This window comes from Oryza brachyantha, chromosome 3 (assembly GCF_000231095.2).
Source record: "Oryza brachyantha chromosome 3, ObraRS2, whole genome shotgun sequence".
Taxonomy (NCBI): domain Eukaryota; kingdom Viridiplantae; phylum Streptophyta; class Magnoliopsida; order Poales; family Poaceae; genus Oryza; species Oryza brachyantha.
Window position 1 is genome coordinate 19,802,472 of NC_023165.2, and position 136,356 is coordinate 19,938,827.

The 136,356-nt window shown below is 37.6% G+C and overlaps 8 protein-coding genes and 1 long non-coding RNA gene across 19 annotated transcripts; 7 read left to right on the forward strand and 2 right to left on the reverse strand.

The window, feature by feature from the left end:
* Positions 1-226: 226 nt before the first annotated feature.
* LOC102708781 (exocyst complex component SEC3A-like) lies at positions 227-13,914 on the reverse strand. Its single transcript, XM_006650250.3, has 25 exons — positions 13,625-13,914; positions 11,479-11,555; positions 11,031-11,111; positions 10,859-10,926; positions 10,454-10,556; positions 9,809-9,966; positions 8,267-8,384; positions 7,972-8,076; positions 6,347-6,448; positions 6,127-6,264; positions 5,678-5,806; positions 5,505-5,585; positions 5,341-5,415; positions 4,926-5,099; positions 4,693-4,837; positions 4,528-4,592; positions 4,207-4,377; positions 3,736-3,815; positions 2,929-3,010; positions 2,598-2,695; positions 2,366-2,474; positions 2,218-2,286; positions 1,383-1,448; positions 861-950; positions 227-614 (listed from the first exon to the last, which is right to left on the reverse strand). The coding sequence occupies exons 1-25, from the start codon at positions 13,794-13,796 to the stop codon at positions 504-506; spliced, it is 2,667 nt and encodes an 888-aa protein (XP_006650313.1). The 5' UTR covers positions 13,797-13,914; the 3' UTR covers positions 227-503.
* Positions 13,915-23,670: 9,756 nt separating this feature from the next.
* Positions 23,671-27,850, forward strand: LOC102718351 (probable E3 ubiquitin-protein ligase ARI1). 2 transcript variants are annotated; one of them, XM_040522527.1, is made up of 5 exons: positions 23,671-24,029; positions 25,232-25,264; positions 25,429-25,717; positions 26,413-26,899; positions 26,971-27,850. In XM_040522527.1, the coding sequence occupies exons 1-5, from the start codon at positions 23,859-23,861 to the stop codon at positions 27,650-27,652; spliced, it is 1,662 nt and encodes a 553-aa protein (XP_040378461.1). In that variant the 5' UTR covers positions 23,671-23,858; the 3' UTR covers positions 27,653-27,850. The 2 variants fall into 2 exon arrangements, with proteins under 2 accessions (XP_040378461.1, XP_040378462.1); XM_040522528.1 differs by lacking the exons at positions 23,671-24,029; positions 25,232-25,264 and adding an exon at positions 25,351-25,368.
* Positions 27,851-33,147: 5,297 nt separating this feature from the next.
* On the forward strand, positions 33,148-36,839 carry LOC102718638 (probable E3 ubiquitin-protein ligase ARI1). Its single transcript, XM_040522603.1, has 5 exons — positions 33,148-33,297; positions 34,063-34,095; positions 34,865-35,177; positions 35,444-35,927; positions 36,012-36,839. Exons 1-5 carry the CDS (start codon positions 33,148-33,150, stop codon positions 36,679-36,681), a joined length of 1,650 nt encoding a protein of 549 aa, XP_040378537.1. The 3' UTR covers positions 36,682-36,839.
* Positions 36,840-40,359: 3,520 nt separating this feature from the next.
* Positions 40,360-42,795, forward strand: LOC121053904. The gene is made up of 2 exons (XR_005811396.1): positions 40,360-40,689; positions 42,615-42,795. It is a non-coding gene; the product is annotated as an uncharacterized LOC121053904 (long non-coding RNA).
* A 2,331-nt stretch (positions 42,796-45,126) lies between these two features.
* On the forward strand, positions 45,127-49,174 carry LOC102709063 (type IV inositol polyphosphate 5-phosphatase 11). 5 transcript variants are annotated; one of them, XM_006650251.3, is made up of 9 exons: positions 45,127-45,305; positions 45,982-47,028; positions 47,100-47,253; positions 47,330-47,460; positions 47,549-47,625; positions 47,744-47,869; positions 48,485-48,672; positions 48,741-48,878; positions 48,996-49,174. In XM_006650251.3, exons 2-9 carry the CDS (start codon positions 46,994-46,996, stop codon positions 49,158-49,160), a joined length of 1,014 nt encoding a protein of 337 aa, XP_006650314.1. In that variant the 5' UTR covers positions 45,127-45,305; positions 45,982-46,993; the 3' UTR covers positions 49,161-49,174. The 5 variants fall into 5 exon arrangements, with proteins under 5 accessions (XP_006650314.1, XP_015690316.1, XP_015690319.1 ...); XM_015834830.2 differs by having other exon boundaries at positions 47,752-47,869; positions 48,480-48,672; XM_015834833.2 differs by having other exon boundaries at positions 47,752-47,869; positions 48,615-48,672.
* Positions 49,175-53,726: 4,552 nt separating this feature from the next.
* On the forward strand, positions 53,727-60,330 carry LOC102709349 (protein DA1-related 1-like). 6 transcript variants are annotated; one of them, XM_006650253.3, is made up of 13 exons: positions 53,727-54,112; positions 54,190-54,288; positions 55,732-55,873; positions 56,260-56,344; positions 56,545-56,716; positions 58,131-58,251; positions 58,331-58,414; positions 58,511-58,630; positions 58,875-59,087; positions 59,171-59,230; positions 59,324-59,442; positions 59,623-59,681; positions 59,792-60,330. In XM_006650253.3, the coding sequence occupies exons 3-13, from the start codon at positions 55,766-55,768 to the stop codon at positions 60,124-60,126; spliced, it is 1,476 nt and encodes a 491-aa protein (XP_006650316.1). In that variant the 5' UTR covers positions 53,727-54,112; positions 54,190-54,288; positions 55,732-55,765; the 3' UTR covers positions 60,127-60,330. The 6 variants fall into 6 exon arrangements, with proteins under 6 accessions (XP_006650316.1, XP_015691146.1, XP_015691145.1 ...); XM_015835660.2 differs by having other exon boundaries at positions 54,195-54,288; XM_015835659.2 differs by having other exon boundaries at positions 53,727-54,061; positions 54,144-54,288; positions 55,727-55,873.
* Positions 60,331-64,466: 4,136 nt separating this feature from the next.
* Positions 64,467-70,314, reverse strand: LOC102709822 (protein DETOXIFICATION 33). Its single transcript, XM_006650254.3, has 8 exons — positions 70,011-70,314; positions 67,025-67,566; positions 66,470-66,556; positions 66,262-66,318; positions 65,475-65,713; positions 65,243-65,361; positions 65,048-65,134; positions 64,467-64,909 (listed from the first exon to the last, which is right to left on the reverse strand). Exons 1-8 carry the CDS (start codon positions 70,206-70,208, stop codon positions 64,805-64,807), a joined length of 1,434 nt encoding a protein of 477 aa, XP_006650317.1. The 5' UTR covers positions 70,209-70,314; the 3' UTR covers positions 64,467-64,804.
* An 18,181-nt stretch (positions 70,315-88,495) lies between these two features.
* On the forward strand, positions 88,496-95,087 carry LOC102710104 (calcineurin B-like protein 3). Its single transcript, XM_006650255.3, has 8 exons — positions 88,496-88,960; positions 89,137-89,219; positions 89,339-89,398; positions 89,889-89,997; positions 91,008-91,060; positions 91,782-91,862; positions 92,779-92,891; positions 94,593-95,087. Exons 1-8 carry the CDS (start codon positions 88,840-88,842, stop codon positions 94,648-94,650), a joined length of 678 nt encoding a protein of 225 aa, XP_006650318.1. The 5' UTR covers positions 88,496-88,839; the 3' UTR covers positions 94,651-95,087.
* Positions 95,088-109,476: 14,389 nt separating this feature from the next.
* Positions 109,477-116,175, forward strand: LOC102710386 (iron-sulfur protein NUBPL). The gene is made up of 8 exons (XM_006650256.3): positions 109,477-109,737; positions 109,917-110,040; positions 110,322-110,444; positions 112,632-112,729; positions 114,155-114,281; positions 114,369-114,454; positions 114,840-114,965; positions 115,734-116,175. Exons 1-8 carry the CDS (start codon positions 109,714-109,716, stop codon positions 115,902-115,904), a joined length of 879 nt encoding a protein of 292 aa, XP_006650319.1. The 5' UTR covers positions 109,477-109,713; the 3' UTR covers positions 115,905-116,175.
* Positions 116,176-136,356: the final 20,181 nt, after the last annotated feature.

Here is a 136,356-nt window from a genome sequence, read left to right on the forward strand (position 1 = left end):
AGCGTTTGTGTATGTGCAACCACCTTCTCGTCGGAAAAAAAAACATGCACAACTACCGCCTCATCGGAAAAACCAGTGGAATCCAAGTGCTTTATCCTCTATCGATACTCCTAGCCCCTCCCAAACCAAATGAGCCTGGCTGGTTGCAACACTCAAATAGGTTATTATGTAAGAAATAAAAGCTTAGTTTGCAGCTTCTATGCAGCCACAGGTCATCAGTCAGTTCCGTAAATGGCATAAGGTAACCGGACACTCGTTTTATCCAAACAGATGTTGTTACATTGAGATTTGATACACGGATAAGAACTGTTTTACAGTTCTGAGCCTGATGCGACTGCTCATATCCACGTCTATACAGGAGGTCACACACAAATAAACTTAGCCAGGAAACATATATATACTCTAATAAGGCCTAGCTAAAGTGGATGTGCAAAATTCAATCAAATGAATCGAATACAGATAGCTACTGCACTGTGAAATTATACATGGCACTGTACTTGTATCTAGAAGTTAGCAAGGACGTCTTTCATTTCGGCAACTGACATGATGGGCTCGTTTGCGTAGATCCGCGTTACCATTTGAACGAAGCTCTCGTACTTGTCCAAAAACTCTTTCTGCAAACATTGAGCAGGTGATAGAAATCAACGTGAAGCCATTCCTCATTGGAAAACCAATAAAGATGAAATAATTCTGCGATATTTGCATCAGTATACCAAAAAAGTATTGCTTTTCTACAAAAATTGCATCATCGGTATGCATAAAAAAGGTTAAAATTTCACTTAACTGTGATAGAAAATTGTAGTGTAACCTAGCTAAATTATAAGGTTGTAACTTGTAAGGTTGTGAAGAACGTAGCTTACCTTGCACTTGTCCCACAGTGAAGGAAATAATTCATCAGAAGTCAGTGTCTTCTGTAACCTCCTATACATGGCACCGATTGACTTGTCAATCTGCACATGGTCACAATTTTGTTAATTCAAATTGAAAATGTTACATTGCTGCAGCATCTTAAACAAAACAAATAATGGCAACAGATGACTTTTCAGTTTGCAAGTTTTTACAGGTGAGATGCGTGATGTTAAATATGAATCCAAATATGAATCCATACTGACAATTTTACACTGCACCAGATTCATAAGTAAAATTTATTCAAAAAAAGGGGGGGAGGAGAAGCTGCTCCATTATTGAAGTGAGGGGAGCATTAGCATTTAGCAATGGGGGACAAGACTAGAGGAGATATGGTTACACCATATTACAAATAACTTGCACCAAGTATTCAAAAAGAAATGGACAAAGCAAAACTCTGTTACTTATGGTTTGCTTGGCAGAAACTAGAAAAGCACTTGAGAACATCAAATTACGAAGCAGTTCTGTTTACTTACCCCAGATAAACTGGATTTGATCACCCTCCTTAGATCAGTTTTTGACAGCCCAAGCTGGAAAGGAATCTGCATTTCAAGAAACAAAATTTACCTATTTCCTTCAATGAAGAGGAATTTAGCATAACAAATTATTGTCATTTTTGGTTTTTCAACAGAAATTAGTGACATCAGCATGTGAATAGTTGTAGCATATAATACAGAACCTTCACCCATCCACCCCAAAATGCCTGAGTTAATTAGTCCTATCTCTGTGGCAATAGGTAGTGTTGTTAAAACAGGCAACAAACTAAAAGCTGCTGGCTTGTTAGAAATCTAGGGGTAGTACAGACACCATTGGACCACTGTAACTGATAAGAATCTTTTAAACTAGTTAATCAATCGGTAGCCAACAACTCCACTACAAATGCATTAATTATAACTAGCAATTTGTTCATACATAAGAGTAATATCCTCAATTCGAAAGGATATATTTTCATGATTATCTGAGATATAAAAAAAATTAAAAATAGACATGCAAAGAACAGCACCATTTACCATAGATATTATAAACAACTCACACGTCTACATGTATGTAGTAACAAATGATCTCAAGGAGTGATGCGTGTATACCACACAATCACCCCACATCCTATGGAGTAAGATGATGATGTAGTTCAAAATTTATTACAAAGACAACTTGAAACAATTTAGAATGCAAACTGTTCGTAAACCATAGTACTGTATCAAAAAGCACTATCTACTGATCTATGAACATGACAGCACAGTTCAACAACTATTTAGGATTTGAAATCATGGTCCGTGAAAACTAGAACACTAAAACATAGTATCAGCTCACCTCTTCAGCAGCTATGGTGTAGGTCAATTCATCAACCTTTCGAGAAAACTGAAACAACCTCTCGAATTGCTGCCATAGATCAAAATAAGAGCTTAGAATTGGAATTCATTATGTATACAGTAAATAGAATCTAATTATAGATACATACAAGATAAATAAGTGAACTGATATGACGAGTGCAAGCTTGTTCATATGATTCACTGGCCTCGTGGTAGAATTTTGCAAGAGTTGGCACAACATTAGCCAAGTCATAGAGACTGCATCCAAAAGGCATATATATTATTACTTTACTCACCCATGTATCCATAAAAAATGATGAAGCAACAAACATACAGAACAAAAAAGACCTCATGCTAAAAAAGACAAGGAAGAAGCATAACCTGTTCTGGAAAGCAGCGTAATTCTCTATCAATACAATATCTGCAGTTTTGGGGTCACTGTGTGCAATTTTGTCCAAAGTCGTGAACATTGTGCTGACCTATAAATCATACCAAGAAATGTTTATTTACATAGGAAAAATAGGTCAAACTGTCAGCCTAGTTAAGAAAATAGATATAGAAAATGAGAAATACAGCTATGATAGATGGAAATAGAAATTGCCTGCATAAAAACTGACTGAAATAATATTTAAATCATAAGATATAAATTGAATAGCTATATATGGCACACCCAAGACACGAATACAGGTGTAGGGTTGGGGGGTTTACTCACTAGCTTTGTGTATGCTTTATCAATTAAATCTCTGGATTGCCCTTGAATATATTGCTCCATTCGTGATGCAAGGACAGAAAATCTACATGCAAGTGAAGAACACATAATAATTATATATTATCTGTATTACAAAGATCCCGATTATTACTCATCACAAGATGAATAGCGTTATTGGTGAACAGATCTAACAGATACTAGTCCACGTTGCACCTTATATTATAAAAAGAATAGGCTGTCTTGCCAAAATACTCTTGGTATGAAATATGATAGAAATAAATGTTTCCCGGACTGAAAGGCCATTTATCATCGATTTTTCACATATTCAAGTGACAACTGAACATAGGTGTAGCGTAACTGAGAATCCACTGAGCCATACTAATTACAATAATCAATGGAGACAACAAGACAGATAATCATTTTATCAGGCTCTCCACCATGTATGTTTAGCTTCAGTTTTCCAATAGGGCCTTTGTCATTGTAGATGTTCTTATGAAACACGAGTCACTGGGTTTGGCAATTAATCGAATATAAATTTAGGAATTTTATCTTGGTCTAGGTCTAAGTGTCTAACCATATAAAATGTTTGATATATTATAACAAGAACTACTATACCAGCATATTAACAACAAAAAATACAAGAGGAGAAACTCACACCAAACATGAAAATTTTCATCAGTATGTTGTCAAAGAATAACTAAAATAACAATTTCACAAAAAAACAAAAAAAAAGAATATCTAAAGTAGCTGTAAATAAGTAATTCATAGCACCATGCTGCTACAGATGACGAGTGTATTCAAGTCATGTACCTCGGAATGTATGCTAGTATTCCTGTCTGACGCACATTTCTTTCATTGCGCTCGATTTGATGGCACGCTTCATCAATAAACTGGAAATAGAAAATTAAAAAGACATTAGTCTATACTCCTATGAAAAGTAGTGGTGGTGCGGTGAATCTGCCACCCACCCATCCCACTACAACCTCCCTATTTTTCAGAAGGAAAAATGACAATGGGACCCACATGTCAATCACCCCACTAAATATCTATTTTTGGAAAGAAAAAAAAAAGACTGCGAGACCAATGGGGTCATATGTTAGTAATATATGTAACAATTAAGAGAGAATATATGTAGAAAATAGTGTAATAACATGTTAATGATAAATGCCTAAAATCCCGTCACAACATGCGGGCAATATGCTAGTAAGAGTAGACAACGTATTTCCTCTAAAAAGAAATAATGTAACAGCACAGCCCGAACTGAGGTCTGAGGGCACTAACCCTGCTGAACTGTACTGATATTCTTGACTCCAAGTCATGAAGTAGTCTGCGAACAAATCCTGCAGCATCAGCTTTCTGACCAGACAGGTATCGTTCGGTAATCCCATGCATTGAAATGCAACGCAAGGGATCAATCTTGTATGCCCAATCAACAACCGCATAGAAGTCTTCCTAAAAGAAAATAGCAAAAGGTGTATTCTGCAATCAATATGACGAGGCACAATACTGGATAACAAGCATAGGAAGAATTGTATTCCTTGTGGTTCAAAGTTTATTCCTTTTCTTTGGTTCACTTATCAATGCAGGCATAATGAAATCTACCTGTATCCCATCGAGTAGTTCTTGAAGTGCATCATTCAATGTACCCAGTTCAGCAGATGTATCATCTGGAGATATAATTTTCATGTAAGAAAATGAGTATTGACGCTATCAATGCAACACAGAGGCATATATTCATCAAGACAAGCTTCGAGGTTAGAACAACACCTGGTTTCAGATCATTGCCATCTGGATCCATAAGACTCAGGTCATCATCCGGGTCATTTCCCCCTGATCTACTTTTAGCATTCAGAGCACTGGCTGGGACAAGGGCAGGTACTTCAAAGCACATAAAATGTGCAAAAAAGGAACTCTGCAGACGTAATACTCATTATTTTCTCTATACCCTCAAGCATTTTTTCTTTTTGTCGGTTAATGCTCTAAAGAATAAAAGGAATAACCTCATCCACAAGAAGTGGGATAAATATGGTAAGCATCTTTGAATATGCATCAGATACTGTTGAAGTGTCAACACTGCTGCCGTTCTGACCACCACTATTAGAACCTTCAAGCCAAACAGCAGGATTCTTGGGTGCTTTCGTACTTGCTCGAAGTTCATTGGCAAATTCACGTGCCTAAATCAAATTATGGAGAATGTTTAGCCGTTGAAGTGGACAAGTTAAAAAGAATCAATTAACAAGGACCAGATATCTTATGTAGATTGGCATGGGGTATCATTCACAAGCTTGTCTTATAATAATACATAGCAAATACAACATATCAGAATGAAATAGATAGGCAATTTATTAGTGTGAAGAACCGAAGGTAGACTATATCAAATACCCAAATAACAGCATTCACTGTTTTTATTCTGACCTCTCGACGAAGCAATAAATTAAGAGAATGACAGTATGCCTTCCTTAAGGGACCTAAACAGCTCTTGTCCAGACTCTGCGAAATGGGCAATGGGAAGTGAGGGAGTGGAATAGTAATATGTAGTGTGCAGATTGATTACAGAACAAAGGTTAAGAGGTTGCAACCTTTAAGTGCTGCAGAAGTCGCGCGTAGGTCCTGCATTTGTACCTTAGGTCTGCATGATCAGGCCGCTTCAATTGCCCTCGCTACGTTCAGTTAAAAGTGAACTCTCTGAGTCATCTCATAAAACGAAATAGAAGGTAATAAATTACTGCAAACAATCGGTCTATGAAGAAACCTGAGAAAAGTAGCTTTTGTCACTTATCATGAAATCCACCAAGCTAGAGAAGTAGTTCCTCAAAAACTCTGATGCACGCCGAACAAAAGTTGTCTTCAGTTTCTCCAGTTCTGCTCTTTTCTCCCTAACCTGGAAGATTTTTTATAAATAGTAAGTGCAGTGTCAAAAACTTGAAGCAGTAACTGTTCACCAAGAATCTGCATTCCTGCAAGGGTCCATACGTGAAAAAGCTGCATCTTGTAAATTGGCTACCTGACCGCTATGAGTAATTCTGGAAGGCACCTTTAATTTATTTTTAAAAAGAGATTTATAATTACAAAAAGAAAAACAATGTTTTATTATGCACATTTATTATGATTACACTGTTATCATGATTAAAAAAAACTTGTACATGCCTTGGTAAGAAATACATGTGCTAAGTACGAAAAAATAAGACAAAGATAGCTTACAGCCCGCATATTAACATAGCATGGATCCAGATTTGGCACTTCAAGGCTGCGAATGGCCCCTGTCAACCATTCACATGCCTCAACATTTTTTAGCATCCGTGACTCTTCGAACGAACCACCAGTTAACGAAGCTGCAAACTACAATGTCAAATAAAATGACCAAATATTAGGCATGGCATCACATTTCAGGAGATGAAGAACATTTTCCTGTGCACCATACCTCCTGTGGAATCCGCAATCGTTCAAGCAACTTTTCTAGCTCTTCAACAATCCCTTTGTTATTTACGGACTGCATCTCCAAGCCATTGTTGCGTGATTCAATCTGCAAAATATGAACATGCATAGTTTGAATACCAACAATACAAGGAACTTAGGCAAAGAATGAAAAGTAATACTCCTCTGTCCAAAAACATATAGACATGGGATATGAATATGGACAAGCAGTTGTCATTTTGGCCATGTGTCCAGCCAATCGGCAAGATTACCTAATAAATTCTCCCTCCCTCCCTCTCACACACAGAGCCAACCGGTGTTTAGGACGGCAGCTGCGTGTGCCACATCTGCCTCTTCACCCACTAGCCCAACAAACTCTAGCCGTCAACTGCTTTGCCCTCTCCATCCGCCTGCAACCTTTGTCATCCCAGAGCTCATCGTTACCCAATGGACTCTGCATGGCGGCCACCACGAGGATGCTCAACCCCACTAGGCCATTCTCCCCAGTGAGCCGCCTATGACAGCGCCAGCCCCGACGCATGAAAATTTGACTTCAATTTTCAAGATGCTCACACTGGACCACTTCTAGCAGAAGTAGTTTGACAAGGTGTCAAACATGCCATCGCCAAGGGTAAGCTGGGGTGTGGTGACTGTGTGGTTTGACTTGGCCATGCTAGCTGTCCCAGATCCACACGCTCTTTCAAGCAGGCCGGCAACATGCTGGTGTACAACTCCATGCCGGAAACACAGCCGCACATGCCAACAACTGATGGTGTGTGCAAACATAATTTTAGTTCTCAACCACTCCATGGAGAAGGCCAAGCGCAGCCAGAGCTTCATCGACGGTGCAGGCCGCTCTCCGTGCTAGCAAGTCACACGCTGGAAAATTACACTCACTCGGTTTGCCATCCATGCTCTCAAGCTGGGGCTCGTCAGATAGCAAACGGCCAGACTAGGGCATAGATGACCTGAAGGCATGGGGAATTTCGAGGAGAGAGAGAAAGAGAGGAAGGCAAGGCAAGGGGTTTCTTTAATCTCTTGCCACACCATCCACCTCAGGCCAAAAGAGCTTGCAACTGGGAGTAGGGGGTTATGTGTCCAGATTGAATAGTTTAGGGGTGCAACGTTCAGTTTGTACATCATTGTTATTGTTCGAAGTCAAAAGGTTAGAAGCCCTTATGTCCAAAGGTTAACAGCACTTCCAAAAATAATAACGTTGTGACTAACAAGTTTAAGTGGAATCATTATATTTAAATGCAAGGAGTCTCAGACCAGAAAATAGCTTGAAATCAAAGATGAATCCGAACAACAGCCAGTTAACAACTGAAATTAGGGCTTCATAGCTTGTTGCATGCCAAGTCCTAGCTTTTACATGGCAGATGAGTTTTGAGTTAATTTGCTGTCCCAAAGTTGCAAATCTTAGATTAGTTACCTTTGCCTTAGGTAGTAGTACAGACTTGCAGTAGAAACCATTCTATGACCCAGCTATATTGATTAAAGGGTAAACCCAAAGATTGTTAAAAAAAAAAAGAAGGGGGGGGTATAACTTAAATTCAGAGCTAGCCTTTTAACATGCTAACAGAACTTACAAAAAACTTATACATGATAACAAACATGTATCCATGAGCATACCGATGCAATATCTTCTCTCATATGTCTCAGCTTCAGATTAAAAATACGTAACCACTCATCCATATCATCTACAGTCGCACTAGCAGCATCCAGACCCTGCAAGACCTGAAAGTCCAATAATTGTATAGTTCAGTGCAATATAGTTAGTGCAAAGAAAATCCACAATCGTCATTTCAAGAACAGACGATTAAATACAACACAGACAACAATGAATGATATAACTATTACTAATTTACTATCCATTGCAAAAAAAGGAAGGAAAAATAAGCCACATCAATTATACAGAAGGGAGTACCTCCTCTATTAAAGGCTCACTCTCCAGTAGTTGATAGACATTTGCTGCTTCCAAAGCAACAAGCTCCTGTTTCATTCTCTCAGAAAAAGCATCTGCTTCACCTATACCCATGACATATCTGCATTATTCACAATAGTAAGATTTGTGCTGCCAAAGGAGTCGTGATGCTAAAACTTTGGAGTGAGATAGAAGCGGACATAAATTAATTAGAATATATGCAAGTATATACTATAAATGAAGTAAGAGTAATTGCACTACAGGTGATCAAACTTGTATGATCGGTTTAACTATGTCACTGGACTTTCAAAATGTGCATAACTAAACGTGTTTGACACTTTTAAGACTTGGTATGTTGACTTATCCTTCAAGGCACACACACCTTGGTGACACATAACGATAGCAATTCCTACAATAAACTGCACTTCGCACATGGGTTTTGACCTTTCAGGATTTCCTCTTTTGATCCAAAACACATTCGAGCAACAATGATAGATGCAACCACAAGGGATATGGCTCATTGCAGTATTGGAACTTGTGATAGTGATTGTTGCCAAGATGGAATAACAGAGCCAAGGGATATTTAGAAGGATAGTTATGAACAATGGGGACACTGCAAGTATGATGATAGATGAAGGCCAAGCTTATCTCCAATCTAATGCAATTTGTACAACCATATATATGCCTATAACATGTTAGCGTAAGTCAGCATGCCATGTCATTAGTCATAACCTGACTGGTATGCTGATGACCAAAAGTTATCCACTTAATGAACGAGTTTTGTGACTTATCAATACTGTTCTGTTCTATCTGGATTCTGGGATTACTGGAAACTGGAACAGTCTTTTTCGTCAAGGAAAATTGTATGGAGAGATTTTCATCTGTTAAATCTGTACTTCTATTCAGTTCCACCTGTTCTGGTTGGTATCGCCTATTCTGCTGGAATTTACTCTTCCGAGCATCTAGGTAAGCAATTCAGCCTGAAGGACAGGAGAACAACCAACTTAGCTTGAATATCTCTCATGCTAGCTAGTAGTAGCTACTAGCTCTAGGAGGGAACCGGCAAGGCTAGGAGGCAACATCCTGTATGGGAATAAATAGCCGACTAACCAAGCATGATTTCAAGTACTAATCGTGTGATCCTAAATTGCATGGTATATTTGCATTTATTTCTCAATAACTTGCATTAGAATATGTTTACTCACTTGGTCACAGCTAGATATTATTCTTTGCATTACACAATTTGTCTATCTGCAAAGATTATAGAACATAAGACCACATACACATTTTTAAAACATTAATTAATATACACTGGAACGGTACTCTAGGTTTATAGTAGGTACTTAAAAATTCCATACCAATAAGCAAACCAGAACAAGCTGTGTGACCCATGTGCAATTTACTCATAAGAGTAGATACGAAAATAGAGTTAAAAGTTAAAACATTTAATAGAACAATAAAAAGGTACAATCACAATTCAGAGTCTGTTGTCATAATTAGAGAAGAATGTGCATGTGAGTCCTGTGACACTTCACCCATACTTACGTGTCAAGAAGTGCCTCCATGTCTTCCTCTTCTTCTTTTGCTTGGGAGACAAGATCATTTTCAACTGTTACAGTTACTTTCCTCTCAGTTTGAGTCGTGACAGATTTTTCTTGCCCGCCTTGGGTGTTCGATTGGTTATCCAGTGTCACTGTATTTTCCTGGAAAAGGTTAATTAGAAATTATATACCCAGAAATCCATCAAAGTCACTTAATGTCAGCAGCTTGAAAATTTAAATTTCCACCCCCGGTTTAAAGCAATTTAGGCTACAATGGGTTGAATTTTCATTTCTAATTAACTACTACCTCCGTCCCATAGGCCATAATAACTTCATTTTCCGACTTTTTGTGTCCAAAGTTTGAACATTCGTCTTATTTGAAAAATTTGTACAAAAACTTAAAAAATTCAGTCACGCATAAACTATTATTCATGTTTTACCATCTAGTAACAAAAAAATATTAATCGCAAAAAAATTTCAAATAAGACGAAGAGTCAAAACATTGTATCTAAAAACTGAAAAATGAACTTTATATGGGACGGAGGTATTAGTAATTTGGGAGGGAGAGATCAGGAGAGGGAGTTAGTTTCAACATTTCAGGGGCAAGTCAAAAGACAGTTTTATGTAAAGGCAAAGTTGTAATATGCACCTTGGCCCAGAGGGCTAGCTCCACGAAATCAATTCCAACCACTTTTGGAAGATAACTAAGGATCTCCTTGCACATGGTCAGGATAGAAAAAAGTAGACGGTTTCTGTAAAAACGAATAGCAAGGATTTGTTAAGAGAACCCAAATTATCAATGTATTCTCCTGCAACATGGAAATGGACCCATGCCAACGAAATACAATCTGACGCAATGAACATGGAAATCCCTTTTTTTTCTTTTTTGGAAAATGACTAAACATAAAAATGGGAGGTAGATAGACACTAGACATACTGACATACACAAAGAACTATGTATAAATTTACTGAGTTTGTAGATTTGTGGAGGCATGTAAAGAAGGTAAATGAAAGTGACAGTTCGATACTACTAAAAAATTTTCTAGATAACAACCTGTCATCGATGTTGCGCATTGTCCATTGTGGAGGTGCAACACTCTGACTTCTCAGGTTATCAAACCCCTGCAGTCCAGTCCATTAAGGACATGTTAGAAGTGGGTTAAACCATTAGCTTTTTTTTAACTACTACAGAAAAAGCATTTCAAAAGAGAGATCAAAGTAAGTACCAGCACAAATGTACAACCGGTAGGATCATTCGAAATGACCTCAACCTTTGTGAGATGTTTCAACTTGTAAAGCTTGGCTGGCTGAAACAAAAGGAAGATAGTATGTTTCTAAAGGGAGACCAAAGAGAACATGAACAAAGTGGTAAGAAAAAACAAAGTGTGATTTGCTTATTGAAGTAGTAGTAGTTGATAATGCAGTTTACAATAGGTAAAAATAAGCTAGATGCAGATGCTCACATATGCATATCATGAGGTGGACCATAAAAGAGGTAGAAGTACATGTGTGTAATGAAAATACACAGAAGAGACAGGTTTCATATGGTAACAATAGTACCCAGCCAGATGAAGGCTTAACAAATTGATGCTGGTGCCATTAAGAAAAATAAAGCACCGGTTCCTGTCTTGTACCAATTAACTATTAGCTCACAAGATAGTAAAGAAAACAAACCTCAAGTACTGCACCAGATGAATACTTCAATACTCGGAGAAAAGCTTTGGCTGCCTCGCCTTTTGTTGATTGTTTAACTGCATGAAGTTGTTTCTGTTTAGAATCAGTTACAAGATACTATTTTAACACTAGCTTGACAATAGTTCAGTCCTAATTATATGTAAACCAACCTACAGGTTGGGAACAGAAATGCTAGCCAATCTCTACTATTAAGTACTAACAAGTCCGAAATATGTTTATAACAAATTGATAGACAACACTTCTATTATAACGTTAATTTAGTTAACCAAGTATTAATTCTTCACTACCATTTAGGTTATGTCAAAACAATCAAAATGATCAATATCGAAATGTCAACGTTTCCTTGTGCTAATAATCAAATACTAGATCCGTCTCAAAATATAGCTACTTCTAGGATTCAAATTTGCCTTGTAATACAACTTCTCCACTACCATCTCATCTCAACCAATCACAACCATTTCATATTTAGTTCATTCACCTACTTTCTCATCTCAACTACTCACAAATATTTCTCACCTCAACATTTCCAAATAATTAGTTATATTTTAAGATGGAGGAAGTATGTCAAAGAGCATAGCACACCAGACAGAACAGGTAATTAAATCCAACTACAAAGAAGCAGGAGATCCTTGCAATCAATTTAGCACTGCACAATCCATACTAACTTGAACAATGCACGACCCTATGGCTGTTTCAAACATAAATAAACAATTTTGCTGGGGTCAAGGCAGTGCGGAACATTTTTTTTCTTCCATTTATACAATTAGCATTAAGAAAATGTTTAAACAGCAGTAAAATTATATGAACAAAGAAAACTATCTAGCAATATTCCAATTAAGCGATCCAGTCTCTGCTAAGAGGCAAGAACAGATCATGAGAGATTACAGCAGCTGAGCTACTGCAGTTATATACTTATATCACTTATATGACACTTTACATTAATTAGTAACACATGTGTTGGCATACGGTACAACTACGTAGTCCTGTCTACGAAAAAAATATGTATTGTAAAAACACTTTATGGATAATGGCTGTAAATCTGTACTAGTAATTACATTGAGATGCATCAGTTCCTTTTTCACTAGTTTTTAATATCTTCACTCTCTTATCCACCTGGCTCCAAAGTAACTATATAGCAGCAAGGCTTCTGGTTACTTTTAGCCAAGGAAATATTTCAAAAGAAATGGGGAACAAAGTTTTGGTCTTGGATATGAATGGATTTGACAACTAATTAACCCAGGTTCATCCACATGGGAGAAAAAATATATTACTAGTTCATAAGTCCTAGCCCCTTTTTGACAAGAAATGGTAGGTTCTTTTCACGGTGATGGACAGTTCATCCCACAAGTTGATAGTGTTCATGAGCATCTCTAACCAACTGTCATCAACTCCAGGCTCCATCTAATTGCAGATCACAATGACTTTTCCAATAAGCTCCAGCAACATGCCTAGTCAATTCCAAGGATTGCTGGTGTTGTGAGTTCTTAGATGGTCCTTTCAATCCATGCATCAATAACTCTCTGGTGCAGGCATTCAACTTTCAGCTAACCACGACATGATGAAAAGCTCCAAAATAAATGTTCATTATACAAGATGCACACGGTAGAGCAGTTTGTAGTGTAGGCTACTTCCAGCATGAGGTTAGCTCCAACTTCCAAAACTCCGATGATTCTGCGTCCTTGCACAGTATGACAGGCTCTTATTTGGTAGTTGAGAGGCGCATGCAAGAAAAAAAGTTCTAATTTTAGCAATTCACAGCTAACTGCATCGAATAAGAAAAATGGATCTCTGCTCAATATCGCCAAGTATAGTCCCCCGGTGGCCAAGACAGTCAAACCAAGTCCAACCACAAGGCTTCGCTTCGATCCAAGCTCCGCAGATCACAACCCTCGAATCCCAAATCCGAGCAAGGATCTCGGCGGTGAAGATCCAGTACAGCGTGAATTGGGGGCTCCAAACATTCTGCTCCAAAACATGTAAGCCTCTCGGAGCAACCAAATCAGCTACTCGGAGGCTCACCAACGCAATCCTACTCCTCCTTAATCGACCGAATCGAAGCAGCAGGGACGAGGAGGGACAAGCGAAGCTGCAGAGAGAGAAGAGAGAGCGAAGAGGGGGGACCGACCGGTGAGCGCGAGGACGCGGGGCTTGGCGAGGCGACCGAGCTTCTCGAAGATGCCCCTCCCCTTGGCAACGCGGATGGAGAAGGACACCTCCTCGCCGCGCGCCCCCGACGCCGCCACGGCCTGCGCGCACGCGCGGCGCAGCTCGGCGTCGTCCGCGCTCGACTTCGCCATCCTCCGCCGCCCGCCGGCCTGCTGCTCCTTCGCTCGCCGCCGTCGGCGATCTGAGGATGGGGAGGGGGGGGAGGACGCGGCGTCGATCGAGGTCGAGGGAGGGAGGGGGGTTGAGTTGGTGCCTGTCTGTCTGCCTGCCTGCCTTCAGACTCTCTTGAGTCGAGAGATTAATCAAAAACTAGTATTAAATCGGTTTTATTTTATTTTTTTCTTGTTTACCATTTTTTCTCCTCGCGCTCGCTTGGGTGTGGGTTACCGTTTTACTGCCCGTTGTTTGTGGACTTTTACCGCGGGGGTGACACGGTCTGGTTGGGGGGTTGGCTTGCTAGGGCATGCTCACCCCGACCAAGTGTCAATGAAATTATACATCTTCCGTTTTAAAATAGAGGATTCGCTAAAATATCATCAATAAAATGAGCTTCGCTAAAATACTTCATATGGTTGTACACTTTACTATTTTGCCAAAATTTCTTTTATCTAATTACAATTTTTTTCTTCCTAAATTGCCCTGCCTCTCTGTCTCGTTCTCTCTTCTCACCACAAAAAATAAAAAAGCTTCCTTTACTCGGTCTCTCTCCATGTCCTCACCTAGAAATAAGCAAGAAGCTTGATTACAGATCCAAATATCCGATTGATCATCGATCAGGGTCTCCTCTCCTGCCCGCGAGCGTCTTCGTCCGCCTCACACGAGCTCACCCAACCTTGACTAGCAAAGCCGACGGAGAGGAGAGAAAGGGGCACGCAGGAAGGAGAAGAATGAACGTATGCACATAGACGGTCCTCTCCTTGCTCCCTCTTCTTTGCCTTGTTCTTCCTCTTACATGACTTGTGCTGTTAGACTTGTGTCTCCGGCGACACCACGGGGACGGACGGGAGCAGGAGGCTGATAGAGCCAAGACCGGTGGGAGTGAGGCTGGCTGCTGCCTTCTGCGATTAAGAGAAAGGCACGGTGGGAGGAAAGAGAGCGGCGTAGGATGTTCGACGCCGGCGAGAGAGCCGTCGCACGCTGAGAACACCAGGCACGTGCGTGTGAGCAGAAAGAGAAAGAGAGAGAATGAGAGAAAGAAAGAGAGGCAGGGGCAGTTTAGAAAGAAAATGATGTAAATTAGACAAAAGAATTTTTTAGGGTCCTTAAACAAGTAAAATGCCAAAGTAGCAAAGTGTACAACCATATGAATGGTATTTCAGTGAAGCCCATTTTATTAATGGTATTATAGCGAATCCTCTATTTTGAAGTGGTAGATATGCAATTTTCTCAGTGTCAAGTGGCTTAGGGTGTCCACGTACGCGGCACGGATCTAGCTCGTCTCACCCGACCGCAAAGCTACTCATGGCTTGGAGAGGACATCATATCCCTAGGAATGATAGTGGCTTGTAGAGCCATTTGCATTGTTGTGGGCACCGTGGCTCTAGGGCCATGTAAGGCCATTTACAGTGGGGGCACTCTCCCATATGCCAGGTAGATAAAACTACTCCAGAGACCACTTGCTTCACAGTGTAAACCACTCTAAAATTAGACCCACATTAGCTTTAATGGGATCCACTCCTTCTCTTCTCCCTCTCCTCTCTCTCACCTCCCAGGCTCTCAGCTCCCTCCCTCTCTCTCACCTTCCAGATCCAGGCCGGCAGTGGCAGCGGGCGCTCAGCGCGGCCACGACAGCGACTGGCGGAGGTCGGTGTGGCGGCCAATGCTGGGAGGGGCAGCCGTGGTGACGGCGGAGGCTGTGCGCAGAGGGAAGGGCAGCCACGGCGGCGACTGGCGGAGGGAGTGAGGGATAGGCGCGGCGACGGCAGCCGCTGCGGACGGAGGAAAGGGCGGCCGTGGCAGCGGCTGGCGGAGGTCGGCGTGGCGGCCGCGGAGGAAGGGACAGCCGCAGCGACGGCGGAGGCGCCAATAGCGGCGGCCGCTACGGGCAGAGGTCGGGGCGGCGATTGCTGACGATGGCCGGCGCTGACGACGAAGCTGCCTCAGTCCTGTACCCGCCCTGAAGCCGAAGGCAGAGGCGAGGAGCTCGTGAGGTTTTCAGCCGCGCTTAGGCCACGCTCCGAGGAGGCGAGCTCGTGTAGTCTGTGTCTCTAGCCAGGTGTTCACCGAGTTCGAGGCGAGGGCGCACGTCTTCTCTCCAAGATACGAGTTGCTCTAAGGGGCTGAGTGCATAAGCTGGCATGCTTCGTCCTGCGTGGAGGGCTGGGGCTAAACGCCCGTACTCGGACTGTGAATGCCCAAAGAGCGGACGGACCATACTGTGTTGGAGAGTGGAGCGGTTCTGCTGAGCTGTCTATATGAACCACTCAATTTTATGGGCTACACTGTGTTTGTACTTAGAGAACTTGACATGCTAACGGAATGGAAGCGGATACGTCGCGCGCTATCTGGTTAGTCCTAAACAGCGACCCACCAAAAAAAGAAAGACACTGGTTACTAACTACTAGTACACCCAAGCATACATGTATTTTTTTTCTTCTTATGGAAATTTCTCTTAAATTATTCATCTAATTTATGATTCGATTACAGTATTGTGTTCGTAACAATTAAATCTTTATAACAAGATCTCACATGATTATATTTTTATGAAAAAATATAAATTATTTTTATAATATATCCAAATTACTTTTAGATTTCATTAAATTACATTTTAGACATATAAAAATAAATTTAATAAAGCCTAAAAGATTTACATATATTATAGAAGTAACTTAAAATAAAAGTAAAGTAACTTATTATGGCACTAAAAGAAATCTATTGTGGGGCTAAAAACATAAGTGCATCTAAAAATTAGATTTAATCAACATATCATAGTTACCCCACAATGTATTTACTTCTAATGACAAGTTACTTTCTTTTGTTTTAAGTTACTTCTATAATATATGTAAATTACTTTTATGATGTATTAAATTTATTTTTATATGTCTAAAATGTAACTTAATGAAATCTAAAAGTAATTTAGATATATTATAAAATTAATTTGCCTTTTTTATTAAAATATAATCATGTGAGATATTGTTATAAAGATTTAATTGTTACGAACATAGAGGTATAATCAGATCATAGATCGGATAAGTAGTTTAAGAGAAAATATATTTGAAATATATGTGGTCCAATTTGCTTGATAGACTAGTAGTATATTTTTAGTAAAGTAAGACATTTGTGGATCGGACAGCTCCGTGTGGTATCATATTGCCGATCAACGTGTCTCCCGTTAAATCTATCGAGTGCGGGATTTACTTCTAATATCATGATAAGTTACTTCCCTTTTATTTTAAGTTACTTCTAAAATATATGTAAATTCCATTAATGTGTATTAAAATTATTTTTATATGTGATTTCAATACCACATATGCATAAGTTAGATCATGCTTCCTCACACGTGGTCACCAGGAAATCGGGTAGATCAAACGATTAAGAGATGGGTCGCTGGTTAAGACCAATTAGCGCGTGTGCACTGATTAGATTATATGTAACGGAATACCTCACGGACTCATTTGTTTGCCGGTTGACGCAATCACAAATGTGTGTGGTTTGGCTGATTAGCGCATGTAAAAAAAATATTAGCTTATGATTAATTAATTAATAGTTATTATAAACTTAAAAACAGATTAATTTGATTTTTAAGCAAAATACGTTCAAAAAGCGTGTGCATAAAAAAAAATTTAGCCCTCGAACCTTCAATTTTTTTTTGTATTTTCTCCCCTCCACCTTGATATTGCTTCCTTCGTCCCACGATTTTTGGTTTTCTATATTATTTAGCATATGCTAAGATTTAAGAACAAAAGATTAGAATATTTCTTATTAAATATTATAAGGTTAGAAATGAGTGTATAGTTAAGGGCATAATAGAAAGAAATTTGAACGAGGTGTGATTAGTAGTATTCTATGATGACAGCTACTCCCTTCATTCCATAATATAAGGCATAGCTATTTTTTTTCTATCTCATAATATAAGACGTGTATGCAAGCATAAATTAACTAGCACATATCTTTTATCTAAATTTGAGTTATTTTAAATTCTTCACTACGAAAACATCCGACCATATTACATGCATACATGCACCTAGATAATCTAAACGATGTGGTGGTTGTAATTATTTCTTAGTCTTTCTGTTAGTGGTAGTTACACCTTATATTATGTGTTGGTGAGAGTATTTTATGATGAATTTTGAATTCTAGAAAGATAATTATCTTGGGCGATGTTGGCTTTGTATTTTGAAGCGACCGGAGGATCGTCTATATGATAGAGGACAACTTGAGAAGGTTATGCTAGCTTGCGTCATCCTTTACAATATAATCGTTAAAGATGAAAAAGAAGAGTACATATAGAATCAGAATCATGATGTGAATGAGGCTCGAAGTATGACGATTGTTCAAGCACCACAACTTTCCCCTAAAGATCATGTTAAATTTCAAAGAATGATAGTGAAGGATGCTGAAATTCAAAATAGTTCAACTCATTTTCAACTTAAGAATGATTTGGTTGAACATATTTGGCAAAGGTCAAGTCCCAATTGAAACCATATATATATATATATATATATATATATATATATATATATATATATTAATAATATAGTATGCATGTGCCATCCATTTTATACCATCTGATTATTCAAGTAGATTAATCAAATTTTATATGTAATATTTCAATTGGGGAGAAAAGAAGAGAGAGGTCGGCCAGCTCCGGCGTCGGTGAGAGGGACGACGTGCACGTAGACCGGCGCGGCGGCAGCCGGGGGTGGGTGCTTCGTGACGGCAGCGGCCGGGGGCATCGCGCTTTGTGGCGGCGGCTGTCGGGGTCGTCGGCACTGGAGCCAGCCGGCCTCTCTTCTCTTCTCCATTTCTTGAATTCTCTTCTCCACTTGATTTTTTCCGAATGGGGTATTTTAGTCATTTCACGAGCTAATTGGATGCAAAAGTATTCTATGGTGGTATTTTATTAAGAAGTAAAGCTAGTACGTGGTATTTTTATAACTACAATATATTATGTGCTATTTTGTTAAAGCCATGTCTATTGAGTGGCATATAGTTAAATTTCTCCGTTTGCGTCGGTAGCGAGGCTCGCGTCCGACGACGACGCGTGGCGACAAAGGCTACAACTCAAGCTAAGAGTGGACAGAAAGCTCATGACTCATTAGCTCGCTCGACTCGTGACAAACTCGGCTCAGCTTGGCTCGGCTCGTTTCATTTTTCTAACGAGCCGAGCTAGTATTTTAGCTCGTTAGAGGTAACGAGCCAGCTCGAGCTGGCTCGATACGCGATTCGTCGGTATTTATTGATTCTACACCGGAAAGCATGTGTTCAATACTTTATAGGTTCACCAGGTGATTTGTTGGTTTAAACTTTAATATTTAGATATAATTTCATATGATTTGCATGTTTGAACTGAAAATTTACTTATATAATCTATTAAAAAATTATTTAAATTAACTTTTCATGCATGGCTCGTGAGCCTAAGCAGCCAGCTCGAGCTTTGTAACGAGCCGAGCCGAGCCAGCTCGTTATCTTAACGAGCCAGACCGAGCCGAGGTGGCTTGTTATACGGCCCTAACTCAAGCAGCTGCGTGGTCGTGCCGAGGTCAGCAAAACAGCGACGGCGACAGCGCCTACGCACTTGCGCGAGACAGCAGGTAAAAGCGGAGAAAGGAGAGAGACGACCGAGAGATGGACGGCGGTGGAGGCTAGACTGGATGGACGGATGAACGAAACGACGATTCGTGCGAGATCGGCGGGAACAAAAAGAAATAAACAAACTTGGGAATTTTTTTCGCATCGTAGATGGTTCAGAAAATTTGAAATATATTTAGAGCAGGTACAATAGCAAACTATAAATTAGATATAAATATATTTTAAGGAGATAAGGGAGGAGAGAGAAGAACAGTGAGCTACAGATTTGTAACTAGCTGCAGCACGAACTCCAAGTCACAGTGTGCATATGATAGGTGAGATATGATAGTATATGTCATGTTTAGGATAATTGCATAACTAGCCCTACTTTAGAGTCCAATTGTGGATTTAGTCCTGTTTTTTCAGTTTGCAGATTTAACCCCGCTTTTTAAAATCGAAGCTCCCATTTGACCCTCCAGTTAAATAACCACGAGCAGTGTAAAAAGAAAAAAAAGGAAAAAAGAAACAAACACGTGAAATGACAACAATACCCCCATCTACTCTAATCCAATCTGCACTCACTCCTCTCCCTCCCGGTTAGAAGCTAGGCTTGGGTTCACCAGGCGGGCGGCGAGCAGGCCGGCGCGCGGGGGCGAGGGCGCGCACGGCGTCAAGGGCGCGCGGCGGCGCGGCTCGCGGAGGCCGTGCGCCCGGCGGCCTGGGAGCGCAGCGGCGGGCGCGCGGTGGCGCGGCGGCTAGGCTCGTGGAGGCGCAGCGGCCAGGCTCGCTGCGGCGTGGCGGCGCGGCAGCCGGGGCGCGCGGCAGGCGCTCGCGGCCAGGGGCGGCGCAGGCCGTGCGAGGCCTTGCGCCCGACGGCCAGGGCACGCGGCTGCGTGGCGGCCAGGCTGGCGGCGGCTAGGCTCGCGGAGGCGCAGCGGCCAGGCTCGCTGCAGCGTGGCGGCGCGGCGGCCGGGGCGCGCGGCAGGCTCTCGCGGCCAGGGGCAGCGGAGGCCGTGCGAGGCCTTGCGCCCGACGGCCAGGGCGTGCGGCGGCGCGGCGGCCAGGGCGCGCAGCGGCGGGCGTGCGGCGGCGGGCGGCCTGTAACGTGTGAAGACGTTTTTCCATCTACTGATAATAAATCCTGTCTCCAGTAATAGCACATGAATGATTGTGAGTTGTTGGCTATGGTTAATCGGAAGAAGCGGTTAATAGTAGAAATCAATATAGACAACTGATGTTCTGTAATGCAATGCATAGTACATATTTATACTTCCACCTAGCTTAACTATTCCTTCCAGAACAGTTAGAGACCACTGATTCTGTTGATCTACCGGTGGTATTCATGTAGTTGAATACGATATGCTGTCAAAATTTTATAAAAACAGACAAAACTATGTCAATTTTGTTACCACAAATTTTTAAAATTTTGTTTAAATTTTAGTCGAATGTATTTTAAATCTTACTCAAATTATCAAACTTCAGTCAAATAACAATCAAAACCGACTCAAATATGTTAAATACAAGTTAAATATAACAAATATTTCTTAAAGTAAACATATGTTTAAAAATATGGCCAAATATGCAAATAATACTAACAAAACATGGTTAAATGTGCAAGGGTAAAGACGTCCACTTTTTTCTCACTTAACACCGTTAACATGACTTAACGGACTAGGGCCAAAAGTGAGCTTCGATTTTGAAAAGCAGGACTAAATCTGCAAACTGAAAAAAACAGGGCTAAATCTGCAATTGAACTTCAAAGTAGGATCAGTTATGCAATTGCCCTTATATGTTTTGTAGATAGTTATTATATAAATTGACTATTAGATTGACTATAGATAAATTAGAGCCAGTAGTTGGCTATACTATTGAACTTGCTCTAAATAGAATATGAACATGTGTTTTGAAATTTTGGTGGTGAAGGTTTGATATCGGCTGTTGTAGACGAATTTAAATTTGATGGTAGATGATCGGTGGATAGCAATGGAATCATAAAAAGATATGAAATAAGATGGTTTAAGAGCTCCAACCCGAGAAATAAAGAATGAATCTTTTTAAAAAAATTTTGCAAAAAAATTTCCCTGAAAAAATCTAGTATGAAAAGAGAGACAACACAAAACAAAAGCAAATTATAGATGATTAACCAATAGAATTAGAGTCTTCTCTCGTGTGTACGGGAGATCAACTCCATTCTCCTTTTATAGGAGACAAGGAACATGAAGATAATGGTCTTATGGAAGATGAAAAGAAAGAACGCTAACCAGCCATCAACTTCTGTTTCACCGTAACCAACCATCGATAAATTATAATTGATGAGGTTACCTCTCCACTAATCAATTATTTAAATAATTCTCTAAAACTCTTCATCTTTTTACTTAATAACTCATGAACCAATGGGATATGAATACACATAATTCATAGCATCGCGAGCTTTGAAATTTATTTGATTTAATTGATTTAAATGGATCAACAGGGAGTCCGAAACTATATCAAAATATATGTGTACTCTTTGTTATTACTGTCTTGCAAATAACTTAACATCGACCGAACTCTCCATCATCAAATTTCATAGTTAAATCTACTAATCTCTGTTTCGCAACGTAAGTCTATCTAGTATTGCCTAGATTTATATAGATGCTAATAAATCTAGACACATATATAAAGTATATACATTTATCCATCAATAAATTTAAACAAAGCTAAAAAGACTTACAACATGAAACAAAGACAGTAGAATTTGAGCGAGTCTTTAATCATGCAACACCATTGTCCATAAAGAAATAGTATAATCTAAAACTCTATCCCAAAACTATACCATAAAGTAGGCAACATAAACTCGTTACACACCTATTCTTAATAATATGCAATTGATGGAAAATTTAACTATTTGCCACCATTAGAAACTACCACTCTTGAGATGCCATTTTTATGTTGCACCTTAACCTTTTGCCATAGGGAAGAGAGTGTTTGCTAATTTTTTGTCAATTGTGCATATGTGGCACCTCAACACGACATGCCAGCATGGATAGTAGAGGTAAAATGTCCCTTTTGCCCCTGTCTATGTCTTATCTTCCGTAAGACACAAAACTAATTATTTGGACATTTTTATAGCAACATATAGCTGGAAGAATGAACACACATATATATACGGACATAGTAACAACTCTTTAATCCATGAATAAATAACAATCACCAATTTCACCCGTTCAAAAGTTAGGTCATACACGTGTATATGCATAATAACTAGGTCTCCGACCCATATATAAATCATAAATATCAATTTAAAAGCTTGACTACATCATACAATTAATCTTCAAAAGATGACCACAGCATACAATTAATCATCAAAAAATCATCATGTCATACAGGGGATCCTACCATACAACAGGACATTCCTAGAAGGCCAAAGGAACCAAGTTCATAGCTTCTAATCATATACAATAGACTATGACTATGACTAACAAGTTCATATGTTCATTCTTTCGGCTATATATTAATATAAAAATATCTAAAAAATTAATTTTGCGTCTTACGGAATAAAAGATAGAGATAGGGCCAAAAGGGACATTTCACTCTTACCATCCATGCTGGCATGTCCTGTTGAGATGCCACATATGCACAATTGACAAAAAAATTAGCAAACACACTCTTTCCTGTGGCAAAAAATTAAGGTAAAACCTAAAAGTGGCATCTCAACAGTAGTAGTTTGTAATGGTGGCAAATAGTTAACTTTCCCGCAATTGATAGATAGCATGATAACATAATACTACATTCGTTTCATATTATAAGACTTTTCAGCATTGCTTAAATTTATCGTTTGATAAATGTTTATATATAAGACTAGAAAGTTTTATATTGTGAAACGGAGAGAAGTAACATTATACTTCTATGCACCAACGCTACCGGATACAGGAGGATAAGGTTATGTCATCGTACTGTGCCTATCTATTGCAATATACTTTTTCTATATCTTTTATTTGATACATTTTTAAGTTTACGTTTGACTTTTTTTTATTTAAAAAATATTACAAAATTATTAATTATCTTACTGTGGTTTGATTTATTACTTAAGAACTTTAAATATTACTTGTAATTTTCCATATTTACATAAAAGTTCTAAACAAAACAAATTGTCAACATCAATCCAAAATTCAACGGCTTTGGAGGGCGTACTTACAAAGACATCATCCTTCCAAAAAAGAAAAAAAAAAGTTTGCAGCCACTACGTTAACGAACGGAGTGGGTGTTTGGACTTTGGAGAGAGTTCATCGGGAGGTCACACGCGCCCAGACGTGAAAACAAATCTTCTCCTCTCCCAAGCGAACCCAACACTGCCTCCTCCTCGTAATACTGTTCCGACTTCCGAGGCGTCTCCGGTTGAGTCTCCTCGATCGCCGCCTCCCCCTCCCTTCTCCTCTCCTCTCCTCCCCTCCCCTCCCCTCCCCGCGCGATCAGAACCCCATATGGCCACCGACGACGACGACGACGAGGGGCTCCGCTTCTACGACGACGACTGCGAGGAGGATGACGAGGCGGGGTGGCTGGCGGCGGAGGCCGACGAGGACGACGTCGGCCTGCTCGAGGAGGCCGACCTGCTGCTGCTGCTGCCGGACGACCGCCGCGCGGATTGCCGGGTGAGTGCGTACCGACGGCACTGCTCGGTCGCCGATTCGGGGGGCTCTCTGACTCTCTCTCTCCGTCCAGATGGGGATTGGTTTGGTATTCCAGCGTGATTTAAGCCAAACAAAAGTGTCGCCAATGGATTGATTTTGTTTGCAACCTCGTGCCTAGATTAGCTTCAATATATCTGGTTTTAGCTGTGAGAGTTAGTGCATTATATTTTCGGATTTTTTAGCATTAATTTAGAGTTAAATTTTAGGTTTTTTTACTGTAGTTTATTTTTCGGTGTTAACTTTTAAATAGTTAATAATACGTATATAAGAGTGTTTTATTTATAACTTATTTTTTGTTCATAGATACGTCGGAAATCACCCCTTATGTTAAAGATCAATTCAATCCCCCCTTCTGCTTCCAAGTCTGATCATTTGTATATAATATCATCCAATTTTCATAACGTAGTGGCCCTTGTAGCTCTGTAATAGGATGGTTTACTCGTGTGCATTCTGTTTTTTGCCATTAATTGTCGTATCTTTAAACCTGTAAATCTGGTATACGATGAGATTGTAACGCATGCACAGCTTTAATTTCCTTGTTGAATGTGTACAATTTTCCTGTAAAACTTGAAGCAGCACATGAACTATGTATAGCCGCATTGGATGCATTCATTTCTTTGTGGCGATGAGTTTATTGTTTACAAATAACCTAATCACCACTTTAATATAGGAGTACCTGCTAATTAAGGTACGAATAGATCTATTTTTCTTTCGCACAATTTACCTATGTTTAGATAATTTCCCCTCTGTCACCACTAATGCTTTCAAGTCTGATCTTTACTGTAAAAACTTTTCCAAATAATTATCCTGTTCTTCTCACAGAAAGATAAATATTATCGTATGAAGATGGATTTCATTCCTCGGCTGGACATCACTACTTTCTTACAGTCACATGAATAGTCAACAAAAGTTTGAAAAAAAATTAATAAGATGAATTAATATGAGATATCACTGCACAAACATGCAATTTCAAATTCGACTTTTATAAGTTATAATAAAAAATAAATTTTCTATATTTTCAATAACTATTTAGATGATATTGCATGGGTTTGATCATCTATGAATTCAAAATAGTCAACTGCACCGACACAGTGACACGGTAAATTTCTTTTTGCCGAGAAGATCCATTTACTTACTTTTAACATTTATAACTGTTGTTGTAGGCCATCACACAAGAGTCACTTCCTGCTGCCCAGGTAATTATTGGTGCTCCAGTCGTTCTTGCGAGTTCAGATTTCAGATAATGTTAGTCTTACCATTGGTGCTCCAGTCGTTCTTGCGAGTTCAGATTTCAGATAATGTTAGTCTTACCTGTACTTGTGATCAGTTGACTGTTCTTATGTATCCACTATATCCACAGCAACAAGACTTGTCAGCAGTAATGAACTTGCTCAACATAAAGCAGCACGCTGCGCGCACGCTTCTTATCCACCACCGGTGGAAGATGCATTGCATCTACGATCACCTTGACAGAAAGGGGCGAGGCCGCATGCTCACCGAGGCATGCATTGTTCTGCCAGAGAATAATAGCATGTCAGCAGCTGGCTCAAGAACACATCCAACAAGGGTAACCTGCAATGTATGTTTTGAGGACCTGCCGATCACCGAGGCCTCGACCATGGACTGTGGGCATTGCTTCTGCAATGACTGTGAGTCCCTATGAATCCATCCTTCAGCAAATTCCCTCTCCTGATGTCCTGATTCTTACAGCTACATGAGTACAGAGATACCATTTTATTCTCTGGCATTCAGTTTTTCTTGTGAATATTCATCAACCAGATGTATCAAACAGCTTTCTAGGCTTTCATAAAAAATGCAAAAATAGTTGGACATAATTTTGAGCAAAACATGGCTACATTTTCTTACCGAGTTTGACTATGATATTATCTATTCTAGTATCAGTATTATCATTGATATAATAATCTCGACCGTTGACTTAGCTCCTATTTGGGGGAGCTTCTCCCAGCTGCAGCTTTTCACAAAAGTTGTTTCTGCTATAAGCTATCCCAAACGGTTCACAACTTCTGAGAATTTATAGTTATAGATTTTGGAAAATTAACTAAAAATCCAGAAGCTGGAGAAGCTGGGTTTAGGAGCTTTTTCAGATTCTCAGAAACTGGCTACCAATCAGCTGCTTCTCAGAATCTAAAGCTCTCTTAAACAGGCCCTTAAAGTTCTACTATAAGTAAAAAAAAAAATTCTAATAACTGTACTTGCTGTACTTGATATGGTAGTATAAATATATTCGATATATTGAATTAGAAAAAAAATAAACAGTCTATATTAATTATATACCAGTAGAGCCTAGAACACATTTCTTACCAATCGTCATTTTGATGTTCAGGTTGGACAGAGCACTTCTTTGCATCCATCAACAGTGGCTGCAAGCAGATCCGGTGCATGGAGGTGAACTGTAAGGCGATCTGCGACGAAGACATGGTGCGGCGCCTCGTCGACCAAAAGTACCCCGCCGCGTCGAAGCGCTTCAGCCGCCTCCTGCTGGAGTCCTATCTCGAGGACAACGACTCCGTGAAGTGGTGCCCCAGCGCGCCACACTGCGGCCGCGCGATCCAGGTAGCCGCCGCCGGCGACGAGAGGCACTCCGAGGTCGCCTGCCCCTGCGGCGTCGCCTTCTGCTTCAGCTGCACGGCGCCGGCGCACTCGCCGTGCCCGTGCCCCATGTGGGAGAAGTGGGAGGCCAAGAGCCACGGCGACGCGGACAGCGTCAAGTGGATCCTCGCCAACACCAAGAGCTGCCCCAGGTGCTCCAAGCCCATCGAGAAGAACGGCGGCTGCAACCTTGTCCAGTGCAAGTGCGGCCAGTGTCTATGGTAATAAGCTTTTTTGCTCTCTTTTTTTGGTTCCAGTTCTTGCACACATCGCCATGCTGATGGTAATGCAGCTGGCTGTGTGGAGCTCCTACTGGGAAGGAGCACACGTGGGAGAGGATCTCCGGCCACAGCTGCAACCGCTACAAGGAGGAGGAGGAGGAGGAGGCCGGCGACAAGGTGGTGGACGCCCGCAGGCAGCAGATGCAGCGGTACGCGCACTACTGGGACCGTTTCAACATCCACGCCGGCTCGCGCGCGGCGGAGCAGCGGCAGCTGGGGCCGGCCATCGAGCAGCGGGTGAGGAAGCTGGAGTCGGACTTCGCGCGGCAGCGGCTGAACCAGAACGGCGGCTGGCTGGGCACGGCGCTCCGGCGGCTGCTGTCCTCCCGGCAGGCGCTGTCGCGGTCGTACGCGTTCGCCTACTACATGTTCGACGGCGGCGGCGGCGAGTTCGAGGCGCACCCGGCGGAGCGGGCGAGCCTCGCCGTGGCGCGGAACCTCTTCGAGGACCAGCAGCAGCAGCTGGAGCACCACGTGGAGCACCTGTCCAGGATGCTTGCCGCGGACGTGCCGGAGGAGGTCGCCGTGGCGAAGCAGGACGCCGTCAACCTCGCCAAGATCGTGGAGGCGATCTGCGGGAAGATGTACAGGTGCATCCAGGACGAGCTCCTGCCGCTGCTCGTCCAGCCCATGAGCATCCCGGCGTACCGGCCGGATGGCCCTGACAAGGCCGAGGAGTTCGTCCGGGCGTGACGTACTCACAATGCAAGTCTTCCATTTTTGATTTGGAGCTGTTGCAGTGCTAACCGGAAAGCGGAAGCATGTGGATGATAGCAGTTGAGCACGATTAAGGATAGTTACAAGGCCTCGCAGTTAGAAATTAGAGCTGAAAATATATCTTATTATTTTATTAATTCGAAATTTAAGTAATATACTCCCTTGGAAATGATTTCGCAAAACTCTGAGAATCATAATGGTAAAAGACTCAAAGTCATATTAAGAAACTAATAATATAATCTAAATATATTATAGATAATAATTTGAATCATATTTAACAATCTTCATCTTGAGATGAATTTTCTTGTAGCATAAAAATCATAAATCATTAAAAACCTCGTATAGATAAAATCACCTTACGGTAAATAGTCTTTTGGACTATACTAAGCACAAACTAAACTTGAGGACAATGAGAACAAACTAAACTCGAGGACAACGAAAATCTGTTTGTTTTTTTATTTTTGAACTGGAGTAGTGAACCATACTTCAAACTCGACATGGGAATAAAACCCTAAATTTATTGTTATAAATTGATAGAACCCAATAGAGATGCGAACAAAAATGAAGTATTCTGATCTTCCTTAAAACTCATGAAAAATTGGTTGTGTGCTTAGTTTATCTAGAATCACATGATCAGAACAAGAGCATTGAATCATATTTCAAAACTGCCATAAGATTAAATCCTGAAGCTACTAGTATATATTGGTGAAACCTAGTAGAATAGCGAAACGAAGTATTGAAATCTCCCTGTAGATTTGATCAAAGTGATAAACAGGAACAATTAAAATATCTCCAATGAATTGTTTTTTGACTTGCAAACACCAACTTGTACAAGAAAAAAAACTTTCATCTAAACCTAACACGCTGAAATTGATCCTGCTAAACTTCTCAATGTCTAATTTGATGAAAGACTTTGAGAAAAATTACATATCGATACGATAGAATCAACAGAGAAAGGTTCATGGTAAGTTGGTGTGTGGTCGTAGCAAATTCATGCCAAAAATTCACCTTGTGTGATATGGACTCGAGCAACAACTTAGAGCATCCCTAACAGCTGTTCTATTCCATCATCTATCTTAAAAATAGAGGATGGAGGATAAAAATACTGCTCCAACAGAACATCTATTTCATCCTTCTTTTTTTTAATGTCATCTATATCAGGAGAGAGAACATCTAATGAACATCTATATTTAGATGTTCTCTCCATCATCTAAAACTCAAATGTCCCCACTTTAGCCATTATAAAACATAAAACAAATGTATGGTGGTTATATGTATCAATAAAATATAATAAACTAGAATATAGATGCTCTAATATGGATAATCTGCTGGAGCACACAAATATATAGAGGATAAAACTGTTTTAGATGACCATCCAAACTAAGATATAGAGGACCAAATTTAGATGAGCTGTTGGGATGCTCTTAAGGCCTGTTTGGATCTAAGAACTTTTTTTCCCTTGTCACATCGAATGTTTGGACGTTAATTAGAAATATTAAATATAGATTTATAACAAAACTAATTGCATAAATAAAGGCTATTTCAGTAGATAAATTTTTTAAGCCTAATTAATCTACGATTAGCAAATGTTTACTGTAGTATCACATTCGCTAATTATGGACTAATTAGGCTCAATAGATTCGTCTCGCGAAATAATTCAGAGTATAGGGTATGTTTTATTCTAATATATATTTAATACGATTAGTGTGAAAACATCGATGTGACATGAATTTAAAGAAAAGTTGGTTGGAACATGCACTTAGCATGGGGAACCGTGAGTTACTACTGCAAAAATACTGCCATTGCACGACTGCCTGGTTTCCCTGTGTGCGGAACATGCCGCAAAATAGCCTGTTGATGAAAATTATCAGAGTGTTGGTTTGGTTTGTAAGTTTGTTGGTTGACCACCTTGAGTTTATCAACTCGATCCAGTGAGCAGAAGAGATGATGAAAACCACCGTCAGGTGTGGCTAAATCAATCGACGACGACGTTGAGAGAGTAGATTGGATCTTCAATGGTTTAGTACCACTTGTTAGGGACAATATATAAAGAAACAAGATTTAAGGTAGAAAACCTCTTTAAGATGGAGAGAAAAAAATCATAGAAGACAAATTCACTAGTACTGGTATAATATTACATGTACAAGGGCGGCTAAATACTATATTTACTAGAAAAATTACCTATGCGTTGATGTGTAGATATAATTTTAATTATACATAATTAAGAATGATCTCCTTATCGCTTATATCGGAGTAGAGGTTTCATGTGATTCGGCTTTGGTTTATACTTTCCAAAAAAACAATTCGAGAAAAAACCAATGGTATCATTCATTAAAAACCAATTAAAAGCTAGAGTGTCATTAATTAATTATTATCTATAAAAATTAAAAAAATAGATCGATATGATTTTTAAAGAAACTTTCCATAGAAAATTTTCTCTCAAAATACATCATTTATCAATTTAGAATGTGAGCACATGAATAATGAGACACATGTACTATTTATTATATTCTCTAAATCTATTTATTATATTCTCTAAATCAGTGAGTTGGAAATGAGGGTAGATTCTTTACCCACCAACACAACACTCCAGATATTCTTTTTAGCTACAAATATGTAGCACGTTTGTATATTTATTTGTAAGAAAAATATTGTATTTTTATATGCGGACATGAGAGAATTCAATTGGCAAACTGACCGTAGCTGAGCTGGTTAATTAACCTTAACTAGCAATGTACCCGTGCTAACGCTATAGTGTTATAATATTTCTATTTAAGTTTCTAATACAAGTCTATATTTTTATATTTTTATAGAAAGTTTCTAATATATTTAGAGTAGATTAGATGATCCATGTACATATATATTAAATAAATAATTCAATTTGGATCCAAACAAGTTGTTCATTTATTTTATGAATGACTTTAGATATGGCATATTTGCAAAATAATTTAAAAAATACAAACGGTCAACCATAGGTCCAAAATTTAACGGCGCCTAGATAAACCGGACGGAGTAGTATAAATACTATTATGTCAAAAATAGCCCCCGCAATTACCTATGAGGCAAATTTAAACACACACATGTTTATAATTTAATAATATATGTATGTATATATTATAAAATTTATTTTATACTCGTTTCCTTTTTATCTAACATTGTTAACTCATTCGTGTTGATATATACATATAAAAACACCAAGCAAGTATTATAAATACCACCGTGTGAAAAATATCTCTTGTTATCTAATATTGTCAACTCGAACGTTTTATATTAGATTATATATACACACATATAAATGATATATCATTTAATCCATATCAGGTCTATTTTTATTTAACACTATGTATTTAGGGGCACCATTCTTGCTGATATATATACATATAAAAATTATTTATTTATGAATTTGATTCATTATTAGTAAATTGACTATAAGAATGATGTATAATATTCTATGTTTGCAAATAAAACTTAGAAAAAGATGAACGATTAGACGGAGTTTTGATTGAGCTCTGATATGGTGATATTTGTAATACTTCCTTCAGTCTTTCTATGACACGTTGAATTTTGGATCTATATTTGACTAAGATTTAATGCATTAAATTTAATATAGGAAGGATAGATGGAAAGTTCACGTAATTTTAGGAGCCAGTAAATATAAGGAGGGTTTAACGGAATGTACACGTGATTTGGGGAACCTATAAAAGGAAAGATGGCTAATTTAACGTGGACTGTTCGATATGATTTGAGCCGTTAGATCTGTCCAATGAGTAAATCGTGTTGGTGCACCATAGGGTAGATGTAAGGAGGATAGATGGAAAGTGCACGTGATTTTGGGAGCCAGTAAATAGAAGGAGGGTTTAACGGAATATAAATGTAATTTGGGAAACCCATAAAAGGAAAGATGGCTGATTGAACATGGACCGTTCATTCTGATGTAGATGATTTAAGCCATTGGATCTGTCCAATGAGTAAATCATGTTGGTGCACGATTATGTCTGTCCATTAAATATGGAAGTCTTACTCTAGAATAAGAAAGTAATTATAATTTTTTCAATAGTATAGTCAATCTAGTAACCAATTACATATAATAGTTACCTACAAAACAGTAGTACGTGATCTCACATGTCATATACATACTCTGTCTTGGAGTTCATGTACAGCTGACTACAAACTAGTAGCTCACATCTCTTTTATCTCCTCTTTTATCTCTTTAAAATATGCTTATAGCTGACTTATAGCCTGCTATTGCACCTGCTCTAAGAACAAAGCGTCCATCACAAGGTTCCTCTAACCGTTGTAACCGTGGTAACCAAGCCCTCCGTGGAGGCACGGCTTCGGTAAGCCGCAGTACCCGAATTTAAATTTAAGGAGAATTTAAAAAAATGAAAAAATTTAATGAAAAAATATATGTTGTATATGTTGATATATAGTGTAGTTTTGTCAAATAAATTCATGAAAAAAATGTATTTTCGGCGTAATTAAAAATCATAAACGAGAATTTCGGGAAACAAAATTAAAAAAAAGCCTATTGCAAATAGTATTTCATAGAAAGATGGTTAAGAATATTTTGTGTTGAGTCATTATTAATTTACACTATACACTAGGGTGAAATACAAATATATAACAATGGATATATGGAAAATATATATGGAGAAAAATTATACGTGCATGTTAGTGTATAGATAATAGTTTTATTCGTAATAATGGGCAGTAGGTATAGTTGTGACGCAATAATCAAAGTGAAACAATTGTTACTTGTTATTGGTGAGAATTATTTGATGAAGGGTGATATGACGGTGTATGTTTGTATGACTTATTTTCCCTATAACATGTCGTATTTTTCCTATATCATAAATATAGTCACAAAATATTTTTCTATTTTTCATGTATTTTTTTAGATTTTTTAAAGTTTTTTTTATTTGACATCACACCCGCGGTCTACTCGTGGTAACCGCAGTTTCCTCGTGGTAACGGCGATTTCGGCTATAAAAATGCGCGGTAAACTACGGTAACCGCCGTTCTCTTACGTTGTTTCAGCAAGTAGTTACCACGGTTACCGTGACGAACCGTGTGGCAAGCCACGAAAATCACCCGGGTTTAAATTTAAATTTTTTAATTTAAATTCATAAATCATAGTTTTTAGTTGCCATGCAGTATCCGCGAGAACGCGGAGCCGACGGTTTGGGCGGCGGTAAGTGAAATTCTGGTCCATCGACACAACAACCAAAGCGCATGCCCCAGCAAGTCCAAGTCAAAAGCCACGACGACGACGTACGCAAGGCTTCTGTGACGTCACCCGTGGGCCCACCACAATTCGGGCCTTAAACCCTAAGCCGCCTCGTTTCGCTCCGTCGCTCGCGCGCGCCGTTTCTCCGCTCGCCACTGCCCGCCCGCCCGTTCGCTGCGGCGTTTCTCCGTTTCTCCGGCGGCGGCGCGCGCGCGAGATCGATCAAGGGCCCCGGCCCGCCGCCATGTCGTCGAGCGACGACGTCGAGGAGTGCTTCTACGGCTACGACGACGACGACGAGGAGGGAGCTGGCGAGGACGAGGAGGACTGGGGCGGCGAGGGCCTGCTGGTCGAGGAGGAGGCGGCGTCGCCGGAGCGCCCCGTGGATTGCTGGGTCAGTAAAAACTAACTTTTGCTCCCGATCGATCGACCCATCGTTTTTTTTGTCTTATCTTCTATCAGATTCATATGCATATCGCAATTATAATATCTGATGCCTTGAGTTCCTCTTGAATTAATTACTACTTTTAGCTTTCTAGTTTTTCTAATGCACATGTAACACTCTTGCCAATCGATTCTCATGGGATTGATATATATGTTTCTCCCTTCGATTTCAAGCATGTATATATGTTCTTTGGAGCTTGCTTTCTTGGTTATTTGTCTTTACCAAATAAACGATACCTCCGTCACAACTCACAAGTAAATGAATCATGCGTCTTTTTAAATGCAGTATAAATGAAACGCAACAAAACTATTTGACCCTTTTTTTTGGAATCTTATGCACACGTTTGATAATAACCTGTATTTGCACATTCAGAGGAGGTATGTTTTAATTAATGCATAGCTTTAGTGCCGTTTTGTTTGGAATAGAGAACTGGGATGCATATATACTTTTTTTTAAAGTAGACAAGTTTCCAGACATAATTAAATAGCAAGCCTTCTTTGCTGACACAACCAAAATTAATATATTAAAAGCTTATTCACACTTATTTTTGAGGATATTTTTTATCGTAGTCCTTTTCCCACCATAACTTTTAAACTGATAATACCATAGATATTAAATATTTACTTATAAATTATTTTAGATTTTTTGTTTATTTTTTTACGGCTTACTCTTACGAAAGATGCACTGATTACCATTTGGTGTCTGTTGTTGCAGGCCATCACAAAAGAGTCTCTTCCAGCTGCCCAGGTAATGGGACTCCGCCTGACACTGCTTTGTGCTACCACAGTCCTAATAATATAATTATAATTATATCCGTGGATTTTCGTGTTTAATATTTAACCATTCGTTTTATTTAAAATAATTATAAAAAGTTTTTAAAAATAGTCACACGTACAGAATTATTCATGTTTATCATCTAATAACAATAGTAATATTTTTTAAATAAAACGGATGATTAGGGGTGGACATAAAACTCGTGGCTCGTTAGCTCGCTCGACTCGTGACAAGCTCGACTCGGCTCGTTTCATTTTTTAATGAGCCGAGCTAGCATTTTAGCTCGTTAGAGATAACGAGCCAGCTCGAGCTGGCTCGTGAGCTGCACGCGAGCCTGACCAAAGATACGCGAATCATCGGCATTCATTGATTCCACGCCGGAAAGCATGTGTTCAATACTTCATAGGTGATTTGTTGGTTCAAACTTTAATATTTAGATACAATTTCATATAATTTATATGTTTAAACTAAAAATTTGCTTGTATAATCTATTGAAAAATTGTTTAAGTTAACTTTTCATGCATGGCTCATGAGCGAGCCTAACGATTCAGCTCGAGTTTTATAACGAGTCGAGCCGAGCCGAGCCAGCTCGTTATTTTAACGAGCCAGACCGAGCCGAGTACGGATGATAGAACGTTAAATATAACCAGTGCAAAGGACCGGAGGGAGTAGTATCGAACTTCAAAGTTGTGCTTTAATTAATCACAGTGTCGTTGTTCTCCTGCTCTACATGTGCACGCAGCAACAAGACCTGTCCATGGTGATGAACCTGCTGTACATCAAGCAGCACCAGGCTCGGTCTCTCCTCATCCACCACCGCTGGAAGGTGGACTCCGTCTTGGACCACCTGGGCAACAAGGGCCGAGACAGCTTGCTCGGGGAGGCCGGCGTCGTGCTCCAGCAAGAGGCGAACAGCGGCACGGCGCCGGCGGCCATGGCGTCGCCGCAGCACCCGAGAGGCAGCAGCAGCGTCACCACCTGCTATGTGTGCTTTGAGGAGGCTTCGCCGGACGCTGTCTCGACCATGGATTGTGGACACTGCTTCTGCAATGACTGTAAGTTAATCCATTTTCCCTCTTTTCTTTCTGTTAATCTGCTGTTTCGTCAGAAGAAATTTATATATAATCGTGTTTGGGAAAAGAACAATTCTTTTGCATGATTGCGAAGTAGAGACAAAAGGAATCCTTCAAACGGAAAATTGATGCTTTTTTTGTAGTTTAATTTTCCCCGAGAATTTTCATGATTTCATCAGCAAGAGACAAGAAGAAGTTGGAAAGATTTGTTTTTTGCAAGATGTGATTGATGTGTTGAATTTGTTCAGGTTGGACAGAGCATTTCTTCGCCTCTGTCAACGGCGGGCAGAAGCAGATCCGGTGCATGGAGGTGGGGTGCGCGGCCATCTGCGACGAGGCGGTGGTGCAGCGCCTCCTCGGCGGCAAGTACCCCGACGCGGCGAGGCGGCTGGACCACTTCCTCCTCGAGTCGTACGTGGAGGACAACGGCGCGGTGCGTTGGTGCCCCAGCGCGCCGCACTGCGGGCGCGCCATCCGCGTGGACGGCGGCGACCGGTGCTGCGACATGTCCTGCCCCTGCGGCGTCAGCTTCTGCTTCAGCTGCGGCGCGGCGCCGCCGCACTCGCCGTGCCCGTGCGCCATGTGGGCCAAGTGGGACGCCAAGTGCCACGGCGAGTTCATGAACCTCGACTGGATCCGCGCCAACACCAAGAACTGCCCCCGCTGCTTCAACCCCATCGAGAAGAACGGCGGCTGCAACCTCGTCACCTGCCGATGCGGCCAGCATCTCTGGTAATCCCTCCTCACTCTATGTGTATGCATCGCTCGCCATTGATGCCGATCGTTTTCTCAAGTTTCTTCTTCCATCTCCGGCAGTTGGCTGTGCGGCGGCGCCACCGGGTCGGCGCACTCGGTGCACAGCATCGAGGGGCACAGCTGCAACCGGTTCGTCGAGGAGGAGCAGAAGGAGGTGGACGACGCCAGGAGGAAGGTGCTCCGGTACACGCACTACTACGACCGGTTCAAGGTCCACGGCGACTCCCGCAGGTCGGAGCTGGAGGAGCTGGGGCCGGCCGTCGAGGAGCGGGTGCGGCGGCTGGAGTCGAGCGCCGAGCTGAAGCCGGCGATGGACACCGCCCGGGCGCTGGGCGACGCGCACCGCGCCCTGCTGGGCTCCCGGCACGTGCTGTCGCGGTCGTACGCCTTCGCTTACCACATGTTCGGCGGCGAGGAGCGGACGTGGCCGGAGCAGAAGGCGGCGGCGGCGCAGGCGCAGGCGCTGTTCGAGGACCACCAGGAGATGGCGGAGAGGCACGTGGAGAAGCTGTCGCAGCTGCTGGCGACGGACTCGCCGGTGACGGAGGGCGCCCTGCGGCGGGCGAAGCAGGAGGCCATCACCCTCACCGCCGTCGTCGAGAAACACTGCGGCGAGATGCACAAGTGCATTCAGGACGAGCTGCTGCCCATGCTCATCGACACGACGTCCATCGCGGCCTACCGCCCCACCGGCCCTATCGAGGCCAACGACTTCCCGCCTTGTGTCTGACAACCTTTTCTTTTATAGAATCTCTGTGAATTCAAATGTGTCCAAATAAGTTCTAAATGTTGTTATTTTAGCTGGGAAATAGTATGGTATATAAGACTTGGCGATAATTAACTTTTCTTCTCGGAAGTACTTCAAGATTCATGAAACACTCCATAAAAACTCTCACCATCATCTTTTTGCTTAGAGAGATGCTATACGTACAATGGGTTGTTTATGATCCGTGTATGATAAACAGTAGGCTATACGTACGATGGGTTTCTTACCATCCGTGTATGATAAACAATGGGCTATGCATACGATGGACTCGTTCCGTATGAGTCGAGCGAGAACGCAGCGCACGGCACACGCTAAACGGACCGCATGGAACTATCATACGCGTAGCTGTTTCCTTTCGCTTACGGTTAGACAAAATTTGAATTCTCAACTTTAAATTAGCTCACACTTATAAGACAAAATTTAAATTCCCAACTTTAAATTGGGAGTAGATTTTGAGCTTTTATCATCGTAGTTTATTTTTCATCTTTGTCTTTTGAATCGCTAAAAACTCGTATACAAGAGTTTTATTTATAAATTATTTTTTATTTACAAATGTTGTTTGATATTTTTTTTTTAAAAATCAAACAATCACCCCCTTTAATGCTGTATTTTATTACAATTACTCCAACATTCATAAAGTGTAGACGGCCCTTGCTTTTTTTTTTTCTAAAAAAAAAATCTTTGGGCATCATTTTTTAACCTATATATTATCTGTTTTCCTATCCTTTCAACTTTGTGGCCGCCGGGCCACTCTCATATCATTTACGCTTAATAGATTCCTCTATTTTTAGTGATAATAGTAGTACATGGGCTATCTACTATTCCCATGTGCACAAATAACATGTTGAAATTTGGATGGACGCGATAACTATATATATTTTGCAATATCTTCCTAGCCATATCTCAGGATTCTTCCTCATTTGGTGTCTTTTTTGCACCCCTCCTCCAACCACTACTTCGCATCAATGGTGCAGTTACCCTATCTTAGTCGGCTCCATCATTTGACTCTAATGTGCTATTTATTCCTCGCAATAAAACCCTTTATTCCTCACAATAAAACCCCTGCACTACTCTACCTTCTTCATCTCTAGTGCTTCCAACTACTCTCCGCTGCCTTCTAACTATTTAGTTCTGCCAGTATCTACCACCGACTATTAGGTCACCATCATCGAGCCATCCATCTAAGCCAAGATCCCCCAACCCTCATTTCACCGCCACCTCAACCCTCAGACCTAACTGGTTTGTGTCGCTGCTATCTTGTTCTTTATCGTGTATACAAATTTATAATTCAATTCAGATTGCTTTTATTTTATTCTTACTTGTTTCTTTGATTTACTTGCAAGAATATTGTTTATTTGCACAGGCACGATCAGTAATCCATGATGAGATGTATCGATCTCATAGGTACAACAGTACCACATATCATACTGTTGTAGTCGAATCATCAATGTTTCTCTCAAATCGTGGTTATCTTCAACTGATCAAAAGATCGAGCCTCCCATTTCCACATCAAGTGGTATCAAAGCTATGAGCACATGAGAGCATATATTTTATGAATGTCGTAAAAAACTATATTTTTTTTAAAAATATAGATGTCATTTGAACAAATGAGGTGGCATCCCATCAAGAGATTAAAAGAGTTTCTCCTGGATATGGAACACAACTAGATTGAAAGCAATTGGACAATACACAAAAACATCTAGGAAATAGAAGCTGACAAACAACTAGTAGCCAACAATGTAGGAAATAGAGAATCTAACAGCAAATATTGAGAAAATCTATGATATACTATCGACTTTAGTCCAATTCTATGATTTACCACTGACTTTATCATGTTCTGCAGTATACCATTAACTTTTGCTTAGCTTCTACGTTTTACCATTGTCGTCCTGTTAGCCTCTGTTGGTATTGTAAATTTTGTCAAAATGACCAAAATACCAATGTGACAAAACTTCCAAAATTTGAATAAAATTATGAAATATTATATTATAGGCACAATGAGATTGTAATCATCCAAATTATGACCAAATACTTAAAATCTGATATTTCAGAATTCTATCCAAATTTCAAAATCTAATAAAATATACAATACTAACGGAGACTAATGGAACGGTGATGGTAAATCGTAGAAGCTAAGCAAAAGTTGATGACATATTATAGAATGTGACAAAATCAATGACAAATTGTAGACTTGTGACAAACTCAAGGCAATCTGCTCTCTCTTTTTAAGCCTATTGAGAGATTAAAAGAGTTTCTTGTGGATATAGAACACAACTAGACATAAAACAATATAAAAAATTGGATAATAGCACATTTACGAAACATCTAAAAAATAGACCGATTACACGATAGGATCCTATCGGGATGGGATAAATTATGAACCAGATGATACCAACTATATGGTATTATCTTATACTAGATAACACCAATCGTATCATCCAATAGCATCAACATCGACGCATGAAGCAACACGGAGGAGCAGCTTCGGAGCCCAAAGTAGAGTAAGTCTCCTGTCCGAACGGGAGTCCGTGCCGTATATTTTTGAAAAAAAAAGAAGTTGACAAACAAGTGGTAGCCAATAGTGTAGGCAACCACTCTCATCTTTTCATTTTTCTTATACTTATAAGCCAAAAATTAAATTTTCATGCTTAATTTTGGAGTTGATTTTGAGGGGTTCTTTTTACCATAGTTTATTTTTCAATATTGATTTTTAGGTCACTGAGAATACGTATATAAAAGTTTTATTCATAAATTATTTTTTATTTGTAAATATGCCGTTGTACAATCACCCAAATGAAAGGAGAATCCAAGAACAAATATTAATCTATCTACACCTCGTAGTTTCAATGAAAATGTAGCACACCACGTTAGCGGTTTTTTCAGAACCAAATGCATACATATCGTCCGATCTTACAAACTGGATCCAACCAACCAGATGGCCCAGCGTGCTGACTCTTCCACCACCGTTGGATTAGAGAGACATGAATGAATGGTGATCCTCTAACCCAAGCCTCCAATAAAAACCTAGTGTGCCGACTCTTACATCGTTGTGTAGTCAATGTGCCACATCATCCGAAACTGTTGGTAGTTGATGAGAGGGAGGTCGTATCCGTAGTCGAACCAAGCCTGGAGTTGCACCGTCGTCGTCCTCACTGCCCAGCACCGAGGGGCGACGAGACACGCAGGGACGGGGCGGCGGGCGTGGGTGCGCGAGGGCGAGGCTTGTGGGGGCAAGATGCCGGGCGGCGGCGGCGCGGCGCCGGACGACGAGGGGGCGGCGTTGGCAGGAGGAACGAGATCGCACAATGCAGGAAGAGAGGAGCCGATGAAAGTTCCAGGCCGACGCGTGAGAGAAACCCAGCGTCGTACTTTTCCAGATGCCAAGTGAAACACCGACTCCCAAATATGCTTACAAACTCAGAGGATATGAGAAATTGCTAAATTTTGAGAAGCAGAATAACGTACTGTTGGAGACAGTTTTTCTTTTCAGTTTATCAAAAATACAAAGATGACAAGTTGGGATAGAAAACTATTAGAGTTGCTCTAACTAACTAGGCCTAGCTGGGCCTCCCTTTCGAAAGCACCCAACATTTCGGCCCATCCTGCCGACCACATATTCCGCGTTTCTCCAGGGACTCAGATGTAAAAGAGACCCAGGCGTCGTCACCAAGAGGCCAAGAAAGCGAGAGTCGCCTAGGGTTTTACTTGCTTCCTTTTAGCTCCCGCCGTCTCCGCGGAACCCTCGCCGCCACCGCCTCCCGCCTCGCGCAACCGGAGCCAGGATGTTCCTCGGCGCGATCCCGCGGCGGCCGAGCAAGGAGGCGGCGTACAAGCAGCTGCGCTCCCACCTCATCGTCATGGCCTCCTGCGTCGCCGCCATCCGCGCCGCGCCCTACGTCCTCCACTTCCTCAACCGCGACGCGGACGTCCTCAAGCTGGAGCTCTAGGCCGTCCCCGTCCCCCGCCCGCTAGGTGAGAACCCCCCCCCCCCCCCCCCCCCCCGCGGGTCTAATTGTGGATGGAACTTGTGATCCCGTTGGGAAATGCATTTGGGGGCAGGAAACTCCTCTTTGATTGGTTAATTTGGGATGGAGCTTGTGATCCTGTTGGAGAAAACCGTCCGAGAGATCCGGTCCGCGCTTATGCGATTAGACATGTTACCTTGCCCACAGTGCGTGCGTGGGTTCTGACTAGTGATATATTTAGATCAGTTTAGCGTGTTTAGGTTCGTTCTTATTTATTGCAACCTTTCATCAATCTTGTATGGTGTGTATTCATGGTTATGGTAGGTATTGTGCAGAGGATCCTGGTAGGAGTATAAGAGCTCCATGGATCAGTATTGCATTGGGAAAAACTTGTGCTATATATTATTTGGGTGAATTAGCAGTTTACAGTTGAACTTCTTTGAGTTAGTAGAGTGAATCAGTAGGCTATTCATTGCTTCTTTCTTCATGGTACCCTCTACTATCTTTACATGCCAGTTCTTTTTTCAACTGGATAATTTCCTAATTCTTCTGCACATAATCCTTGCTCTACCATTGTGTAGCCAGATTCAATGCACTCGAAACCGGATGGCCTGCCGATATGCTGTAAATTAGTAGCATCTTCCATATATTGATAACAGTAGAGTCCAGATGCCTTTGTTCATATTATCGTATACATGTCTCTGATTTCAAATTTCTTGTCAAAACAAACTAATCCATAGAAGTTTTAACAGAGCAATAACTCTAATTTTTTTCCCAAGAAATCCCACCAAAACCTATTATATGACAAGTTATTCATAATCCTTGCAAGGCAAATTACTACTAAACTAAAAGGATTAAACTATCTTTTGATAATGTTAGCACTTCCCTGTCTACTGATCATTTCAGGAAAGTTCTCTTGGAATGGTCCTAAAAATTGAACTTTGACGATAAGCTTATCAAAAATGTATTTCTAATAACTACAGAAACAGAATTATGATTGCTTAAAATTACTTTCGAATGAATCTGCCGCCACTTTTATTACTAAATGTTTAATCAATATATGTAACAAACTGTTGGTACAAAAATCATTAAGTGAATTTTGAGATTTATGCATGCTTAAGAATCTTACATTTATGATCAATTAGTGTGCAATTTGATTGATGATTATAGTAGACTTCGTGTATTGCATCAACTTAGGTCACATTTGCACCTGTTAATGTAATGCATTCCTTGTTTGGTAGTATTCTATTCGGTGTGATGTTTTTTCCACAATGGATTCAGAATTAATATTGTTGCATTCGGATGTTTGCGGATTTGACCAGTGACCTTTTCTGAATAATGATAAGCTATATCTTATGGTTTTATAGATTTAATATGTACTACATTTTAATCTTCCTAGCTGATCAATGTGTAAATAACCCCTGCAATATGCTTGTATTGGTACTTCTGTCTGTTTGTCGACTATGGCAACGTAGTACATGCAAAAAGGTTCCCGATCTTTTAAGTAGGAAGAAGCTAGATTTTTTTTATATAGGTTGGAACTGGAATGTTTATTCCAACCTCCAAGCTTCTTTAGTTTGCACCCACTATGCTTTCTGACCTTGTGAAACAGAGAGGTTCATTATTCTAGTCATAAGCTCATAATTCATAACCTATAAACTGAATTTCCGTTCACTAGCAGCTCAATCAATAGCTGAACAGTTGATGTTCTTAGTCAGTTTGTTCTGGTAGCTGGCATTGAAGTCCGTTATTCATGTCCAATATTACAACCCAGTTTGTATCTAGTGATCTGTTGAGATAAACTACTCTATATTTTATACATGTTAGTTCTCCATTGTGGGAACATTTTTGGCTAAATGGGTTGTTAGTGTGATTTGTTTCCTCACGTAATTACAATGAGCTCCACACTGATTTGTTTCTGATTCTCTCTAGGTGCTGCTGTGATGGACAAATCATCGCCTTAGTGCTCCATGGATGGTTTCAAAGCAATGTTTGGATAGGATTTCTGCAGACCTTATAAAACTGAATTAGTTACATTTGCCTGAGAGGCATACATCTTTCTGTACGTCGTTATTTTAATGGCAGTGCTTCTTGACTTGTCTGTTTTTTAAAATAGCACTAATTGTGAAATAGGCATCTGTTTTTTCTATTGCGTTTTTTTTAATTTTTCCTGGCTAATGGGTGTTTTCTTCTATATTACTTGAGGAAAGTTTGAAAAAACAGGACTAAATTGTGGATAATTAAACAAGCAAGTTAAGACGTATAAAGTTCAGAGAGCTTTCTAAGCAGTACTATAAATGTCCTGAGGGAAGTTAACTAAGAAGTCTTGGAAATTACACTGATTTACATATCTAGTTTGTGCAAAATGCATGTCCTATTTGTTTGTCCTCTAATCTGGTCTGGACCTGGGTTGATTGAAACATGAACTGGTAATTTGATGGGTGCATTTAAATACTTTTTGTTTGGGCTTATAAGCAGACATTTAAAGAAAAAAAAACATAAGCTTGAACAAACAAAACCACTTTTTAAGTGGGGTTTTTAAAGCCATAAGTCTATGTGAAGCCAAAAGTTTTTGAGTATTTTATTTTTGGCTTATTTGAAAAAGATGTAGCACCCCACTATTTAAGTACCATATATAAGTTTATTTTTTTGCTTATTTGGGACAGAGGTAGCACCCACGGTTATTTTTGAAACTTTGAAGCCACCGACTTCAAAAACCATATAAGCTGAAAAGTCCCCTTAGAAGCTTAAGCCAATAAGTCTAAGCTCAAACAAACAGAGCCTTAAAATGTTCACCTTAGAGCTCAAACAAACAGAGCCTTAAAATGTTCACCTTAGAGAGGCCTGAACTTGGTGGTGTCGACATGTTGATGTCGATTGGTCCTTGGCCTAGTTTGATTGGGCTGTAATTACTCTATTAATATATTATTTATGTGATAATCATGATATTTTTTGAATATGAATTTGATAATATTAATTTTTTATCATAAAAATTATATAGTAATAGAGTAACTTTTGTCAAACTATATCCTAATTGAACTAAATATGCTCTATATTTTAAAATAGAGGGGGGGGTTATGAAATGAACATATGAATTGTATTTCTTTAGAAGGAATGGATATTTTCTATGGTTTATTCCAAACCGAACGTGGCCTACATTAGTCTAACATATTGCTATCTTTTGTCCTCATCCTTTTGCTTTGCTTATACTTATAATCCAAAATTTAAATTTTTAACCGTAAATTGGAATTGATTTTAGTGTTTTTAATAAAAGTTGATTTTTCGGCCTTTGATTTTAAATCACTAAAAACATGTATATAAAATTTTTATTTACAAATTATTTTTTTAAAATATGTTATTTGACTTTTTTAAAGAAAAAACCAAACAATGAGGGCCTTTTTATTTGGCCTTCTTAAATTCACATGGTTCAAGCAAAGAAGGCCAAGATAGTTGAATTGTGAAAGTTGTTGAATTTAAGTAAATTCTACAATTAGAACTGTTTTGCAATGTGGAGTTTTGCCTTGTAATAAAAATCAAAGAACATGGCCTATTCGGTTGGGAGAAAAACAAATTATTTTCCTTAAGCTGTAGAGAAAAAACATATGAAAAGTTTCGCCCACTTAAATCTCTTGAAAAATTCCTATAAATTGATATGCATTCATATTTCTTTACCTTTTCTATTCCTATAGATTAAAATTCCTTCAAACTGAATGTGATGTCAATCATAAACATAAGAATCATATATTTGTTTTGAAAAATATTATTATAGAACATACAATCAAATTCATTTTATATGTGACAAACACGTCACTTTCATCTTTGCGCCTATGGTTATGCTTATAAGTCAAAATTTGAATTTTCAATCTAAAATTTAGAGTTGATGTTATAAGTTTTTTTTATCGAAATTTGTTTTTCAGCCTTCTCTTTTGGATCGTTTGGAATAGATATATAAATTTTTTATTTATAAATTACTTCTTGTTTACAAATATGTCAATTGGATATTTCTATAAAAAAAACAAGCAATCACCCGAGACTGGACCCTCCGGTGTTAAACATTTCTCCGCCTACCTCAGCTCTCAATCAACAACAAACTATCCTCCATTCATTTCGACGTATATTTTCTTAATCTTAATGAACCGTAATCATTTTTCAATTTAAACTTTAATCCCTTATAATAAAAACGGCATAACTTTCTGTATTTCGGTACGGAGCGTGCAATAGTTATCTAACCCAAATAGTACAAACTTTAGCTCTGTACGAGCAGAAATACAAGCTCCATTCACCTCTCCTGCGGTAATGCACACATAGTATTAGCGTATCACTGACATGTAGGCCCCACCCATACCGGGTCCACATGTCAGTTCAGCGGAGCAGATGGTTCCATTCCAACGGCTACGATCTCCTTCCTCCTCCTCCTCCTCCTCGCCCCTCCCTCCCCTTGTGACGTGACGGCGCGGGGAGACGCGAGGGATGGCCGCCGCCGCCCACGGCTCTGGAGAGAGCGGCCCTCAAGGGGCAGCGGCGGCGGCGGCGGTAGCCTGCCAGCCGCCTCGCCCTCCCGCATCTGCCGCGACAAGAATGCGGCGGGAGTAGTGGCAGAGGTCGCCCTCGCCTTCTGTTCCGGTGAGTTCCTGCCTGCTCTGAATCTGTGATATCGGCTGGCGCAGCGGCCCAGATCTGTTACTTGCTCCACGATTTGCCTCCCATGAGTTTTCGAGATATATTCTTTTTTTTCTTTTTGTTCTTGTGTGTATGCAATCCCCTCCCAACTCCCAAGTCCTTGTAGTTTCAGGTGTAAATGTAATCTAGATCGATAACCCATTTTGAGTGATGAGAGCAGATTTCAACACATTGAAATCACATCAGAAGTTGTAATATGCTATTTCTTCCCTTTTTTATTTGACACTTTTTTATACTTGACACAGTGCACTTTTGAATTATGTTTCGTGTCTGTCTTATTTAAAAATTTTATGCAAATACGCAACATTATACATCATGCTTAAAGAACCTTTAGTACTAAATCACATCACAATAAAAACAATTAATAATTATGTAGTTTTTTTGAATAAGATAAACGATAAAATGCAGACCTCAAAGTTAACAATGTTAAATAAAAAAAAAGTAGAGTGAGTACTTGCAATGTCAATAATGGTAAAACAGAGGGAGATATAACAGTAGGCTAAACAAAAGACAATGCTAGGAACGGTAATGATTCATGCTGAAGCTTTTCTTCTGTCTACTGTGCATTGTATGTCTGGATCCAGTGATAGGATTATAAGACCTCTTCTCCTCTGTGCAGAAGCAGCTGAGTTTGATTCTGGAACTGCTAATAATGCACTAATGTGCCAGAGGACATATCATCTCCTTTTGGTTGGTGAAGCTTTGAAATTCTTCGCCTCCAAGCGGATACGTGCAAACACCGATTTGCTTCTCCTGCTAGTCTGGCAGCAGACAGCCACAGAACGACGGCACATGCCTAAATCAGAAGCGGGCCATTTGATTAGAAACACATCAAAGCGGTGACCAGATGATTCTGATACTCACGTTAGGAGAGCATCAAGTTATGTCACCATCACAGCTGTGGAAATTTCTCAAGGTCATTGATAGCTATCACAAATTCTGTTGTTCTTCCAGAGTCTGGTGGAGGAGTTTCATCAGGACTTGTGTCAAATGAAACAAGTTCATACTTTGCTATGTCGTAGAAATTTATCTTGAAATGATGGGGGAGGATCAGCATTCTAATTTAGTTCAAATGTGAAACTTCAGGAAGAAATTAAGTCCTGTCCGTTCCCCAAAGGTGCTTCTCCATTAGAGGCTAGAGCGCATGGTCAACAACATTACTTGCTATAGGAAATGACCTTATCATCGTGCGTACTGGTTGCAACTGTGGAGGTCCTATTAATATGCCTAGTCTCTTTCACATTTCCCCTAATTTTTGGACTGTTATAGCCCTGCAATGATGTGATGAAAAACGAGATGATGTTGTCACATCAAAGAGATCTAGTACCTAACTATCTAATCCACATAGCCCATGTGGTTGGTTATTCGGCACTCCACTGGTACCTTTCAGTGTTAAGTTGAAAGTTTCATAAGAATACGGAGCATCTAAATAGTTCCTGAAAGCAACATGGAGTCTAGAGGCATCTATATTATAATTTAATTGATTCTCTTCAGCCTGCTCTAGGTTTTGAAAAGTTCTCTGATTGCTTAGAGAACTTTGAATTTTCTGAGTATAACAGTATAAGAAGGGTTCCTTTTCGTAACCTTCATGCAAGATGATTTGAAGGGAGGATTCAGTGACTAGTAGAGAGATGGGAAACTGCACCAGTTTTACTTCTCCAAAATGGTATACAACTGATCTCACTAAAAGTTCCCTCTCATATTATACTCTTGCATCTTTGATATTATGTTTTGCAGGAGATTAAGTGAACTTCACAGCAATGGTATGGTTTCTGTTGACGAGGATGGAACTCATGAAGGCATAAAGATAATTCGGATTCAGAAAGCCTGTGAATTCACCACCAATTCAGTTCTTTGTGTCTGCATTATAACCTGGAACATGAACGGAAAGGTGCATATAATTTACTTGTTTTCATTCTTCTTGATGATGAGTGGGTTTTGTTTTCTAATGTTCGTTCTTGGTAAAGATGTCTGTGGACGATGTAACAAAGTTAGTAAGCTCCAACAGGAAATTTGATTTGCTAGTTGTCGGTTTGCAAGAAGTACCAAAGTGTGATGTTGCACAAGTTCTGCAAGAAACCATGGTTGAGACACACATGTGAGGACCTTTCCATTTCAACTCTTTAATTGAACACTTCAAAAAATTTTACAGCATTAAATATAGTTTGATGCTCGTCAAATTTTAGTCTGTTATGCCAGAAAGCCATGCAGTCTCTTCAGATGTTTCTTTTTGGAGCAAAGAGTTCAGAGAAATACATCAGAGGTGATTCTATGTCTAGTTCAGCACCTGAGCCTGTGCATACATATAGCCAGATGTTGCTCATGTGATAGTATATTTGTTTGATTGAATGAAATATATTTAATTTCCTAATTCTGCATAGAGTTGAAGGTGGACAAGCATGCAGTTGGAGGTTGCGGGGGTATAATTGGAAGAAAGAAAGGAGCTGTAGCCATGTACATCAATTTCAGTGGGATCAGTATGGTTTTTATATCTTGCCATCTTGCAGGTATCTTTTCAACTTTATATCATTTCATTTTTACAGTATCACTTACTCCCTCCGTCTCAAAATAAATCAATTTTCCAGTTTTTAGATACAATATTTGACTCTCTGTCTTATTTAAAAAAATATGATTAATTTTTTTGTTTTTATTAGATGATAAAATATGAATAGTACTTTATGTGTGACTAATTTTTTTTAAAATTTTTTGAAAATTTTACAAATAAGACGGATGATCACACACTCGACACGAAACCAAAAGGTTGCCTTTTTCAGGGACGGAGGGAGTATACTACTAAATGCACGTCAATGCAGGACATCCTCTTTGTTAGTGTGCTTACCATGGAATTTTGCCAGCGCTGCCCAGCATCAAACAGAGTGAAAATAGGATTGTGTTAGTTATGCACGCAAAAACTATACAACTTTACGATTTCCTTTGCTGAATCACTTCACTTGCCCCAATGATTTTAAGTGATCCTGACACCAACTCTAGAATCTAAATTGCTTTGCTGATGCTGAGAGCAGCACATACTAAAATCTGTTCGTATTGATGACAAGTTGTTGCTAATTTGTCGTAAATCAAATGCTATCACGAACAACTAACTGGACCGTGCTGAAGTGTAGCTCATGAACACAAGGTGGAGAAGAGGAACTCAGAATGCCAGCACATTTCACACTCACTGTTCTCCAAGAATGATATACAATATACCAAATCTGCAGACATAACAGTGTGGCTTGGTGACTTGAATTACAGACTAGAAGGAATAAGCTCAATACCTGCAAGGAAGTTGATTGAAGAGAATCGTCAAAGTGTAAGTGCATGCTGAGATTACATATTTTCACACAACAGATGCCTCATTCATTGTATATATTATTTCAGAAACTAAGTGGCAAGGACCAGCTTCTTCAAGAAGCTGAAAAGGGTGAAATATTCAATGGATACTGCGAAGGGACCTTGTTGTTTAAGCCAACGTACAAGTATAACATAGGGAGTAGCAACTACGATACAAGTCATAAGGTATCTCTAGTTATATCATTTGTGAATTTTAAGATGACAATCTGCAGAATTTTTTCTTTCAAAATAGTGTGTAGACATTCTGAAAATGTAATGGCTTTATAACCTTCACTTGCACAGATCAGAGTTCCATCTTGGACAGATAGGATACTGTTCAAGGTTGACCACTCTTCCGGCTTGGGTGCGATCTTGAGCTCATATGAAGCACTCGATTGCATTAGGAGTTCGGATCACAAACCTGTCAGAGCCCATCTTTGTCTGAAAGTACACGATGACAGTGCATAGATAGATATTTCTAGTTGAAATAGGATAAATATAAATTAAAATGATCGATTTGTTGTGAAAACAATTCTCAAGGCCTGAAAGGAACAGCTTGTATATCCCCATGATGAATTAATAAAACATTAGTGACCCATTATTTCCTAGCTGCAATAGCCAACATATACAGCTCATGTAAAAACCTGTGCACCCGCATGTTTCTGAAACTGTTATTTGATCCTTATGTACGTTTGATGCAAAAGACTTTCTACAAGTTGCATGTATAATTATGCATAGGGAGTCTCGATAACGTATGGAAGATACTGTAGTACGTCTCAAGTTACAGTTGTGATGGAATATAAGTATTTGGAGAATGGGACTGGGGGTTGACCTGATCTGGAGCAAAATAATGCAAATCCAGAGTTCACTTTTGGTATGGTCCAGAGGGAAATCGTATCTGAAAAAAAGAAGCATAAATCATGAATGTTTCAGAAACACTATTCATTATTCTTGTATGAAGATCCTGACAAACTCGTGCTTCCTTTGCTGATGAGTGTATGGGCAGCATGGTTACTGTCCCTTTCAGCAAGTGCTTGTCACAGTTGCGTCGGTTTGGATGCATCTTCTCAAGCTATAGGGTGCGTGATCCTTCAGTTTTGGCAGCTTGTCTACTAGAAAGGTCATACAACTTTTGTCTGGCCACTGGACTTCTTTTTCACTGGCGTACCGTTCTTCCGTTGCAACGAGATTTTAATTGAAGAAAATTATCATTAAGTTAATATTACCATTTTCTGAATGTATTGCTTTTTTATTGTAGCATAAATTAATTACTGACATATATGTCTATTAGCCCCCATAGTTCTCTTTTTGTTTCTAATAAAAGTAAGTTGGTGGGAGTGGTTGACGTGTGGGTCCTATGGTTTTCCGGCCATTTTTTTCTTGACATATAAATAGAGAGTTAGTGGTAAGGTAGGTGGTAGATAAATAAGACGAGTCTTCTCTAACTTACTAATATGATGACGTATGAGGCTCGTATATCAGCTACTTAAAGTTAGTAAATAGTAAGTTAGAGGATTTGCTTCTAGATTCACTCCACATATACCACTCCTTTTATAGAGTATAAATTCATTGTTTTTCTACTTAAAAATGTACTTTTCTTTTTGGTGTAAAACGTGACGAGGTGATACTTGTTGATGGAAACGAAGAAACTACGGTTATGATCGTAAATCTGTCAGATGCTAAGAGAAGAAAAGCATACGGGTACTTCGGCCCTATTCGTTTCAGAGGAATACAAATTTATAGGGATAGGAAAAGTGGAGGATTAGAAAGGCACATGCACTTCAATCCTACAGGAAACCAAACCTTAGGAATTCAAAAGTAAAGTGCATTCAGATCCATCCAAAGGAAAAATATAGGAACATTCTGCTACTTGAAGAAATATATTATTTTTTAAAGTTTGAATCAGCTAGCAACCGTTTGAGCATGTCTGCCTCAACCAGCCGTTAGTAGTACATTTCGGGCTTATTCGGAACGCAGGATAGAAAAAACATAGGATAGAAAAATCACAGGAATAAAAAAGGAGTTCATGTGAAAAACATAGGAATGAAAAACACAGGGACTAGAAGAAAGAATCATTCGGATGGACATAGGAACAAACATAGGAAATATACAGTAACATCTTATTAATAATCATTTGAATAGGCATGCAAATAAATACACTGGCATACTGTTGTTAATATCGATTGATTGCCTCGGGCATATGCAAAGGAACTTAAAAAAAAGAGCTTGGAGTGGATGGAGTTTTTCTGTGGTTTTCCCGTGAAACCAACCACGAGGGAAACTTTCCTTTGCTTTTCCTCTAGGCAGCTAGTGTGATCCGAATGATACGAAAAGGAAAAATTCCTGTGAACAGTATTCCTTCAAAAATCCAACGGAAATCCTGTAATCCGAATAGGTTCAAGTTCATAATATAAATAGCTCCAGGGCTTGTATCAGGTAGCACCGTTCACTTCCCTTCCTCTTTCTGTTTGCTCATCAAAAGAAGCTTGCTTGCATCAATTTTTGGAGAATTAGCTTGGTCATCATTTAGCCAACACAGGCACACAGCTATACATCACCACTTGCTCCTGGAACAATAAGGTTAGCACTTGTTCGAGTTGTGCAATAAAATCGTTAGTTTTCATAGGAAATGTTATGATTTTTACTCTCTTAACTCAAATTCACAACCCTAATCACTAATCAATGGACCAACCTCCGCGTCCGAAGCCTGCTGTCTTGCGGCAAGCCTAGAACCAAAAGCATGCGGCCTGCTTGTACTCTACAGCCAAGATCTATGAAAAAAAAACAAAAGGGACAAAAGTCTGCATATACCACTGCAAGAGGATGCACAGACCTGCAATAAACGAGTCTCATCGATCCCTGCGGCCACTCGTCCCGTCGTGGCCGATTCCCACCGCCGCTTGTCCCCTCCTCCCAGGTCCTCGCCGATCCTCGCCGCTCGTCCCGTCCTCCTCCTCGTCGATGCCGCATACGGCAACAGCTGAGGCGAAGGTGCCTGCTACTGGTAGGATGAGGTCTTGGAGAGATTCAGACTGCGGAGAGAGAGAGGGATTGATACGCATGAAGAGAGCGAGAGGAAAGCTGTTTCACAGACTAAGAAAAGATATTTATTCGAGCTTTACATGATTTTTTTATTATTTCACGCTTGCCTTTTTGCCGCGAGAGAGCTATCGCGCGCGCTCATTTCCCGCCATGAATTTTCCCATGAGGTCGTACTGGAGGCAAAATTTCCTCCGTTCCCGTACGATAGGAAAAAATCCTTTACTTTTCCTGCCATTTAATCCTGTAAAACGAACGTGGTTGATAGGAATAAATCTGCTACAAACAGTATTCCTCTTCTCATGTGAAACGAATAGGGCCTTCATGATAATTCTAGTTGTCATATTTATTGAAAATGACAACTTTAATCGAATATTGTGGGTGAATATGTGAGCTATAGTCTATAGCTAACTAACGAAAGGTGCTGGTGTCCGTGAGCACTCGTGATTGAGCCACTTAATTAATTCAGCGTCGCATCTCCTGTCCATTTTGATGCCTGCAATCTACTTTCGCAGATAGCACCTTCCAACTTGTAACATATTGCATTGTCGTTGTTGATCGCCAGTTCCAGTATATTGTAGTAAATAAACATATATTGTAAAGTTTTCTGAGAATATTGTACTAATAAACATATATTGTAGTAATAAACATATAATGTATAATGTATAGTGTTAGAGTAGAGGTGTAGAGCATGAGCAGATGCGGCCTAACTGACATAGTGATTTATAGTTTTTGAGATTAACAAGAGATGCAAATAAAGGATTGTTAGCTAACATTTATCGGTTTTAAGGGAATGATTGGATAGCAGGTGAGAAGCTAAGAGTCCATTACTTGGCAAACCCCACCATTTTTTGCTTATGTGCTAAAATTTAAAGTTCAAAACATAATTTATAGTTATTTTGGGGTTATTTTGTCGTAATTTATTTCTAGTCTTTGCTTTTAGATCGTTAAGAACAAATGTATATACAATTTACTCATAATTTTTTAATTGTCAATAGATCATTTTTATCCTTAATTTCAGCAAAAAGATGGGGCAATTAGTGATGAGAGTGTTTTTAGGGTCTTTTACTAGACCCTGGACGCACCACATTATATGATATGTAGTAATTTGATACTTTTGATCCGTTCTAAAAATATAAGATATAAGTATCTTTGATATTAAAGTTTTTGTATCATAACGTAAACGCATATACACTGATTTCAATCATACCAACGATTTCAGAACCAATCAGATATTTAGAAAAAAATATGATCAATTCAAAATTAAAAAGACTACTTTAAGTGATTCCCTTCTAACCTCATTTTAGTTCTTTTGCTAAATAACCTAGACTTATATTTTGAAAAAGATATAGAACATCTTTAAATAACTGCACAAGTTCACATATGATGTCTATCTGAAAAAAATACTTCCTCTGTTTTATGTTATAATATTTTCTAGATTGATCTAGATTTCTTCATATATATATATATATATATATGTATCTGGATGTCACGGACACGTTCGGATGTGTAGGAAGAACCGTAAAATATGTTTTAACGACGAGTCGACGAGCATCTGCTGGACAGATGAATTGAGCCACTAATCCACTTTTGTCATTAAATCGTTAAGCCAAAATAATAAGGCCCTTTATGCAAAATCAGCTGGGAAAGTTTGGGGTGGGGGGGAATAGTGGAGGAGAGAGTGACGTGTCACCGTCGCTCCAAATCCACCACCACCTTCTCCACCTACATAAACCGCCCGCGGGAACAAGGGAATTGAAAACGAGAGCGGAAGAGCGGAGGAACCCAACCCAGGTCGTCCAGTCCAGTCTGCTTGCCCATGAGGCGTTCGACGGAATGCGTGAGAGAGACGCCGCAGCGAGCGGGCGGGCGGGCGCCACCCCCAATGTGGGCCTCCTCCCTCTTCCACCCCCGTGCTGGAGAGGTGAGGGAAGGGGTTGACGTCGCCGCGACAGCGACCCGGACGGTGGGCGAGGGGGAGTGTGGTGGTGGCGTGGGGGAGAGAGAGAGAGAAGATGTCAACTTCAAGCCCAGTTTTTTTTTTTTCCCTTCTTCTTCTCTTTTCTTGACCTGGCCTTCTATCGCCAGTCGCCACAACCCGCTCCTCTCCTCCCCTGCGCTTCCCGTCCATGTCACGCTTCCGTTTCGTTTAGCCTCTCCCTTCTCTTCTTCTTCTTCTTCTTCTTCTTCTTCCTTAGATTCCCGTTTGAGGAGGCTTCCTTGGGGGAACCTCTTGCCTCTCAGGTTGCAGCAGACTTTCTTGTCGCAAGAAACCAACGAAGACAGCAGAGAGAGGGGGAGTCAGTTCTTTGTTCATTAGGAGAATTATGGTGATCCTCAGTTGTTTCCATACGATTTTTGGCTCATGATGGCGTTCTGTGGTGAATTGCTGATTTTGGGCTTTTATACTAGTTGGCTACTCTGTGGGGACTGGCATAATGACTACTTTCTGTTAAAGGACAGGAGTTCAGTCTTCAAAGTGGCGACCAAGGAACATGAGGTGGGGTTGCCTTCAATGATCTGATCTCTATGCGGTCCATCTGGTTCAAAACTCGAGGTATTTTTTTCCTATGATATTTTTTTCCTGATACTGAGCTAATTTGCATAGGTGCTGCTAAAAGTTCCAATTTTTTCTTGGTTTTCTGTTTTGCCTCGTTAGTATCTGCTCATTGATGTCGTTTGTGTTCAGTGATGGTTTGCCTCATGACACTTGTATGTGCTTGTACATGATTTCAAGATCCTCTCTCGCTTTTCGAGGCTCCCTTAGGCGAGGAGCAAATCGTTGCATGAGCCATTCAATCTATGCTATTCTCTCTGCTAGCTTGTTACTACTAGCAACATCAATAGAGACAAGTCATACTGTGATGGCAGCACAAAATGTAAAATTGCTGCCAACGGGTGCCATACGGCCTGAGCAATCGTTTTTAGCAGGACTGGGGTATGGTTTTTGTGGCATTTGCTGTTGTCAGAGGGTTGTGCGTATTGCTTGTGTTGATTCTTTTCCTTTATAAGCTTGGAAGAACAAAAATTATAGGGATACTGCCAAAGAAACTGGACATGTAATGTGGTTGGTTGTTGGTTATTTTTGGTTCATATAAAACAATCCAGATGACATTTTCATTCCCATCTGCATTTTTCTGAATTCAAGGTCGTTACCACATACCTGGCCTTCCAAGGAAAGAAGGCAATTTTGTTGTGATTATGGCCTTTTTCTTGGATAGTTTGTTCCTTTCAAACATTATGCCAATATGTCCAGCAAATTACAGGTTTATATTTTACAGTATGTATTTGCAAGTGTACTTCGTTGGAGGCTTCATGCAAACAGTTGGGCCAGTCTGGGGGCGCATGAAACCAATATCTAATTGGATTAATGATTATTCAATATCCTGTTCTGTATGTAGTTGATGATATTCTTTTTCAAAATGAAAGGGCACATAATTGCTTGCTTGAAGCACTCAGCAAATTTCACATGTAATGGGTAGATGGGGCAAACACTGTAGGGATTTTTCTTGTCTACATATTTCTCTTCCCATATTCAAGCCATTCTAGTCTTATTTATTACTTAATACATGTTATTGAACAGTTACAATATGCATTTACAGAGACTTTTCCTAAAAATCTCTGCTATAATAATTGATTGGCATATCCAAAAGCGAACTAGTGACTCTAGGCTTGGGAAGGTACATTAATTCGGGCATTAAATAAGACTGGAAGCTGGAATCACAAATGTTTGATAATGTAGGGAGTACATTATTAGTTTTGTAGAACATCAGTGTCTACTACTGAAATTTGCAGTGTGAAAAATTTAATGAGAAAATGAATAGAATTATATATGCATAGGCTTCTTAGGCCAACCTAGCTAAAAAATATATGCATTGGCTTATAACCATAAATTCTCCTGTTTTCCACTCTCTCTCTCAATTGGCTTTGAATTCAAAGAAACCTCATATGTACGTGTTTCTTTGAGTTTGATTTTTGATGGGTCTGTTATCTAGTGCAGGTACAAGGATTTTCATCTCCCAATAGTTGAAAACATGGGTTGGCTGAGCAAAATTTTTAAAGGTTCAGTAAATAGAGTGTCAAGAGGGCACTACAATGGAAACTCCCATGAAGGCTACTCAGCTTGGCAGACTAAATCCTATGTACTGCTCAATTCTGTCTGTCTTTTCATCTTCCTGCACTAGCCATCTTAAGTCAAACATACTGTGCAATTCACAGAAAGTAGAAATTGGTTCTTTGGCATCTGCTCCTCCCAATTCCATATAAGAATTTTCACATTGAATATTGCCATTTTTTGACACTTCAGTTTTAAATTCCTCATCTTCCTTTTGCTCGGTCATTTATATTAAAGATAACTGTTAGAACTTAGAAGTTTAATATTTTAAGCTATAGATAGTATATGACTAAAATTGTGTGCTTGATTATTTAGGACAACAAAACCATGCATGCTTCATCCTGATAGAAAATGAAAGGACTGGATGTTACTTTATGTACTTCACTATTGCTAACTTAGTTCTAATTACTATAGGAGCATGAGAATGACCATGAAGACATAGATCACGCTATTGCATTATCTTTATCAGAAGAAGATCAGAGGAAGGGGAAGGCTGTTGGTCCGTATCACTGTCCCATCTTAACCTGTTTTGGCCATCTTTAATTTAGAGATTATTGGACATAGTTTTCCTGCAACGTGATATTCACTTAGGACTAGTATTTCTTGGTTGAACTGAATAAATGGGAATGCCCATATTTGTTCTGTACTACTGTTGACCAAAAGCATGAAAGGTTAATGCATTTTCTTTTGTTTCTATAGATGAACCAGGTATTGATCATCGTTTACATGAAGATGAACAGCTTGCACGGGCTTTGCAAGAGAGTTTGAATGATGAACCTCCTCATCAGAATGTTCCAGTAAAAGATGTTCGCTCGGAGAGTACTCCAGCAACTTTCTTGCCCCCATATATATTCCCCTCAACTGGATTCAGGTATTTGTTATTATAGCATATTATGATACTGCCCAATTCAGAGATTCCCTCTTCCTTTTTTTTAATAAAAAAATGTATTTTTACAGACATTAGTTCCGCATTGCATGTCAAACTAATGAGATTATGAGAGAGAGTAACTGAAAGTTTTGTAGGGAACCTGTTTTTTTTTTTTAATGACATGTGGGTCAGGATGGCATATCTCTAATTTTGCAGAATTATAATGTCATCCTTGCAATTTTCCCCCTTTTTTTGCATTGTGGAGCAAAACTGTACAGATGTGTTAGAGTTAGATCCGTTGCTATAACCTGTTGACCACTCAAAATAAAAAGGAAACAAGATCAAGGTGTCGAAATGATCTGTTTGAATGTTCGATCGCTTGGGGGTTGGGAGCCGAAGTATACAGTAAGATTGACAGTTCCATTGCATGAGATGAGGTGTGTAGGTAGGAAGTCTGTAGGCTGTGAACAAGTCCTACGATATATAGAACAGCAGCAACAAGTGCTTTTCTAGATGTTGGGTATAAGTGGCAGCATTGATTAAACAAGGCCCCAACTCTCGTAGCTGAGGAATTATTATCACAAGTCTGATTATGTGTTTAGCTGTACCAGTGACTCCAAATGTAGCATTCCTTTTGTTCTTTTCCAGTTCTATATGTTACTTCCCATGAGTAGTTTGTCCCTGGCACCTGAGCCCACCCTCTATGAATGTGCACAATAAAATAAAATAACAAAATGTACTCCCTCATACATAAGGGCACTCAAGAAAACACATCGGAGCTCTCTTGATTGCATTCTTAAAAAGTGAGGTGGCTGAAAGGCTATCAATTCTTCTGATATATATCTTCTTTGCACATGTAGAAGATCATTGTGTGATAGGCAAAATTTGGTTGGAGTGATGAGCAGGGTTCACAATTTTAGGATGCAAAACTATTTCCAGTGGGTGGGTGGTGTGAGGGCCTGTGGGGCTGTCCTGGCTCCAACGCTATTCCAGAAATGAAGATACCTATAAAAAATCGGAAAATTTGAGTTAAGAATTTTTAATTTTGAACAATTTCTTGCTGAATGTGATCCGTTATTTTTGCTAAATTAAGATATTATGTTTTAAAATTATGAACCCCACTTACAGGCATTAAGTGTATGTAGTATCTTATAATCATCTCGATTAGGTAGGGTATGGATATGAACAATGTAAATACACTCATTATTTTAACTGGTATCTTCTGCACACCTTCAAGTTATGGAACAATCCCTCTTTGCATACTTGCATTGCTTCATACTGTAATCTTTGCAATATAAATATGTTATCTACTTGGGTTATGAATGTGTTGTCTACTTGGGTTCTCAGAACCCTTTTGTAATGCATGCGGTGGAGCCCTTGGGCTCTCTGATTCACATGCACCACATTGTTGGTGTAGGGTTTGCGCTGGATGTAAAACTCCAATTGGTCAAGGACGGTTTCTTAGTTGCATGGATTCTGTTTGGCACCCTAAGTGCTTCCGGTGTTTTGCCTGTGATAGGCCAATATCAGAATATGAGGTATAGAGATCCAGGCATATTTCAACATAACATATGTTAAGTTTATGAAATAACTGACACCATCCGTTCATTTGGGAAGTTTGCAGTTCATGAAGATAACCCATACCATAGATCTTGCTATAAGGAGCTTTTCCATCCAAAATGTGATGTTTGCAAGAACTTTGTAAGAATTCATCTTTGATGAGCATGAGTATTTAGTACTTCCAGCTATGATTTTTAATTTATCTGTCGAGTTGTGCTAATGACATTTGATGACCAGATTCCAACAAATAAAAATGGCCTCATTGAATACCGGGCCCATCCTTTCTGGATGCAGAAGTATTGTCCTGCCCATGAAAATGATGGCACTCCTAGGTGTTGCAGTTGTGAACGAATGGAGGTTTGTGTTATCCTATAAAACAGTTATATATCTAGTGATGCAAACGGTAGTGTAAGGAAGTAACTAACACTTTGGCATGTTGCTTCAACTTACCACCCTTTCAGTTAATGTGTCTGTGTTTCATATGCGCCTATGCACATTCAATTGATGTTTTCTTATAAATGTCCATTCATAGTGCACACATTTTATGAATTGGTGAATCTAATGGCTTCCCTTCTTTTGTTTTGTTTAATCTCAATGCCAGCCAAAGGATAGTAAGTACATAACATTAGATGATGGCCGGAAACTCTGCTTGGAATGTCTGAATACTGCAATAATGGACACAAACGAATGCCAACCACTATATATTGACATTCAAGAATTCTATGAGGGTTTAAACATGAAAGTGGAACAACAAATTCCCTTGCTCTTGGTTGAGCGACAAGCTTTAAATGAAGCTATGGAGGCCGAAAAAACTGTTAGTGACATGATCTTCACCATATTATAATATTGTAACAGTAATGTACATTATTCAACTTATTCCTTTGACCTCCTTGATAGGGACATCACCTTTCTGAAACCAGAGGTCTCTGCCTATCTGAAGAGCAAATTGTCCGAACTGTACGTTCTTAAAAATAATGCCTTGCTCAAGTTTATATATTGAATATGTGAACTTGATACCTGGGTTGTGGCTAAATAACATAATATATGCAGATATTAAGAAGACCAGTAATTGGACCAGGAAACAAGATCGTAGACATGATTACAGGACCATACAAACTGGTTCGACGCTGTGAAGTGACTGCAATTCTTATATTATTTGGCCTTCCAAGGTATATCGAATCATGGCATGCTTTGTTGATCTAATTAATGGATACACTACCACATTTACTACTATTTTCGTTTTTTTCCCCTGTTATTGATGTTGATTATGCAACTGGCCTACCAGCTTATGGGCAGTTATTTGTCCTGAATGCATAGGTTTTCATTTCTATTATTTTGATTACATGCAGACTGTTGACTGGCTCCATTTTGGCTCATGAGATGATGCATGCTTACCTCCGACTTAAGGGTACTTCGGTGCACTTGTTTACCTTTGTACAGCTAAACCTATTCATACCTCTATGTGGATTACCGTAGATATTGAATGCTACACTTACATCTCAATACCATTTTCGGCAGGATACCAAACTCTTGACCCAAAGGTTGAAGAAGGCATCTGTCAGGTTCTAGCTCATATGTGGCTGGAGTCAGAAATAACATCAGGGTCTAGTAGCATCATTGCATCCATCGCATCATCTTCATCGTCGTCATCGTCATCTTCAGCACCCTCATCCAAAAAGGGTGTGCAGACGGATTTCGAGAAGAAGCTCGGAGAGTTCTTCAAGCACCAGATTGAGACAGACCCCTCTGATGTCTATGGAGACGGGTTCCGGGATGGCATTAAAGCCGTTGAGCGCTATGGCTTGAGAAAAACCCTTGATCATATGAAGCTTACAGGGGTTTTCCCGTGTTGAAGTCACAAATTTATAGGATGGATGCAATTAAGGAATTTTGGTTCAAATTAGACACGCCAAAAGGGTATATATATGCTGTTAACATTAAATGAGCACTAGAATAGACGAGCAACAAGGATTTAGTCACACTATAGATAGCTGAAAACCTTTTCTGTTTTCTGTCATACTTTATACATATGAAGTTACACTTGCTCATTCTCATTATATTCTCGTGTAGTATGTTGGTCTGGTAATTCTCATTGGTTGCCTACTCATTGGTATTATGGTATATGGTGATTTGCTCAGAGATTTGGTCTGTTAATTAGATGTAAGCCCTAGAGATGAAGGCCTTTGCGTGGACTACTATGGCTGTGTTCTTCGGCTTTTGCGCTCGTGCTTTCTAAACTATTAAATGGTGTATTTTTTATAAAAAAATTCTATATATAATATATATAAGTTTATTGTTTTATCTTTATAGAGAAGACTTTTAATTTTATATTAGTTAATTTTATCGTACATACTATTAAATAGCTACTAGAAAATTAAATTAGATAATCTTCCATAAAAAATAAACAGGCTGTGTTGCAGTATTTATTGTCATCTGTTACGAATGGTTGTATTTTAAGAAGGCTTAGGCTATGTTTCGGCGGATAGGATAGTTAACCGAAAGTATAACACTAATTAGTATATTATTAATTAATTATTAGGTTTAAAAATTTTAAATAATGGATTAATATATTTTTAAGGTAGCTTTTTTATAATTTTTTAGAAAATAATCTTATTTAGCAGTTTGAGAAATCTGTGTGTGGAAAAAGAAGTAGTTTGGCTGACTGAGAGAACGAACGCCGCCTTAATATGCTTATGGAAATATGGGCCGAGGCCCATCTGCATGTGGTGGCTATATCTGATTCTATAAGGTGCAGTAGCCAACCATGAGTTTTAGTGTTTCTCTTAAGATATGGTCATTTGTTTTTAGTTGCACTGGTAACACCAATAATTTTGCTCCTAGTGTCTTGTTCCATTCTGAGTTGTTGGCCAAAATTTAAATTTTAACCTTAAATTTAAAGTTAATTTTGAGAGGTTTCATCGTAGTTTATTTTTTAGTCTTAGCTTTTATATTGCTAACCACATGTAAATTATTTTTCATTTATAAATATGTTTTTTTTTGCTTTTTTTCCTGAAAAACAAAACAACCACCCCTCAATATATGTGGGAAAGCATCTCATCTCGTTGGCTAATCTTTTGGGTGAAAAAGACCCTTTTACGGTACAACAATTATAAGGTGTTTCTTTCGTTGTCATGTTTTTTAAGTAGTAGTTGGCGCATGCAAAAACATTCGTGACCTATCATTGTTTTTTTTACTTTTAAGTAGTTAGTAATAAGTGACTTTATTGATGATTTTTACAAATTAATTTTAAAATACAGTAATTTTAATCTCATCACTGATTTGTATTTAGTTATACTGCGGAGAAGACAAAAGTGCAGAAAAACAGTTTAATTACATTAGCATTGGAGAATGCAAAAGGCAAAAAAAAATAATCTCAGTTTCAATTACCATTTCCCTGATCCTTATCCATAGCGAAAACACACACTCTGTTGACAAGTAGAAGCCGGAAAAAAATAGCCATGAATAATGTGAGGGGTATGTCTTAATCAAAGAGTAGGTAGCTTGCATATCAACAGATTAAGATGTATATGATAGGGCCAACTGCTTCTAATGCAGACACTAATATTTTCTTTAGCTGCAGAAGTATCAATTGAAGGTTTAAGATTAATCGAGTCTAATCAAACAAGATTTCCATGTCTGAGCGTACGTGCATGTACGTTTCATGATGTCTTGGCCCCAGCATGAATTCAACGGTGCCAACTTCCAGCAATATCCATAAAAAATCATTTGACTGAGTAGTTAATGTACATTTTTATATATATCATTTAATATATAGCTTCCAATAAATTGTCAACGTGTTGGAGAACGTCTAATTGTTTTGTAGAACAACTGCAAGTTCACAATGATTAATTAATGGAACAGTTAATTACCTCAAGCATGTTACAGAAACAAAGTGAGCATCATCTATTTGACATGACTAAAATACGTAATATATTTATGGACATACCAACTCAATTGATAAATTTGTGCACAGATCATGGAAATCAATTAAATTTAGAAACTCAAACCGTGTAAGAATCAACAAATCAAAGCCAGTGGATGATTTGAAGGTTGCGATGAACAAAGCTGGAAACATGAACATGATGCATTTGTACATTATCTTGGTTTGATTCATGTGCTATCGTTCTCCAATGGATAAGGAAACAAAAAATAATCATTTTTTTATCAGTAAAAAATAATCATTTGATCTGCATCACTTGGCATAGTTCGTTCACACATGGTTTGAACAAGCAAAATTTGATGCATTTTTTATCTTCTAAATAATGGGTTTGACTGTGTGGAAATATAGAAGAAGAAATTAGATAAAGTCATGCGCGTCTACCACTAAAAATTATTGTATTGCCTGAATAAAAAAAATAGAAGTATCAAATGGATATTCCTTCTTAATCCTTTGCTTCTAACTTTCATAATTCCATTGGAAGGGTTTGTGAGCTTTAATTAATTGCAGAGGTTATTTTCAGAAGAAACGTGAAGAATCGATTGACTTGATACGCGAGAAATGGGGCAGTAGATCATTTAAAGATGACTTGGAATTTTTTTTTCTTTGTGTTGATGGAGAAATTTGGTTGTTAGATAGATAAAATCAAATCAATCGTCACAATTACCTTTTCGAGCAGTCAGAGGGCAATTAATTTTGTGATGGAGATACTGATGTACTACGTAGAGAACGACGTGTTTAATTGGTGCGTTCCCCTTAATTTGATCCACAAGAACTGATGGTATCATCTGGTTAGGTACGTAGTTGGTAGGGAAGCTGGATTATACCCTAGTATTTCACAATATGTGATTAATTTGTGCAATCAACTGATCTTGATGCATTGACCGTGTTAATTAATATATGCAGAATTGACAGAGAGTTCTGTCATAGAAAATACTTTAATACCACACATGTTCTTGTTAATACAGATTGTGTTACTGTGACTACTCATACCAATGAAGCTGCAAGGAATATCCAGCAATGTGCGAAGTTAAAAACCTTTTTTTTAGCCATTCTTTGCATCCATACTCTGTTGTTTTTAGTTATCTCCATTTCTCTTCAGTTGGTTGTGATTGTTTTCACATCAAGTTAACCGCTAAAAAAAAGCAAGGAACAGAACAGGAGAAAAATCTGGGACCCCATTCTTTCCAAGTTCTTTTTGAATGTAATACCTCCTTATTTTGTTTCCATGTCCCTATATTGATACTTTCCATCAATATTTTGTATTTTTATCATTTTTTTACTACGGGTTCCTAATTATTTTTCATAACAGTCAGCTACCAGCGACCAAATGGCAATGTCAAAATAGAAAAGCACACAAAGGGAAAAAATAGAATTTTTTTTGGTATTTTGGGTGAGAAGAAAAATAGGCATTCCAACGTGGAAATTTTTTAATTTAATAGAAACTAGCCAAATACCCATGTGTTGCAACATATTATTCAAAATAGAAAAAATAATATTATATCCTTGTAGAAAAAAAAGCACTAGCTTTTACTTTGTTGAAATAAGATTCTTCATCTTAATAAAAAAGAGAAAAACGACATGTTTAGTTTTCAGTACAGATCGATGTCTCCATCCGTGTTAACAAAATATATTTTTCCTTTTATACTAAAATATGTGCTTATCGATAAATTGTATCGTCCATCTCATTTTAACTACAATATAATCTTAGGAAATGTGAGTATTTTTTTGTTAAATCGAAATGGAAAAAAGAAAATTGATAGACAATTAATTAGCTGCAGACTACATAGTATTAGTACAGACCAGAGCTGGTGTCGCAGAGAAAGACTACATAACTACTACACACAGGTAAAAAAAAAAAAACAAATCTAGAAGAACCTTCACACAGACTCACCACCATTTGTCATTTAGAAATAGTGTAGAACTGTAGACAGTAGCGATGTTGCAATTGATGTATTACAAACTAATTCTAAAACGAAGTTATAGCAGGTACCACATTTGGTTCCAGGAACTAGCGATAACAATATCATGTCTTGTTTTCTAAAATTGCACTATGACCAATTTTGCTTTTCCTAATTCACATGGCAAATGATTCTTTTTTTTTTCTTTTCTTTTTTAATAACTGTATAAAGGTACATTGAAATTCAGACACTTATCTCCCAAAATAACAGATGCTTTCTCCTTTCTTTCATTGGCATGTCCTTTTACATCGTAGAAACAAGGACTGGCAATTGTCTTGCTTTAGCTAGTAGGATATTTCCAAATGAATAGAAGTTTGAAATTAGGGAGCTCAGAGAGATCACTTAAAAAGTGAAAATTAACCTCAGTAGTACAATAATGTCCATCTGATCTTCCAACGAAAAAGGAAGAAAAGAAAGGCAAGACAAACGAAATCCAAGCAGCTGTACTGAGGTTGAGCACCTATAAAACCGATGGAGCCCCAATCTCTACGTATGAATCTGTACAAAAATAATTCTGCTACAATCCTATTGATCTTGTATCTCTTTGTGTGTGTATGTATAAATAACTCTACTATTAGCTAGCTGCAAGTTAATCAATTTGCAGAGGGGGATTAATTAACCAATCTGATGAGATCATCTATCTACATTGTTTTCATTATCAGCCGTCGATGTCGTGGACGGCAGCGCGTCGTCGTTCCTTCCTCCCCACTCTCTGATCCTCTCCTCTGCCAGCATGGCCTGGAAGACATTCACAGATCATCACTTAGATTTGTTTCAGATTGATTGCTTCAAGGGAACTCTCCAACTTAACCTGACAGTGATGTGTTCAGGCTTAATTAGTAGTATTAGCTTAATCAGCAGAGTAGTGTACTTCACCTGTCTCTCCCATTTGGTTCTGAAGGAAATGAAGGCGAGTATAGCTGTCTGAAGCAGCGTGCCAAGTGACATACCCACCCAAATCCCCTGCAAGATAGATTGATATATAGTTACATACAGTTTCTGCAGAACACATATCTGCATGAATCCAAATGAATTTATGGAGATTCTTTTTTTTTGAACTTGTCGTGCTACCATTGCATTGAGCTTGAGCTTGAAGCCAAAGAGGACTCCCAGTGGGATGCCAACGAGGTAGTAGCAGCCTATGTTTATGAACGCCACCAGCGACTGCCACCCTGCTCCTATCGCCACACCTGCAGAAAAATTCAGCATCTGACATTGTTCAGAAATCGATCGATGTATTCATTCTTCAGCTGAAAATCCCAAGAACAGAAGACTGTCTCGACTCGAATGATATGATGGTGACCTGAGAGGACGGGCTGGATGCTGTTGAGGAAGATGGTCCCCGCGAGGAGGAAGCCGAGCTTGGCGGCCTCCCGGAGCACGTCGGCGTCGTCGCTGAAGAAGCGCGGCAGCTGCTTCCGCCAGATGAAGAACACGGCCATGAAGATGGCGCCGATGAACGCCGACGTCGACACCGCCATCGCCACCGCGAACTTGGCCGCCTTTGGCCGGTTCGCCCCCAGCTCGTTCGACACCCTCACGCTGCACCAACATTATTCAAGCACCAATTAATTAATTAATCAGCACTGATTAATGTTCTGTAATTTCGATCGTTTTGGACTATGCTATAGCCAAAGTTTTGAAATTTAACTATTAATATTTTAAATTATGAGTATAGATAAGTCAATAAGTATACTTTAATAAAAGTAAATATTTATTTATTTATTATATACACCCTCCATTTTAGGTTATAAGTCGTTTTGACTTTGTTCAAAGTCAAGCTGCTTTAAGTTTGATCAAGTTTATTAAAAAAATAGTAATATTTGCAACCCAAGATATATATATTATAAAAATATATTCAACTATAGATTTAATTAAATTAATTTGGTGTTGTATATTTTTCTATAAATTTGGACTTATAACCTAAAATGGAGAGAGAGTATATTTTAATAGAAAATTATGGTGATAGATAGATTTAGATGCTCGTGTCGTTGTTCAAAACAACCAAAATTGTCAAACTGGAGGAAATAGCACGGATCACACTGTTACTGACGTAAATTAGGAGTTGGTAGTTTGATTAAATTAATTACCTGACTGCTGCATTGAAGCCCAGTGCAACCATCAAGGTCCAGAGCTGGTAATTGATGCTGCATGCGAAATTTCAGACGGAATCAAATCATCAGTTCAACTATATCCATACATATATGCTTGGGAATAATTATAAGCAGGGTTGGTGAAGTTCATCAGAGAGACTAATCAAAAAAAGAAGAAGAAGAAGAAGCAATAGCTTATGCTTACCAAACAGACATGACGTCAACCTGGAGCTTGGCATTCTTCAGGAGGCCGACAAGGATGAGCACTGCTGTGTAGTACCACAGCTCCAAGCTGAAAACATATTAGCATAAATGACACGTACGTAAGTGCATTATTCAAGAACAAATAGATGATTACTACACACTAGTAGTTAGGTAAACTTGAAAGGAATGAATAATACGCGAGTTGATCATTAATTGGTGATGCAAGCATGATTAGATAGGTGTTAATTTGTACTCACTCTGTTTCACGATATAAAATTTTCTAGTCTTGTCTAGATTTATATAAATAATGAATTTAGATAAGGCTAAAACATCCTATAATATAAAACAGAGGTAGTATGTAGGATTATTCGTCTTATTTAATTTTTTTAAAATATATAAAACTATATATATACATAAAAGTATACTTAATAATAAATAAAATGTTAATTAATAATTATGTAAATTTTTTGAATAAGATGAATGATTAAACATGTATTAAAAAGTCAATAGCTTTAAATATTTAAAATATTTATGGATAGAGGTAGTAATTAATTACCAGAGCATGACGGCGGAGGCGAGCGAGAGCTTGACGAAGGCGGTGAGGTTTTTGAAGGCGAGCATGGAGAAGCCCTTCCAGGCGTCCGGGAAGCAGCCGGAGACGAGGTAGGCGAACTGCGCGAGGATGATGAGCCACCAAGTGAGGTTGCCGACGAGGGCGGCGGCGACGAGGCCGTGGCCGAGGCGGGTGAGGAAGACGTAGTTGAGGACGACGTGGAGGGCGAGGGCGGCGCCGGAGATGAAGGTCATGGCCCAGACCTTGCTCTGCGACTGGAAGAACTTCTGGAGCGGGAAGTTGGCGGCGTAGGCGAACAGCTGCGGGATCACCCACCGGGTGTACCGCCCGGCGACGTCGGCGATGTCGCCCGGCTGCCGGAGCCCGCGCAGGATCCCCGCCGTGAAGACGTAGGTCGGCGCGAGCGCCGCCGCGGTGGCGATGCAGATGAGCCAGGAGCGCTGGATGTAGACGCCCAGCATCTCCACCTGCCCGGCGCCCACCGCCTGCCCGCACAGCGTCTCCAGCGCGCTCCCCATGCCCAGCTGCGTCCATGCCGCCATTCACCGCCATTAGCCATGCATGATGCACCACAGAACCAAACTCTCTACTGCTTCGTCTATTTTTTATTTAACGCAGTTAAATTTTAATTTTACATTTAATCGTTGGTTATGATCTAATTTATTATTGTAGAAACTTTAAATACGACTTACAATTTTATATATTTGAATAAAACGAACGGTCAAATATAATATTATAGATTTAAAAGTTAACGACGTGAAAAAGTCAGGATTAAAAAATATTATTGTAATACGGTGATTGAAGTAATTACATATTTTATTCCTTAAAACTTTTACCTACCGGTTTTAACTTTAACATATCTATTTTTTTATTTGTTAATTCGTTGGTACTACCATAAGAATGAAAACTTGGTATCGGATTCATCGATATACGGATCGAGCTACTTGAATTTAGGCCTAACAAATCGATCAAAGAAAGCGACCGTGCAAGCTGCGACAATGGTCATGGTTTGGTCGATTTGGTTGGTTTGCTCGATCGACGTCTCTCTAGCTTGCCTAGCTAGGTCGTCGCCATCGATCCCATCCCCTTCTACCATTCCCATTTGGTCAACACCGAATCTCACCTCCTTCCATCCATCCATCTGCCAGAACAGATGTTTGGCACATATCACCTCACAGCCGTTTACGCCTATCATCTAGACGCGCAATTTACGTGTTTTTCTTTTCCGCTATAAGAATTTCTAGAATTATCTAAATTTATAAATGCATATATAAAATATTTATTAATTTAGAAAATACTAAATAATCTTATTATAATACGGAAACGATGGAACAGTACTTACATTTATTTGTAAACGGAGGGATCAGTAGCCCAAGCAAGAATCATGCGAAGGGAAGATATATCTCTCTATCATTGTGTTAGAAGAATTTTGAACGTGTGTATATATGTACGTATATGGTTAGTTGAGTGTTGATGCTTCTACCAGCTTCGATCCAGGATTAAAAGTGATCATCATGTCAGATCGAGAATCCAAGTGTTCCTTTGAGTGGCTTTTGATTGCCCACGCTATATACCCATCTATCTAGTTGGTAGGTCAATTAATTAGCTCTAGCCGTTTGCTAGCTCAGCTCATGTGTCTACATGTGTCTGAATTGCTTTATTCACCTTTCATTTTGTGCATGTGATCCCTAGCTAGTCACTTTCCTAATTAAACCGCGCACTTAATCACTAAATAGAAGTAGTGTACATGCAGCATGTGTCGGAAAGGTAAAAGATTATAGTATTAATTACCAGTTCAAAGCTAGTGTACGTACGTCGTGTACACAACATTCGTGAAGATTAAAGCACGGACACAAGCATTTAATTAGCGATTAACTAATGGTTTTTTCTTGAGTTGTACGCATATGTTCGGGCATGGCCCCATATATATATACACACACAAAGGCATATATATATACTTGCGATCGAATTAACGAACCTAAAGTGGTCTGTCAGTACACATCAACCAATATATTAAGAGTGGTTTAATTTGATTCATCGATTTGATTCATTGATCATTCATTTGTAGTTTCTTTAGCTGTACTCCATGTTATTATTGCAGATGTGTGGCTGTACAATTGGACTGGCCTGATTTGTTTCTGCTGCTATGTAACTGGATGCATGCGTATGACGCATGGGATCGAATTGAAATCCTCCAATGGAAGGAACAAATCCATGGTGTAGATTACAGCTGGGGTAGATGCAGATGGAGACGTGCAAACCACCCTTGTCGCTTGGTTTAGCGCGGCACGGCTCCATGGCTAGCTCCCTGCTTAATTGTGGCCTGCTCAATTAATTTGTTTAATTAACTATATTACTTATTACTTTAGCTAGTGCTATATATATGTATGCATATAGCTAGCTAGAGTGTATATACAGCTGTTCACTCCAAATATGTTTTATTTTGAACGAAATGGCAGGAGGACTGCAATTGAAAAGTTGTTTTTTTTAAGAAAAAGAATCAGACAATAGCTGTTACAACTTTATACCAATTTAACAAGTTAAGTGGATGTTTCAACATTTTTGTGGTGTTAATTTTGTTTTTTTATGAACTTTTAGGCAGCTAGCTAGCGTCAAGCTTAAATTACTACTATTAAGTTCCTCTGTGCTATTGCCTGAGCTTAACTTTCTAAGGGTCGGTTTAACTTAGCGCTAGCCAGCAGGCAGCAGATGACATATATACACTACTTTTTCTACCGACACGCAAAAGCTTTACACGTTAATGGCAGATATATTGACGTGGATAGACTTATTAGTTATGACGACGCTGCAACTAATAACTAAGATGTTTTGCGGATTAGTAATGAAAATATAAATGCATTTGGATGTTCATAGTGTGTGCGATCATGCAAAGAAGATAGCTTAGAGGAAGAAAGATCAGGAGGAGAGATGATGAGGAGTTGATGCGCATGGATGGATGTGGGGATACCAGGACGCCGTAGGCGAAGCCCTCGATGACGTTCTCGACGACGGTGACGGCGGCGAGCTCGACCTGGCCGATGTGTCCGACGAAGCCGACGGTGACGAAGCCGATGGAGAACTGGAAGACGGCCGTGAGGATGGCCGGGAAGGCGATGTGCCACAGCAGCTTCGACTCCTGCCAGCTCTTGCTCACCAGCTTCCCCATTCTCCTCTCTAGCCTCTCTCTCTAAGAAGAAGAAGAAGAAGCTAGCTATGGCTGCGGTTAGCTAGCATTAATCGAGAGAGAGGGTAGGCTATCTGTATTTATAGGCTTACCAACTCTGTCCGTCGATCCCGTGCAGTGTGAGGACTCAGGAGAGAGAGGGCAAAGACTTGGCCATGGGAGGAGCACTGTCTTGCAGCAGTTTCAAGTGGTTGCCGCATCGTTGTTCAGTCTTTCAATTAAGAACGAGAAATTAAAACACCTACACGCGGATCGGATATTCCAACATATATTACTTCACCTTACTATGGTTCAAATCGGGCTCCGTTTAAAATTATGAGAAGTAGTCAGTGAGAAATCAGTTTTTCATAATCTTCAAAAAGCTGAGTTTTTCATCTCGTGGGTTATAATTTATTTTCTAGATTCGGTAAATGTGCCTCCTCATAAACTTGTTTGAGAGACATTGGAGCTGAACTAGCTCAGCAACTGCTCTCTTTTTATGTGGATGTTTTCTGGACCGTTAAATAATATTTTCTAAATTAATATTTAAATATTTAAATAATTAATATATCATTAATGATATGTTTATAAAAAAATAATGTTACTATTATTAAGAAATTACTATAAGATATCACTGTTTTCTACATAAAATTTGGTACATTAAATATTAGAAGATATCAAATTTTACATAAAAAATTATGATACCTCGATAAACAGAATGAAAAAAATACTCTTATAACAAAACGTATGCGGTATTTTCTTTTTAACTCCGCTCTCTCGAACTTAGCATTAAAGATGAGAAAAGGAGAGAAAGTAAGTGGCGGCTGGGTTTCTATTTGACACATTTCTAACTTCTTTGCTTGCTTTCTTTCTTTCTTTCTATAAACACGTTTTTTAAATTGCTAAATAGTATATATATATATGTCAATTATTTTGTATTTCTAAAATAATTTTTTTAATATTGTAGTAGCTATAAAAACAAGATTATCTTTTATCTTTTCTTTATCTAATAAAAAGAACCTCGGCTGCAGTCGTTTGTAGAAGTACTGGAGCCAGTACAGTAGTGCGTTATACGATGTCGATGACGACGACACGAGCGGATGATTTGTGGCTGAAACGTCGCTTAATTGTGTTCTCGCGTGCGTGTGGCTAACTTAACTCCACAATGTTGCTGCATGTACGGGTGGGTGTTAGCTCGGTTCGATTTTTTTCAGTTTTAAGAAAATTCAATTATCTAAACAGGAGACCGTACTACGTTGATAAAAGTTTAATACCGCGCGATTCAGTTTGGATTAGTTCGGTTCGGTCTTTGGTCATGATCAAAATATGTGACAGCTTGAGAAGATAAGAAAATCAAGCAAATTAAAAAAAAGATTTGGTCTGTTTTATGACATGTTTTTCAAATTTTATATAAATAGTATAATAATTTACCAAAGTAGCATCAATCATACATGCTCCTACTTCCAACTTATACTCTAAATTACTAATATCTATATAACTTTTTAGATAAACTTTTTCCCTAATTTTATTTAGTTTGGTCATTTGGTTAATAACAAGGGGACTGCTGGTACGGTATACCATTGAGACAACGCGACAATTTACCTTATCTAAGTAACATGGTACTTTCCATATAACATGACACCTCAAATGTATCAGGCATGATACCTTTCAAGTAACATGATACCTCACATATACCATGTATGATACTTGAACAATATCATACCTGGTACTAGTGGTATGATGAACAGTATCATATTCACCGGTAGCGAATCCATCGTCATCGTCGACGTCGCCGAGCAAGTCGTGCTGCCGTTGCTGTCGCTGAGCTCATCCGACCACTCCAGATTCGATCGCCTTGGATCTAGCTGCCTTTTGCCCCGCCATTCCCGCCGAGCTCGCTGCACCACCGTCGTTGGCCCGTAACCGTCTCCACAGCCAACGATCAGATCCGGCCGTCCCGTCGCTCGCCATTGAGCCACCGCCATCCACCGTCTCCGTTGTTGAGGTTGTCGTCGGCGGGGAGGTCAGGAGGAAGACGGAAGGGGTGGCGGTGCAAGCGTAGGGGCGCCGGCAGGGAGGTCAGGAGGAAGAGGGGAGGGGTGACAGCGCGGGTGAAGGAGGCGCGGCGGCGCGGGGTTGGGGGGTCCGTTGGAGCGGACCCTGTCCCGTAGCATTTCCCTACTAACAATGATGACCAAATTAACTGAGTTAATTTCGGTTAGTAAAAATGCTAACTGTCAAATATCTAACCGAAATTATTTAGTCTCGATCCTATCGGTCTCGGTCACATTAAGTTTGGTTCGGCTCCTCAGTGTCAGTTACTTTTGCTCTCTCTAGATTAGAGATGTCAATGGGGCACCGTTACCCGTTTCCCCGCCAGGAATTCTCCCATTAAGGGAAGGAGATTGTTACAATTGATTCCCCATGAGAAATTAAATGGAGGAAAAAAATATCCCCGTCAGGTCTTGTGGGGTGGATATGGTCCTTAGTCGCACGTCCTCGTTCCCCATGGAGACCCGATTAATAGACATGTCGACAATTTGGATGTCGGCAATATATATGGGTGGCTAGCGAGGCATATGTAAACATCGATGGTTAGGATAAAGACACAGGGTTACCCAGGTTTAGGATCTCAACTAGCGAGATAATACCCTACTCCTACTTGGTGATTGTATTGGATTATGGACAAATCAACTAGAAGATAGCCGATCTGAATATGTCGTATGTCTGGCCGTGCCCCCTAAGGGGTGCCCCTGTCCCCCTTATATAATGGGGGATAGGGCTTACAGATAGAGTCATAATCTGATAAGACTAAAATTTATCCTAATTCGGTTATAACTCGGATCCGGTATGAGCGGCATGCAATCCGACATTACCAAACTCCGGTTGATACCATACAGATATAATCTCCTTCCTATTCGATACCTCTAAAACTGTATGTATACATATAGTCTACGGATACCACTAGTACAAGTATACCACAAGACATATATGAGTTTTAACTTTATTTTTTTCATGTGATTATATTCATTATTATATTTAATAAATAATAATATTATACTTTTATAATATGGATTAGTGAATATATGTTTATTTATATTGATATAAAAATATGGATTACATATATATATGATTTGAGAGGTATACAATATCATTTAAGCGGGAATGGGAATCCACAGGAATTAATTCCTCGAGCGGGGACATATATGAGGAAATTTTTTATATGTTGCAATTAGTGGGGACGATGATGGATTGAATTCTAACTCGCAGGGCTGAATATGGGAACGTAAAAACCTTCCCATAAAAACCGACGAAGAATTCCATGTTACATCTCTCCTATAGATGACGGGCTTTTTTATTTTAATGTACCAAAAATTTTAGTGTAAATTATGGTATTAAGATACACTGTATCTAAAGGTATCAAAATTTTATACTGAAAATATGATACCTGGAAAATGTTAAAAAAGCTCATGGATTACCGTGATGCATCCATCGATCGTTAATATATTTGCAGCTCGGCCAGCAGGATCGATCGAGTACGGCCGTTGTTTAGTTTGTAAAAACTTTTTGCAAAAATATTACATTAAATCTTTGGATACTCATTTAAAGTATTAAACGTAGTCTAATTATAAAACAAATTTCAGATTCCGCTTGGAAACCGCGAGACGAATCTTTTGAGTCTAATTAATCCGTCATTAGTATATATTGGTTACTGTAGTACTTATGCATAATCATGTCCTAATTAGGCTCAAAAGATTCAATTTGCCCCGTAACTATATAATTAGTTTTAATGTTCATGTATATTTAATGTTTTATTTAGATGTCTAATTTTTTGGAAAGTATTTTGGGAACTAAAAAGGCCGTGTTGGTGGGGGCCACTGGCGGTGATTTGAGAGGTCCAGCGCGTGGGCCCGGCCACGGCGAGGCAGGTGGGTGTGGTGTGGTGTGGGTAGGTAACAACAGCTCGTATGTTTGGCGGCGAAACAGGGGCAGCTTCTCTTCTCTGTGCAGCCTCTAGCTTGTTTTTGAGTTGTGCATGCACGCAATTAAAATTAAAATTACTACTACCTAACCAGGCAGTTCTATGAATTTCGGTAAATATATTGTTTATATGCGAGTTGATCAATCATTGTTGGTATTTGAAGCGGTCGTAGCATGCAGCTGTGGTTAATTGTGTGTGGAAGTCGAACATCCACGACGGAAGGGAGTATATCGACGTACTGCACATATATGGGCAGAGACACGTACGGCGTAACAAAAAAACACACACACACACACACTCTCAACACATAACGGGGTAAAAAAAAATGTTCCCTGCAAAACCATGCTACGCACGTACTCCATAACTAAGACTACTATAGTTAATTCATATTTATATTATACACAGCTAAGTTTGTTGTTTATATATAGTTCATAATTCTGTCCTAACAATTAATATGCCATATTCACATGGTTTAGAATAAGCTACTATAAATTAAAAAATTTGTATTCGTAATAATTTCACATGGTTTAGAATCAACATCTACGAGCCGTCATCTATAAGAAGTTTTGTATTAGTAATAATTTTAATGAAATAATTCTAGAGTACTGTAGCATATTGCCTAGGGACGGACTGGGAAATGGTGTGCTCCAATGCTAAATACAAAAGAGAGCTATATAGAATGTCCAAGGGATAATTAAGGGGTTCGGTATGCATGGAAGCCAAATATATGTTTAGAATTAGTTTAGTTGTCTTACCGTTTTACATAGCATGTCGTACCATAAATGAAATGAAATGTTAAACGTCTCATGTGTAATCGTGTTTTCAAGAAAATGAAAACCATGTTTAATTTCTGTGAAAAAGCCAATATTCCATCTTAACAAAACATAGCCAATTTTACATTGACGTGAACCTAATCTTTTTCCATCTGTGGTTTACCCCTCTCGTCTAGCTGATCATTATTGTCAAAGATGCGGCTCTATAATCTCTGTTGGGTACCATCAATCTGGCGTCGTTCCATATATAGGTGGGCGGGCGGAGTCGTATGTACGTACGTGGACAGGACCAACTGTTTACCGTCTCCCGTTTTCGAAGTTGACAAATATGGCACACGATTAGCTGCATCTTTCAGGGTCATTTTTTAGCATGCATTTTAAAAGAAAAAACAAACGGTATATTTTTATAGACAAAAATAATTTATAAATATAATTTTTGCATATGTATTTTTAGCGTTGCAAAACAATGACTAAAATAATCAATATTGAAAATTAAGTTTTGGTTATAAGTATAAATAGAAATGAAAAGTTGATACCCTTTGATTATTTTTTCCCTTTCAATCTATCACCGTGCATGGTCTCTAGCTTAATTAAAGAGAGAAAGGGTAGTTAGTTAGGCATATACATATCCATCTCTTTTCTGGACTTTTGAAGGAACAAAGCTAGTTTGGAGCACCAATCCATCATCATCTTTTCGTTCAGACGGGGAAAGAAACTTGACAAGCATGAGATATATAACTCATCATTTGGGTGGCACTGCTCCTACCTGTTTCATTCATTCATTCATTCATTCATGGGATCCGAATATCCGATCCGCCATGTGCACATTATAAGATTGTGTCGCACTAAAAATATTACTTCCTCTATTTTTTTTATTTTTTTATTTGATGGTAACTATTTTTTTATTTGATGTCATTGATATTAATTTACGTCTACTTTTAACATTCTTCCTATTCAATAAAATTATATAACTATTAATTATTTTGTTATTATTTTATTATTACCAAAGACACTTTAAAACCTTATATATTTATAAAAAAATTAAATAAGATAAATATTAAATTTAAAAATCAATATCGTTAAATAAAAAGAGCCACAAGCTCTAACATTAATGTAATGGACTCAATCGGAATCTGCCACTGCATATAGCACGTAGGACATCAGAGTTCATAATCAGCGTGTGCCAGCACTAATTAGGATAATAAGACCCTGTTTGGATCCCAGAGATTTTTTAAGTCCTCGTTAAATTAAATGTTTGGACACTGATTAGAAGTATTAAATATAGATTATTAATAAACTCACATCATACTCTGTACTATTTCGCGAGACGAATCTATTGAGCATAATTAGTCCATGATTAACGTGACTTAATTAGGCTGAAAAAATTTGTCTAATAAAATAGCCTTTATTTATATAATTAGTTTTGTTATCGTTCTATATTTAATACTTTAAATTAACGTCCAAACATACGATATATAACAATATATAATGAGGGACTTAAAAAAAAATATATGATCCAAACAGCCCGTAAGTTTGCTAATCTCGCTCTCTTTTCTCTCTTTTTATTACTGCAAGAGAAGTTGAAAAAGGTTTAGATCGATCCGTACGTAACTTTTAATTATAGCGCCACCAACTCCGGAGACGTACAAATGCTCGCTCATCTGTATGCAATTCTGCTACTTGACTCCGTGTCAAGCAACAATAAACTTAATCTATTTGACTTTATAATATATAGTGACGTATATAATGACGCTTTACCTACCAACGTCGGTTGTGACATCATGGATTTTCCTAATTAATTTTGTTGCTGCGGGTACACTTTTGTACACAGAATGCTTATTGTCGACGCAGCTGTACGTGCAGATCTACATTTGGCGTTTGCGTGCCTGGCTTCGAGCTATGCTGCCCGGCCAAGCTTGATGGGTTAGGGTTTTTGGGTGAAATTTTTTTTATTTTTTAAATCTTTTTATAAATAATTTGATTACTAAACCTTCGGGGAAAATATTCACCCTATGAACCTTTTAGCCACGTCATTAACATTGACGTGATGAAACGGATTGCCACGACATTGTCAGTGCCATCGGCAATGGCGTAGCAGTCTTGTCATGCCATGCCATGTCGACCAGGCGGCGTGGTAGTGTTGTCTTGCCAAGTGCACCAACACTAACGGGGACAAAAGATTCAGTTTTGAAAAAAATTTGCTCGGTGATTTAGTAATAAAATTACTTGCTAAAAGGTTTATTTAATAAAAAAATTCTTTTGGGGTGGTGTAGGTAGTGGAGGGGGCACTCAGAGAGGTGGTTTGGGGAGGGGGGCGGGTGATTTGGGGCTTAAAGAGATCGCGGACTAGCGGTGTATGATAGACATCGATAGTCACCGATGCGACTGAAGCATGGGGTTGTTGAAGGGTGATGGATGGGATCGATAATAGGGTTTACTAGATCTGGAGCGGTTATAAAACACGGTAGTATAGTCTCATGTCGGTGGGAGTTAGGAATTGGGTGAGGGAAGTGGAGGAGAAGGTGCAGAGTTGACTTAGGTTTACATATGTTTTTTGAGGAGGTTGAGCTTGCAAGACGTGCTAGAAAAATCACTGGCGTTATTCTAAATTCTTCCCGTGTAATCTTCATATCTCATGCGGATCGAGCCGATACGTAGAGTGGGCCATGACAATACTTAAGTTCAATTTAGAACTTACAAAAATTTTGCAAAAAAAAAACGTATACTCTTACATTGAAGGATGTTTTTTTTATTATTTTTAGGCTAGTTAAGTAGTTTTGATTAAGGTTTTATTATTATATTTGACCCCCACTTAATCAAAATTGTAAGAAAATATAATAAATAGGAGGGGTTTAATCATGAGTCTATTGATTCTTCTAAAACTTATTACTCACCACTTTTTTTTGGATATGGCGTTGAGAGAGGTTTTTATGCTTTATTTCACAAGCAAGTATAGTGGATCCTGTATCCATGTATACAATATACAGAGATATATCGAAAGGGGCTCTACGATTGCATATGTAATAACATTACTTGTCTTTATACATGAAAGAAACCACTCAAAACATAATTTATGTGTGTATAAGTGGAAAACATGAGATTTGGTCGGTCATCTTATTTACTTCTCCCTCTACTCTAGGCAAACTTTATTTTTAGAATATCTCACATCTACCTATACAAAGCTAAAAATACTAGAATAATCTTTACATTTTCAAATCTCAATACAATTTTTCATCACTATTTTTTCAAAAGAACTCACTACAGTTTTCTTACACTTTTTAAAAAGAACACGTGAAACAAATAGATCATAAAAATAAATTCTTTATGCAACACAACACGTAGACTTATTTATGGCCGTGGGTCGATCCATAGGCAATTTAGGATCGGCTCTAATACAATTAAATAAACTAAAATTTATTTTACAGTAAAACATAATTAATTTTATGGAACTAAAGTTGACTTTAGATTAACCTTAGGTCAACCTCGATACCGAGCAACACAGCAATGCTAAGAAAATCACTGTTCGATGGCATGCAACCATGCACACTGTGTTGAAACAAAAAACGGTGACCGCCAGTCTATAGTTGGCATGCGTGCAGCTTGATCGGACTGCGAGGAGGCAGAAAATATGGTCGCGGCGATTTTTTTTATTCTTTTAACTTCTTAATTATAAAACTACACATTCGTTTAGATCCCTCTATAATGAGGTAGAGAGTCACTATTTACATGAAGTAAATAAATGCCATAAACAGTGTCTAAATATTGTAGCAACACTCAGCCCAAAATATTGTTCATTACCGTTGAAAATACTATCGTTTAATCTCGGTCATCCGTTTTGATTCAACGATTACGAGATATATCAAATTCACATTACTGTAGCCCCACCGTAGGGGATCCCGTTCCCCTTAGACTTATTTACAGATATAAAACTTTTGGTCTGACATAATCTTATAATATCGGTACATCAGTGCGACCATATTATATTCGCGTGACAGAAGAATATTCTCATGCTTATACCATCTTCAAAAGGTATCTAAAGTTAATCCATAAAGCTATTTTTTTAAAGTCACGCTAGAAAACATATTAACAGGTTTTTAAGTGTATTCCCAACATTTACATGCCTAAAATCAACTGTCTCGTATTTTAAATTTAGGAAAAAATTATGTTTCCAATATAAATTATTTAGTATTGGGCTTATTTTGTAGAGGTGTTTAATTTTTATACTTGATATTTTTAAGACGAACATAATATAATATTTTATAGAATAAAGTATTATATTTTCTTGGAGATGCCCGTACTTCTCACGGTATAACATAGATATTCGGTTATGTTAGGCAATGTGGTCGGGCTAAAAAAAATAAATGAGGTTTTAGAAGTATGTAGTTTTTAAAAAGTGCAAAAGTAATAAAAAAATCGGTCATGGCAGATCGATTGATCCACGTAATGTATTGATTGGAGCAGAGAAAATAAAGGGCAAAAAAACGGTACTAGCAGACAGCAAGCTAGCAGAGCATATGAACGAGCAGATCGATGTATCGGGGCAGGGGAAAAACGTGGTTCCATCCGCGGGAACCAGTGAGGTCGTCGTTTTCACGCCATGTTTATTTGTCTTTTTTAATATCTCGAGGAATCAGGGTTTCTGAAACTGTCGTCGTTCCGAAAATTGCGGTTGTCCTGTAATTCGTCGGGGTGTTTATTTAAATTTGGTTATCCTCAACAACTCATCTAAATTTAGTCATCTATATCTTTATTTGGATGATCATCTAAAACACTTTCATCCTTCGTATCTTTTACACTCTAGCAGATCATTTATATATGACATCCTCTATATCTATTTGGAGGATTGGAGAGAACATCTAAATATAGAGTTTCTCTCTTATTAGATGACATCCAAAAAATAGATGATGAGATTAATGATCTGCTGGAGCTTAACTTTTACTCTTAATCCTCTATTTCTAGGATGGAGAATGGGATGGATGAGCAGTTGGGGATGCTCTTAGAGGCGGGGATGCGGTTTCAATTGATAAATTTTGTTTAATTTAAAATTTTAAGAATTTTTATAAAAATACCAGGGATAGGCATCGATTCATAGAGTTGATTGGTAAACAAATTTGTGAAATATATGGAATTTTAACAGATATTAAGGTCCGAAACATTATTAGCCATAAAAAAGAAAAAAATTTTCTATTTTATAAATATTGTGTCCTAGTTGTTCTAAATATATCATATTACTATTTCTTATTTTTTATAATTTTATAATATTTTTTAGTTTTTTTCCATTTTTTATTCTTAGATCAAAATGCTTACGGTTTTCTACCCAAAACGCACGTTTTTTTTTCTGGCCAAATCGCGCAGTTTCATGGTCAAACCGTGGTTACCGTTGGATTTGAATTCAAAATTTTCAAATTTGAGCTTGTCATGGTTTTCACAGTTTTTTCGAAAACCACACGGCGACCGCCATACCGCCCTACCGAGTTTTTTTTTTTTTCAAAAACACAGTGCACGGCTTGGATGGCTTCGACGGTGAGTGCATCCCTACGAGGAATAGATAGAATTTTGAGTTGGATTTCTGTCTAGTGTCACATGCGTTACGAGTCGATATCTTCAGTTTTGTTTTGTTTGTCACAACCATGGCCTGAAGTGGCTTCTCGGTTTAGGAACGGGTACGGGCGCAGTATGTGAGTGCCCCAACCTAGCCTAAACAAACAGCTTCAATTCAAATACTCCATCTCTTTCATAATATAAAATTTTCTAGGCTTACCTAGATTTATATAGATGCTAATGAATCTAGACATATATAAATTATATACATTTATCAATTGATAAATTCAGATAAAGCTAGAAAGTCTTACCATATGAAACGGAGGTAGTATATATTTTCTATGTATATAATGTATTTAAACTAGAGTTCGATCACCATCGCTAACTAACTGCTACTTCTGTTTTATATCGTAAAACTTTCTAGTTTTGACTAAATTCATCAATTAATAAATGTATATAATTTATATATATGACTAGCTAGATTCATTGGCATTCATATGAATGTGAAACGGATGGAGTAGTAACTATAGTGTGCCACATGCCTATCATTAACTTGGCCACAAATCCACCCTAATTTAACAACATTCTTTCTCGAAATTAAATCTAGAATGGCCAAAACGATGCACAACTTACATAACTTTTGTTTGGAAAATATTAGGTGCCAACCAAACAAGCCTGCAGTTGAGTTTGAGGGCGGTGAGATAGTTATCGGAAGGTGCCTCAACTTGTTTTTCTCAGGATCTTCAGTTTTTTTTGTTTTTTGGTTTTTTTTTGTTTTTGTCACAACCATGGCCTGAAGTGGCTTCTCGGTTTAGGGACGGGTACGGGCGCAGTATAGTCCCACAATCTAGCCTAAACAAACAGCTTCAATTCAAATGTATATTTTCTTATGTATATAATGTTTTCAAAGCTGACTTTTGCAGTGGCATATCTCTAAATATCTAGAATATACTACATCCGTCCCATAATAACTTTACTTTTTGATTTCTATATCCAAAGTTTGACCATTCATTTTATTTAAAAAAATTATACAAAAACTTTAAAAAATTAGTCACGCATAAAAAACTATTCATGTTTTACCATCTAGTAAAAATAAAAATATTAATCGTAAAAAATTCAAATAAGACGAAGAACTAAAGCATTGCATTGTATCTAAAAACTGAAAAATAAATTTAATATAGGACGGAGGTTGTATACAAGTATGTATTATGTACTACTACCTCCGTCCTATAATAAAGTCGTTTTTCGATTTCTGTGCCCAATGTTTTGATCATTTGTTTTATTTGAAAAATTTGTATAAAAACTTAAAAAATTAGTCACACATAAAGTATTATAGTAAAAATAAAAATATCAATTATAAAAACATCTTAAATAAGATAAAAAATCAAAATATTATATATAAAAATTAAAAATAATCTTATTTCAGGACGAAGGCAGTACAATCTTTATTTCCTTCTCTATCTATACCCTTTCTGGTACAGAACCACCCGAGTGTAGCTGTAGCTCCCATACTTGTGATGTTGTCAAAGCTGTGCCTGAAATGTTGGGTAGAATCCGGCGCCGTTCCACAGCTGTGTAGAGTGGAGAAATGCTTCCTGATAAAGTTGACAGTGCACGATCTGCTCCTGTCCTGTCAATCTGTCAATGTGACAATGTGACTGTGAGTCCGCGAGCCGTGTAATCTTTAAACGAAGATAAAAATAGTACTACTAAAGGTTATAAATATAAACTAAATTTTAAATTTTAGAACTTATTTTTGGTAGCTTATTTTGTAGCATTTATTTTTAAATAAAGATAAAAATATGTTTCTAAAAATTTCACCCACAAATCATATTATGATTATTCCTAAGTTGTTTCGCTAGAGTGGAGTGACAGAGTCTATAGTGTGGCTTTTCTCGTTCCGACGAAGAAAGAAAAAGAAACTTTAGAGATATTCAGTCTCATATTTTTATTATGTTAAAACTTATAAGCCAACATTTAAATGTTAAAGCATAATTTGGAGTTAATTTTGATATTTATATCATATTTTTTAAGTATTTAGTTCTAAATCACTAAAATATGTATATAATAGTTTTATCAATAAAATATTTTTAAATCTCGGTTGTGTTTATGCTTATAAACAGCCAAGCAATGAGGCCGATGATCGGTGATTCGGGTGGCAACTGAATGATACATGCTGCACGGTATCTGATCCGACAATTTGTTGAATAGAAATTAAATGAAATTAGACTTTTCACCAGATTTTTCGTAGGATGTTACGCGCATGTTTTCTAAACCCTTAAACAGTGCATCTTTTGTAAAAAAATTTCTATGTAAAAATTCATCATATCAACATTATAGATTATATTTTAATTTATAATATGTAATTATATTATTTATAATATAATGTTAAATAACTATAAAAACAAATAATCGTCTATTTCGATCTTTCGGCCACCAAAACCACAGTCTAGTGCTATATGTTTCGCATCGAACATGCCGGCCACTGCATGGATGTCCGCGTGTGACACGACATCAGAATTTTATCATCTTTTAATTGTGCTGCCGATGTACTGAAGATTCGTTACTTGAAAGGGTCACTAAAATTGACGCGGTACTATTAGCTCTTAATCTGATCCATATGTCCCTTATTCTAATCTTCCAACTCCGTGTGCGCCAAGATAACTTTATTTTTTACTTATTATACACATAGCAATAAAAAGGTTAAAAAAAATACTAGAATCCATTTATTTATTAAATCATAATACAATTATCTTATACTTTATCTATTCTGAATATATTTATTTATTGTTTTTATAAACTCCAATACAATATATGCTTAGAAATAAACTTATTTTGAGACAAGCTAGAATTAACAAAAATGATCTTAATTTAGTACGGTGGGGGACTCCATCTATGGGGAAAAAAAAACTATTCGATCTGTCTCTGGAAAATATAATTGTAGTTAGCATACTGACGATGCTTTACCTAACCATGCACATATCAGTTATGACATCATGGATTAGATTGCCTAATTAGTCTTGTTGCAGCTACAATTGGAACAAACAGCTGGTCGTCGACTCATTCATAAATCCATGGAAATTCAATGAAGTCAACTATATTGGTTCCGTTTCAAAACGACCATATATATATATCGCCTGCAATATCCTATATACAACTATAGCTAGCAGCAAGACTCTTCAATCCGCTCCCTCAGTGTTTTTTACGTTATACCGTTGATTTTTAGCTACGTTGACCATCTATTTTATTTAAATATATAAAATTATAAGTTATATTTAAAGTTACTATAATAATAAATCAAATTAAAAAAATTAATAATTATATAGTTTTTAATAAGACGAATAATTAAACGTAAACACAAAAATCGACGTTATATAAAAAACATGGGAAAAGCACTAGTTAACTCGGCTCTCTGTATATAACATGGAGATGGAATCATAACTAGCCAGAGAATTGCTACTATTACGCACGAGTGACTCAACAGCGTCATCGTCTTAAATTTAATTTAATTTCACATACACAAAGAAATATAGATATAGCGAACACGCATAATGCCCTACAACGGCGCCATCCGTCCTCAAATATTTGACATTAATTGTGTAATACGCCTGTTTTATTTGGACCAAAATTACTTATAAATATTATATTATGATGAATAAAAATTGTATAGTTATACGCTGTACACTTAAACTATTTTATATTTTTAAAAGTGTTTAAAGTTTAAATGTACCAATTATCTAGGAACGGAGTAAATAACTACAGTCAAGGGAACCAAGAGATCAACCATGCAGTATAGCCTTGGGCTAGTAGGATTTTTTTTAAAAAAATAAAAAACACAGCAAAAACTCGCTCCTATGAACACACATGCGTAAACCATACTTCTACAGGCTACTAGGGAATACTGGCCCCGTACATTTTCAGATTGACGAAGTCTCGTGTAGGAGCACATGTTCAACTTTATTTTAAAATTTTCGTTAGGATATCGAGGAATTACGGCCAAATCAAACTAGCCTAGACATGTTAAGTTGCACCTAGCTAGCTAGCCAGCAGCGACCCACGTAGGGAGGGCAATGGGTAGGTTTTTGCAAAAACCCGCAAAAACCCATCCGTTACAAAACCCATGACTGTAAGATAAATCCATACCTATAAATCTTTATCGGTGCAAAACTAAACTCATACCCATACCCGCCGGATACTCAAAACCCAATAGGTACCCACGGGTGAAACCATGTCAAACAAAAAATATTTAATCGAGACATCTTCATAAGTATATTAAGGTTTTTCAATATTTAAATGCAGGGAATAAGCAAATAAACATAGTCGATTGATTAATATAGCAATAAGAAATTCAAAAGGTACAATAGTAAACCAGTAAAACTAAGCTCGAAGAATTCTAACATTCAATCATCCAATCATATCGACACAAACGGGCAATCATACATCAACAATATTCTCATGCTCCCGGCTTATAATACTGAACAATAAGTATGCTTCATGTCTAATATTTCAAAGTGTTGCTAGATTTTTGGAGCCCCAATAGACACCCACGGGTTAAATCTAAAACCCGTACCCAACCCATAGCTTTATGGGTACCCATCCCCACGAACCTATGGGTATATATCTTCATCCATACCCGCATCAGTTGGGTACAAAACCCGTTAAGGCTCCGAACCCGTGGGTCCAATTGTCATCCCTAGACCCAAGGACAAGGGAGATCAATCCAGGAGCTAAAGTACGAAAATAAAAGTGTAAAGTTTTAAATTAGCTTAGCCTGAGTGAACAAAATTTATGGCGGCCAATTGAGCACTCGACTAGGCCAAAAATAGCCGGCTAGTTCAGGTGCAGCCACATCCATATATACATCAACCCTTTTGTTTCTCTGAAAGAAAGTATAAACCGCGCTGAACGTACGGACATGTTGGGCTTCTGGTCGATGAGTAATGGCCTCTGGTGAAGAACAACAGAAGAGAGATGAACAAACGGTCGGCCAGGTGAAAAATCTACGACCATGGTTCCTGTACTTGTGTTGAACCAACAATCATGCTACACCAGGTTGAGCATGCTTCACGCATACGAACTACTCAGTTTATACAAGTCAAGTTAATTTTAGTTTAAAAGAGTGTGACTAATCACGGTGAAACATGATCGATCACTCATAACATGTGGACACGGCTATTCGAATGATATTATTATGGGTGCATAACTTTACCTATCAGCCACGGTCCCATGACACTCTCTCTGTATATAATGTTGTGAATCCATTCATCTTTCTTTCTATATTATAGCACACAATGTTGGACTAATTGTAAGTTGCTTCAAGTTAATTCTTTTCTTCAATTCAATGTTTTTCTTGTTGCAACACATAAATATTTATCTAGTATATTCAAATTATACTAATACATGTAGTACATGGTTTGGAATTTATTCCCACTTTCCCAGCACGTAGCATATACATACGGTAGGATAATGTATTTATGCATCCAATCGCAGGAGGGTAAGACCGTAACAATTTGGGTTGAGTATATAGGTGCATGTAAAAAGGAAGAGCACTTTTATCATCCTGAAAAAAATACCTCGAGGTATCAAAAATTTATACTAAAATTTTTAGTATCTTAAGATACTTTTTTAAGGATGATAAAAAAACCTAAAAAGGAAACACATCACTTCAAGGATGCTGCTCAGACAGTGCTTAATGAACATATTGAGGTTCCAAGCTCACCAACTGCAAGTGAAAATTCTTCCGCTAATAGAACTATGAATCTTATATTCCATTCTATGGTTTACACCATGTATGTAGGTACGTACGTACGTCTGTATGTACAGATTCCACTCCAAACACCTGCTTATACAGAACATAATCTGTTCTATGTTATTGGAGTTAAGGTTTTCAAAATGTGTAACACCCTCGTCTTTTCGTTTCTGCTTATGTTTATAAGCCAAAATTTATTATTTCAACATTAAATTTGGATTTGATTTTAAGGTTTGTTCATTGTAGTCTTGATTTTTTATTCACTAAGAACACATATATACAAAATTTATTCACAATTTTTTTTAAATATGCTAACCCCCTTAGAAATCTCATGGCATTTGCTGCCTAGCGCCTCACTGCTAATTGAATTGTTATAGTTAATTAGTACATATCATGCATATATTCTCAATCTAAAATAACTACATGAGTTATCCGTTATTTTTCCGAGTCATGTAGTAAGAGGACAACATATAGATTGTCTTCACTTGTTGCAACATACTGGTATTTTTCCAGTTACTATTAACATGTGAGCTCGTAAAAAACCTGCAGTTAGTACATATATATAAATATAAAAAAAATTTATGGGATATTTTTGCAGTTACTATTAACACAGATGCTTTGTAAAAAAAAACCTGTTGTTAGTATATATAGATATAAAGAAAAAGTTTAAGGGATGGATGTTATCAATCTACTCCCTCCGTTCTTTTTTTTTTTGACGCCGTTGACTTTTTATCTACGTTTGACCCTTCGTTTTATTTAAAAAATTTATATAATTATTGACTATTTTGTTATGATTTTATTTGTTACTAAAAGTATGATTTATAATTTTGTATATTTAGATAAAAATTTTGAATAAGACGAAGGGTCAAACATAAATTAAAAAGTCAACGGTGTTAAAAGACGGAAGGAGTAATGAACTACTTAACCGTTTTTTATTTTTCAAGAACAAACCGTTTATTGAGACAACTTGGATGGAAGTACACCAGAGTAGTCGTGTCCTAATAAATAAACGTCATGAAAAGCTCACAACCTCATCATTTGCTTTTAATAAGCATAATCGAAACCGTTTATTAATAATTAAAAAAATAATTTATATATAAAAATTTGTATACGTGTTCAAAGTGATTTAAAAATAAACTTAAAAAATAAAACACATAAAATCCTAAATTTTATTTTAAGTTTAAATTTTGATTTAAAAGCATCGGCATAAGCGAAAATTTTGGCACATCAGTTTGACGACAGCCACGTACGCCTCCCATGGGCTGTTGGTGGTCCTCTGCACGTTGTGATGTGACGAGCTAATCATCATCATCAAACCATCAAAGCAATAAAAAAAAATTTCTTCCAAAGTACTCGTCCGTCTTAAAAAAAATACTTTTAGCATATGTCATATATATCTATATAGAGATATAAAGATTAACATAACTTTCGTTTTTTTAAATCTCATTATATTTGTGCCATACTTTTTTAAATCACGATACATTTATCCTGCACTTTACCATATTCTCTTATAATAATTACTAAGAAGTAAATATTTATGAAACAAATATAAAAAATTAAAAATAAAGTATTTTTAAGACGGATGATACAGCAAAAAGGAAAGAAAAAACTCATCGCAGATCACAACAATTGGGGCTTTATGGCTTTTCTCTTGATGGCATAGTATGATCATGATTACGTCCATTTTAGAAATAAAATATATTTTTATATAAGACTCTCTCCGTGTCCACCATTTGACCATCCGTCTTATTTAAATTTTTTTAATAAATTATAAAAAAAATTAGTCACACGTAAAGTACTATTCATGATTTATCATCTACTAAAAACAAAAATATTAATCGTAATTTTTTAAATAAGATAAATCGTAATTTTTTAAATAAGATAAATAGTCAAAACATTATAGGTAAAAAATGCAAGATTGGTTTGTTTCGAGATGAAGGGTGTATATAATATTAATTATAAATTTAATGGACGTTTTAAATTCTGAATGACCTATCCAGTTTTCCTTGTCCACTTTATCTAAACAGTATTTTCATAGGATTACAGAATCGAGATACATATTAAGCTACTGATTAATAACTAAAATAAATTATTAAAATATTACAAAAACGATCTATATCGTCTTGCGCTCGTAACATGCTACGACACCATACGGATTGAGATACGTAACAGGGAAACCCAAAATAAAAAGGGTAGAAAATCACGGAAAAAACAGAACTCGAAAAAGGCTCCCGTTTTTCTCTTTTTATTTAATTTTTTTTTCCTCCGAGTCCCCCCCAAATCAAATCCACTCCAGCCGTACCACCGGCCGACGCCGACGCCGACGCCGACGACGAAGCCAGCGCCGCCGCCGGAAATCCTCGGGCCAGCCAACCAACCACGCGGATCCTCCGGCCGCTCCTGCGCGCCTCCTCGACCGAAATCCCTACCCGGTCCGGTCGAATCGCGCCTTCGCCGCGATCCGCGCCGCCGCTCCCTCCGATCCGACCCCGCGATTCCGCCCTGATCCTCCCGCCGCCGCGCCCCCAGTAGGCGCAGCCTGCCTGCCGATGCAAGGTTCGTTGCGGCGGGGAGAAGAGTAGCCGTACCATGTTGCAGTGTCTGGAGGGGGTGAGGCAGCTCTGCGGCGTGCTACTCAAGTGCTGCGACCTCGACCTCAAGCAGCCCAGGGGGCTCGAGGACCCCGAAGTCCTCGCCAGGGAGACCGTGTGTACGTCCGCGCTTACCAGCTCTCTCCCTCCCTCCCTCCCGTGCGAGTACTGCACCTCAGCTGTTGATTGCTGACTTAAAATTGCAATTTAATTGTGTTCCCCTTCCCTCTGTTGGTCGCGCCGCATGCGTGATCGCGGCGGCATTGGGTGGGTCTGCTTGTGTGCGTGCGTGCAGTTAGTGTGAGCGAGGTTGAGGCGTTGTATGAGCTGTTCAAGAGGATTAGCAGTGCGGTGATCGATGATGGGCTGATCAACAAGGTTGGTGGGCAATTGCCCTGTCTAGTCGATTGAAAAGGATGCCGTTTGTTAGTACTATGATTCATATGTTATTATGGCCGTAATCTTGGTTGTGATCGATTTGGATTGGTACGGTGCAGGAAGAGTTTCAGTTGGCGCTGTTCAAGACCAACAAGAAGGAGAGTTTATTTGCTGATCGCGTAAGTCTCCATTGCCCACGGTTTGCTGTTTGACTGTTCGTACAAATAAAACGGGGCTTTACTTCGTTCCTATGTTATCACTATGAAGCTTCCGTTCAAGACCCTGTATTGATAATCAGAAATACACACCAAATACCTACTTGCACAGTTACTATTTCTTAGTCTTTTTGGGATATGTCTTCAGCCCTTCTATTAATCTTAATTTTCAAGACAATGTGATGATCTTATTGTGTAGTTTGAATCTCGAGCAGTTCTTGACATCCTGTGGTACATTTTTGGGGATAATAATATAACTTGCCTACTGTGAAAAAATTACTGTGTCTGTTTACATTTGAAGTCAAATTAATTATGAAATCAGTTTGGTTATGCTCTGCAGCATCTTGATGATGCTATACATGTCCAAAAGGTCAACAGAGAATGATCTTGCCACATAATTTGCTTCCTATTATCATCATGGTCTATTTCCCTCAACATTTTCCTTGTCTTGCAGGTATTTGATTTATTTGATACAAAGCACAATGGCATTTTAGGATTTGAAGAATTTGCCCGTGCACTCTCAGTATTTCATCCAAATGCACCTCTTGACGAAAAAATTGACTGTAAGTTTACACCTAAAGTTTTGGCATCTGTGTGTCTAGCTTAACTCCAAAATAGAGTGGCATGTTTGATAGGAAATCTAGTAATGAAAAAGATACATGCATGGCTGGAAATTTATAATGAATACTTTACCAGAATGAAACATATTTATATGTCAAAAGTGCTACTACCTATTATATTCTGTACAGGGTTCCTTAAAATTGCAGAATAGAACCAGCTTACTAATTGCACCAATATTAAATTTTTATACTAAGGGGAAAAAAATAAAGGTTACATAGGCATGTTTTAACTACTTATAACAACACTCATGTTTATCATTTCTTTGTATCGCCTCCATTCTGCTGGACAGATTATTTAATTGGGTACTAACAGTGGTTGACAAAAAATCACGATTGGACAAATTGAAAACTAGTAATTTGCATTTGGAAACATGTACTACAAAGCTCGTAGTTATATTCTGTGAATCTGTAATGGCAGCTATATCATATTCGATGCAATCCGTACCATCTTGTCCATCTGATTTCTGTTGAAAACATGTAATTTTTAGGAATCCTGTAACCGCATGTCATGTATCATGTATAGTATGCATTCATCATCACACCATGTGGAGTCAGCAAATCATATTTGAGTTAGCCGTCTTGATTACGTTATCCTCTGACATGTATTAGTCATTTGATTTTCTTGTCATCTCCATGAATATAAATAAGACAAAATGCAACAATAGAAACAGTTCACAATATCCCAGAGATCTTTTGGCTTAGTTAATCACCTGCATTCTATTTACCCTCCTTTTGGATTTTTTTATTTTTTTTGGTGTTGGTCCAAGGATGATCTTTCTTAGAAGAAACATTAATAAGGAGTGTACTTGCCCTGCTTTGTTGATAATGCATTGCTATGACCTCATATGTTTTATTAGCATATGTTACGGCCTTATATTTCTGTATCTCCTGCTTTTATCATCAAGTGTTGTATGTGAAAAGAAATTCTTGCCGTAACTCTATAATCTTTGCAGTTTCTTTCCAGCTATACGATCTCAAGCAACAAGGCTTCATTGAAAGACAAGAGGTACTTTTCTATTTAGTATGTAATGTTTCTCTAATAAAAGTCAGCATGTATTATGTGAAGGTAACATTGTAATCATGGCCACTTTACTTGAAAGACCTAGGCTGTGTTCGGCTGGTGTTTAACTTATGCCCTGGCACGGAAAACGTAGTAATAGATTAGTACATGATTAATTAATTATTAATTATTAAAAAAATATATTAATATGATTTTTTAAAACAACTTTCCTATAGAAAATTTTTGTAAAAAATACACCGTTTAGCAGTTCAGGAAGTGTGCGCGCGGAAAATGAGATGGGATATGTTAACTAGCGGCCCTAGTATTTTCTGATTTGCTGGAAAAATAACCAGTTGCCAACTTAATTTCTTCTGCAATACCTCCCCTCTCCCCGCTTTGCATTTTTACCCATTTTTTATGTGTTTCATTGTATTCTCTAACTAATGGCCACGTATCTTCAAATGCTATGAGACTAACCGAATTCAAGTGGTACTTGTAGTAACCTTCCTCCTTATGGTTACCCTAATGCCACTTTATGTAGCCACTAATAGCATAGTTTGAAGTTTCTATTAAGTGTAATCGATAGTTTGAAGTTTTTACTTAATGTAATCGATATATATGTAAAATATTTGTTCCATAACTCAGAATACCATTTGCCTTATGCGTATAATGTAACTGATATCCTATTTTTGTCATGTTAACATATATTTCTATTTTTGGCTATTAGGTTAAGCAAATGGTTGTTGCTACACTTGCTGAGTCGGGAATGAATCTTTCAGATGACGTCATAGAGAGCATCATTGATAAGGTAAACATGAGTTGTTTCCTTCAACATATCAATTTGGCCAATTTTGCCATATGTCATCTTTAATCAATCATGATGAGCATTATTTTCCCTTTTCTGTTCTGAATACAAGATTTTGCTCCTGATATGCTGATGTAGGCACTTCAACTTATACACTGAGCATATTGTCCTACAATGTACTGTATGACTTCAGCTAGTAGTGCTCCTTATTTCATTTATGTTGTTGATTTAGGTAATTCAACTCACAGTTAAGTCATAATGCCAAAGCTTGCTATTAACATCTTTTTCTGAAAGACAATCTTATATTACCACATTGTTAAACAATTAAAATGCCACAAAATTGTGTACCTGGTAACACAATACTTATATTTATATTTGGAGATGCCGCTGTATTTGTGATACTACATCAGTACTTCTAAATGGAATATAGTTATATGCACATATCATTGCAGCAGCTGTCTTATGTATATTTCTTATTTAATTTACATTATTGTTAGGTTCATCGTGCTTTTTTTGAAAAGTAAAATCTAGCCCTATTATAATAAGAAGTATCCAAGTGTCAATCTTCTATTTTTCTTTTTTTAACAAACGAGGTGATTTACAGAAATTTTATTATTAGTAGTCTAAAGTAGGACCTTTATCATGTATGGCATTTATAGTTTGTCATCTTTTTCTTCTGCATGGTACAGTGTTTAAACTTTCCATAAACGCAATACTTCTTAGTAACCCTCTGGTTTCTGGTAACTGAGCATTTATGTCACAAATCATGCATAGCCATATTTTTGTTGTTGGGCCAAATCTAGTGATGTGGCCATCCACAGGTTGTACTACATGCTTTGTTGCTACCTTTATATTTTACAAACTGCCACTTCTTGTGATTATATTAATCTGTTTATATTATTTTCTATGTTTCTGCAAGACATTTGAGGAGGCTGACACAAAACATGATGGGAAAATTGATAAAGAAGAATGGCGCAATCTAGTTCTTAGACATCCTTCTTTACTAAAGAACATGACACTCCAGTACCTCAAGTAAGATATGTTAAACTTGTTTGTGCATAGTTTTTCTATTTACTTTACAACTGATCATTTACATTTGTCTCATCTGGAGTTGTATCGTAAAACACTTAATTGTATTTTGAGTTATGGTTAAGATGAATCTGTAAGGCTCACAGGTTGCTATTGAGTGGCAGACAGTAGAGAATATCTGTGAAAATTTTCCCTAATCCCTAGTACAGAATCTCACTGTTAAACAGAATATGAAACCACATGCATTATTTAGATGATATTTGAATACAATGAAAATAGTATGATGTCCCAGATTCAACCAAGCGAGCTTGTGGTTGCCCTCTGATATAAAGGGATATATTATAGCATCATGTTGTCATTATTACATTTTACAGAGTTTGTCTTCCCATGGAGAGGAAGCAAAATTAATTTCATTATCGGAGGAGTGAATACAACAAAACTGTACATATTGTGGACAAACTATTAGTTTGTATTTCACAAAATTGCACATACTTTGGCATGACATTTTGAGGAACTACACATTTTTTGATTCCATTAAATATGATAAAACCTAACTGTGGAACCCACCTATCACTAGGACAGCCTGTCTAACTAATTAATTGTGGTAAATGTATAGTTTTCTAATAACTGTGCAAAAGTACATGTGTTTCACCAAAGTATTCTCCTACAGACATGCTATGCATGCATTTTTAGAGTGACCCTAATTTGTTGTCAAAAAATGTGGGCAGGATTATCGCCCTATGTGATGCATACAACGCACATAGCAGGTTTTAATATATGATGTTAGTTTAGGCCCAAAATGTATTACGATAAATGAAATAGATGATTTTTTTATGCATAATAACTCCCCTATTTTTTAATTTTCCTTGCATTGTCTTTTGGTAGGAATTTTCCTTCTATTTTCCCTCCAAATATTGGATTTTTAACTTCAATATTTAATCAATTTATGGTAAATTGACAGCCCCATTTTCAATATTTTTAATTTGTTCAGAAAAGTTGTAGTTTCGATGATTCCATAAAGTGATGGCTAATTTTGATTGTTTGTGTTCCTTAACTATTGGAATTTTTAATCAATTTATGCTAAATAACAACCTCATTTTAATCTTTTTTATTTTAATTTGTTTTAGAGTAGTTTGGGTGAATCCACAGAGTGATGGCTAATTTTGATTTTTTGTGTTCCTAAATATAACTTGAGAACTACTCGTTTTCACAGATATGTTTTTATCAATAAATAGTTTTACCACATTTCAGAAAACCTTGCATGTTTTGTTAAACTTAATCAGAAATCTGTACTCTGAAAAATTACACATGTTTCTCGCCAAGAGGTAGGTCCTGCTTGCATACATTGATTGCGTGCTAATAAATCCTCTCTTCTTAAAGCCCAAGACAAAGAAATGCAAGTAAATACTCTCGATTAATTCCTTTTATGTGGATCCAGTAATCCACATGTCAAGGTGGATTTCACATGTTATGCTTTTTGGTGTTTAACATGAATCAACAAATACTAAGTTTACTTCAACATTCTGCATTATGCATAGTTATCTGAAACTGCAACCGATAGTATTCAGATATTGTCAAGTAGCTGTATTTTTGTGAGATAGGCGCTTGTTTTTATTCAGTGTAGATCCTTTTGTCTTTCATCTTTTAGTTATTTTTTCTTTGGTTACTCCATTTCACAGACTTAACCATATCTACTTTGGACAGGGACATCACTACTACATTTCCAAGCTTTGTCTTCCACTCTCAGGTTGACGATACCTGAAATCCTGTGAAATTTCCCCCCACCAATGGAATATCAGAAGGTAGTCTTGCCGCTTTATGAAGCTTTGTTATGGTTAGTTCAGCACGTTGGCTGAAGCCATAAAGTCCCAAATATTATCACATCCTGCAGTTGAGAAATCAATCATTTCCAGATTGTTAATAATATATACATTTTGTTGCTTCTAGTCGGGAAGTCTGAAATCTTTCAGCCATTGATCGCCGTATCAATTTTCTTATTCCAATTTTCTGTTTTTCTTTCTGTTGGTTTATTGGTTAGTAGTCGATCTAATTGTTTGAGGATATCTTTGTGTATAAAGTCGGTGCTGTTCTTTAGTGAAGTGTAATTATTGCAGCAAGTTTTCTACTGTATATTGCAGATTGACTAAATATAGCAGGAATGCCCTAGTTGATTTAAGTCATTTACTGCCTAATTATCATCTAGTTCCATAAACTCGAAAACTGCATCTTTGGCCCCCAAACTTGCTAATTAGTGAATGCAGTCAAGCGCCGCCAACTTCTGGGAAGATGGTAGCTGTCCAACACAGGCCATTGTACCCTTTTTTGCGCCTTTGGTTTTCAGTTGGTTTGGATTGGCTATGCAATTAGACTAGATTGGTTGGGACTATATAATGATTAATATCGACTTGGACTGATATGGATTGTATGCTATGCGACAAACATAGCAGGTTGGATTTGGATTGATTTTCATTCCATCGGCACCCTTGATATTTAGGTGGTGATCGTTTGATTTTTTTTAAGGAAAAACCAAACAATATATTTGTAAACTAAAAATAATTTATAATAAAATTTTTATATATGTGTTCTTAGGGATTAAAAAACAAAGCTGGAAAATAAACTACGATAAAAATTTTTAAAATTAACTCTAAATTCAAGGTTAAAAATATAATTTTTATCTTATAAGCGAAAAGACAAGGTATCAATGAGCTCTCACCTACTACCGTCACGTTGAGCTGATGGATAGGTTAATGCATTATGCAGATTATAGATCACCAGATGGGCTGATCGCTCAGCATGGCCTAGGCATGACTGGGCTCGTGTCGAAATCTGTTGAGCCGGGCCTGCCTACGGGATGTACTGAAGGCCTATGCATGACTCAGTAACACTTAGACCATGCTAACCCGGTCCGAAGGCACTGTGGCCATCGTGCTTATTCAGTAAATAAGTATGTTATCTCACTCACCTCTTTGGTTTATGTGAATAAGTTTATTTTTTTCTCTTTTTCTTCGGGCTCTGTCTTATATGGCTATAATAAGTTTGTTTTACACAGGGGTGACTATAATAAGTTTGTTTTACACAGGGACGGAGCCAGCCTCATTTTATGGTATCAGATGACACCAATGATTTTTGGTCATCTCTATTACAAATTGATATTTCTAATGTGTATTTATAAAATAATTTAATAATATAATAGAGAAGACATCAATGGTGTTAAATACTAGTTTCGCTCCTGGTTTTACATATCTCTTCTCTTTGGACTAAGTTTTATATGAGTGAATTAAATCTATTATAGATACCTTAATAATTTTTTTATTTCCTACTAATTGGACTAGGGCACTAGGGCATGCCAGGCCGGCCCTAGGCACGACCCAAGTGTCGGACCAAACCGGCACGGGCACGAGTGCACGACACGTTGGGTCTTGGATCTTATGGCCATCTATAATGCAGATGGCTCTGTCGATCGACTCATCCTCCACCGCCGTCCCTTCCCTCCTCTCACTATGCTAACAGTCGCCATTGCTCCTGCCCTAGAGCTCTCGTGCCTGGTCATCACCACTGCCATGACACGAGCTCCTCTTCTGCCGTGTCATAACTGTTGTTGTTTCTCTTCTAATTAAAATCGAACACAACATTGGAGTTCTCTATGAAATGCAGATCATTTTCCCTCTGCATCATCGTTGTCAGAGCTCGTGACGATGGCAGCTGGGAATGAGAACTAGAGCGTCATGGCCGTGGGATCTCGACAATGACCACGGAGAGCTGGACGGTAGCAGCTCCAAGAAGAAGCCAGAGAATAAAAGAGAGAAATAAGGGGAAGGGAAAAAAGAAAAGAAAGAAAATTAAAAGAAATCTTATGACATGTCCCAACTATCATTTGGTGTAAGCTAGGTTGGTGGAGGTGCCATATGTCGGAATTTGGACATATCCTAAGAGCAAGTTCAGGGCATCTAAAGTTGCAATTTTCAAATTTATGGACATAGATATGTACTCATATTATATTATATACAATTAATTTTTGCTCCACACTTTTTGGATATTATTTCGTTCCTGCCATTGTTCTATTTATGTTTTTTATTTTTTGGTTTCCTTTTATATATTGACGGAGCTTTTTTATCATTTTTAAAAAGTAACTTAATGTACCAAGAATTTTAGTAAAAAAAAGATACAGTGCACCTGAAGATATCATATTTTTTACACTAAAAAAATATGATAGCTTGATGTATTTTTCTAAGCATGGTAAAAACAGCTCATATCGCTGAGTTTTCACTTTTCAGCTGGACCTAAGGTCAAACCCGATGGCTTGGGGAGCTGTTTGGGCGGCTCCTTGAATCACGTACGTTTTTTGCAGTGTCAAGCGAGTGAGCCCTTTTTGATGGGTGGTCAGCGCGATCGTCTTTTTGTGTTCTGACCACGCCGACCATGCACCTCAACACTACGCACGGACGGAGAAGGAGAAGAAGCCTGATGGATGACCAACCGCATCAAAAGCATGCCGTGTCACGAGCTCCAACCCTGTCTATTTGGTGGGTTATTTTGCGAATTCACAGCATAATTTAGGCCGTGTTCGGTTTGGGTTGTGGGTTAGGACCGGGGTAAGTTATTCGGTACGAAAAACGTAATAATAGATTAATACGTAATTAATTAATTATTAAAAATTTAAGAATAGATTAATATGATATTTTAAAATATATAAACAATTTTTTGTAAAAAAATATATACTGTTTAATAATTCGGGAAGCGTATGCGTGAAAAATGAGGAAATTTGGATAGTTAAGGGTATAGCCGAACGCGGCCTTAGTCACATATTATTCGCGGTTCCCGAATGTAAAAGTACTGAAAAATTAGATCAAACTAAAGTTTTCCAGGCTAGGCGCTCTGGTTAACTTGCACCGGGATGACAAATTATTTTGTAGACTGGGCAAGTGTAGACGGCTAATTAAGTTTATCATCTCACCAGCAGGGTCCCCGTAACATGCTCATAACTAATGGCTCAAATTTATCATATGTAACAGCTCCGCTAGCCGTTCCATACTTATATGGTTAATAATGTGGAGCCTTGTCATCTGGGCCGAGTTTAGAGGAGTTTTAATTTGACAACGTACGTACGATATTGTTGACGCTGAAAATAATAATCAACGGTCACACACGTAGGTCTGGGGATCAATCTTAGACCACTCCAACGCAGGATCTAATTCTTAGAGATACTGACCATGCCAGTCAGTTTGATCCTGTAACTGACAAGATATAACAAGAAAAACAGTTAACCCTGAAACCGCCATCGGTTGGATAGCCGATACCGTCCCAGGACCCTAGCCGATAGACTAGACGATCGGCTTTATAGGAATTTCATGATAACAATTATAAATATGCCTAATCAGCTAAGTCAGAAGCAGGATAAATATCAGATAAGCCAATCGGCAAGTCAATCTCGAAAGATCGGACCCAACCGAGACAGACTCAAGATCAATCGGCCGATCGGACCACTCTGATGTTTATCATCCGTTAAATTATCAGCCGATATAAGACTAAACATGAAATTTGTATGTAAACTGGAATGCTATACTAATTATTCGCATAAAACAATATCGCCCAATGGCATACGCGCTCACCCTAGACCTAGAAGATCGAACCTAATCGAGACAGTACAGATCTAAGCAACCACGTATGACATTAGATAAATATTATAGTATATGAATAATAAGATAGCAAAACAGCGTAATCCACCAACTAATCTACTAAACTCAACCGATCGGACAAATTTCTATAGATAGATTACACCAAACATACATAGGTCAGACCTAACCGAGACAGTATACAGTTCAACATAATATAACGATAGAAACATGAAGATCGATAAGTTTAACCAACCAATTGGCAGACTACTTAAGATAATGCTGGCTAACACTCCAGCAATAAGCCTCTACGAACCCTTGATTCAACTTGACAACATAGATCTATTAAACCAGATTGATCGGACTGAACCGAGACAGAATCAGGCTGACTAAAACGATGCTATTGGATCGAAAGAAGGAACTCGTAGAAACTTGAACGAATGCTAATACTACTTCTAATCAACGTAGATCAAAAGTAATAATAGAACTCAGCCCGCTGATCAACCAAGCAGAAGATCGGATTTAACCGAGATAGTCCTGTCTTAGTTGATCCACGGGTTTTGACGAACTAGAACTTACATTGCGAAGCTGACAAACCCCATGCCGAAAGATCAAGCAAGTCAAAGATTTGAGGCGATGCGCCAAGTTGAATTGATCTGAAGATATTTACAAACACCCCGAGCACCTATATTTATAGCCCCGGGAAACAACTAACCGAATAAGAATCCGCTACTACCTAACTTTACATTATTCGGACTCTAATTAAACAACAGAATCCTAAACAAACTTTGAGATAAACCTTAACTAAATTACATGAACTTATGGTTAAATACTGGACTTATCTCCAGGCTATGGGCTCAATCGGACTCCAATCCTTGTCCGATTTGGACTCTATCGGCCACAATCCCTTTGCGCCCAGCTTCCTGTTTCCAGCCGATTCAAGCTTCCTTGCCCGATTCGGTCTTTAACCATGTTTCACCCAATAACGCTCATTTACCAAAATCTGGCGTTAACAGATATCTTCTTATATAATCTTCAGAAGTTAGAAACTTTCATAAACAACACTCAACTTCTGAGAATTCGTAATGATAGAATCCTGAAAATGAACTTGAAGCCAGAAGCCGAAAACCCCACAATTTCCAAATTTTGAGAAGATGTCTTCTCACCAGCTACTTATCATAATCTTAATATCCCCAAATTAGACCCTATAGTATATTGGTTCCCCACCCATTATAGATGATTCACGTATGTAATAGCTAAAGATGTGGAATCGTTACTAATAACAAACTAAGAAAAAAAACATAAAAAGCCATTAGTAATGACTCAAGATGTGGAGCCATTACGAATAGGAAACCAAAGTAGGAAAAAAGAGCAAAATCAACCGCTTATCCTAGAAATCTAGCATAGATGCTCGAAGATGGATTGGGAAGAGGCATGGAAGAAGCTCCTTCGGGTTGACCTCCATGGTCGGTGTCGTTGCCATCTTCTTGAACTGGCGAGGGGAGGGAGCTATGGCAACATAGTGAGTACGGGGAGGCGCCAGATCCATTGCCTAGTCCACCTGGAAAGAAGGAAGGGGATCAAGTAGCATGGCAAAAGGACCTTGTACATGGGAAGGCGTTGTCATTGCCATGTAATGGGGAGAGGGAGTAACGGCGGTAAGCACAAGGAAGGATGGAGCAATGGCTAAGGGGGAGGGGGCAAGCGGGTAAAGGCAGGAGGAAGGGCTGGTGTGGTGCAGGTGGAGGACCAACACCGTCAATGTGGCCACCATGTTGGGGGAAACGAAGATGCAGCTACCACCGTACTAGCTAGGGAGAACAAGAATCAATTATCGACGCGCAATAGGTGCCGTGCTAGGGAGAGACGGTTGGCCTCTACTCTAGACACACATATATACGTAGTAGAAAAAGAAACATAAATCCTATGAAGAGAAACAAGAAAAAACTCATGTCAATGTGGCCACCATGTTGGGGGGAAATGAATTAAGATGTAGCTGCCACCATACTAAGGAGAGCAAGAATCACTTATCGAGCGCAACGGGCGCCGTGCTAGGGAGAGACGGTTGGCCGCCACTCTATGACACATATATGTAGAAAAAGAAACATAAATCCTATGAAGAGACACAAGAAAAAACTCCTTTGATAATATGTGATGGTGATTTTTCAATGATTATATAGTTGTGTTGTATTTTTGGCATGGTATATTTACCATATTAAAACAAACTATACAAGTTGAATAATCTAAACTTAAAATCCTATGTACGCCACTGCTCGTTCACCGAGCTCGAGTGGAGAGATGGGAGATACGTGGGGAGCAAAGGGGGAGATGGAGTGATGACAGAGAGGCCGAGCTTAGGTTGGGATATGATGAGAGCATAAGGGTATATTCAATACAGAGTGCTAAAACAGGTACTTAGAAAAGAGAAAATGTTAAGCACCTTGCATAAGAGCTTGGTGTTTCAACACAGGGGAACAAGCTGATGCTTGATAGAGTATGTGTCCGTGCTTATTTTTCATTACGTGTAAGTAGTTGTAATGCTCAAACGTCGATGCTAGAGAAAGCAACATCTTCCTGATATAAGTGTCGTACAGTTACGATCTAAAAGAAAAAGAACCGCCTTTTCTCTTAAGCATCCATGATCCATCTAAGCATCACGTTGTGGATGCCTTAAGGAGATTTGGCTCGGGTGAGGAGATGAGAGGATAAGGCCTTTTTAGGCTGAGGAGGGACCATCTGTAACGTCTCTCATGCGAGCTCTTACAATGTGCTAACATATTCACATAGTGACTCTTAATCAACATATTATTTGGCTTGTTTCTTCATTTGTTCGCCGGTTTGTCACATGCAACATATGTGCTGTCTCTCTCACATAATCAACTCTCTCGTCGCATCAAATTTCATCATATATGACAAGCTATTAATTACCATGGACATTAATTATAATTGGGAATACCCTTGATAAGGAGCCTAATTAATGAACTCAAGTAAAACAGCCCATGTGTATGTTTAAAATTAAAAAGAGGAAAAATCTCGAGCCATATCATACAACTATACAAGTAGTTATTAACCAATATATATTTGATGTCAAACCATAAATCAACTAGACAAATACATCACTACGTTTCGTGAATATATATATATGTAACTCTTCACCCCATGCATATCCAAGCATGCATGCTGAAAACTGAAACGACTGACAGTTTCTTTCTCTTACAAAGCAAACACGTACACAAATATATACGTGGATTAGTAGCACGTAAAACTTCAAGTATAAACTAATGAACCGCCGGTATATATGTATGTATGTATGTATGTATGTATGTATGTATGCATGGATTCTTGCACGAGGCAGGCAGGCACTCTCAAGTGAGTCGAGAGATCAGCTAGTGATGAATGTTTGGATTGTTGGAATGGTTGGAGTGAGTGGATCCATCCATCTTCGACTCCCTCTCGACGTCCGGCGCCGCCGCCACCAGCCGGCGGCCACCGTGCTGCTGCTGATGGCCAATCAGCAATGCAGCAGCAGCCTCCTTGTCGTCGTCGTGCAGTGGCCTCGTCGCCGCCACGCCGCCGCCGCCGCCGCCGGGGCAGTACGCCGGCGCCGTGGCTAACAACAAGATCAGAACCATTATTCCCATCACCACCAAACGAGCCATGGCACCTGTTCCTATGTAATATTGTGTGTTTTGTGGCTTGTAGTTTGTGTGTTGTGTGATTCTGAGACAGATTGTGTAGTGCAATGAGGCTATATATCTATGGCTTAGGATGTATGCATGCATATTTATAGAAGGAGAAATAATGTAACTGTGCATTACATTGCATGCATCTACACTAGTGAGAACTTGACGAGGAAATATGGTATGTCAAGTTCGCACTCTTTACAAAAAAGCTAATTAATAGCTTAGCGATCAGCAAAAATGGTAACACGACGACACGATGACGTAGCGCGTGTGATGAGATCGAGTCCAAGTGGTGTATTAGCGTCAACACGCTCGTGCCAACTGCTTTAATCAGTTTACTACAGTAATATATAATTCTTTCCAACAAAAACTACATTAATATAATTAATTTGTGTGCTTTTACCCCCTAGTGTTTCATAATGTTCAGGGGCGGAGCTACATAGGCACAGTGGTTCACATGAACCCGGTTAAAAAAAAATATAGTTAGAGTTGTCTATTTTCACCATATAGGCATCGCTTCTAATCCAAACCTAGGCACCTGTAGCAACATAACCTTAATTCCAATGACTAAAATATAAATGAGTGGTACTCCCTCTATATTTTTATGTATGACACCGTTGACTTTTAGAATCACGTTTGATCATTCGTCTTATTCAAAATTTATATCCAAATATACAAAATTATAATGCATAATTAAAGTTTCTATAAATAAATCATATTATAACAAAATAATTAATAATTATATGATTTTTTTAATAAGACGAAGGGTCAAACATGGACCTAAAAGTCAATGGCGTCATATAAAAAATATTGAGGGAGTACCTCTTTATATCTTATTGTAGCTCCACCTATAATCCTGTTATATACTATATGTTTACTACTACAGAATCACCAATATATATAGGTGATGGTTGATAGGCGCTAATTCATTCAAAATCAGTATCTATTGGATCATTTTCCGTCTATGCGGTATGGAAAAATATGGAAGCATTACCTATATAATGAAATATAGGTACGGTATCGGTTTCGGCCCCATACATAAATTAATCGACCCTATAATATATGTGCTAGTTCAAAACACAATCCGATAATTATGAGCTAGGGCACCGACGGACATTGATGTTGTTTTGGGGATGCCAGTTGAAAATTCAGCACCCTTGATATGTTATCAACTGACAGCTAAGTGCTTTTCAGTTTTAGTGCTCTTAACTCCTATATATACACTCAATCCACTACGTAATCTGATCATTCTATTGTTAATTTATGATTTCTTAATTATGTTTTGAACAAAAAAAATTATGAGCGCATGTCAGCCCTTCCATTAATCCTTTCTCTTTTTCTCTTTTCTTTTATTTCTATGTATTTTTTACTGTCCACCAATTATAATATATTACTCCTATCAAGGTTGAGAAGATAGATTTTACCTGCATTCTAGGTATTTCCTCAACTTATTTATTTGCTTCATGCAAATCCCTAAATCAATCAAATGCGTAAGGTATAGTAAAATACTACATGAAAGACAAAAAAGGCAAGCACACTAGCTTGTCTCTCCATGATCAACTGTGCATGCAAAGACATACCAAAGGGGCAACATCCATAAAAAACAGGGGCATATCAAAACAATAAGTGGATACTTAATTTTATTTTTTAATTAAAACAGTGAAATCTCTATGGTATATATTTGTAACACCCCAGACCATTTGAAGCTTGTTAGTAGTGTGTGTTTGACCTATGTGATCTAGAAGTGGAAGTGCAGTGGTGGTTTAATACCACCTTGGAAGACGAGAGCCTGCTTATAAGCCTTGGTGCTTCAACCATGATATCCACGGGTTAACCCTTTTACACGAAGCGAGGACAAAAGTATAAGCGGGATACCATGCAAACGTTGGTCCGCTCAACGTGTAGAGCGTACTAATACGGATTTTAGAGTCAGAGTATTACAATTGGTATTAGAACATAAACCTCTGTTATATGATACATGTGCGTTAGGCCATGGTTTGCACCAGAGGGGAGCCAAGCCGTGTAAACGGTGAGCTACCGCTTAAGAGGGGTGAATGTAACACCCCAGCCTATTTGAAGCCTGTTAGTAATGTGTTTGGCTTATGTGGCCAAGAAGTGAAAGTGTAGTGGTGGTTTAGTTACCACCTTGAAAGTATAGTAGGTGGGTGAGGGTCTGCTTAATAAGCCTTGGTGCTTCAACTATGATATCCCCGGATTAACCCTTTTACACGAAGAGAGAACGAAAGTATAATCGAGATACCATGCGAACGCGGGTCCACTCAACGTGTAGAGAGGATTAATGCGGATTTTGGAGTCAATATGTTACAATATTCAATTAAATTAAAAGTAGCCAAATAAGTTATATACCTGTAATAAACATATTTTACTTTCGAACCTTGAATATTATTGTTATGAGAAACAAAGTTAAATATGTTTTTGAAATTCCAAATTATTCCAAAGAAGTCCATTATAAACTGAAATGCAAGCCATACTGTTTTCCCCTTCAGTTTGTGAGATGCAATATAATTAAAAAGATGGAATATCACTGGAATGATTTTATAATTGATCACAAATTTTCATGTTAAGACACTAAGGAACTAAATATTATTCCCTGTAATGGACTAATTGCCATCAAGAGCATAAACATATATATTCAGACAATTTAGATAACTCGCATAATATGTTTAATTAATTATCGCATAATATGTTTAATTAATTATCTCAAATAGTTCCAAATGATTTGGTTATATAGACAACATACATAATCCTATAAATCATATTAAGCTACATGTTAGACCGTCTGTTAATCAATAGGCAACAATCTTGTATCTCCTATCTATCTTTCCTCTCCACACCATAAAAAAAAATCCTACGTGCCATATTCTCACAGACCCTGGGGTCACACCATTGTTCATAACCTGTAGTATTTAATCAATAATAATTGATGCTACTACTTACGTACGACCCATCCAGGATTACATAGCTAGAAATGTTCTTATTTTGAAACTTAGATCGAAACACAATAAGTGATTGTCCACAAAGTTGTGGTTCACCCTGAGAATTAAGATCATCTGCGCAAGATAGCGCTTGCAGCAATTGGTAGCTACTATCTTCATCTCCAAAAGACTTTTTTTTAAATCTTATTTGCTTTGTTCCATGAAGACTTTATTTTTGAGAAACTATTGCATCGAGTTTGGTAAAACACGAGACAAATGTATTAAGATTTAAAAAATACGTAGTGAACATATGCTTTGTGGTTCGAAAAAATGAAGGACATTATAGTCTTTATAACTTTGTATAGGTACTAGCTAAATGCTCATGCGTTGCAATGGGATTTTAATAAAAGAATTTGTCAGACGTATATGAACTTGTTGAGTTAAGACTTGCGCAAAAAGTGACTTAAAATTATTGACAACGTAATTGTGCATATGCGATTATAATTAGCACGTCATAATCGTATACACGAAGCGTCATTGTGAAAGTAAAAACAAAGAGCGAATCACTGGCTGGCTAGCTATAGGTTTGAACCAATATTTCGTTGAACATACGCTAAGAAAAAGAGAAAAAGAGAAAGAAATGGTGCTGCCGGATTTTAATAACATATTAATAATATTTTTAAATATAAATTATTAGACTTTTAAATGTTAAATGTTGGCCAAAAGAATAAAAGCCCAATCAAATATCTAACCTAATCTAACCCAACCCACACCTAACCCCACCCCACCTGCTCTCTCTCCCTCAACTCTCTCCCCCACTCTCTCCCTCACACGTGGCAGCGGCCCAACAGCAGGGACGGCGTGGCTCGCCAACCGAGAGCGATGATGCGGCAGCGGGGTAGTAGGGGAGGGGGCGGTGGCCGGGTGCAGCGGGGGTGTGCCGTGAGGGGCTGCAGGGCAGCGACAGGATGGCGCGAGCTCTGACGCAGCGGGGGAGGGGGGCGACAGGCGGGCGCAGTGGGGCAGTGGCTGGGTGCGACAGCGGGGCGGCGCGAGCTCCGGCGCGGCAAGGGGCTGTGTGGCGGCGACCGGGTGCAACGGTGGGGTGGCACGAGCTCCGGCGAGGCTCGGGACGGCACGCCTCCCTCCACCGGCGTCATCCTCCCTCTGTCGGCCCGTTCTCCCTCAGTGCAGTACTCCCTCCTCTCTCTTTGTAGCATTTTTAGGGTCTACATCTTATTGGCTCTAGATTCACTCTCACCCACATTAGAGTCGTCTTTTTAGTATGTATGGTATAGATATATGACATATATTAAAAATAAAGTTTTTTTCAGGACAAACGAAGTAGCATGTGTACGTTGTGCATGCATATAGTCAAATAAAAACAGACATTTTCACTTATGGTTCCTATCTACGCAGATGTTTCGCAGCTCGTTCTTCTTGCCTTTGATCGATAAAGCTCTCTGTCCTGGATGATAGATGCTGTCGTAGAGTTAGAACTTCATGTACTTCTCTTACAACTTCGCTCCATCCTTCCGTAAATATTTAACGTCGTTGATTTTTTTATATATTTTTGACTATTCATTTTATTAAAAAATTACATAATTATTAATTATTTTTATATTATTTTATTTATTGTTAACTATATTTTTATGCATATATAGCTTTACATATTTGACAAAAAAATTTGAATAAGACGAATAGTCAAATATTTATAAAAAATTTAATGGTGTCAAATATTTAGTGACGGAGGTAGTAATTTTTATTATTAGTCAAAGTAGCCTCCTTTGTATAAAAATATGTGTTTTAATTCTCCAAGAATGTACGACGATGACTTAACAGCTAGCGTTTGTCCTGCTTTAGACTAATTAATAACACACGCATGAACCACGAGCTGATTAACATTTCATTGGAATCTCTCATCTCATGATGATGTTTTTCATGCCTTTTGCCGACATGCTTGCTAATGCACACCTGCTGACCTGCATGCCCATTTCAGTGTTTTCTAGCTAGCTTCCACACACATGCATGGAGTCAATGATAATGGCTTAACACATTATCTAAGGTGGTAAATAATTCCTTTCTCATTGTTTTTGGGTGGAATTGCATGCCAATTTTCAATGGCAACGTGAGTCAGGCTGCCGGATTAGGAAGGAATTTGGGTGGAGTTGTGTGAGATGGGACACAAAGGCATGCATCTTATGGGTTGGAGGTGATTTTCTGGGTGTTTTATAGAAAAAAAACCAAACATCATATTTGCATACACAAAATAATTTGTGAATAAAAAAATTATATACGTATTTTTAGCGATTTAAAAGCCAATGCGAGAAAATAAATTTCGGTAAAAACCCTAACTCTTTCTTTCTAATAAGAATGACATTACTATTAGATTTATTATTAAACAAACTATTGTAGTACACAACTCGTTAATTATTTGAAATAACTAATTTTCAGAAATGCTATTGGTTAAAGTAGCATCTCAAAAACTTCGCCGAGTTCCAAGTGCAGCTATATCTCGTAACAAAGGGAGTTTTATATTTTTGCGGTCCCTACGTGGTTGCAAGTCCAAATTGTGTATCAGTAAAAAGTATGTTGATTTCTAGGTGCAATGTCCTGAAATCTTTTCTTTTGAAAATAGAGTGCCTTCTTTACATGGCCATGGCTCCAAAAATTTCTGCTGCCAGTGCGGAAGATTCACGCAATTCTTGGTCCAATATTTCAGTTCAGATTGGCGCATTCACTTTTACTGTGAAGCAAGGAAAATTTGATCGTGTTGAAAACTACAGATAATTAAGTACTGATGGTATTATACTTAGCAATTAATCTGTGCAAGAAACTAGAGAAGGGATAACAAATTTCTATGATGGACGGTTCCAAATAATTAATGCAACTAGACCGCTCAGTTCGGATTGGACTTTTGCTGGCCAAGTATTTGGCTTTGTTTATTTTGCGTGGCTCTGGTAATGCATGATTAATAGTGTATCAGCATTAGCAAAAGCTATTAGCTAGATTGTTATATTATTTTCCTAGCTTGGACCTAGCGAGGAGCGACGTGTGATATGTACAGTGTGTTGCAACTTGCAAGTTTTGAGCGTTAGTCTCAAATCAAGCTTCAGACAGTCTAACAATTTAATTACTTCGGTACACCAACAAACTCCCATATATGTCTAGGCTATATATTTATCGATATAAAGGTTAGATATGGCTAAACAAATCTTTTAGGGTGGTTCACCGTAACAATGACAAGTCTACGTAATCCAAAGTAAAAAAATACTCCCTCCGGTTACTGATACACGACGTTTTGGACGATGAACTGAACTAACTTTTGCCTAAGATTGTTTGTCCTAACGTCAAATATTAAAGATCGGAGGAGTATATGTTTAAGGGTGATCCAAAAAATAAAACTTGATAAAAAAGGGGCCTAGAGTATGATCTATCCTAAACAAAATGCTGATAAAAATTAGCTAGATCTATCCTTTGTTAGATGTAGATAAGAAATTATCTGATTTTTATAGCTATTTTATGATATAAATAATAGAATTAACTATTATAAAGCTAAAATTATACTTTAGATTTATATATAGAGGGGGTTATCATTTTGCCTTTTTAGGATAAAGACAATAACATATTTGTAAAAATATAATTTGGAAAGAAAAGCAAAATCTTTATATACGTGTTCTTAACTGTATAAAAACAAAGACTAAAAATAAACTGCTATAAAAACCTCCAAAATCAAATCAAAATTTAAGTTTGGAAATTTAAAATTTGACTTATAAGTATAAACAGAAACGAAAAGAATGAGGGTGAGAAACTTTTTTAACAACAACACTGTATAGCGGTTCGGAAAGCACGTACGTAAAAACCAAGAATTAATCTGGATAAAAAGAATGCGTCCTAATTGGGCCAATCTTTCAGTCAACCACTCAACCCAAACCGGCAAAGTTAACTTTTTACCACTCTTTTACCACTCTTATTAGTGAGTGGTAATAAATTTATTGCTTTTGCTTAAAGTGTTGCGAGAGTAATTAAACTACATTCATAATGAATAGCAAATATTTTTTATCTTTAGTTTTTAAAAAATATTTATAGGACTATATTTTCATTTTAAAAAATTACAAAACTAACGTCCTCGCGCCCAACCAACGAGCGCAGTGTTTAAAACACCTTGTTGGTCGTGGTTGTCGACGTGGCAAACGGTAAATGGGCCGCGAGCGACGGCCATTAACAGGAAGCGGCAATTTTGCAGCCTAACCATAGCGGCAATTTTGCAATCTTTTTAAATGAAAATATAGTTCTGGAAATAAAAAGTTCGTTAAAATCCCCAGCCCAAAGCCCACACATGATGTGAGCCCAAATACTCTTTCCTCACATGGTGCGCTGCGCGTGTCCCCAACTCAAGTGCACGCCGCCGCCGTCTTTCTCCTCCGTCGCCGGCCGCCGGCCGCCTCTTCCGAGAGCGACCAACAGCCACCTGCTGCTATCACTCTCTGGCGTTTCCTAACCTCAAAGGTGCATCTGGTCTTCTCCTTCCGCGCCGCCGCCGCCCCACGGCTCGTGCCCCTCCCAGTAACAAACGGGAAGCTGTTTCTTCTCGATGCTCCGGATCGCCTCTCGCACGGTGAGAGCAGAAAAATAAATGTTTTTCTTTCCAAAGATTTCAATTTTTCTCCGTTTACCTCTTCGAATCTGCCTCCTTTTCTTGCCCATTGGGTTGCTTGGTTCCAAGAACCAGAAAAAGTTTCGTCTTTCGCTCCAATTTGCATTTCATTAGTGCTTCTTTTGTCTCTCTCGATGTAGGGTTTGCTCGGTAGGAGGAGATGCTACAGCACCGCCGCGAAAGGCGGCCCCTCGATTGCCGGTGTAAGCGACATCATCGCCGTCGCCTCCGGGAAAGGCGGCGTCGGCAAGTCCACCACTGCAGGTTCTTTATTGTTTCACCGTTCATTTCCACATTTAACTCTGTGTGAAGTAGAGATGGAACAAGGCTTGCCCAGGTAGATGCCAATGATTGAAATGCATAATTTCTGCCTTTTACAACCAATGTAACGGCAATCAAGAAGAATTTTGTAGTACATGCTCAGTAGGCATGTACCGAAGTCCGAAACTGTACTCAACCAAATTCAAATGAAGAAAAAGAAGATTGTTTTGTGATCTGTTAGTTCAAAAAATTTCCCCTTATCCTTATCGTTTGGTTTCTTGCAGTTAACATTGCTGTAGCGCTTGCCAAGAAGTTTCAGCTTAAGGTTGGTCTGTTAGATGCTGACATATATGGACCATCCATTCCCACAATGATGAATCTCCATGCGAAGCCTGAAGTAAGTGAAGGTATCTTGCTGCATCACTCTCAAAACATGCAAGGACGTACATTTAATTTTTCTTCTTCTTAATATTGGATGCTAGTATGCTCCAATTCTTAGCTAGCTTTCTTACCCTTATTTTTGTGTTTTCTTTCTTTCATACTTTTGGGTATTTGTTAACTACTGAACATGTGTTATTTGTGCAACTGTCATGTGTAATGTGGATCTATATGACTCAAAATAAACCAGAAAAATTTAATACATATTGACTTAATAGTTAATACTATGTTATCATAAACCACAAGTCAAAATTCTTCAGAAAGCACTGAAGATAAGTCTGTCATTGAAAAAGCTGTGACTGTTTATTGCTATATAATATCATTGTTGGTAGTTCTCACTGAAGAAGTAAATTAAGGTAATTTATACATATTCAAATATTAATAAGTATTTTTTAAAAATAGTTAGTTTGCAAACTCAATTCATCAGGCAAATAAAACCAAGGTTTGTCAATGCATTTCTTTAACTAATGGCGTTTTAGTTTGCAACTGAACTACACTTCTAGTATCGTTGAGTTAAGTGGCTGGATTAAAAATATCAACAGCCACAACTTGCTATTTCAGTAGTTTTAATTCTGTTGGAACTAATTGCAACTTATTTAGGTCTGGGAAAACTCACGTTTTGACCAGATTTGAGCTTAAATTGAACTCAAGGAATCTCTGATGGTGACAAAAGAATTTGTTTTTATCACAGTTGTACATATGTATATTGACTCACTCTAAATGAAAGGGGGAAAATGCTGGGGAAATGGCTAGCATAATATACCTGACTAAGGGAGGAGCGCACATTGGAACCTGAAACATAGAGAGACTCCTTTCTTATTCCATTGCTGGAACATAAACAATAAAGATCCATTATTATATAGATGGAGGATGCCTTCACCTCTAACAAACTTATCAATTAACAAATATTCCCAGAGATATCCAGATGACCCAATGTTGTCTGATCGGCCGATCGGACCTGATCGACATGGCACCGATCAGGTCGATCAGGACGATTAATCGTCGATCAGCCCGATTAATCCAGGCTGATCGGTACAGTAGTGCGGTATATTTACCGGAACATAACAATTCTATATACTATTTAGTATGCACCATAATATGCAACGATAGAGATATTATTTGAGGGTTAGATGTACTTACCTTTGAGGGAAAGAAACCCTACAAATAATGGGCCGGCCCAACTAAAATTCTAAGTGACAAAAGATTTTCTAGGCTGGCCCAAAACTTCCTGATCGGCCTGACCGTTTGGAGCATCTGATCGGCCGATTGATCGCTCCTGATCGCCGATTAATCGTACGATCAGAAACCTGATCGGCCTAATCGTTTAGAATGCTCTGATCAAGGTCAGGGGACCGATCAGCCCGATTAATCATGATTAATCGGACGATCAGATAACATTGAGATGACCAGATGAGAAACACGTCATGATAACCTACCTGATTATCACATATGCATGAAGCTTCCTAATTATGAGATTATCTTCCAAACAACTCAAAATTGTGAGATCCTGTTGCATGCTGCCCTCCTGGCTGTGCTTTCCCCCAGGTCCATGTCTATTACAGTACTCAATCAAGTTTGTGTCATACTTATTCAATTACTCAATCAACATTGTGTCATACTTATTCAATCTTGACTTACTTAATGAAGAAAGGTTTATCCAGTCTCTCACTGCATATGCATCAGAACACACACATTGAGTTGTGTAATGAACATGGTAAGGAAGGGCCCTTAGGCCTAGTTGGGCATTCCCAGACCTAAATGGTACAAAAAAATGTGATGGATTCAACCATGCAAAAAAGGGGAGAAGATGGTGAGACAAAAGACTTATTTATTCCTTGGTTGCTGAAGAAGACAACCTGATCCTTGTATATAAGGGATGAATTGACTCTTAGAAACGTCTTTCTACGGTTATACCTTTGCTGATCCCATCTCTAAAACAGATAACCCACCCATGCTCACTGTATGAGCAGTAACCACAGGCCCATAGAAAGGCGTGGTTGCTGTACCTTTCCTCCATCATGCCCCCTAATGGGCTTTATATGGCATTGTTTAGACCTTGAATTCTTGATCTCATTGCAAATATATCTACCAGATATTTTGCTAGTGTTTGCTATTTCTCCATTGACTGAGTGTAATCATTTCCCTTTTTTGTCCAGATATGAAGATGATTCCAGCTAAGAACCATGGAGTACAATGCATGTCCATTGGGTTTCTTGTTGACAAAGATGCACCAATTGTTTGGAGAGGTCCTATGGTTTGTTTTTTATGTGCTTCTATTAAATTCCCATTTTTAGTGTTTATACCTTAATGGGACGTGTATTTTTCGTCTAAAGTTTTTTTTAATCTTTTTTATGGGAGGTTCTTTTGTTTTTTTTTTGAAAGAATGGGAACCTTTTCTCTTTTCATTGCCCATTCTTAGTTAATGTAAAAAACATCTGCAAATATGTACCATTGGAAGAATGAAAATCAATATGGATGTACACTACTGCAAGTCATACACATGATTTAATTTTCTTCCATAACTTAAACTGGAATTTATGGTTTCTCAGCCCCCACCTACTAGCATTATGATGTGCACACATAAAGCACCTTGTTTTTTTTTTTTTTGCTTAGCAACAAGTTCATCCATATGGTTGTTACTGGAATATGGGTTGCTTTCTGTAATTTTTGTATCTTCAGGACAACAGTGTTGGTAGGATTAGAAAGGGCTACTAGATGTCGACGTTTTCTTTACCATTTCATTGCACATTTAAGTTCTCTCTATCGATACTTCTATGTATTGAAATGACTACTTAAAATTATTTAATTTTGCCTCTGAAAACTTTAAATGTTTCATGTTGGCTAATTCCATTGTCACAGTTCTTAAAGCGTCGCCTAGGCGTCTGAGCGCTGTCGGGAAGTAAAGCATTGCCGTCGCCTAGTGGTCTTGTTGACGTTTTGTCTTATTTTCATATTCCAATTGAAAATATAATTATCATCTCTAGTATGCCTCTTGTGCTCATGTGTGTAAGGTGTCACCTTACACTCGCCTTAAACGCCTAGGCGTTGTCTAGGCAATTGGGCGGGGGTGGGCCGCTTTGTCGCCTTAAGAACACTGTCTGGTGCAATACCACACCATGAATTGGTATTATTATCTCAGGGGCATATCTGGTGAACATGGTTTAAGTGTTGAAAATGGTCCAATTTTCTTGAAATTTAAACTGAATTCTAAAAAAAATAAAAACTCAGCTATTGATGGATTTTTTGCTTTTGCCTATGCAAAATTTTAGAAACAGGTTCAATCCTTCTTGTGAGATACTCCCTCTGTCCAGAGTTGTAGCCAGAGCTGTAACAGAGGGAGTACAAAAAAGACAAACTGGATGTGCATAGCAACAAAAGTGCACTGTTGACATCATTAGCACTCTTTTTTATTCCTTTAGTTTTGCAATTGTTTGTGAAATTTCGTTTGAATGCAAAGGCACAAGTCACACAACCGCACCTATGGCTGTGATTTCTTGAGAATTTTGTAGAACTTTGTACAATTTTTAAGGAATATGCACGTTTCATCATTAGGCCTTTTATCTCAGACATGCCATTGATAATATGTTTATCTAGAAAAAAATATTGTTTCATGCTTCTATTGTGGTCTATTGTTAGGAAAAATTTATGTTCCTTATACTACAATGTTTGTTGGTATCAGGTAATGAGTGCTCTTGAGAAGATGACAAAGGGGGTAGCCTGGGGTAATCTTGATATTCTTGTTGTTGATATGCCCCCAGGCACTGGCGATGCTCAGCTATCAATTTCCCAAAGGCTTCGATTATCTGGTAACTAGTATTTATATGTCCGCCTGTTAAGTTTGAAATGATGGTTTTCTATAGCTTTTTTAGTATTTCTTTTACATGTTTCTGCAGGTGCTCTAATTGTTTCAACTCCTCAAGATATCGCTCTAATTGATGCTAGAAGAGGAGCAAATATGTTCCGTAAAGTTCAAGTCCCTGTAAGATCTGTTTGACTTACGTATTGTGATTTTTGTATCTCTTTATCGGATCATTTATTGATCCTATCATATTGCAGGAACTAATTAAGCTATAAATATAACTTTATTTATGTTGAGCAATTTGCTTTCCCCCACCCCAACCCCCCCTCCCCACCCACCCACACACGCACACACAAAAAAGAGGAAAAAATATTTTTGCCTAATTCCATTGCATGCTATTGCTATTATACTAGATGCATTTCGGTTCTTGTCGATCCAATGACATAAGGCATCATTCCTTTATGACTGAAAAGTAACAAGCCTCCATTTGATGCCTGTATGGATGTACCATTCCATAATTTTGTCCGTAATCTTCCCAGCATGACTCACTGAAGCATTTTGGCAGATTCTGGGTTTAGTGGAGAATATGAGCTGCTTTAGGTGCCCAAGATGTGGTGAGAAGTCTTACATTTTTGGGGAAGGTGGGGCTCAGAGAACTGCAGAAGAAATGGATATGAAATTGGTCGGTGAGGTAAGAGAAATCCAACATAACTTCTTAGAATTGGCATGAAGTTGTGGACCTCTTCAACTATTCGATTGTGAATTTATGACAATCTGCACCTAATGTATTTTTCTGTGAGAAAAAACGTACAGTTTTTATAGAACCTTACTGTTGTTTTCATATCCAAGGAAACAATCTTTTTTATGAACGCTAAAGGCATCGTTTTCTCATGCTCTTGTTGTAGACGTACTTGTTTTATGCTGTTAAGGAACTTGGCCATTGTAAAATATGTATTGTGAGTTCTATGTTTGCACAGTGCTGCTGATTGAAATTGACTGAAAGTGATGAATATATCTAGATTGATTATTAATCAACATCGTATTCTGCAACTTTATGGTTGCTAAATAGTTCACTATATGATTGTGTCCACTGACATTTGTTTTTAATACTTATTATTCTTAATTTTGAAATGCAAAACAGATGCTGTAAGCACTTATAGTTATGACAATAAAACTTAGCAAAATTTACGCTTGTATTGTTGAAGCATGTAAAATAATAGGACTGGCTGCCTGATGTGACCACCCTTATTAATATCTTAGGGTAGGGTAAAGCGTTTTTCTTTCTTGATTTTTCCTTCCAACTCAATGTCATGCAAGAACAGACTCGCTAGTTGCTACTGAGTTTTCTAGGTTTCTTATGGTAACATTCTATAGTTTTGGTCCTGCTTATCCACCATAGAAGTTATTTCTAACTCCCATCTGACTTCTATTTTCTTTTTCATTTTTACTTGTGTGATAGATACCTCTTGAAATCGACATCAGAACAGGTTCAGATGAAGGTAAACCAATTGTGATATCATCACCAGACTCTGCGTCAGCACAGGCCTACATACAAGTCGCTGAGAAGGTGATCCAGAGACTTAAGGAGTTAGCCGAGGAACGACGGATGGGACCAGAAATCTTGCTTTGAGAATTCAGACCTCCCCTGCAAAACTCTTCCCATTTCTTCGTGTTGCACCCGCAGTAGCTGATAGGCCTTCACCAAAGCAAAATGTGTTTCACTGGAATAAACCTTTGGTAACATCCTTGTCATCCATGTACGTACTTGCCGAATTTTGTAACATTCTCTGAAATTATGTAATACTGTGAAATCACATAAGCATGTATTTTAGAGAAGGATTTTCACTGCATTGTTGATGGGCGAATGATCGAATGCTAATATATAAGGAGTATATTTTTGTCAGTAGCAAATCAGACATAGATCTCGACTGTGGCCATCCACTTGAAAGGTGAGTAGTTTGGAGAGGCGTACGCAGCGCAAAACTGGGTATTTTGTCGAAATTTTTTTATTAAATAAAGTAAGTAATTTTATTACTAAATTACCGGGCAAAATTTTTTTAAAACTGAATCTTTTGGTCACCCCAGTGTTGAACGTTGCCATGGAGTTTGATCGACGTGGCACTCTTGCCATGTCAATGTCATTGGCCGATAATAGTGTGGCAAGCCGTTGGTGTGGCTAAAAGATTCATACGATAAAAATGTTTTCTCCGAAGGTTTAGTGATAAATTATTTATTAAAAAGTTTTAAAAAAATAAAAAATATATATTTTGTCTATACTCTATACTGTGCAATATGCGCTACATGCTCGCAGGGGATGAAAATAGTGAAGGAAATTGCTGTCTGATCGATGATAGTTTCTGTTATAGTGGTATTGTTTTTTACCCTTTTCAGTCCTAGTCATATATAATTTTTGAATTTTTGGTTTCTTTTAAGTTCTACTATCTCCGTTTTATAATGTACTTCCTCCGTCCCTTAATAAACCAAACTTTCGGTTTTCATGCCCCGCGTCCGCGTTTGACCGTCCGTCTTATTTGAAAAATTTTCAAGAAATTGAAAAAAAAAATAGTCACATATAAAGTATTATTCATGATTTATCATGTAATAAAAACAAAATGCTGATCACATTTTTTTAATAAGACGAAGAGTTAAACACTATAAGTAAAAAGTGAAAGATTAATTTATTTAGGAACGGAGGGAGCAAGATGTTTGACTTTTTTTTTAACTTTGATCATTCATCTTATTTAAGAATTATGTACAAATATAAAAAATAGCAAGTTATGCTTAAAGTTCTTTTGATAATAAAGTATCACAAGCAAAATAAATGATATTTCCATAATTTTTTAAATAATACAAATGGTTAAATATTGTAAACAAAAAATCAAATGTCTTACATTATAAAACGGAGGGAGCGAGTATATTACAGTTGTTACAATGCATAATTAAACTATCGGCCGCTGCTTACCTGATTGAAGCAACCGCAAAAGGGAGTTAATCTTCATCGAATTAAGCAGTATGGAATAGTTTAGGGAAATTAATGGAGTAACCTGGTTGAAGCAATCGCAAACGAAAGAGAGGAAACATGAACATGCATTACATCTTGGTACGATGTGATTTTCATCCTTCTACTTCTCTTAGCTTATAAACATCCAACTGTTGCAGAAATTCAAGCTAAAGCTTAGCTTTGGTGACTGTTGATGAATAATGACAATCCTGGATTGCTGTGCTTTGGCAATCTTCAGCTGCGACTATCTTCAACTCTAATTACTTTTTCTACTTTTTGCCGTGTGTATCCCCAGCCAGTGGCTTTTTGGAATATGTTCATTCCCGTGTCACCGTGTGGTCCGGCTGAGATATTCCATGCTGTCTTTCTTCGTCTGAAACAAGAGACTGATTATCTTTAAACTCGATTTTTGGGTGGAAAGAGGCGTACCAAGCTTTGAATATAATTATTACCTCCATTTATATATAAGATGGTCTGGTTATCTCTAAATTCATATAAATATTAACAAATATTAACGTACATATAAAAATATTTATTGATTTATGAAAAAAAATATAATAGAACCAAAACATCGTATGATATGTAACAAAATATAAAAGTTTTATTTATAAATTATTTTTGTTTGCAAATACGTTGCGATCACCCTCTTATTTTTCATGAAGAACTTGAACAAACACGATCTAGATTCATTGTTAAATTAAACTTGAAATTTTCCTGGAACGGAGGTAACATTTTATAACCATAAAAAGTATCTCCTCTGTTTTATATTATAAGACTTTTTAGATTTGACTAGATTCATTTATGTATGCATATATATAGTTCATATACGTGTCTAGATTCGTTAGCGTACATATGAATCTCTAGCCAAGAGCAGAAAGTCTTATAATATGTGACGGAGGTAATAGATGTCTGGAAATCTTTGTGCTAAATCGGTACCCATCCGAACAAGTCGCAAATGATCCTAAGTTCTCAGGAAGCGCCGTGTAATTTTCCTCTGTTTTCACCTTTCTGCAGGAACCTTCCATGGACACTCTGGTCCAGCTCAAAAGCTGTGGCCATGGTAATAAGCGAACAAATTTACAGCACATCACGTCGAAGAGGAGGGGTTCTACTTCTACCTTTGCTTGCTTCCGGTGGGTAACGAATAATTTCTCCGTGTGGCCACGATGGGAACTCTGAATTTGTGATCACCTACGTTTTGAGATTATTATTTGGTTGGAAGTGCCAGTCTGAAACGTAATTAAATTGATGAAGTTTAACAGTAATGCAGTTTCTAATGATAATAAAGGAACGGTGAGCACTACTTGTTCCTGCGTGACACATTTACAGATGGCAGATGGAGGAGCAATAAAACCATCCATGGATATGATATATTCCTTCCAACACGTTGACTTTTGGATATATATTTGACATTCGTCTTATTCAAAAAATATATAATTTTTTATTGTTTTGTTATAATTTGATTTATTACTAATTTAGAGTATGATCTATAATTTTGTATATTTAGACAAAAAAAATTTGAATGAGATAAATGATCAAACGTAAATTCAAAAATCAACGGCATCAATTAAAAAAAATCGGAGGGAGTAAGTAGTATGTAACTGAACGTCCAAACCTAGATGATGTCAAAAGAAAGAACCAAAGAAGGGGAACCGATCGAATTAATAGAAGAATAATCAATCTAAACCTAGCTGATGTCAAAAGAAGGAACCAAGCTAAAACGGGGTATTAATTACTTAATTGACTACAACAACCCGAAGTAAATCACATTGATCTTTCCTTCCCTTTAGGGCACGTATAAAGCGGCTCTCATTGTCGTCTCTATCAATGCATATTCGTTGACGTGAAAGAGAGAATAGGAGAGAGAAAAGTGGTTGTTTTGCATGGAGTCAGGAAAGCATCGACTCTTGACGCATAAAATGAGGAGACAACTAGAAAATCTGCTTTGTACGTGTGCTGACTCTAATCAGAGATGCTGATCAGATGTAATGCGAACAGAAAATTAATTAGTCTGTAATTATGAAGAGTCAGCTTGAAAGACTGTCTATTATATGAAGAATTTTTTCTGCTGACGTGGCTTAAGATAGAGCCTATAAAAACATGCCCTTACAACCAGAATACTTCACAAACCGTATAAAGAATATCTTTCCATAGGAGGTTAATTAACTCGTCCATTCTGCTAAATCATGGGGTATATTGTGATAGCGTTATTAAGGCCAGGCATGCATGGATTAACTATTTGGTTGAAATAAATGCATGCTGAAGTAAACATTTATGTACACAAAGATTGTTGAGTTTAATTAAAAGCAAAGTTGTTTAAATTATTAGATAGAAACCAGCTGTAAAAGTTGAAAGTGTTGTTGGTACGGTTTATCAACTTGATATAATTGGCTAAGATCAATAAATCTTTCATTATGTCAAAAAAAAATTGGATGCAAACGGCAAACCCAGCAGGACAGTATATGTTGCTACACAAATTTGCATGAGCAATAATACTGGCCGCAATTTTGTATGACCTCTACTTAGATTAATCCTTCAAAATGGTTGAAAAAAATGAAAATGGCATGGCTTCATGGAAGCATGCATGAAGCATGAGAGCAAAAACCCAATAGCTCAAATATATGTTCTCTAGCTCCAAATGTATGTTAATATAGACTTGGGCACAAAAACTAAAATATTAGCTCAAATAACTTTGTTGCGCATCGTTTATTATACTTATTAAAAAGATGATTTATTTATTTTTAAGGATATTATTACTCCCACCCTATTTTAATAGATGACATCATTACCTTTTTTCTACATGCTTGACCATTTGTCTTATTCAAAAACTTATATAATTATCATTTGTTCCTATGATTAAATTTATTACTAAATGTATTTTAATTATAACTTACATGTTCACATATTTGCACACATTTTTTAATAAAATAAGTGGTTAAATTTATGCTAAAAAGTCAACATCATCATCAATAAAAATGCGAAGTCAACATCATCATCCATATGTTTTTTTATATTTGATGTTATTGACTTTTAAACCTACGTTTGATCGGTCTTCTCATTTAATAAATCATGAAATTATCATTTATTCTATTATGGTTGGTTTATTAAGTAAATTTTAAGCATAACTTTTACTTTTGCATATTTATTAAAAAAATTGATGAAGACAAATGATCAAACATATGCATAAAAATCAATGGCGTTGGACATAAAAAAAATCGATTGGCGTATATGGCAATTGCAAGCTACCAGGAAAGAGAAAATAAAATTGAGAAGTGTCCAGCAGTTCCATAAAGACTTGATTGTATTCAGGAAAGAGTTTTGAGAAGAGGCAAATGACATCGGAGGGACTTCGAAAAAAAAAAGAGTGATCGACTCCTTTTTCTCAAAGAGGGTATTGTAGCTAGGAGGTCAGTTAAGTTGTGTTGAAACAACTATAGAAGCACCTGAAACTTTAATTTATCTAGTAGTACAAGCGAGTGAGTACGCATGCGCGCTGACATCATTTCTCGTGACGCATTACCAAGTCAGAAAGCAACCCTTTTTCCCTACTACTGTACTCTGCGTCTAAAAATAAATGGCGTCGGATCAGATCAGGTCGAACGTCGTGGTACGCGGCGCGACGCCTTCCAAGGTTTCCAACGACCCCAACAACCGGAATTAACTTGACGGCCGTCAGAATGAATATGGAGCTCTCTCCATCCATGTTCATGGCCGGAGCGAGTCTGTAGCGCGCCAGGATTTCGACATGGGGGATATGGCACACGTTGCATGGAGTGGTGGCGCGCATGGCGGGAACTCAACGGTTTCTTCAGGTCTTTCGTTTTTCAGTTGTAAGTTTGTTATTTAAATCCAAGAGAAAACCAGAAAAGCTGTACGTTCTACGCAGCGCCAAAAAATATTCCCGTGTCAAATACCCTGCAAAGTTACTGTTCATCGTCTTTTACCTCCAGCAGCTTGTGAGTTCTGAGTGTTTCCCTGGGTCTTGGCTGACACATTCTACCTCGTGAAAATTAATATCAACATTGTGCTGTTGTACCGAAGGTAAAAAAGTTAAACCAACCTAGCTAATAACGCTTGTTCCAGGCCTCACGTATATAACTCAAGAAAGAAAAGCGATATCACTATTAGATATGGCATATGGATAACCGACGTGTTATAAATTACAGGAATGATAAATCTATAAATGTGTTACAGTAGTCGTGACGAATAATAAGGAGCTAAAAGATCGACCACCTTAATACCTGTTTTAAAGATGGATAATTTCGTATCTAATTCGATAAAGGCAGGCGTAGATCTATAAATAGGGAATGTTGCACTAGTATCTACAGGACCCAAATTGTCAACAGGCTCCCCAAGAACGTCGAAAATTCGTCCGAGAGTAGCTCCACCAACAGGAACACCGAGAGGAGCTCCCGTGTCAATCACTTCCATTCCTCTCATCAACCCATCTGTAGAACTCATAGCTACAGCCCTAACTCGATTATTTCCTAATAATTGTTGTACCTCACAAGTTACATTAATTTGCTTATCGTCAGTGTCTCGACTCTGGACTACTAAAGCGTTATAAATTTAAGATAACTTGTCCGGGGAAAAGTGACATCCAGCACGGAGTCCAATAATTTGATCCTTTTTTCTTCAATTGTAGAAACCCCGGGACGAGAAGTAGTATAATTGGTTCTCATAATTATCACATAATTTTCAAAAAAAGGAATTTATCAAAATTTTTCTTTTTTTCTTGTTGAATAATGCCAAATCAACACAAAAAAATATCCAAAAATTCAAAAGTCAAAAGGAAATGAATTAGTTAATTCAATAAGAGAGAAAAGGGGACAATTATATGTCCCCAAGTGCTTGCAAATAATTAAATATATATACATCGAAAGATCGACCTATATATATTGTTATACTGCACGATGTACACAATTACTCTGTATATGCATGCTCTGCACACCGGCGGTTGTATATCCCTTGCAGGTAAGATCATATTCATCTTTTAGAAGCAGTTTTTTACTTGTATAGATAATATTATTTTTCCTTAACTAATTTAGTGAAAACATATTATTTTTGTTTTTACCATTACTAGTAGAGTACTTTGCTACTCCCTTTGTTTGCACGGTCTGATGTATATAATGTAAATCACCAAAGTTGAACTTGGGCTACATAGCTAAAAGATGATCTTGGAGCTGAGGCGACGGTTTTGGAGCCCTCCACGGTTATGTAAAGCCTCCCATATAACCAAGGATAGGTAGGAATTTTTCTATGGCTTCAGTCTTTGTTTCTATGGTTAAATTTTGACAATTTAACCATTTCAAAAAAATCTAAAAAGTAGACAGCGTTTAAAAACTTATTAAAAAATGAACCAAAACCTTAGCGATATGTAGCTGAGTTTAAGATCTCGGCATCACAACTTTTGGCGCTAATTTTGTATGCAAGGTGGTTTTAATTGTCATGTCACCATAGCTCAGCGTCGATTCCTTTGCCACTGAGCTATAGCCCAGCTAAGGCCTTGATTAGTTCCCTAATTCTTTTTTTCAAAAACATCATATTGAATATTTGAATACATGCATGAAGCACTAAATATAGATAAAAAACTAATTGCACAGTTAGGAGAAAATTCTGAGATGAATCTTTTGAGCCTAAATAGTCCATGATTAGCCATAAGTGCTACAGTAATCAAATGTACTAATGATGTATTAATTAGGCTCAAAAAATTCGTCTCGCGGTCTCCAGGTGAGTTATGAACTTTGTTTTTCACCGAAATCCTTTTTGTGAAGTAAACACGCCCTAAAGTGGTCAGCGCGCCTCTCTCTACAAGAAAGTTAGTTTAGTCTAGTGGAACATTTAATTGATTTTTCTCCCTTTAACTCTCTTCTTTTTTAAAAAAAATGGCAGTTGTTGTTTGTAAATTAGTTTTATTCTGAATTAAAAATATGAAAAGAACTATATTGTTTGTATTTCAAAGTTTTATGTTCTTTTCCATATTAAATTATAATATCAATATTAATATCTATGAACTAATACCAATGTTCTCGGATGAAGATTTGAATTGAAAAGAATTAATATATAATATGATTATTTTCATATAAAAATGATATCAAAATTTTCCTATTGTAAGAACATTTAAATTGTGCAATATTTAATATGATCATATTGATAACTTAGAGCCTTGAGGAAAAATTGATAAGAGTATTGTTGCTACAGGCTCATCTTGGCCCCTATTCGAGCAAAGCTCATGAGGCACATTCATAGTATTATAGTTTTTCAAAGGCATCTAGGAAACAAGCTTAACTCCACTAAGGAGAGGTGAAGTCTGTCGTAGCGGTCCGATCTTGGTTTTGAAGAATGGTGAATAAAACATGCTTGCACTGTAGGATAGATTTATGATGACAAAACACAAGGTTCTATTCATTCAATCGATCCTTATTTAACTATGGATACTATGCCTTCACTCTTTTATACATAACTGATAAACCATATAAGGAAAAGTGGCTAATGATATAAGGAAAAGTGCATTCACTCTTTTCTGAAAGTTTTATTTTGGATAAAAAAAATCATATTAGGTCTCTATCAATCTCACTTTAAAGGAAACAAAATGTTGTTTTCTACTCGAGTTGCAGCACAGTTTTTAGTATCTGCCATGAAAAGTTTATCGGAATTGAACGAGACCAGTGTCGTTAGTAATATAACGACAGTGACTACCAACATAGTTTAGGTCACCTAAACTGAATCTCGACGAATAAATCCCATATATGAAAAAATTGGTTCAACCTACAATAGAACTTTTAAACTAGCGGAACCGGTTAACTAATTGATTTTTATTAGAAATTTCCTTCTCTTCTCTTCTTGCTACCAAGAGTAATTTGATGACTATTATTTAGAATATTCGCTCTAACAAGAAGTCGAACCCAGAACCTTAAGTGCTATTAAGGTCTTTGTAACCACTAGGATACAGACTCTTTTGCTATGTCCTCGCCTATTAGTAATGATTAGGCGCAAATCAATCTAGCAATTTCTCCTCCGCTCAGGTATGGGTCATCTATACTGATACATTTGGTGGAGCACAGTCTCCCTTATTTCTTAGGGTGTCCAAATTAGATGAATAACACTAAGAAAAATATACCAAAGAATATACTCAAGGAATATGCCATAAGATATTTTCTGTTGTTTAAGTAAATTCCCCTATAAAGGCAATTCTCTGCATTTCCTATTTCCTGTACATATACACAGACCAAAGTGAGCCCAAGAGGGAAGGGACTCTAGTCTCACCAGATAAGGCTTGGTTCCACGAAATAATATCTTAGATAACATCTTAAATAATATCTTAAATAACTCATCATAATTAATATTTTATTAATTGACTAAAGTTACTTGATAAATAGTACATATAGACATTCGTATTATGAGAAACTATAACTCAAAATAGATTTAGTGTATTTTTATTTTTATTTGATTTTATGTATTAAATTATTATAAATGCGTTAATTATTATATTATTTTATTTTTGTTATAATATGTTAGTATAGTGTACACTCAATACAATATTTTTTACTTCACCTAAAAAGATTGACATATAAGATTTTCATTGTTGATATAGTAGTTTAAAAAACCATTAGTACATGAAAACATAATAAATTAATTCATAATATTTAGATAGTGCTAGATTATCTTGTAACTATTCTTTTAATTGTTTTGTTAGCAATATAACATTTAACAATCCAACATAAAACCATAATCATATAGTAAAATAATCATTAATTAATATCTCTACATATGCCAGCTTGACATGTTCAAAACATGTTACAACATGCCTCATATAATCTTTTCTTTGTCTCTTGGGGTCTATTCCCGAACATAAACCTCATTTAATTACATTGATCTACGGGACAAGGTGAGACAAGGTGACACTGAGCGATAAGAATGCCATGTGATAAGGTGAGACTGACGTAAGTTTGTAAGTGGTCAACCTTGGTCAACAGTAGACCAGTGACTAGACTCAGGGGTAGTTGAGTTCCGGAGAGATCCAGGATGCCGACTGATAAGAATGGCGGCAATATGGCATCCAGTCGCTAGCAGGTGGGGTAGCAGGAGGAATATGACATAGCAGGAGGAGCACTCGCGCAGGCTGATCGGTCGCTGGCATGCGAGCATGGCAAGGCAGGAGCGCGCATTCGCGCGGGAGATTTTGCGTCCGCGAGCAGGAGGCCACGCGGCAAGCTTTGTTTGGCTGCGTGGAGGCTCTCCAACCTACAGTCGACGTGTGACAGAGCTATACCACTCGTGTATGCGTTGGAGCCAGCTAGAAGATCAGATTCTCTGTGGATCAAGGGATTAGTTGTGGCAAGCGATGCGTCTCGTTTTGAAAGTCTTGATTCTAGATCGGTTGTTAAGATTAGGGGCCAAGTTTCAAGGGCATTTTAGTCAATTCACAATGGTGTAACAATTTTATAAATAGAGTTGGAAAGCTTGCTTGAGATGTGTAACTTTCAGATGATAAGAAAAATATTTTTAAGAGTGTAATGTTGCTTTAGTTTGTTTTAGCTAGATGTAACATAACTCTTATGAAATGTTGTTAAGCTTATAATGCAAGTTTTGTAAACTTCGTTTCAAGAAATAAAATTTAAAGTTACTTGTGAATCAAAATTTTATTTACTGTATTAAATTTTACGCTTTTCGTATTTAAATTCCTTTCGATATTTTTTGTTCTATTTTATTTTTGATATCTCCATTCTTTTCCTTCTATTTTTACAGATATATCTTTACTTATTTTTAGAGTTTTTGATCGAATTGGAATATGTTCTATCTTAATCTATCATGCTTCGTTGCTGTGAATTAAGATGAGACATTTTTAACAGGTTTTCGAGCGTTGACTGATCATAGCTATATTCACCCCACTTTATAGACTTAACTGATCTCACATAGTAAAAATCATAGTGGTTAATAAATTCAAGTTAAGTCTCTAACTCTTTGCCTCGTTGAAGTTGTAATTTTTTACTTGAATTGAGTTGATAATCTTTTAGTCAATTTGATGTGTATTGGCAAATAAACTAGAGTATATAAATCTCATTTTTATTGTTTGCTTAATAATATTTTAGTGTATACCAAATTTATATTAGATGAAATCCTAAGCATTTTTACGGACATGACAACACATTTTTAATTTACAGTTTTGATATAAACAATGAATACGAGAATTTACCCTATACTAATCACAATATGTAATCTCACGTTTAAATAGTTATGACCGAGGAGTATCTACGCGATATAAACTAGCCAAAACTAATAATAAAAGAACTAAAGATTATCGATTATAGTTCTGATGTCTCACCAAAACTCCTACTAAAAAAACAAAAGACTTTTAAAAATGTAATGAAAAGGTTGTATTAAAAAAGTATAGGTAAGAAAATGTATACTCTATACTATATTGTTTATTGGCAGAGAAAATCATCAAAGTGCACAAATCTACATAATTGCGTAGATGCATACATTAGAATTTCAAACTTCAAAGAATGAGAATGTTCAAGGTCTTCATCTTTCCAGTTTTATTCGCAAGCATGTGGAAAAGTTAAAGCATATAATTGTTGGATACTAAACATATGTCAGCGAAGGAAGCCCGAGCTAGCCCCTTTTGTGTTTGACCACAGGGTGAACCTAACTATTGAATGAGGTTAGATTAGGGATGGATGAACGACACCGAGGTTTAGACAGTTTCCAGCTGCTATGTAGCATAATACCTTATTCTTGTGCTCTTGATTATACTATTAGTTACATTTGTTTTTGAACTGTTTTTGTTCAAGAAGCCTGCTCTCACTCGGTCAAGACGGTCCCACATGCAAAGTAAGTCCACAAGAAGACACGTGGACACCTCCAAATCTATATTCCATCCATCTTAAAACATAAAAAATTTAATATTAAATTAGACATAACCCAGTACTATGAATCTCTACACAACTTGTTTAGTTTTTATTATTTTTGTGGTTTAAATTAGTAACTACAACATCTGAAATATTTGACATTAATTTAGAACATAAGTTAGTCAAACTTTTTAGACTTTGATTGTTAATAGATTCCTCGAATGTTTAATTCAAAAAGAAAATATGGAATATATATATATATATATATATTCTTAGAAAAGTATTATGATGGAATTAAATTTAATATTATATTTTATAATTTATTATCTACCTCAACAATAGTAATTCACCCATCTCAGAATATAAACATTTATTATGAGATTAGACACATTTAGTACTATAAATTTAGACACAATGTGTTTAGTTTTCTTTTGTTGTTTTTTTGGTTGAAACAATTAATTACTCCCTCTGGTAAATATTTGACATTTAGGACATGACTTGGTCAAGCTTTTTATAATTTGATTTTTAGTAGTTTTGTCAAATGCTTACTTCAAAAATAAAATATGGAATATGTAGATTTTCTTATCAAAGAATTATCATGTAATTAGTTAAACTTAATTATTAGATTTTATAAACTATTTAGATTGCCATTAAATTATATAAACTTATTTGGACACTAATCCTATAAATACACATTTGATTTATTGTCATCCCAAGATCGAGTCATTAATTCATTTCATTTTTGTCACGGCAAATGTGTGGCCACTTTATTCTGAAATTTGTCATAAAGTTGCGCCATATATATGTATAGAAACTAACGAAATGTGTGGAATAGCCGTGAATGGCACGGCAAACTGGTAGTGCACCAACAGTTTCTTCATGCATGTAACTCACGAAATGCAGACTTTCACGAGCTGATATATATCGTGGATCATGTGCTAATTAAGCTGAACAAGCGCGGTTAGCGACAAGCTTAATTAATGTTATATGTACACCGGCCGTTTACTTATGAGTTGGTAGTCAGACCTTTGAATGATGCACTGAGACACGCGTGTCTTCAAATTTTTTTTCTTCCAAAAGAAAACTTGTTGGTGCTGTGGGAGGAACCAACTGCGAAATTGTCACACTGAACATAATTATGTTGTTTGTTCTTTCAAAAGAAAATCTTTCTGTGTTGCTTTCGTATACATATGGCGCCGATCGATACCCAGAAAACTATTTGGCCGAAACCGTGTACTTTCTCTATTTCCAAATATCAATATTTTCCTCGTAAAACGGCAACGTACAGAGTTATTTTTTTTTATCTTAGTTGTATTTGGTTTGATATCTATTTCTTTTAACCTTATCTCGCGATATATAAGCGGAGTTAGGAGCGTTTCTTGAGGACTACGATCTAACATGTCATGCATTTTATTCATTCGCACATTTTCTAGAATTTAGACGATCAATCTACAGACAGACAGACAGAGGTAGTAGAAACCGAATCCGAGAAACCCTTATTTCTTGCGTATCATTGATCTTTGCTTGTCACCCTGTGTATTAAGTGCCGATATAGAACATCAATGACGAGTCAAACCTAAGACGACTTAAGATCGAGCTACTCGTGAGCCTCGAGTTTTTTTGATAGGTGTAGATAGATGGCCACAAAACACGACATGTATCGAGGAAAAGAACATCTAGCGATGGTGAGACGTACGCCTAATAAAAAACCACTTCGACATTAAGCAAGAATAAATAGCTAGAGTACTACCTCTCTCACATAACATCTCTTATTTAACATTTACCCCATCATAGCCATAGCCTTTGTCCTATTACCCACACGGTATGTTATTTTCTTTTAACTCTTAATCTCTCAAATAAACTCTTAGCTAGGGTCTTTTATTCTGGAATATATATATAGTTAGTACTTACATATTTAAAATATGCAAAATTAGCCAAGTCAGTTAATTTGAACTTCGATTAATGTATGTGCATCGGTGTAGCTTTACAAAAGTGGCTATATAGTCATGCGTGGCACATGTTCTCTTCAAGAATAGGGTGCACGAATGTAAAATGGTCTGCTCCAGTACTGTATTGCCTCAATTTTTTATGTTTTAATGTCGTAACTTTTAAATCTATATTTAACAGTTTATTTTATTTAAAAGCAATATAAAACTATCATTTATTTTGTTATCACCAGCTGTTTTAAAATTAAAATATTTAAAGCATGATTTATATTTTTATTATTTAAATAAAATTTTTGAATAAAACATATAATCATATATGTGTTCAAAATTAACGGTGTCAAACATAAACGAATATGAGTATCACTGTTGTGCTGTCATGTTGCTAGAAATTCATGGATTTGTGTGGGACGCACATTGGTTAATTAATTAGGCAGAGAATGCACGCGAGCGTCATCCCACTACTATCACCGAAAGTGACTTCACCAGGGGATAACTACTACTCTTACTCATTTGAGGGTCAATTCCAATATTGATCTATACATGTAGTTCCTTTTCAAAGAAAAGGATGTGCCATATTACATATAGCCAATGCAAATAATTAGTGAGAACCTTATATGTACCCCGTTTTGGGAGGCTGAAACATGGGAATAGGTACTAATCCATCAACGGATCGATATTCGTCCTCATATACTACCTCCATATTAAATGTTTGACACCGTTGATTTTTTAATGTACGTTCGATCATTCATCTTATTCAAAAAATTTACATAATTACTAATTAGTTTTATCTCACTTTATTTATTGTTAAGTATATTTTTATGCATATATATATAACTTTACATATTTTTTAAAAAAAATGAATAAGACGAATGTTCAAACGTGTATAAAAAAGTCAACGACGTCAAATATTTATGGACGGAGGGAGTATTTTTTTTCTTCTTATGCAATATCTATTTAATTATATTATTAGGTTGTGCTATATTTAATACTAGTTTATAATATTTAGAGGCAGACAAAGTACTCTTGGAAAGGGTAAAAGAAATCTATAAGCATATTATAGGAACGGCTTTCTCGCTTTGAATGACTTAGAGCAAGTTTAATAGTAAAGCCAACTTACTAGCTATAATCATATATTACAGTCAACATATATAATAGATTGGTTACAAGGTTGGCTATAATTTTTATCTCTTATCTTTTTCTCTTACCTTTGCATTTAATTCATTTTTCTTGGAGTTAGTGTATAGCTGACTCTTGCATAAGAACCAGCCCCACTTTTTTTCCATTATCTCTTTCTTCCATATTAGCTTATAGCTAACTTATACTACTATTATACTTGCTCATATATATCTATATATATAGAGAGAGAGAGAGAGAGCTAGAATGAGAAGTATAAACACACAAGTGTCCAAAAGAAATTAAAAGGAGCACCACTTAAATTTACTATGTTTGGAGGGCGGAGCAGCGGCTCCCATGCAGTTTGAATAGAAACCGCAAATTTAGCAGTCTCGTCTTCACTGTCGTCAGATCAAAGATTCCGATGATCAAGATTTACTGAAAGTACATGCTACATTGCTCTTCCACTATAGTAATTCACTAAATTGTTTATGTGTTCCATCTGCTCCATTATTATTTGATCCAATGATGATCCGTACGATGGCTGAAACTGCAGTCGTACTAGCAACTGCTCCCTCCGTTTCATAATGTATAAAATGTTTGACTTTTTTTATAATGTTTAACCATTTATCTTATTCAAAAATTATGAATATATCATTTAGTTTGCTTGTGACTTACATTATTATCAAAAGAACTTTAAACACGACTTGTCATTTTTTTATATTTGTACTAAATTTTTCAATAAGATGAATGGTCAAACGATATATCCAAAAAAGTCAAACATCTTATCTTACATTATGAAACGGATGCATTACATGTGATCTCAATTACTATAATTTTACTAAATACTTTTATAAATACAAAAATATTTTGTACACGACTATACTAAAGAGTTCGTTGAGACAAACATAATCCGCACACACCACAATGGATGGTATAGAGTTTTTTCCTTCCATTTTTTTTAAATTAACAAAGTGTTAATTTCTTGGTCCATAGATTATCATGCCTTTTAATCCTTAAATATTAGATTAATTGCATTCAACAAATGCCGTTGTAATATCCTGGAGTAAATTAGTCGATAAGAATGTGCTGATCTTTTGAAAATTCATTAATTTCAATATCAGGTGTCCACTCCATTCTTCCTAAAATATATTCCATCTGTCCCAAAATATAAAGATTTCTAGGATTCAAATTTATTACTCCCTCTAATTCCATAATTATTGTCATTTTGGACAAGAGCATGTAAAACTTTTAAAATTTTAACTATTAATATTTTTAAAAATATTTAGTTTGAAAAACACTACAACAATATGTATATATAAGTGATAAATAATAATTTACTAATTGTAAATATTTATTTGTTTTTTATATATTTTAATAGAAAATTGTAGTCAAAGATTGATTTTAAAAACCGTGTCGTTGTCTAAAATTGACAAGAATTATGAAACTGAAGGAAATACCATAATATAAGCCTTGCTACACTTATTCTCATCATTTTAATCATTACAATTATTGCATGGTCAATTAGATACCTAGAATGGAAATCTGATCAATTTAAAATTAAAAAAAAAATGACCGTTAAAACGACTGGAAACCTTTTAATATATTCTTAGTCTATGCTAATGTGTTAAACAATCTACAAATACTTATATTTTAAAACGGATATAGTAACCCTTAAGAACAATACTAAGTCAAACATTTTAAACTTTCTCTATATATAAAAAAAGTCGACCATGTAAGGATGATGCTAATAGATTTATCATTAAATAAATTATCAAACTCATTTTTTTAAAGTAAATAGCAATATTTGTAGATATCACTAGTCAAATTAGTACATTGAAGACCATATCAGCTATGGACCTAGAGAAAGCAGGTAGGATCACCACAGACGTAATTTCTGTTGACTCGTGCATGCGTCAAACTGTAGTGTTTAACTAATCTTTTGCCGATCTTTAATTAAATCCCTGTCAATACGTACGTCCTTGTCGCCTGTTTGGTCGGCAGGGGAACAACGTTAATCAAATTAAGTCAGCACCGAGAAAGGCGTGCACAAACTTAATCCGACATGATGCATACGTGCTAATAAAACGTACAATTGATTAACTAATTAATCGTGGGCTTGTTCGACGACTTTGAAACATAAAAGGCAAATTGAGTGATATTTGGTTGCCGAAATCGTTGAATCCTTCTCTCTCTCACACACACAAAATACAAATGTTTGAATCTTCCACTAAAGTATATATCGATATATCCAGCGATAGCGTCCTAATCTCACATAATTAACCATGTGCAAATCCTGTCCGTTTTACATCGGCTATATATTGCACCTGACTACCAAGCATGAACATAGAGTCAGTGATCTAGGCAGCAAATTGACACACACACGGAGACAGCTAGGTAGCTAGGAGACGTAACACCAAAAGCAACCACATCGATTAATCTTCGGAATATTGGTTTGATCGATCGAGATATATATAATGATGATGAGCACGAGGAAGCTGGTGAGGCTCGCCGTGATGGCGGTGTTCGTCGTCGCCGTCGCGGTCTCGTTGGCCCCGCAATGCGCCGCCGCGGAAGCAGCAGCGAGCTCGTCGGCGGCGCGGCGCGCGGCTGGCGATTGGATCGACTCGTCGTGCTCCGCGCCTTCTGGTAGCTCGCACGACTCGCACGTCGGCGGCACAAGTTGCCCGCCGCCTAGGAGGAGCTAGCGGCGTTTGCCTGATCGATCATTTTAACACGCACGCACATGGCACGTACTCTCGTTAAGATATATGGAGATCATGAGATGACATATATCATCTCCCCATATATCTATCTATCTTACATTTGCACGCACCTAGATATGATGATCTATATATATAGAGAGTTCCTCATTTAAGCTGTACGTCGATTATTATTTCTTGGTTTGTCTCGATCTCCTGTCGTCATACGTAGTATAATTAATCACGAGTATAGTTGTTTGTACTTGCGATACCGAACATATAGATACTGTGCCCATGTATGCATCGTCCATATGCATATATGCATGAATATATGTAGTTGTATCTAGTACTCTATGTATTTGTTAGTGATGTATTGTTGTTATGGTGTGCATATACACACACGAATAAATAGCGCGTTTTTTATGATTCCATCGATCTATGATTGAATTAATTTGGATATGCCGGTGTCAAATCCGGTCTGCACGACTCCTCGCTGCTGGATTTGTTTTAGTTCAAATCGATCTGACACGTTTCTTTGGCATTTCTCCTTCACTTGTTTGCATAAAAGTATTCATACTAAATTACTTTATTGTTAAATTTCGTCTCTTTTATCGTGATTAATTGCATGAAAGATATGTGCTCATCTATATGAGCACATGTAACACCTCACAAATCATAACAACACTAGGATGCCACTAGACAACCAAATCTCTTATAAGACAAAAACGTTATGGAAGCATTTACATATATACAAATACATTAATATAATATATTGTGGAAGTGTAATATTCAACTAAAGGTAGCTTGATAGTTAAATAACAATGACAATTCACATGAACAATAAGTATTTAAATATCCAACTTATATTAATAACAAGTTTTAGCCTCATTATCTATGATGGGGTGAATACATGGTGTAACTACGAACCCTTCTCGTATGCTTGTTGAACATCAAGATAAAGGAAAAATAACGATGAGATTGACTAATCTTAGAAAGTGAAATTCTTTACCAAGCTATTGAAATGAAATATGATTATAAACCATTCTTTCGAACCAGCTGAAGACTTTAATAAATCATTCCTAAATACAATAAATAAAACTTCAACACGAGCCATACCACAACCTCCCATTCAATAATAGCCATACTGCAACAAAAATGTCATGATCTTCTTTACCGCAATTGTACCGGTATATGGTTGTGACGTTGCATGTCATAATTTTCAATGCATGATATACAATCTATGTTCCATGCAAGATGATGGCACCACTTCCACAATTAATATCTCCTTTTTTTATCAATTCCCATGATTAAAGAGTAAAGCCAAAATATAAAAGAGAAATATTCATGCTATAAATAGGAGGTACAAAGATCAAACTTGTTGGTATGCAACCAATAACAAGATAAAGCGTAGAATCGGCACCACTACATTCACTTGCCTTCACCGACGATTAGACAAACTCTAATGCGTTCCAAAGTAGCACACCTGAATTAATATTACTTCAGTCTCACACAATACACAAAATAATCAACCAAGAACATACATTCACTTTCTACACTGACATCCTGCCACAAACTACCAAACAAATTAAGAACCGAAAATCTGGGTATATATAAAAGTAACGTGGCTTCACAATTTTATATCATTAATTCTACACTTCATAACATATAAAATATATTTATAAAAAAAGGAGTGTTACAACCTTCATGTGTATATAACAAAATTTAATTCTTCCATTTACATAGTCTAATAAAGGATTCCAAAAAGGAGGACCATTTTTTTTAAGAAAACTGCGGAGCAACTAATAAAAAGGGCACCGACAACAAACCATATAATATAAAAGATAGTAAATATAGCGCAACATAATATATAACTTCGATAATTCCGATATCATCTACTACTCCATTTCATATTATAAGAGACTTTATAGCCTTGTCTAAATTCATCAATTGATGAATTTATATATATATATATATATAGATTCATTAGCATCCATGTGAATCTAGGAAATGCTAGATAGTCTTATTGTCAAACGGAGGGAGTAATTCAGTCATTAAGACCCTATTCATACCATATGAACTCTGATTACATAAAAAAATTCAACATTTAGAGAACAAATTTCATAAATTAATTACTCATAAACTATATGTGATAAAATCACACCCTTAGATCCAATGATAGATCTAAATGTGGTCTACAAATTAAATTTTGTATAGAACATATTTTCACGAAAAAAACTTTTAGACCACTAATCAACGTAAAACAGGAACACCATAAATCTACTAATGCACAGAGGTAGCAATCTGAATCACAATGATTTTATCTCTTATTAACCTTCCATAACCACAAATTAAAAGATCAAACTACTCCAAAAACAAGTGGTACAACAGGGGGCAAGCCTCACCTAAGATTTACTTGAAGAACCTACGTGGAGACTATAGGGAAAAATCGATCTAACCCATCTTCCTATTTCTCTCCTTCTCTTCTTTATTGCTCTCTCATCATCTTTCCAGTTTTCTACTTTGCTTCTTGATCCAAGTTCTTATGGTCAAGATCTATCTAGGAGAAAGTGTTGTACATGAGAGAAGATATAAAATTATACTACCTTTGTCCCTAAATGTTTGACGCCGTTGATTTTTTTATATACGTTTGGCTATTCGTTTCGTCTTTTTTTTTCTCAAAAATGTAAAACTATATATATATAACAAGAAATAAAATGATATAAAAATAATTAATAACCATGCAGTCAAAATACCACGGAGATTACATTGTTAAAATAATAACCATGGTGATCGTTAAAATAATAACCATGGTTATTGTTTTAACAATGTAACCTCCGTGGTATTTTGACTCCATATAGGTGATATCTTCGATCGCCACTTGATGTTAGGCTCGTCAGCTGAAGCAGCAGTACGTGCATGCGCAGGATGTACGACCACACTTACTTTCCTTGGATGGTTCGGTGAAATAGCCCCCAATTAATCTAGATCTAGCTAGTGTGAAGCACAGGGCACCCAGATTTTACATGTGATTTTGTATATTTGAAATGTGGAAACCAGCTAGCTAGCTAAAGTATGTTTGAATTTCAGCTTTTTACAGTGTATATATGCACTATAATTTATATTTTTTACAAAAGTGGCTATACCGTCATGCATAGCACATGTTCTTCAAAAGGGATGCATGTGTATGGTCTGGTTTAGTACGATCACTTTGTGTGCTGTCGTCTTGCTCGAAATGCATGCTGGAACAATTGCTTAATACTACCTCGGTCCTAAATGCTTGACGTTATTAATTTTTTTATAAACGTTTGACTATTCGTCTTATTTAAATTTTTTTATTATATATGTAAAGCTATATATATGCATAAAAATATATTTAACAATAAATAAAATGATATAAAAATAATTAATAATTATGTAAATTTTTTGAATAAGACGAATAGTTAAACGTGTATAAAAAAGTCAACGGCAT

What these genes read in the sequence shown, in the direction of transcription:
- LOC102710386 (XM_006650256.3), top strand. Translation starts at nt 109,714, where the DNA reads ATGCTCCGGATCGCCTCTCGCACG. An exon ending in TCCGTAAAGTTCAAGTCCCT is followed by an intron (nt 114,455 to 114,839) that starts GTAAGATCTGTT and finishes GCATTTTGGCAG; the next exon opens with ATTCTGGGTTTAGTGGAGAA. An exon ending in ATATGAAATTGGTCGGTGAG is followed by an intron (nt 114,966 to 115,733) that starts GTAAGAGAAATC and finishes CTTGTGTGATAG; the next exon opens with ATACCTCTTGAAATCGACAT.
- LOC102709349 (XM_006650253.3), top strand. Translation starts at nt 55,766, where the DNA reads ATGGGTTGGCTGAGCAAAATTTTTAAAGGTTCAGTAAATAGAGTGTCA. An exon ending in CTTGGCAGACTAAATCCTAT is followed by an intron (nt 55,874 to 56,259) that starts GTACTGCTCAAT and finishes TAATTACTATAG; the next exon opens with GAGCATGAGAATGACCATGA. An exon ending in AAGAGCAAATTGTCCGAACT is followed by an intron (nt 59,231 to 59,323) that starts GTACGTTCTTAA and finishes TAATATATGCAG; the next exon opens with ATATTAAGAAGACCAGTAAT.
- LOC102708781 (XM_006650250.3), bottom strand. Translation starts at nt 13,796, where the DNA reads ATGGCGAAGTCGAGCGCGGACGACGCCGAGCTGCGCCGCGCGTGCGCG. An exon ending in GACTTCTGCAGCACTTAAAG is followed by an intron (nt 5,416 to 5,504) that starts GTTGCAACCTCT and finishes CCCATTTCGCAG; the next exon opens with AGTCTGGACAAGAGCTGTTT. An exon ending in TGGCAATGATCTGAAACCAG is followed by an intron (nt 4,593 to 4,692) that starts GTGTTGTTCTAA and finishes TTATATCTCCAG; the next exon opens with ATGATACATCTGCTGAACTG.
- LOC102718351 (XM_040522527.1), top strand. Translation starts at nt 23,859, where the DNA reads ATGGCCACCGACGACGACGACGACGAGGGGCTCCGCTTCTACGACGAC. An exon ending in ACCGCCGCGCGGATTGCCGG is followed by an intron (nt 24,030 to 25,231) that starts GTGAGTGCGTAC and finishes CTGTTGTTGTAG; the next exon opens with GCCATCACACAAGAGTCACT. An exon ending in AAGTGCGGCCAGTGTCTATG is followed by an intron (nt 26,900 to 26,970) that starts GTAATAAGCTTT and finishes ATGGTAATGCAG; the next exon opens with CTGGCTGTGTGGAGCTCCTA.
- LOC102709063 (XM_006650251.3), top strand. Translation starts at nt 46,994, where the DNA reads ATGGGAAACTGCACCAGTTTTACTTCTCCAAAATG. An exon ending in ACCATGGTTGAGACACACAT is followed by an intron (nt 47,461 to 47,548) that starts GTGAGGACCTTT and finishes GTCAAATTTTAG; the next exon opens with TCTGTTATGCCAGAAAGCCA. An exon ending in ACTACGATACAAGTCATAAG is followed by an intron (nt 48,879 to 48,995) that starts GTATCTCTAGTT and finishes TCACTTGCACAG; the next exon opens with ATCAGAGTTCCATCTTGGAC.
- LOC102709822 (XM_006650254.3), bottom strand. Translation starts at nt 70,208, where the DNA reads ATGGGGAAGCTGGTGAGCAAGAGCTGGCAGGAGTCGAAGCTGCTGTGG. An exon ending in GCCTCCGCCGTCATGCTCTG is followed by an intron (nt 66,557 to 67,024) that starts GTAATTAATTAC and finishes ATATGTTTTCAG; the next exon opens with CTTGGAGCTGTGGTACTACA. An exon ending in GAACCAAATGGGAGAGACAG is followed by an intron (nt 64,910 to 65,047) that starts GTGAAGTACACT and finishes AATGTCTTCCAG; the next exon opens with GCCATGCTGGCAGAGGAGAG.
- LOC102710104 (XM_006650255.3), top strand. Translation starts at nt 88,840, where the DNA reads ATGTTGCAGTGTCTGGAGGGGGTGAGGCAGCTCTGCGGCGTGCTACTC. An exon ending in TCTTGACGAAAAAATTGACT is followed by an intron (nt 89,998 to 91,007) that starts GTAAGTTTACAC and finishes TAATCTTTGCAG; the next exon opens with TTTCTTTCCAGCTATACGAT. An exon ending in GCTTCATTGAAAGACAAGAG is followed by an intron (nt 91,061 to 91,781) that starts GTACTTTTCTAT and finishes TTTGGCTATTAG; the next exon opens with GTTAAGCAAATGGTTGTTGC.
- LOC102718638 (XM_040522603.1), top strand. Translation starts at nt 33,148, where the DNA reads ATGTCGTCGAGCGACGACGTCGAGGAGTGCTTCTACGGCTACGACGAC. An exon ending in ACACTGCTTCTGCAATGACT is followed by an intron (nt 35,178 to 35,443) that starts GTAAGTTAATCC and finishes GAATTTGTTCAG; the next exon opens with GTTGGACAGAGCATTTCTTC. An exon ending in CGATGCGGCCAGCATCTCTG is followed by an intron (nt 35,928 to 36,011) that starts GTAATCCCTCCT and finishes CATCTCCGGCAG; the next exon opens with TTGGCTGTGCGGCGGCGCCA.